This window comes from Micromys minutus (genome assembly GCF_963924665.1).
Source record: "Micromys minutus genome assembly, chromosome: 4".
NCBI lineage: Eukaryota > Metazoa > Chordata > Mammalia > Rodentia > Muridae > Micromys > Micromys minutus.
This window is the reverse complement of record NC_137973.1, coordinates 25106319-25211602: the sequence shown is the minus strand read 5'-3', so window position 1 is coordinate 25211602 and position 105284 is coordinate 25106319. Positions and strand designations below refer to the sequence as shown.

General features: G+C 48.1%; 9 protein-coding genes across 19 annotated transcripts in view; 6 read left to right on the top strand and 3 right to left on the bottom strand.

Moving 5' to 3' along the window:
• SEMA4A (semaphorin 4A) overlaps nt 1-6781 on the top strand; it is a gene marked incomplete at its 5' end in the record, with an annotated part of 17425 nt that extends 10644 nt beyond the window's left edge. Inside the window, 5 exons of the mRNA XM_080916294.1 lie at nt 1983-2163; nt 4293-4411; nt 4513-4670; nt 4943-5040; nt 5570-6781. Of these exons, the coding sequence (XP_080772420.1) occupies nt 1983-2163; nt 4293-4411; nt 4513-4670; nt 4943-5040; nt 5570-6162 (1149 nt within the window). The 3' untranslated portion in view covers nt 6163-6781. The remainder of the gene's footprint in view (nt 1-1982; nt 2164-4292; nt 4412-4512; nt 4671-4942; nt 5041-5569) is intronic.
• An 11154-nt stretch (nt 6782-17935) lies between these two features.
• On the top strand, nt 17936-32446 carry SLC25A44 (solute carrier family 25 member 44). Of its 5 annotated transcripts, none has more exons than XM_080915277.1 (4): nt 17936-18065; nt 21709-22346; nt 26888-27015; nt 29951-32446. In XM_080915277.1, the coding sequence occupies exons 2-4, from the start codon at nt 21722-21724 to the stop codon at nt 30140-30142; spliced, it is 945 nt and encodes a 314-aa protein (XP_080771403.1). In that variant the 5' UTR covers nt 17936-18065; nt 21709-21721; the 3' UTR covers nt 30143-32446. The 5 variants fall into 5 exon arrangements, with proteins under 5 accessions (XP_080771403.1, XP_080771402.1, XP_080771404.1 ...); XM_080915276.1 differs by having other exon boundaries at nt 17945-18322; XM_080915278.1 differs by having other exon boundaries at nt 17945-18322; nt 26893-27015; nt 29951-30078.
• Nucleotides 32447-32631: 185 nt separating this feature from the next.
• Nucleotides 32632-50819, top strand: PMF1 (polyamine modulated factor 1). The gene is made up of 5 exons (XM_080916335.1): nt 32632-32801; nt 45821-45926; nt 46414-46514; nt 49449-49644; nt 50461-50819. Exons 1-5 carry the CDS (start codon nt 32650-32652, stop codon nt 50512-50514), a joined length of 609 nt encoding a protein of 202 aa, XP_080772461.1. The 5' UTR covers nt 32632-32649; the 3' UTR covers nt 50515-50819.
• Nucleotides 50820-54391: 3572 nt separating this feature from the next.
• Nucleotides 54392-55249, top strand: LOC308419766 (small ribosomal subunit protein uS5-like; the record flags this gene model as incomplete). Its single annotated transcript, XM_080915559.1, has 1 exon — nt 54392-55249. The coding sequence occupies one exon, from the start codon at nt 54392-54394 to the stop codon at nt 55247-55249; it is 858 nt and encodes a 285-aa protein (XP_080771685.1).
• A 5020-nt stretch (nt 55250-60269) lies between these two features.
• Nucleotides 60270-61214, top strand: BGLAP (bone gamma-carboxyglutamate protein). Its single transcript, XM_080915606.1, has 4 exons — nt 60270-60389; nt 60516-60548; nt 60692-60764; nt 60977-61214. Exons 1-4 carry the CDS (start codon nt 60326-60328, stop codon nt 61107-61109), a joined length of 303 nt encoding a protein of 100 aa, XP_080771732.1. The 5' UTR covers nt 60270-60325; the 3' UTR covers nt 61110-61214.
• Nucleotides 61215-61389: 175 nt separating this feature from the next.
• PAQR6 (progestin and adipoQ receptor family member 6) lies at nt 61390-65229 on the bottom strand. 2 transcript variants are annotated; one of them, XM_080915518.1, is made up of 8 exons: nt 65174-65229; nt 64694-64769; nt 63987-64114; nt 63696-63898; nt 63493-63619; nt 62740-62836; nt 62438-62588; nt 61390-62128 (listed from the first exon to the last, which is right to left on the bottom strand). In XM_080915518.1, exons 2-8 carry the CDS (start codon nt 64742-64744, stop codon nt 61854-61856), a joined length of 1032 nt encoding a protein of 343 aa, XP_080771644.1. In that variant the 5' UTR covers nt 64745-64769; nt 65174-65229; the 3' UTR covers nt 61390-61853. The 2 variants fall into 2 exon arrangements, with proteins under 2 accessions (XP_080771644.1, XP_080771645.1); XM_080915519.1 differs by lacking the exons at nt 63493-63619; nt 63696-63898.
• Nucleotides 65230-67337: 2108 nt separating this feature from the next.
• On the bottom strand, nt 67338-94386 carry SMG5 (SMG5 nonsense mediated mRNA decay factor). 3 transcript variants are annotated; one of them, XM_080916186.1, is made up of 23 exons: nt 93235-94375; nt 89791-89868; nt 87361-87459; nt 86757-86880; nt 86279-86435; nt 83377-83466; nt 82484-82573; nt 81538-81616; nt 80401-80526; nt 80224-80292; nt 79343-79551; nt 78678-78815; nt 77923-78525; nt 76395-76570; nt 75657-75732; nt 74943-75118; nt 73981-74139; nt 70898-70957; nt 70430-70589; nt 69981-70071; nt 69192-69266; nt 68784-68922; nt 67338-68648 (listed from the first exon to the last, which is right to left on the bottom strand). In XM_080916186.1, the coding sequence occupies exons 4-23, from the start codon at nt 86853-86855 to the stop codon at nt 68565-68567; spliced, it is 2856 nt and encodes a 951-aa protein (XP_080772312.1). In that variant the 5' UTR covers nt 86856-86880; nt 87361-87459; nt 89791-89868; nt 93235-94375; the 3' UTR covers nt 67338-68564. The 3 variants fall into 3 exon arrangements, with proteins under 3 accessions (XP_080772312.1, XP_080772311.1, XP_080772310.1); XM_080916185.1 differs by lacking the exon at nt 89791-89868 and having other exon boundaries at nt 68773-68922; nt 93235-94386; XM_080916184.1 differs by lacking the exon at nt 89791-89868 and having other exon boundaries at nt 93235-94379.
• Nucleotides 94387-95369: 983 nt separating this feature from the next.
• On the top strand, nt 95370-100041 carry TMEM79 (transmembrane protein 79). Of its 3 annotated transcripts, none has more exons than XM_080915284.1 (4): nt 95370-95406; nt 96126-96917; nt 97136-97349; nt 98889-100041. In XM_080915284.1, exons 2-4 carry the CDS (start codon nt 96170-96172, stop codon nt 99100-99102), a joined length of 1176 nt encoding a protein of 391 aa, XP_080771410.1. In that variant the 5' UTR covers nt 95370-95406; nt 96126-96169; the 3' UTR covers nt 99103-100041. The 3 variants fall into 3 exon arrangements, with proteins under 3 accessions (XP_080771410.1, XP_080771408.1, XP_080771409.1); XM_080915282.1 differs by lacking the exon at nt 95370-95406 and adding an exon at nt 95597-95698; XM_080915283.1 differs by lacking the exon at nt 95370-95406 and having other exon boundaries at nt 96090-96917.
• Nucleotides 100042-100180: 139 nt separating this feature from the next.
• GLMP (glycosylated lysosomal membrane protein) lies at nt 100181-103624 on the bottom strand. Of its 2 annotated transcripts, XM_080916568.1 has the most exons (6): nt 103495-103624; nt 102742-102996; nt 102360-102557; nt 102045-102263; nt 100761-101017; nt 100360-100674 (listed from the first exon to the last, which is right to left on the bottom strand). In XM_080916568.1, the coding sequence occupies exons 1-6, from the start codon at nt 103612-103614 to the stop codon at nt 100509-100511; spliced, it is 1215 nt and encodes a 404-aa protein (XP_080772694.1). In that variant the 5' UTR covers nt 103615-103624; the 3' UTR covers nt 100360-100508. The 2 variants fall into 2 exon arrangements, with proteins under 2 accessions (XP_080772695.1, XP_080772694.1); XM_080916569.1 differs by lacking the exon at nt 100761-101017 and having other exon boundaries at nt 100181-100674.
• Between the last annotated feature and the right edge of the window lie 1660 nt (nt 103625-105284).

Here is a 105284-nt window from a genome sequence, read left to right as displayed (position 1 = left end):
TGTGTCTGTGTACATGTGTGTCTGTGTCCATGTCTGTATATCTCTATGTGTGCCTGGCTGTGTGTGTATCTGTGTATCTCTGTGTGTCCATGTCTGTGTGTGTCTGCATGTGTGTCTGTATGTGTCTGTGTCTGTGTACCTGTGTGTGTTTGTGTGTCAGTGTGTGTGTGTGTATACAGTCTCATGTAGCCTGCACTGTGCTGGGACTCTCATTTTAGCTAAGGACAACCTTGACTTCCTGATCCTCTTGCTTGTGCTTCTTAAATGCTGGGTTTACAGGCTTGAGTCACATGCCCAGGACGGTATTCTTGTAAACGCACACTTGTTAGATTAGAGACTTGGTCAGAGTCAGGTTAGGTTTGAAGGTGAGCTGGCTGCTTTACTGAGGGTGGCTACTCCTCCCATGGGATGTGTGGTCCCTCTTGCTTGTTCTCTTCCTGTTAGGATTCCTCTTATTCCAGGAACAAGATTGCCCCCTCTCCCGCTCAGGAAAAGGATGAGATTTTCTCTGACATTTCTTTGAATTGTTTTTGTTTCCTCTTTGGTGTTTTGTTTTTGTTCCCCCCCCCCCTTCCATACCTCTCTTTCCCTCTTTTTTTCCCTCTCTTTCTGGTTAAAAATGAGTAAATGAATAAATCAGGACCTGAAAAGATATCTCAGTGCCAGGGCACCCACACCCTTTTCTGTACTTCCTCGGCATCAGACATGCACATAGTCCACAGACCAATATATAGAGGAAAAACACTCATATATATAAAGTTAAGGAACACATGGGGGAGGGGAGTATGTGGATAGGTCTCTCCACTATGTAGCTCTGGCTGACCTGGAACTTGCTATGCAGACCAGGCTGGCCTTAAACTCACAGTCAGTCTGTCTTCCCAGTCTTGGGATTAAAGGCATGTGCCACCACACCTGGCTTGCTCTTGGGTTTGTTGAGTTTGTCTTGTAGCAGTTCTACCCACGAATCTGGTGTTCCTTGGCTGTGTGCTTAACTACACAGTATGTGGCAGCTCACATCTATAATTCCAGTACTTAGGAGACTGAGGCAGACTGAGAGTTCAGGGCCGGCCTGGGCTATACACCAAGACCATGTCTGGAATTTTTAAGTGTTTGGGATGTTGGAGAGGTGGCTCCGTGTTTAAGAGCGAATCCCAGCATCCCTATCAGGCAGCATCAGGGGATGTGATACCTCTGCCCTCCACAGGTACCTGCACTCACGGGTGAATGACTCACAGTCATTTACATGTATAAACAAAGAAAAAAAATTTAATCTCTGTAGGAGGAGGCAAAATAATAGGTACATGCATTCTTTGCTGGTACAAAGATAGGATTACAGATGTCCCCTCACTGTACAGGTATTTGTGGCTCAAAGAGATAAAGTAACTTGTGCTAGTACACCTTAGAGTAACCGCACTACACAGCTTGTAGGTGACAGTTGGGACTGGCTTCAGAATGATGCCCTTGGAAAGGAAGGACAATTAATTAAATCTTGAGCAAAGACTCTCTCCAGTTGTCAGGGCCTCGAAGGAACAGCCGGTCTAACACCCTCGGGTATGAGTGAGAGAAAGAGGGCTCGGAACGGAGGAGGAACTCCCCCAAGTCACGCAGCAAGTTCACTCAAAACTGCCACACCGCCTGTTTCTGTCACACCTCCATTCTGTCACCGACTGCCTCATCAGGGACCAGACATAGTAAAGCTGGGAGCTTGCCTGAAGGAGCCTTCGCTGTGCTTCATGCTGGCGTTGATGGAAGGCAGGAAAGAGCCGGGCAGTAAAAATAGCTAACCCAGCCCACAGGGCATTCGGTCCCGCCCTGTGCTGGCCCCACCCAGCGCTGGCTACTTTTCCCGTATTAGGCCTTTTCAACTTCACAGAGAGCCTAGGAGCTCTAGGTCTGAAGAAAGAGGATAAAGGAGGGGGGTAGAGGGAGGTGGAAGGGCATGCCCCTCAGGAGCTGACACTCTCTGCTTCCCTCTCCTCCAGTGCTCCATGGGCCCCTCCTCTGACAAAGCCTTGACCTTCATGAAGGACCATTTTCTGATGGATGAGCATGTGGTAGGAACGCCCCTGCTGGTGAAGTCCGGCGTGGAGTACACACAGCTTGCGGTGGAACCAGCTCGGGGCCTTGATGGGAGCAGCCATGTGGTCATGTACCTGGGTACCTGTGAGTATGGGCTTCCAGAATATACTCTGGAATGGGATGACCAGAGGGAGGGACCTGAACCTGGGCTGAGGCAGGAAGCCTTCGAGTCCATCCACGTGTTCAGTTCATAATTTAACAGCTATTTAGTGTGTGAGCCCCCTGCTGGACTCAGGAGGCTCAGTGCCACAGCAAGACAGTTCAGTCTCTAATCTTCCTGAGCCTTCTTCAGTCAAATGGGGAATATAGACCCCAATCTATATTCCAGTCTTGGAAAGCTTGCCTGCCTTCTGGGGGCAGCCATGTCAGAGGCAGGAGGAGTGGGCGGGGAAGGAAGCTTGACTGAAAGGGTCATCAAGGGTGACCTAGAGAAGGGTAGTAGCCGCCCCTCCCCCAGTCTCATCCAGCCCATGCTGGTCTCCAACTTACGAACACTGACCCTGAACTTCTGATCCACCCTCCTCTAACTCCCAAGTGTGTTTGGACCATAGAATAAGACCCTGTCTCGGAAAAAAAAAAAGAAAGAAAGAAAGAAAGAAAGAAAGAAAGAAAGAAAATAGAACATGGCGTGGTGGTACCTGCTTTTAGTTCTAGCACACGGGAGGTAGAGGCAGGCTGATCTCTGTAAGCGCTGGGTAGTCTAGTCTACTGAGTGTCAGGCCAGCCAAGGGCTACATAGTGAGACCTGACTCAAAAAGAAAAGAATTTACAAAGTTGGCAGCAGAACAAGACCCTGTCACTAAGGAAGGCAGACCATCACCAGCACCAGCACCACCAGGACCACCAGCACCCCACCCTTGCCCCCGGCAGGATCCCCACGATCTGCTCCACTTGACTTTCCAATTTGCAGTAGATACTTCACTATGCAGTTTTCCCATTCAGAACAGTTATGGTCTGCCTCCACCCACTCCACAAGCCCAGGAATTTTTGTCTCTGCTTTTCCCACTGCATGCCCAGCACTGGCCCAGCAGAGACAGATCTCTTAGCAGAGCCCAGAGGAGTGAATGAACCCAGTGCCTTCCTCTCAGCCAAGCACACGCCCTGGGTTTGCTGGCAATCAAATACACTCCCCAGCTGACTGTCCCTCTTTCCGGAATGACTGTAGATCCATCCCTCTCTCCTGAGCGCACACTCATTCTTGACCCTGGTCCCCTGCTTGCTAGAGAGGACACAGCATTGGGATAGACGCCCCCCCCCCCCCCCGGCTCTCCCAGCCCAGCCTCCTGTTCCCTTCTCAGCTTCATCTGCCAAGGGTCTCCTGTCTTCCCATCTTCGCACTGCCCTGGCCTCGGGATCTTTAGTCTTTTCTGTTTATTCAGAAATAGTGGGACTGAGGACACACCCCAGCAGCCAGACTGCTGTCTGCACTATGTCAAGCCCTGAGTTCGGTCCCCACCAACCACATAAAACCAGGCTTGAGGCATGGTGCCATAGACTCAAAATTCTCCTAACTCAGCTTTCTGGGTTCTGGGAAGTTGCAACCATTAGAAGGGTGGTTGGAAGTAGGGTTTGGTGTTGCAGGTCTGTAATCCTAGTTACTTGGGAGGCTGAGCCAAGAGGATTGCCATGTTAGTTCTGCCTGGGCTTCCAAGACCCTGTCTCAAAAGTAAAAAGGAGGCTGGGAAGATAGCTCAGGGGCCTAGCTTGTGAAGAGGCCCAGGACTTAACCCTTCCTTTACCCCATACTAGAAAAAAAAAAAAAAAAAAAAACAAAAAAAAAACGACACAGTCAGAGGCTGGGGAAGTGACTCAGTTGTAAGGACCTGAATTCAGATGCTCAGAACACACAGTAAACGCTGGGTGCCTGTAAACCAAGCGGCGGGGGCAGGGGGTGGGGCGAACGGGATCTTCGGTGATTATTGACTAGGCAGCCGATCTAGATGATCTAGATAATCGGTGGGCTCCAAGTTCAGTGAGCGATCCTGTCTCAGCAAGTACAGTGGGGAGTGACTGAGTAAAACACGGAACTTTAACTTATGTTGCCCCATGTATGTGTGCACGCACGCCTAACAGGTACATAACAGCACACACAAGGGAAGAGAGACCATCGTGAGAGCTCTTTATTCCCTGGGCCATGGAGGGACTGAGTGGCCTCTATGCCCTGTGCCCAGCTTGCTGGGGAAAGAAGTTCTACCTTGTCTCTGTCTCTGCAGCCACAGGGTCCCTGCACAAGGCTGTGGTGCCTCAGAACAGCAGTGCTTATCTTGTGGAGGAGATCCAGCTGAGCCCTGACTCTGAGCCTGTTCGAAACCTGCAGCTGGCCCCCGCCCAGGTAAGAAGGGATCTGAACAGAATATGGTCTTCCTGTGGGAAGCCCCTGGGGGGTGCAGGCCAGGGTGCTAGGGCTCCTGACACCTTCCATCTCTTTCCCAGGGTGCAGTGTTTGCAGGCTTCTCTGGAGGCATCTGGAGAGTTCCCAGGGCCAATTGCAGTGTCTATGAGAGTTGTGTGGACTGCGTTCTTGCCCGGGACCCTCACTGTGCCTGGGACCCTGAGTCAAGAACCTGCCGCCTTCTGTCTGACTTTACCCTGTGAGTGCTTGGTCCTGCTTGGCAGCTGAAGACAGTCTGCCTAGGTTCCCCTTCTCCAGCTTCTGGTACTGTTCCTCCTCCCGCAAAAGGGCACCAACAGTCTCATTCCCAGATTCCAGTGCTCTGGGTCTAGTTCTCCCAGGCGACGTTCCGGCGGGGTAGCTTTGAAGTTGCCCTTGCTTTCTTCCGCCTGGTCTTCCTCCCTTTAATCTGCCCCTCCCCATCACTTCGGTTTGTTTTAAGAGCTGAGTTTGCTTGCCTTGTCTTCTCAGGACTTGGAAGCAGGACATGGAACGTGGCAACCCGGAGTGGGCATGCACCCGTGGCCCCATGGCCAGGAGCCCCCGGCGTCAGAGCCCCCCTCAACTTAGTGAGTGTGGGGTTGGAGGAGGGGTCTGGGCACTTGGAGAGCTTTAGGCAGGACTGGCTACCCTGCCCTAGGGTTTCTGCAGCACCTGCCTAGGCTGAAACCTAAAGTCTTAAATTCAGGATGTGAAGTGGACAGGAGAGGCAAGCTGAGCCGGAGGCTCCACTAGGGTTCAGGTTGAGGTAGATGTGAGTTTAGTGTCTGAGTTGGAATTAGTTACTGGAGGCTGCCCACAGCCATGTCGCTCTGAACTGGCCTGATCTTGGCTGATCTCAGAAGCTAAGGGTTGATCTGCCTAGAAGTTAGATGGAGAAAGACTGGGGGCTAATTTGGGGCTTAGCTTGGAGATAGACAAGGGTTGAGCCTTGAGATTGGGAGTTGAAATGGAATCAGAAGACAGACAGGCTTGGTGGTCCGTAGCAGGAATCCCAGACACCAGGACTGCTGAGAGATCAAGGCCAGCCTGGGTTACAGAGTGACACCTTCCTTTCTCCCTTCCCACTGAACATGCCACCTCTTTGCTTCTCTCTAGTTAAAGAAGTCCTGACAGTCCCCAACTCCATCCTGGAGCTGCCCTGCCCCCAGCTGTCAGCACTGGCCTCTTACCACTGGAGTCATGGCAGAGCCAAAATCCCAGAAGCCTCTTCTACCATCTACAATGGCTCCCTCTTGCTGCTGCCACAGGATGGCGTCGGGGGCCTCTATCAGTGTGTGGCCACTGAGAATGGCTACTCATACCCTGTGGTCTCCTACTGGGTAGATAACCAGGACCAGCCCCTGGCGCTGGATCCTGAGCTGGCAGGTGTTCCCCGGGAGCGTGTGCAGGTCCCACTGACCAGGGTCGGTACTGGGGCTTCCATGGCTGCCCAGCGTTCCTACTGGCCCCATTTTCTCATCGTCACTGTCCTCCTGGCCATTGTGCTCTTGGGGCTGCTCACTCTCCTCCTCGCTTCCCCACTGGGAGCGCTGAGGGCTCGGGGTAAGGTTCAGGGCTGTGGGATGCTGCCCCCCAGGGAAAAGGCCCCACTGAGCAGGGAACAGCACCTCCAGCCCTCTAAGAACCACAGGACCTCGGCTAGTGACGTAGATTCCGACAACAACCATCTGGGCACTGAAGTGGCTTAAACAGAGACACAGATCGGGAGCTGAGCAAAGCAAGCCCCTGGCCGTGTTGGCCGGGCCGGGCACAGTGCCACTCTGACCAGGGTAGGAGGCTCTCCTCCTAATGTGTGTCACCTCCAGCACCCAGTAAGGCCTCCCCCATGGGACTCTCTTCTGCAAGCACATGGGCTGTCTCCACACAGCGACAGGAAGAGACAGACAAGATGCTTTGATTTTGATCGACCCCAAGAGCCCTCCTGCAACAAACATGCTCCAGGAGACCCTGAAAGGTGTGGATGCTGGGATTCTGAGGTGACAAACCTAAGCATCCAGGCAAGCTGGGGGCTATTCCTGCAAACTCCATCCTGAAAGATGCCACTCCGGAAGCAGCTGCTGCTTTGAACACCAGCCCACCCTCCTCCCTGGGTCTCCAAGATTCTTTATGGAGTAGGCCCCTTATGTTTCCCTTACCAATCATGCCATATGTTTGGGAAAGTTGTTTCTGAAGTCTAACCACCTTCCTTCTTGCTTCAGTTTGGACAGATTGTTATTGTCTCTGCCCTGGCTAGAATGGTGGGCATAATCTGAGCCTTGTTTACTTGTCTAGTGTGGCTGACCCTTGACCTCTTCCTCCTCCCTTTGTTTTGTGATTCAGAAAATTGCTCGTCACAGACAATTTATTTTTTATTAAAAAAAAAAAAAAGATATAAGCTTTAAACAAAGCTTATGGTGTGCTGTTCTTCTTATGGCCAAGTTCCCACCAGGAGAGCTGTGTGGAGACCAGGTCTGTGGATGACACTCTGAAGCTACTGCCTGCCCCAGCCAGCCCTTCCCTGGGCTCCAGGCAGAGAGAGCTAGGACTGCATGGACCAGCCTCAGCAGTGCCTGTGAGACTCTGACTGCCACACTTGCTGTCCCCGGCACTCCCACACTCCTCGCTCATCGTGACTCCAGCTCCGCTCCGCAGTTTCTGGAGGTGCTCCACAGCCACCCCCACCCCGGCCCCATCCATCTGTCTCCACACTTCCCCACACTGCCTTTCCCTCTCTCTGCCAGACACAGCAGCCTGCCTAACCTCTGTTCTCTAGTGTAATTCCCAGCAGGGCCCCACTTCATTTAGCTGGTTCTAACTACAGGTGTGCACAGGGCGTGTGAAACCGAGCACACGGGTTTAGGGGCATCTACCTGTGATCCCAGCACTCGGGAGGCAGAGGCAAGAGAACCCATAGCTGAAAACTAGCCTTGGCCAAACAATAAGACAGAGGCCAACCTGGGCTACCAGAATGTCTCAAAACATCAAAAAAGAAAAGCCAGTAAGTAACCTTCCCCATAACACTACCTAATTAGTTCGTACTTGGTTTCTCTGTCCTATTACCACTGAACAACACCAAAGAGCCCATCACGCCCCCTGTGCCCCTTCCCTAGCTCTCTTTGAGCCTCTGTGGTATAGCTCTCCCACCTTTCTGCTCTGTGACCTCTCTAAGATCGCCACTAAGTCTTTAATAGCAGCTTAACTGTGACCACTGCTCAGCCACACCATAGCTGCCTCTTCCTCGCCGACCTTCACTATAGAGTTTTCTAAAGTCCCTAGAGCCAGTGAGAGGGCTGGGCAAGCAAAGGCGTTTGCCACCAAGCCCGTGTGACCTAAGTTCAATCCTTGGGACCCCCACACTGGACTGAAATCTGAGCTCTACACATATGATGTTGTTCCTATATGTCCACACACATACATGCGTAGGGGCTGGAGAGATGGCTCGGCAGATAAGAGCACTGCCTGCTCTTACAGAGGTCCTGGGTTCAATTCCCAGCAACCACATGGTAGCTCACAAGTCAGTAACTCCCATTCTAGGGGATCTAAACCCTTCTTCTGGCCTCTGCAGACACCAGACAAATGTACATGTATGCAAAACATACATGCACATAAAATAGAAATAAGTCTTTTTGTTTGTTTGTTTTAAATTGTGACAAGTTCACATACCACAAAATATACCCTTAGCCACCCGGAGAATAAGATTCGATGGCCTAGACTAGACTCACTCAAAATATTATGGGACACTATTTTATAACAGTGTTCACTCTACTGTATAGCAGTACTCACCATTGTGTGGCATTATTGTGTGACAGTATTCACTATTGTGTGAAAATACTACTGTGAGACAGTGCTCACACTGTTGTGTGGCATTATTGTGTCACAGTACTTACACTATTGTGAGACACTATTGTGTCATAGTGCTTACACTACTGTGAGACAGTGCTCACACTGTTGTGTGATGTCTCTATGGCTTTTCCTTCTGGGAAACTCCACATTCAGAAATTGACAGAGGTTCACCCCTCCTCTCTCCTTGGCATTTACTTCTCTGCTGCTGCTTTTTCGTTTCCAATTTTCTTTTCTTTCTTTGTATTTTATTTTATTTTATGTTATTTTATGTTAGAGTGCTCTGCTACATATACATCCTCATGCCAGAAGAGGGCACCAGATCCCTTTACAGATGGTTGTGAGCCGCCATGTGGTTGCTGGGATTTGAACTCAGGATCTCCGGAAGAGCAGCCAGTGTGCTCTTAACCACTGAGCCATCTTACTAGCCCCATTTCCAATTTTCAATTAAAAAATGTTTTATGCGTGCATCAGGGAGTTGGGCATGCCTGTGCACCACCAATGCCTGGCTGGGTTTTTGTTTTGTTTCACTGTGTAGCCTGGAACTTATTCTGTAGACCAAGCTGGCCTCAAACTCACAGAGATCCTCCTGCCTCTGCTTTCAGAGTGCTAGGGTTAGACGTGTGTCCCACTACCACCGGCTGTTTTTGGCTTTTATTGGAGCAGTTTTCTTCTTTCATTTCTTTCCCCCCCATGGACTCCTCATACCCTGAAAGGCACTGAACAAAAGACCCTGCCTTCTTCACCCTGGCTTTCACCTTTAGAACAAGGGTTTCTCCCATGAAGCTCAGGGAGGGACTGAGACTGGACCCTAGGGACTTTCCTGCACTGTTCGAGAACTTTGGTAGCCTTTCTTGCTTGACCCCTAATTTCTCCAGCTGTTGGCTGAAGGAATGAGCAAGAAAACAGTCCTGCTTCCCAGTCATGGATCCCTTCCTCACTGCCCCAGAGCCCAGCTGCCTCTCCAGCCACCGCCTCTGGTCATCTGTATGTGACTCACCTAGAAGCTTCTCGAGCCATTCATTCTTTGGTAGATAATTCCAGAGGCCAAGGAGGCTGAGCTAGAGAAAACCCAGAAACCTGGTGGAACGATGCTTCTGAGATCTCACAAGGCCCTTTCTAGAGCAAACAGACAGCAAATAGGCTGGGAAAGAACCACCCTTGATGTGGCTGGCATTATCTAGTGACCTTCCAGACTCTAGGATTGAACACCAGTATCCCAGCTTCTTAGTCTCAAGTGGAGAGCCAACCTTGGTCCTAGCTACATCCTGGGGGTTCCAGCTTGTAAGTGACTTGTCATGGGACTCCTCAGCTTTCATAATCATGTGAGCTAGTTTCTCTAATTATCTGTCTATCTATCTATCCATCTATCTATCTATGTACCCTTCCATCCATCCATCCATCCTTTTTTCTCAGTGTGGAGAGCCATGCCTAATATATCCATCCGTCTCATCCCCCTTCCTTCCCACATGGTGCTGCATACATACACTTTGCTTTCCCGTTCCGTGTACACAGATGCTGAGCCTGCTCCCATGTCCTGCTACTGTGTACAATATTGCTATGAACACAGAAATATAAATGCTGTTCCCAGGTCTTTTCGTCGCACCCAGAAACAGAGCTAATGGATCATACTGTGTCATTTCTGTTGGCCTCCGGGAGGATTGCTCCTCACGGCTTCACACTTTTTTTGTACCTATTTACACAAGGGTGTAGGCATATATTTTTCTGAACCCACTTTAATAAGAGGTCAGCCTAATTTCTAGCCCTCCACCCGCCAGAGGTAGTGGAAAAGAAAGGTATTAGGATATGGGGGAAGTGGTCCTTTTAGAAATAGTTCTTAGGATAAGATTCAATGGCCTTGACTAGACTCACTCACAGTATTGTATGACACTATTGTATGATAGTGCTCACACTACTGTGAGACGGTACTCACTAGTGTGACACTATTGTGTCACAGCAATCACACCATTGTGAGTGGGGTAATTCCAATCTTTGTTGTTCTCAGTCCAGTCTACTAGCAAACATCAAATCTGAACCAGCAGCTGCTGTCCGGTCTACTCAGCAGACACAACACCCGACTCAGCAGACACGACACCCGACTCAGCAAGGTAGTTCAATCCAGAAGAAACCTCAACTTGCCAACCAGCTTGAATCTGCAGAAGCAAAAAGAAGCTGCAGGAACCTCAAGACACATTCTTTGGTGAGTTTCTCTTCATGACGTCACCACAGGCAAAGCTCAGAAACACAATATAAGGTGAATCAAGACATCATCAGTGGAGGCCAGTGAGTCAGAGCAAGGCAAGCCAATGCTCAAGCACCCACAGCCTGTGGGGTCACATTTATACTCCTTCATTACACGTCCTTTCATGAATCTGCTACAGCAAACCACCCTTCTCCTATGTGCTAAAGCATCATCTGACATCACTACACTAACTTTCTAAAGAAACCAGAAGTTTCTAATTCACACAGGCTCCGATATCTTCACATTCTTTTTTTCCCCAAAACTTGTTTTTTTTTTTTTTTTTTTTTTTTTTTTTCTATTTCTCAGAGCCATTTCCAGCAAGTGTTATAAGGTGCCTGACTATTTTGCCTGCATGTATCATGTATGTATATGTATGTGTAGAAGAGTCCAGAACAGACTGAAGTTACAGGTAGTTGTGAGCTGCAGTGTGGGTTCTGGAAAGTGAGCTTGAGGCATGTGTCCAGCGGCAGCTCTGTTTTCCCCTCAGTTATTCACATGAACTGCTCTTGCAGAGAACTCAAGTCTGGCTTATGGCACACATGCCAGGAGACTGCTTGTAAACCCAGTTCTAAGAAATCTGACTCCCTCCTTTAAATTCCTTGGGGACCTGCACTCATGTGTGCACATGTATGCATGCACACACAAACACACACAATTAATAAAATAAGAATGCAAGCAAATAAACAAACAGAAGCTGGAGAGCGGGCGCAGCAGTTAAGAAAAAGAACTTGCTGCTCTTCCAGAAGATCTGACTTCAGATTCCAGCATAAATGTTGGACAGCTTACAACTGCCCAGCTCTGGGGGATCTTACATAGAACACACACACACACACACACAAAATACATCTTTTAAAAAAGATCTTAAAAAACAATAGAACCTGGGGCTGGAGAGATGACTCAGATGTTAACTGCTCTTCCAGAGGTCCCGAGTTCAAATCCCAGCAACCACATGGTAGCTCAAAACCATCTATAATGACATCTTGTGCCCTCTTCTGGCACGGAGGTATATATACACTCAGAATACTCTAAATAAATCTTCTTTTCAAAGATTTATTTATTTTATTTATATGAATATACTGTAGCTGTCTTTAGATACACCATAAGAGGTGTGTCTTCTGTCCTGTAAAGAAATCTTAAAACAAACAAAACAAAACAAAAAACAGAAGAGCAAACTTCTTACTTTTAAACCCCGAAGAAAGCTTCCAGCAGTCCCCAGGGCCTTTGATCACATCTCCCCTATGTGACCTTTTGTCAATCTTCACAACATGTTTCTTTCTGATATGTTCTAATGCTTTGGCTTTTTGTGACAATTATTTTATTTGTTTATGTGTGAGCAGGGTGGTGAGGTGAGAGTGCCACAGCATGTGAGTGGAGCCCAGAGAACCTCTGAGTGGGCTGTCCTCTTTCTCCACCACTGAGCAAACCCAAGTCATGACACTTGGTGGCAAACCTCTTTACCCACTGAGCCATCTCGACAGCCCTTTGCTTGGTTTTGAGTAAACTTCTGCCCCACTTTTACAAATCTCTGTAAGTTCTTACTTTTGATTATTTTGTAATTAAGTGTGTGCATGTGCTTGTGTATGTGTGTGCCTGTGTGTATGTGCCCATGTGTACATGTACGTACGTACGTGTGTGTGTGTGTGTGTGTGTGTGTGTGTACCTGTATACTGTGTAGGTGCCCACAGAGGACAAAGGAGCCAGGTACCCTGAAAACAAGTTGCAGATATCAGTGATTCAGGTGGTGTGAGTGTGGACTCCCAGCCTCTGCAGAAGCAATACACTCTTCATCATGCCCCAGGCCTTCAATTTTCTTCATTTCTATTTTTAGATTTATTTGTTTTAAATTTTGTGAATGATGTTTTGCTCACACACGTGTCTGTGCAGCATGTGCGTGTCTGGTGCCCAAGGAAATTAGAAGGAGGCAGAGGATTTCCTGGAACTGAAGTCATGGACTATTGTGAGCTACCATGTGAGAATTGCGAACGTGCCTGGGAGACTCTGCAAGAAAAGGTGCTCTCAACCGATGAGAGCCGTCTCTCCAGCCCCCTTTAAAATGCTTATTTTATTTTTAGTTATGTACCTGTATGTGTCTGCGTTTAGGTATAAATATGCTTGAAGGCAGAAACCTAGGGAATCTGGAGTTGTCATCAGCTCTCTAGGAGGCAGAGTTACAGGGTTAGGAACCATCCAATGTAGGTGCTGAAAACTAAACTCAGGTCTTCTGCAAGAGCCATAAGCATTTGTAACTGCTGAGCCATCTCTACAGCTCCTATACAATTCTCTGAATAGGAAGCCAAGAACAGAAAATTTGACGCTAACCCCATGTGGTGGCTTGCGTATGCCTGGCCCATGGGAAGTGGCACTATTAGGAGGTATGGCATTGTTGGAGGAAGTCTGTTATTGTGGGAGAAGGTTTTGAGGTCCTATTCTCAGGCTCTGCCCAATACAGAAGAGGCTTCCTCCTAGCTTCCTGGAAGCTAGTCTTCTCCTGGTTTCCTTCAGAAAAAGATGTAGAACTCTCAGCAACTCCAGCTCCATGCCTGTCTGGAGACTACAATGTTCCTGCCTTGATGATAATGGATTGAACCTCTGAACCTGTAAGCTATCCACAATTAGATGCTGTCTTTTACAAGAGTCGCCTTGGTTATGGTGACTCTTCACAGCAATGGAAACCCTAAGACATCCCAACTACCAGTAACAAACTCCTACCTTGTTTATTTTCTGACTTTCTTGTGACCTAGGTTGACTGACCTCAGACCCATGACAACTACCTGCTTTAGTGTCCCAAGAGCTGGTACATATGTGAACTACCATGCTTATTCAGAGCCTCTCTCTCTCTCTCTCTCTCTCTCTCTCTCTCTCAGTCTATTCACCCATCTCTCTCTCTCTAGTTAGATTAAATCTATGACCTCATGATATATGCTAGACAAGTGTTCTACCACTGAACTATATCAGCAGCTTATTTTTACTTTTGAGATTAAAAAAAAAAAAAAGCCCAATCTCTTTGTGAACTCACTGTGTAGCCCAAGTAGGCCTTGAACTTGTAATCCTCCTGTCTCATCCTTTCTAGTAGTCAAGATTATAGGTTTGTTCCATTACTCCTGCCTAGAGGAGCTACATGGTGATGTGTTATGATGATAATCTCTTCTAAGAGTCTTTTCTGTACCTCACAGCCGGTTAATAGTATGCCTTGAAGTCACTTAAGACTTAACACAGAGATCCTGCTGTGTGCTCAGCCTGTTGGTTTAACCTGCCTTTAAGAGCACAATGTTAACAATCAACCTCACTTGCCTTGGATTCCTATGTAATCGACACTTACATTCTGAGCTAATGTGTAGCTGTAACCTTAAATTACGTACTCCTCCACATCCCTGACCCAGAGCAACATGTCTGTGTGTCCTAATAATCATCAGATGAATATAGTAAAAATAGAGGTTGGGAGCAATCTTATAAACTGAGTATATAAATATTTGTTGTACACAGTATTTGGGTGATGCTTGATAAACAGTGATGTTTATAGTATGGTTTGTTATCTGGGTCAGTTGGGAGTCTGTGACTTAATCTCTTATAAAACTTGGTTAGAGGTTTCTATAAAGAGTCCCATTCCTTCCCCATGGGATGTTTTCTGTGATGTTCCATGTAAACAGAGCAGAGCCCTTTGGCAGGGACAGATACACACAGACACATTCACCCAGACTTAGACACAAACTCACAAGACAGCTTTCAGGAAGGCACAGATTCAGACTCAAGCAGCGGACAGACAGAAAGATGGAAGACTGAAGGACTAAAAGTGGAGAACACAAATACAGGCTTGCTTTTCATTAAAGACACCGAGGGGGAAGGACTATGGGGTTTGTGACCCCTGGGGAGATTGTACAGTCTATGGTATGGATTCCATCCAATTGCGTCGAAGATTTATTGACTAGTTGCCAGCAGGATAGACTATCTCTGAGCCAAATTCGAGACTGCCATGGGAAGGGGACTGAAGGAAGAATTTTTAAAGGGGAAAACCACAAGAAGAACTATGAAAACAAGCAGAAACTGGTCTGTTCTGCCAGGCTAAGTGGTTATGGTCATGCAAAACAATCATTGGGTGTCTGGGTAAGAATGTTGCGGAAGCAGAAAAGCAGTTAGTCATAACAAGCAGGTAGTCACACACATTTGGGGGTACAGCTCATTCAGTCAGGGTAACTGGGGACCCATCTTACAGAGACCAGAGTCAGAGACAAATGGCTAGTGAATACAAAACTAGATCCCTAGCACAAAACACAGTGTCTTTAGCCATCACAGAAGTACTTGAATTGTAGCATTTTTGTTTCAGTTTGCTTTTAATCAATGTGTTCCAACCAACCACAACGCAAGGTTTCTTTCTTGTTATTTTTCTTTTATTCTTGAGAATGTTATACATGATTATATCCACACAGTTTCCCCAACTTACTTTCAACACGGCCACTCTGAACCTCATGTCCTTTTGTGATGACCCACTAAATCCAATTAGAGCTTCTCATATGTGTGTGGTTGTGTGGCCATCCACTGGAGCCTGTGGCCACATATACTTTAGAGAGACAGAGACGGGGTCGGGGGGGGGGGGCAGGGAGAAGAGAGAGAATATGCGTATGATTCCCCCTTCTCTAGTTCTATCAACTGGCAGTAGCTCCTCAGTAGGGAGTGTGCCTGGACAGCACCTCCCCATCTATGCCAGAATAAGAATAAACACAATTCTGCCTCAGAGCCAAGCCGCTTCTTATTACATTCAGAGTAAAATGAAAAGAGCCTTACCCTGAGAGCATCTGCTACTCCCTTGGGCCTACCCGGAAAGTCCTGTTCCTTGGTGAAGCAAAGATGGACAGACAGCTGGCCTTAGTGAACTAGAGGTGACATGTCCTCCACAGGAATTCTAGAGTCCCACAGCCTCTTGATACAGTGTTACTTTGTGAGCCTGGGGAGCTGCCATCTTGGAAATCCATTCACTTAGTCACTGGGATGTACTGAGCACTATAATGTGGCCAGCACTGTGATGTGCTGAGTACAAGTCAATGAGCAAACTGGATAATGCAAACAAAACAGCATCCACTTCAGCTGGGCACGGGGACACCTCCTGCTTGAGTCTCTATGTGACAAACATGACTCTGTCTTTGACACAACCATCTGAGTCACCATCACAACCTCTGCCAATCACAAGCACTCAGCTGATTAAAATAAGACCCAGCCCCAGTACCCCAGTACTGTTGCCAGTGTGCTCATGTATGTTGGTGCCCACAGTGGTTAGAAGAGGGTATCAGATGCTTGGAGCTGTGAGCCAACTGATACATGTGCTTGGAAGGAAAGTTGAAAGTTGAGAGAATTGTGGTTACAGGAGACTGTAAAGAGGTGTGTGTGTGTGTGTGTGTGTGTGAGAGAGAGAGAGAGAGAGAGAGAGAGAGAGAGAGAGAGAGAGAGACAGACAGACAGACAGACAGAGAGGGATACAGTGATAGTGAAGTTAGAAATGTGCGCATAGGAAGGTCATCACAGATAGCAATGATTTGCTGTATATTCCTCTGACCAGCCCAGTCATCAACAGGGACTCAAGAGAGGGATTGAGGATTGGAAAGAAAAAGACAAACATTATAACATGACTCCAGCCAGTGCTGAGGCTGACGCAGGCTTATTTTCTTCCAGTCTGTCATCATTCTAAGGACATGCAAAGAACGAGGTCAATTCTAGGTCAAGGAACAAACATGATGACAAATAAAGTCCGATGGTACTCAGGTCTTGAGCCTACTTCCTTATCCAAGCCTAATATCAAATTCCTGTCAAATTTCCATAAGGCAGTCCCAAGGGCTCTCGATATTCTGAAAAGCTAGAAGGAAGTCTGAGTTTCCCCCAAACCCCAGAAAGAAATGAATGTTCAGAGGCCACCATGATGTCTCAAGCCTGTGATCCCAGAACATGTCATGATGATGTAGGACCATTGCTATAAATCTGAGGTCACCCTAGGACCTTGGTAAGTTTCAAAATAGTTTGGGCTACAATGTGAGACCTTGTCTCAAAACAAAACAAAATAATCTGGAACCTATTAATTAGTACATTCAAATTTTCTCTTTATGTATCAGTAAAATTAAAAAAAAAAAAAAAAAGACTGTGTCCTAGTTTGCCTTCTATTGTTGTGGTAAACTTCATGACCAAAAACAACTTGGCAAAGGATTTATTTGATCTTTTCTTTGGTCTTTTTTGCTTTTCTGAAACAGTCTCTATATATTCAGGCTGGCCTTGAACTCACAGAGTTCCCTCTGCCTTGCCTCCTATGTGGTGGAACTAAAGGCTTGTGCAATCACACCCAACCTGGATTAATTTAATCTTACAGGTTACAGTTCATAATAAAGGAAAGGCAGGGCAGGAACTCAAGGCAGGAACCGACACAGAGCCTATGAGAGAGTACTTAGTGCTTTCTCCTTGGGCTCACATTTAGCTTGCTCAAGGGTAGCCTTGCTCATACTCACTGGCCTTTCCACAACAGTCATTAACCAATAAAATACTAACAAACTGGCTTACAGGTCAATCCATTGACAGCAATTACTCAACTTACATTCCCTCTTCCAGATGAATCTTGCCAGCATCAAGCTGATAAAAACACCACCACCATCACAACCACCAACAAAAAAACTAAGCATAGACTGAAAGAAGAGAATAAAGAACAACTTTTAAAAATCTATATATGTGTAAAACCAGACCCAGAGCTGGTATCACCGCTCTTTCTCCAATTTGAGTTCCTATACCTGGAAATTAGCTACCTTATCTTGCCTTCCTTTATCTCTACTGTTTGGGCTCCAAAAGTGAGAAAAGCTATGGAAAAACTAAAGATTAGATTTCCCTCCTCCTCTCTACTGAAAATCGAATTCTAAAATTTAGGTTTGAATATAAAGATTCCACTGGATCTTTAAACAAAAGGTGACTTAACTGTATTGTCAAGCAGAGTCCCGGAAACCAGGAATGAAGGAGCAGCAGGTCTGCAATCTTAGCACTTGGAAATCTGAGGCAGGGGAATTAATGAGTTGGACGCCCCCCCAGGCCTTCGTAGCAAGACTTTTCCCAGAAAGAAAGGAAAATAAAAGAGAAGAAACAAATAAGAGATAAATAAAGAAGAAAAAGAAAGTAAGGGAGGAAGGGAGAGAGGGAGCAGCGTCCTCTACCTCCCGGTTTATGTGTCAACCAATTACGAAGGCCCCAACAGGACACGCATGCGTAGTTGGCTTGAGGGCATATAGAAGCTAAAGGAGGCGGGGCTAGTTTCCTAATCCAAGATGGCCGAAGAGGCACTAATAGAGGGCGGTGCAAAGGCTGATAATGCCATTGGTGGAATTACGGCTGCTTCACAATGGGAGGGAATGACAGCATCCTAGTTTCCGGTTCCGGCAGTACCGGGATCCCAGTCGAGATGGAGGAAGATGCGAACCGAGTCTGGCTGTCGCTGGGAATGGAGTGTAATGCGGGGGCTGCGGTCTAGGAGTCCCAGTCTTAGACGCGGCTAAACCGCTGGGGTCTGAGAAGGTAAGCGACCACAGTGCTTGGGTGCCTTGAAGGATCAGAGGGACCTAAGGATCGACTTGTCGAGGAGGCAGCAGATGTCTGTGTGTTCTGCGGGGCTGCATCGCAATGGGAAGCCGCTCTGCAGTTTTGGCAACGAAAGGCAAGTCCCTCGAGACATCTCGTCCTGGCAGAGGAGCATGAGAGACTGACAGCTAGAGAAGCATGGCGAGGGGTATGCCCGAGGACCCTGAATTGGCCGTGCAAGAGCCAGACAGAAGGTGCATAAAGGAGGGTGTCATGTGGAGTATGTGGAGGGGATTGTCATGTGGTGTGTGTGATGAGGGATCACGTGAAAATCTGTTGAAGACCAGTGAAGACTTGGTGGGATCCTCGGCATGCCGGAGGGAGGAGGCTGTCTTAGATTGTGAAGCGACCTAGTCAGGACCAAGTGAAGGGCAATGAATAGTTAGCGGGACAGGTATTCCACCATACAATTACATTCACGTTCATGTGGGTGACAGCTCCCTGAATGCAGAGCCTGAAGTGTCAGCAGAAAGAAAAGAGGGTGCTGGCAAGTATTCGTTCTGTCTGAGAATTGCAGCCCCTAGGTGTCTGGTCAGCAGTTGACTATGGTCAATCAGAACGCTGACCCGATGTGGTGGGAGTGGCTGACTGAGAAGATTGACATGGACCAGTTTAATCAGTCACCATTGCGTCCATGTCCAAGGATGGAATCAGAGGACTCCTAATCTGGTCTTAATGATGTTGGAATCTGGTAATAGTTATAATTCTTATAAAACTGACAGGCTCGAATAAGTAAAGCAATGCTTCCCACATTTTGACAATCTATATAAACCATCTAGAGATGTTAGAGTATTATTTTTTAATTAGCTGGTTTACAGTGTGGCCTGAAATCCTTTTCAACACTCCCCTCCCACACACAGGGTCTTACTGTGTAAACCAGGCTGACCTTAAATTACTGATTCTCTTGCCTCAGCCCCCTTGTACTGGGTGACAGACATGTCCCACCATATCTGGCTCTGCTCTTGTATAGGCAACTCTAATGTCTGTGTCATCTGTGAACCACTCTGGCTGGTGAGAACTTAGAGCATCCCTGTTCAGTAGAACTTTGTGCAGTAAGAGAAATACTTTACTGTTAATAGAATACTTCCACAGTTACTGGCTCCAAGGGCTAATGATCCAGCTCAGTTGGTAGAATGTGCATATCTTGCAGGAAGCCCTAGGCTCTGTCCCAGTGCCGAATAAACTGGACAAGGGTCATCATGGCTCACATCTATAATTTCTGCATTTGGGAACTGCAGATAAGAGGCTCAGAAGTTCAAGGCCAGCTTGGGCCACAGGAAACTCATACCAAACAAACAACAGCAGCAAAAAAAAAAAAAAAAAAAAAAAAAAAAAAAAAAAAAAAGCAAGAGAGTAGTTATGAGTTTTGCTTATTTGAGAAGGAGATTATTAGGGGACAGGTGTAACACGTGCATTTTTGGGCTAGTCTGTTTTCTGTTTCACTTGATAACTTCAAGCACAAAATGCTCCCTAGTCTGGGTGATCTGTTGGGATGCACAGAAGGCACTTAACAACTCACACACACTGCTTGTTGTTGTTTTTTATTGGATACTCTCAGTATTTACATTTCAGATATTATCCCCTTTTCCCCAACTCCCATCATCCCCTGTCTCCTGTTGTTTTTTAAAAGCAGGATTTCTTGTAAACCTGGATGGCCTTGAACTTGCCATGTTTTCAAAGTTTACTATAGACTTGTGATCTTCTACCTCCCAATGCTAGGACTATAGGCACGGGTCACCATCTTGTCTTTTTTTTTTTTTTTAATGCCATGCTGGGGATTGGATTAAGGGCTGGGTAGTCATTCTTGTCAACTGAGCTACAACCCTAGCCCCGTGAACAGTTTTAAAGGTGCCAGAAAATCCAGAATTGGAGTCAAGTACACAAATAATGTCAGACAAAGGACCATAAGGGAGTTGGACTGGCTGAACCAGGAGGAATGATTGTATTCATATTTCTACAAAGAGGATTTCCCAGCAGATGAAACTGATATTTCAGCAGGACGTCTGCAGGTTATAGGACACAGGAGCAAGCTGAGATCCCACTTTTAGGGAGAAACTTTGCTTATTCCAAGGATATAGTACCCTCTTAGCCTTCTAATATGATGCCTTATTGATTGGGTCATGACCTTTAGTGGCTCCTCCTGTTCCTATGACATTGTAGGATTTATGGGCCTTGGGAAATTCTGGCTTCCTCTGGGGGTTTGCGATAGGTTGATACACTCGAGAGATGGAGAAACGAGAAACGGAGCAGTGGGTTCTGCCTCAGGATCGTAGAGGTGCCTGTAGTGGGTGATTCCAAAGGTGCCCAGGAAACCATCTCTTAGCACAGAGTACTTCACTGCTCTGCCCTTCTGCCCTGCCTAGCACGCAGTTTGTGAATGCCCAGCAGGAGGCCCCTGCTCGATTCCTGCCCTGTTTGTCTTATGATGACACCATGTCTGCTCAGCCAATAAGCTCAGTCACTCCACAGGGACACAAAGAAAGAGAAGGCAGTCTTAGCTTTCTCTGGAAGAAGGCTGACAGTACTGGCAGTCTCAGGGGTGTTTACACTGCCTCCCATAGGAGGACTTAGTTTTAATTTAAACAGCAAATTGCACTGAGCTGTTTGGCTCACTTGGCACAGAAGGTGGTAGAGTAGGACTCTTGGCTTTAATCTTACCCTCACTGCTGAGCAGATGCATTGCTCTGGGCTGGTTGCGTTTGACCGTCAGAGTCCTCAATTTGCCCCTTCTCCAGAAGCATTCTGTTGTTGTTTTGTGGTTTATACAGCTAGGGTTAGCCCAGATGCAAGCAGGCCCTGTAGCTTTCTGGGTTCTTTAGAGAAATCTGCTCAGGTGGCTCTTCTCTCTTTCTGGAGCTAGCTAATGGCCAGGGAGAACTCTGACCTTTGGCCTGTTCCTGACTTTTAGACTCCTTTCCCTAGAGAGTGGGGAGGAGGGGGAAGGTGCCCTGTGGTGCAAAATCTCTCTCTACACCCGTCAACACTTTCCTCTCACGTAAACTGGAGAAAATATAAATTATTGTTGGTGCAGGGGGGTTGGTCAGAGCAGTCGGCACAGGGGACAGAAGTGAAGTCAGCAGGCAGCAAGTGTTAGTACGGTGATCCACACCGAGCATGAATGAACAAAGGTGGTTGCTTCATCAGAGGAGCCAGGAGTGTTCCAGTCTCCAGGAACAACTCCATGGCATTTAGTGACATGCTGTTATCCATGTAGGTCTTGAATCATGCTGGGTGGATGATAGTTTACAGCATTCTAAGCATGCCCAGGCGGACGTTAAGACAGAGAGTGGTCCCTCTTCAGGACTGTGATGCCAGGACCTAGGTAGAGACAACATTCAGAATAGTTAGTTCTACGCACTGAGTAGGGGCTGAGGTGCGTGCGGGTGGTCATCTTTGCTGTGTGATGAGGAATGATTTCAAAATGGCTTGTCAAAGACAGAAGTGGGTTGTGGATGGGGCCGGCTGTTTGAAGGCTAGGCTTTGCTGAGGTGAGTGTCCTGAGAGCCTTTGAAGCCTAGGCAGGAGGGGAGAGAAATGAAGTTCTGACCTTCCTCACATCTCCCGCCTGCCCAAATCCCAGGTCTTCAGGCACAATGGAGGGCAAGCGGAACATCCAGATTATCGAGTGGGAACACCTGGATAAGAAGAAGTTCTATGTGTTTGGTGTAGCTATGACGATGATGATCAGAGTCAGCGTGTACCCGTTCACCCTCATCCGCACCCGCCTGCAGGTCCAGAAGGGCAAGAGCCTCTACCATGGGACCTTTGATGCCTTTGTCAAGATCCTGCGAGCAGATGGAGTGGCTGGCCTCTACCGGGGGTTCCTGGTCAACACCTTCACGCTCATCTCTGGCCAGTGCTATGTCACCACTTACGAGCTTACCCGGAAATTTGTAGCTGACTACAGCCAGAGTAACACAGTCAAATCACTGGTGGCCGGTGGCTCAGCTTCCCTCGTGGCCCAGAGCATCACGGTGCCCATTGATGTTGTCTCCCAGCATCTGATGATGCAGCGCAAGGGTGAGAAAATGGGTCGCTTCCAAGTGCATGGGAACTTAGAGGGACAAGGGCTGATTGCCTTTGGCCAAACTAAGGACATTATCAAGCAGATCCTGCGGGCTGATGGGCTTCGAGGCTTCTACCGAGGCTATGTGGCCTCACTGCTAACGTATATCCCCAACAGTGCTGTGTGGTGGCCCTTTTACCACTTCTATGCAGGTAAGCAGGCGCTGGGAAGGAGAGCACTTACTGATGGGGCGGGGATACTGTTGCTTCTGGCTGTTTTTAGAGTGAGGACGAGCACAGAGAGGGGATCAGATCAGCCCCACTGAGTGTTGGTAAATGTTCCAACAAGCCCAGCTGAACCCTAGTTTTGCTAGCCCTGTTCCTTCTACATAACGCAGTATTTCATCTAGACTCTGTAGTAAAACTAAACCCCATACTTTCACCCTGACCCTTTGGACATACACTCTGGCAATGTTTTCTTTTTCTTCTTGGGGTTTTTGTGAGACAGGGTGTCTGTTGAACCAAGACTGGCTTTGAACTCACTGTAGTCCAATGTAACCTAGAACTAACAGCGGTGCTTCTGCTCCATAAGCACTGGGATTACCCCAGCAAACACTTCTTAGGAAGGCTGGGGTCATAGCTCATGGAGGAGAGCTTGGATTGCATGCACAAGGCTGAAGGATTAATTCCCCAGCACTGCAGAAAAGCCACCCTAACCAAGAGGAAAGCAAGCGCCCAGGAAGGCATTTTTTTCTGGAGTCTTGCCTTCGACCTCTACCCTCACTGGATCTCCTGAATTCCTAGAAGAGTCATGTTTCCCCTTGTGCCCACATTCTGTAGCATTGCTAGCCAAACCTGTCCAGAGGTCTCAGCCTGCAATGTGATTGTATGCCTCGGTGCACCACCAGAAGGTCCTGTCCGTCATACTAGGGAAGGAGTACAAGGCCCCTCACACCCCCCTGTACACATAGGCAGCTGCTTGGCCAGTGAGCTGGATCTCCAGACATTTAAAAATTAAATATTATTCTACAATCCTGGCTAGCCTGAAACTCAGTATGTAGCTCAGGCTGACCTTAAACTCTGAGCAGTTTTCTTGCTTCAGCTCTCAAGTACTAGGATACAAGTGTGGACACACAGCTTAAGTTGTATATTGAGGCCCGGTCCTGCCTATGTGTTCTCGGCTGCTGGAGTTATAGACTTAAATTTTCACACTCAGCATGTTGGTTTGTTTCTGAGATTTGCGACTCAGGTGACTCAGGCTGGCCTTAAACTACCTTCTCTGCTCACCTGGTGCTGGGCTTATGGCCATGTGTCCACCACCCAGGGATTTTTCTGAGTCAGGATTCATATAATCCAGTCTGGCTTTAAGCATGCTCTTAACTTCAAACTCCTCATTCTCCTGCCTCTTCCTTCCCTCCAAGTGCTGGGGTGACAGGTATGTGTCAGAATGCCCAACTTGTGTGTGACACAGAACCTCTCACACTGTGATACACTTGGGCCTCCAACTCACTTGAAGATGCCTCTTCTTCTTCTCCTTCTCCTTCTTCTTCCTCCCCTCCTCCTCCTCCTCCTTCTCTCTCTCTCTCTCTCTCTCTCTCTCTCTTTCTCCTTCCCTCCTTCCCTCCCTCTCTCTGAGATTGGGCCTCACTGTGTAGCCCTAACTCCTGATATGTGGGCCAGGCTGCTTGACGTTGGATTTCTAATGCTTCCTTCCCCTGCCCCCTGAGCGCTGGAATTAAAGGCTCGCACCATGTCTGGTTTACACAGTGCCAGGGATTAGATCCAGTGTTTGAGCTATGGCAGGTAAGCCCTACTAACTGAGCCACATCCTTAGGCCCCCATTTATACTTTTGAGACATCTCACTAAGCTACCAGGTTGGACTTGAACTTGTTCTGTAGTCCATGAAGGCCCTCAATTTGTGATCCTTCTGCTTCGGTTGTCCAGGAGCCAAGTTTAAATATGTGTAAAGTAATTCCTGGGGGGATTTTCTATTCTATGCCCCCTTGTTCTCAAATAATTACTGGAAGCTTCTATGCTCATTGTAATCCTTCCCCCAAATAAAGACACAGACACCTGGTATTTTTATTAACAAGTGACAAGCCTAAGCTGAGCAGGTTCTGATTGTTTCTAACTCGACTAGGCTGCTAATACCCAGACGAAGGCCCCATTACTTGCCATTCTGGTCTTGCCCTGGCTTGCTCTGGACACACCATGTGTGTCATCCCTGTTGCTCTCTCATTGTGACTTCATGTCAAATCCTCTTGGTCCCTCCACATGGTCTCCCATACCTTCTTTTCCTCCTGGTCCTTCTCCCTCTCTTTGGGGCCCCCCATTGGGACCGGAAGCCCCTCCCTACTCTCTTCTGTCCAGCTAATTGCCAATCAGCTCTTTATTAAACCAATCGACCTTTTTTGCCTCAGGAAAGTGGCAGCTTGTAAAAGTGGGGCCAGTGCATACAGGCCCAGGAAACAGGCAGTGCAGGTACCAGCACTGAAGCCTAGTGACCACAAGGTGCCTCTTTCAGGAGAAAAAGGGTACCCACGAGGCAAATTCCAGGTCACCTTGTTTCTGTTGACATGAGGAATACAGTTAGGGATTAGGGAAGAGGTAGCTCCAGCAGGCTTACGGAGATCTTCAGCTGGGAGTTTGAAGCTGTGACTTCTGCCCTGCCAACCTTCTTCATACATCTCCCTAGCCTCAAACTACCAAAACCAAGCATGTGAAAAAGAATTTATAAGGACCGGTGACTGACTAGGAAACTGAGAGGAGGTCTCTGAGGTGATGAGTCTGAGTGACTTCCTGTCTTAGGGGAGAGCCTGAGTTTGCATAGTGTCTCCGGGCCCTGGGTCACACTCAGCCTGGGTCACACTCAGCCTGGGTCACACTCAGCTCCAGTCTCACCCACTGCCCCTTCCGGCCGCTCTGTTTTAAGTCACTCTGTTTTTGCTGCCCCTGCACCTCGCTGGCATGCCTCTGCCTCGGTGCTTTTGATAAATGTTATCCTGTGCTTGGGAAGCCCGGGCACACGCGGCTCGTATTTTCACCATCGGGTCATTTCTGAACTTCACTGTCCTGGAATCGCCAGGACGGCTTTGTTTAAAATCACAACTACCTTCATCTTTGCCTGTGGCGTTCCCAGCCCCCTTCCTTTCCCATTGTACCTTAGCTCCAGTATGCCCCTCTGACACGGTGATTCAGTTTGCTTGTTTCCCTTCTCTCTTACTAGAATGTGTACTTCCCCGAGAACAGGAATCCGAGGCACTTGTGTTTTTCATTCACTGAATGGCCCTCAGGACCCAGGGTGGCTCACTGAATCTTTGCTGACCAAATGAATGGACTCTTGTCTTTTGCCTCAAGAGAAAGTAGAGAATCCATCCACAGGCACACTTCCCAGTGGCGATGTGAGAAAATAGGATGTGGTGCCTGGAATCCAACAGTCACTGGCACTTTGAAATCCAAGTTTCTCCTTCTCTTGTGCTAGTGATTGAGCCTAGGGACTCACACAGGCTAAGCAGGACAGAGCTACACCCCTAGTCCTTTTATATTTGACTTTTTTTGTTATTTTTGTTTTGTGAGACACTGTTGGCCTTGTAAAAATTGCAAGCATGCACCACTATGCCTGGCTTTCTCTCTTTTTTAAAATTTTAAACAGAATGTCATATATCTCTCAAAGTCACTGTGTACCTAACAGTAACCTTGACCTTCTGACAACCCCACCCCCACCCCGTGTCTACTTCCAAGAGTGCTGGGATTACAAATATGTGCCACCATGCCTGGTTTTCTGTGCTGGGGATCAAATCCAGAGCTCCATGCATGCTAGACTCTGTGTCTTCTCGGCTCCATGTATGCTAAGCGAGCACCTTGCTAACTGAACCCCTTTGTTTTCTTGAGACAGAGTCTCATGGAGTCTAAGTTGGCCTGGAAGTCACTCTGTAGCTGAAGATGACCTGAGACCCCCAATCCTACCTTAATCTTTCAAGTTCACCATGCCTGACTGCATTGCTAGTTTGTCTTGTTTTTTGAGACAGGCTTTCTCTGTAATAGCCCTGGCTGTCCCGGAACTGGCCTTGAAATCAGGGATCCGCCCATCCTTGGAATTAAAGTCATGCTTCTTCATGCCCAGCTGTTTTTCCTTTCTTGATATAATCTAGTTCTCATTATAGGATAAGACTTTCTACTTTAATATTAATTGCTTTTATTTATAAAAATATGTACATGGTTCAAAATTCCAAAGTGAATTTTGGAGGGCCCAGAATGTGACTGAATTGGTAGAGTGCTTATCTGGCACACGAAGCCTTGGGAGTTACCTCCAGCAGTGTGTGGCTCAGCTGTGGCGCCATGAATATGGAATCCCTGCACTTTGGGAATGACAGGAGGGTCAGGGCTCATCCTCTGCTACATACTGAGTTCCAGGCCAGCCTGGGCCACATGACACCTTGCCTTCCCCAGACCCCCTAGAAGTAAAGAATTTAGAAAAGGCATGCAGAATGCAGTGAACAGCCTTTCTACCCATGGCCGTCACCCAGTCAGTCCCTTCCATAGAGACCACTGTGTCCTATTTAAGTGGGTACAACCAGAATGACTTCTGGAAAGCTCCATCTCTAGTGGATGCAAGTGGAAACAGAAAGAGAAAGTTTTAAGTGTAAAGGTCCAAAATGGCACAGGGTAGAGGGCTTGTCTGGTTGTACCAGTGTAGTGAGGGTAGATGGGTGGTACCTCGTATCTTGAGGCGTTGTCTTTCCCTGGATTCCAGAGCAGCTGTCGCGCCTGTGCCCTCAGGAGTGCCCTCACATTGTCTTTCAAGCCATCTCTGGGCCCCTGGCTGCCGCCACTGCCTCCATCCTCACCAATCCCATGGATGTCATCAGAACCCGTGTGCAGGTAATGCCAGCCTCCACCCCACCCTTGACCCAGAGAAGCCATTAGAAGCAAGACCTGTAGGCCTCCAGTGTCACTGTGACCTCAGTGTGCCGTGTCCCTGGTGTTTAGTCAGCTTTGTGACCATCCAAACCCCTCCCTGTCCTTATGTATGCCGATACCAGCTGAGCGCTTGAAAGTGCCTAGCTTGTTTTTTCTTGCTCTGTCTGTACCTTGCATATTTACCCATTTGCATGCCCAGCCTCGGGAGCTCTTACTGCTTTCTTCTAGCCTTCAGCTGGAATCTGTTCCACACTCCATTAGCCTAGGCCCTAAGCCACCCTCCTCTCTCACTTGGCAGGCTTGTGGTGATTAGACTTATTAATTTTGTAGTAATCTCAGGCATCTCTGATTTTTCCACTAGTCCACGAGTCCATAGGGAATGAGAGACTGAACTCAGAAAGGTAGTCTCTAAAGTGATCTTGGAGTAGGGAGGAAAAAGAGGGACAGTTGAGGACAATGGTAAACGAGAGAGACACAGAAGTCTCTTCCTTTCAATACTGTTCCATTTCTCTACCGTGTGCACACAGACATGGTATAAGAAGAAGCTACTTGGGTGATTGGGTGAGTTCTGGCCATCTACTGTGTGGGCTCTGGGAACCAAATTCAGGTTGCTGGTCCTTTTGTTTGTTTGTTCCAACCCTTAAAGACAGGTTCCCGTGTATCTCAGGCTAGGTTTGAACCCCATAAGCAGAGAAGTGTGTTAGAGGCATGATCACGCTTGCTTTTAGAGGCATTGGACTTTTCAGAAAATACTGAACCAACCGAGCTTCCAGCTTTCTTTGGTTTTGTTTTTCAGACAGGGTCTCATGTAGTCCAGTCTGGCCTCTGTTTGTAGTTGACCCTGGCCTTGAATTCCTGATCTTCCTGAGTTCTGGGATCACAGGAAGAGACCTTGTATTCGGCCTTTTGTTGTTTTTGAGACAAAGACCCGCAGTAGAGCAAGGCTGTCCTCAAACTCTTGCTAGTAGCTGAGGATGACCTTGAACTCCTGATTCTCCTGTCTCCACCCTCCACAGACAGATTAAAGGTGCCTGTCACTGTGCCAGCTAAGAAACTTGCATGGGTTTTGTTTGTTTCTGTTTTGTTTTGGGGTATTTTTTGGGGAGGGTACACTATAGTGTGCATGTGGAGGTCAAAGATTAACATGCAGTAGTCGGTTTCTCTCCTTCTACCATATGGGTTCCAGAGCATTGAACTCAGATCATCAGGATTGATGGTGAGCACCGAGCTTTACGTTGCTGGCCTGACAGACTCTTTAAATAGGTTTCACAGGTTGTACTGTGTAAATGCATTCAATACCCTGACAACTCTTGGTGCTGTGCAGAAATTGTAGTCCCTGTCTAAAGTCAGCTCTGAAGACAGTTAGTACCAAGAAATAGGGTCTAGGTATGGTACATGATATGCAAAGGGTAGGTTTTGCTGTATTGAATCTTAAGCGTACAGCAAAGGGGGCTCTTAATGTGTGACTTAGGAAGAAAGGGAGAAAATAGAGAGAGATATGGGAGAAGGGTCCTGGGTATGGTGAGGACAAGAAGGAAGAAAAGAAACTTTAACAGGTTGGAGTGAAATTGGTTTTGGGGGCCACTAGAGTGTGTCCAAAGAGAGGGAAAACACAGAGGCATTTTTGAGTTTTGTCCCTAGGAAAACATGTTTCTTCCAACATTTGAAAAATCAATACTTTGGCACCTGATTGGGCCCTCCAGTGTCTTTACCATGGAGAATCAGGGTTGGTCTCATTCTTTCCTTCCCCTTCCCTGGGTGTCTTAGGAGCCAACACTAGTGAAGGTCCCTGCTATATGGAGTTTCTAGGCCAGAGGCTTGCATTAAGCTGGACATGCCCTTGGCGGGACTAAGGGCAGTTGTGGAAGCTGAGTGGTCAGATGAGATGCCTGAGGGGAAGAAGAATGTGGAGTGCTGAAGAAGGCAGGGCAGAGCAGGGAGCTGGTAGATGGGGCTGGCATCACCTCAGGAAGGCTGCATTGGACAGGGAGGGTGTGAACAAGGAGTTGGCATAAGTACTCTCATGTGGGCTCTGAAGTCGTGATTTGGGTATAGGGGAAGGAGGTAGAACTGTGAGGAAAAAAAGAGATCCTTGTCCTGGCTACTGGGTGTGTGACCAACTCCGAGAACAAGAGGCTTCTAGCCCTGAAGCCTGGAGCAGCCTTGGATGGGTAGAGCTGCTTGAGGGCCTTATTGGGGAACGAATGCAGCCTCCCAGAGACAGAGAAGCACCTAGCTCGAAGGTCTACAGCTGGAGAGCTTGCCTGAGGGCAGCAGTAGCTGGCACTTAGTGAGCACTGTTTTGCCGGGCAGAACTGTTAGCAGTCTGTTGTTTGAGACGGGTTTCATCTTGGACCTCTGACTGGCCTGGAACTCCCTATATCAACCAGCTGGCCTGGAATTTATAGAGATCACCTTCCTCTGCCTCTTCAGTGCTGGGGTTAAAGATGTGCTGAAACATGCTCGACTCTATTGTTGGCATAGTAACAACCTTGTGGTTGGTTTTGTTTTGTTTTTTAATGAATATGAATGCTGTTTTCGGACACACCAGAAGAGGGCATCAGATCCCATTGCAGATGGTTGTGAGCCACCATGTGGTTGCCGGGAATTGAACTCAGGACCTCTGGAAGAGCAGTCAGTGCTCTTAACTGCTGAGCCATCTCTCCAGCCCAGGCATATGGACTATCACGGTTTTCTATTTTAGAAAACTGGGGTAGGAGGGGTTAAGTTCATCCAGGTAGTCTGTCACCAGCACTTGGAGGAAGTCACTGTGCTGTCTTGGGAAGCAGAGTCTAACCCTCAGAATCCCCCTTTGAGCCTGAAGCACTGTTGAGGGTGCACTGAACAGTGGTGACAGCAGGCAGTTGGTGGCCCTTCACTGTGGTGACTTTTCCAGGTTGAAGGCAAGAGCTCCATCATCCTGACCTTCAGACAGCTGATGGCGGAAGAGGGGCCTTGGGGCCTCATGAAGGGCCTCTCAGCCCGAATCATCTCGGCTACACCCTCCACCATTGTCATCGTGGTGGGCTACGAGAGCCTCAAGAAACTCAGCCTCCGACCCGAGCTGGTGGACTCGAGACACTGGTAGTGAGTGAGCGGTGGATGGAGAGGCTGTGGTTTCACACATTATTACCCTGGGCCGGGACAGCACGGAGGATAACTACCCCCTGTGAATGCTACCACCACACACCCATCCTGCTCCAAGCCAGGTGGCCTATCAGGGACAAGAGAAGAGACTTTGGACTGCCCTTGCTGCAGAGGTTCTGTGCCTGGCTTCCCTGGTCCCTGTAATTTTATTTCTCTTGCAGATCTGGGCCCCTCACTTGGTCCCTTGTACTCAGTCATGGCCTGAAGATCAACCGACACAAGGCCCTGCTAGCCCTCACTGGTGCCCCTCTCTGTCCTTCCCTCAGGCCTGGAGAAGAGCTGCTCATGGTTTTCTTGTCCCCTGCTTCTTCCTCTTGAGTCTTTAGACCAAGGCTCTAGGTAGCTGCCCATGATTTTTTTTTTTTTTTTTAATGCTTGCTTATTTTAAAATTGGGACTGAGTTGTTCACTGGACTATTCTGCTTTGCCTTGCCTTTGGGGGACAAATCAGAGCAGCACGCATTTTGCAGGGCGTTCGTTCATCTTCTCTGGGAGTTACTAGAAGGGGGAAGTGCTGAGGCTTTACATACGTGTAGTTGAACATCTGTGAATGAGCCAACTAATCCTGATAGCTCAGTTTGCTGTCAGACCCCACTCCTTGTGGAAGTGGAAAACTGTGACATTAATCCCAATTCTTTAATCCCTTCCTTGTCCCTTCAGGCCTGGGAAACTACAGATAGTCTGAGCTGTTGGCCTTCACTGGCCCAGGTGACTACAGTTGAGGGCACAGTTGTAAGTGGATCAGACTGGAGTACGCTGGACTTGGAGCATAGCCCTAAAGCCAGGTTCAGAGAGCTGCTGCTTGGAGTGTGAAGGGAGGATGTGTGTTCCTCACTCAGCTCCTCAGGCCAGCTGAGCCAACCCAGAGGCGCCATAGAGGTTCTGAGCCCTAGGCAGCAATTCCACAGGGCATACCTGTCACTCAGATGAAGAGCAACAGGTGTCTCACAGTGGGACTCTGGGATATGAACTATCCTTGTTTATCTTGTCCTTGGTTGTGAAGTGTCATCCCAGCCATGGTACCCTGTGCTGGCAACAGAAGAAGAACAGTCAGGAAGGCACCCAAGGCCAGGTCTACCTGGTTACCAGCCTCATACTGCCAAAATCGTTGATGCTCCCCTCAGGAGCTTCCCTCTTCCCTGCCACCACTGAGCCTGTGTTGGCAGCAGAGAATCATAGCTGGAGGAATGGGAAGAAAGCAGGCAAATACTGCTGTTTGGCCTGGGTGATGCTTTCAACCTTATCAGTGGCCCCATGCCTTGGGAAATGCCGTGGTGCCAATTTGGAAGGTGCTAGCTAATTTAAGCCTTCACGTTTCTCATGGCTGCTCCACATTCTTCCATCCTGACTAGACCCAGTCTCTGCACTTACCTCTTCTACTACTCACTGTAGACTATATCCGTTTCCTTCTGAGCCCTCTACTTTTGTCTCAGCATTTTGGTTGTGTTTTTGAGACAGGGTCTCATATGTTCCAGGCTGGGTTTGAATTCACTATGTAGCAAAGGATAGCCTTGAACTCTTGATCTTCTTCCACCTCCTGAGTTCTAGGTTTAGAGGATGCTATCAGGCCCTACTTCCCATACTTAATTGAGAAAGCCCTTCAATCCTGTCCATAGTCATCTGAAGGGTGGAACCCACAGATCATTTTAAATCCTTTTGCTCCTCACCTCTTAAGAGCTATCAATACAATGGAGCAAGGGCCCCTCTCAAGCTTTTCCTATCAAGACCTTTGTGATTGGTTGGATGTCTCTGCTCTTCTTTGGTCTTTGCTTATCAGGGCAGAGTGTGGACATAAGGTTCCTGACTTTCATGCCTTAGGTTACTTCTTCCCGACTTGATTTTCTTGTCTGGTGTTTAAGCCTCCCCCTTTCTTGTCCTTTTTCCCTTCTTTCCCTTTCTGTTTGAAAGGACTATGGCAGTAAAGGTAAAGGCATCCATCCCCGTTGGGACCCCTACTTTCCCAAGGTCAGGAACTAGGATTGGCCTTGGTGAAGGTAACGGCCATTTTTCCAAAACTGGAGACCAAAACAGCTAGAAAATGTGGCCCGTTGGTCCATAACACAAATTAGAAACTCAAGACAGGAAGACAAAAAACGCAAGACAGGAAGGCTAGCTAGATGAAGGCACATGGGAAAGAAAATGCACATTCAGCATTAGACAGACACGGACTCTTGAGGATCCTGGCCACGAATATTCACTGTTGCACTGTATGAACTCTTTGAAATGTAATTAAAAGTTTTTATTGAGCCCCTAAACTTCCGCCTTCGGGTTTTTGTTTTGCTCCTCCCCCTCACCTTCCCAGCTGAGAACGAATTGTCCCAGGCACAGATTGTCTCTGGCAACTGCCCCGCCCCTTCCGGCTCGGTGACGGGCATTCCCAGGCCTCCAATCGGAGGTCCTGTTGGGAGGAGCTGCCAGGACCCGTTCATTTTGGCGGTTCAATTTCAACATGGCTGAGGTAAGCCAGGATAATGAGGCTGCGGGAAAGGGGCCTGAGGGTTCGTCTTCGGAAGCTCCGCCAGATGACACGACCATCTCGAGAGTAAAACTCTTCGACACCATAGTGGACACTTTCCTCCAGAAACTAGTCGCGGCCAGGAGGTAGGTGGGGACCAATGGGAAGGGGTGGCGGGAGGGTTTGTCTCTGGGATCGTAAATCCCGCGAGATCCTCATGGCTCGGTCACGTGGGGGCGGTCCGGGGTGATAAGTTGCAGAGGACAACAGGAAAGGCCGGAGGTTGCAGTTAGCTCTTCGCCGGCTGCTTTGGGGTGGCTGACCTCCTTTCCCGGAGGTCGTCTGTCTACCTAGGCCTAACGCGCCAGCCGCGGGAGTTGGCGAGCACTAGACCTGTAGTCATAAGGAGTAACTTTTTGCGCTTTAGATGTCGGAAGGGAGAGTTTTGCCCCTGATCCCACCAGGCCAACGCCCGTGATACTGAAACACCCTTGCTTGGCTCGGTGGCCCATTATTCCAATCCCACTTCTTCCGGAGGATCGTGAGTTTGAGAATAGCCTGCCCAGTTCAGCCACCCCCTATCTCAAAATTTAAAAAACGGGCCGGGGATACAGCTCAGTGGTCCATGGTTCATTCTTCAATCCGGTGGTTAGGGGAGAGATTTGGGGGAAGAACAACATTCCCTTTTTTAAAATGTTAATTCGATTAGGCATATTTATGTCTGAGTATTTTGCCTACACATATAGTACATATGTATAATACATGCGTAATGCCCACAGAGGTCAAAGTAGTGTCAGATTCTCTGGAAGTGGAGTTACAGTTGGGTGTGAACCACCTTGTGGGTGCTCTTACCAGCTGAACGCTGAACACTCCTGTTTTGAGGCCTGGCACACCATCTGTAAGGACAGACACCCCCGGAGTCTGGGGGACTCTAGCTCACCTGCTCCCCGCTTAAATTTAAAAGATAAGTCTTGGAGTTGGAGAAGTGGGCGGGTGGTTAAGGGGTACTCTAGACTCTTTCAAAAGGACCTAAGTTAAGTTCCTAGGACTCAGGTCTGGCAGCTTGCATAAGTCAGAAACAAACAAACAAAAAAAATTATTTTGAACTTTTTATTTTGAGGCAGGGTCTCGGTAAGTTGTCAGTAGGCTTTACTTGGACTGATAATCCTGTCTCAACCTATGCAGTAGCCGATGACAGGCCCAAAACATCACACCTGCAGTGTTTTGTTCTGCTTGGAACTTATGACCTGGCTCCTCACCTCCTAACTCACCTTCCAGCCTTCTCTGTGTTTGGTGCTGCAGATACATAGTTACTATACGTATAATTACTAACACACACACACATATATACTATTCAGTGGGTATACAGTTAATAAGGTAGTCACAGGGTGTGGTAGCAGAATTAACACAGGTAAGAAAATAAATTAAAAATCAAAGATAGAAAGAAAAAAAACATCAAAGATAGGGCTAGAGAGATGGCTCAGCGGTTAAGAGCACTGACTGTTCTTCCCAGAGGTCCTGAGTTCAATTCCCAGCAACTACATGGTGGCTCACAACCATCTATGATGAGATCTGATGCTCTCTTCTGGTGTGTCTGAAGACAGCTATAGTGTACTCATATAAAAATAAATAAATCTTTAAAATAGAAAAAAAAATAGAAGTTTACGTGTACAGGCCCTGTGGTGGTCAGATCTTCGTGACAGACAAATCCTTGGCTAGACTATAGTGAGCAAAGCATTGTTTTTCACAGCCATGAGTGTTTGCCCGAATGTGTATGTGCACCACGTGTGTTTCCAGTGCCCCCGGAGGTCAGAAAAGGGTTTCAGATCTCCTGGAACTTGAGTTTTAGATGATTGTAAGCTACCATGTTGATTCTAAGAACCAAACTTGGGTCCTCTGCAAGAGCACCCAGTGTTCTTTACAGCTGAGCCATCTCTCCAGCCCCACTCCTCAGCCCCCATTGCAGTTTGATAAGATAATTTGTAAATATTTTATGTACAAGTCATCATATACTCACTGTTTCCAACCAGTATCCCAAATTGTGGTCTTTGCAAAGCTCTATTTGTTGACTGCAGGCCCTCAAGGTGTTCCTAATATAAATATCATTGCTAGTGATAGTGCCTGAGTTGTTAGTTGCTGGATATACAGCAGTTCCTGCCATGGTGGTATACACTTGTAATTCCAGCAACTTAGGGACCAGAGGCAGGCTGAAGAGCAGAAGGGTGATGTGGTCCCAGTGAGTGGTAGGAACAAGGCTTCCCATGAAGCAAAGTGTCTTTGACTCCGCAGTAGAGAGTACCTGCTCTTGAATCTGGGCATTTCTGAGATTTCTGGATTGAGACGTTACTGTGCCTTGGCAGTTGGAAGTCTGTAGGAGCTAGCAGAATCCTTTATTGAAAAACAGAGAAAGTTTTTCAATCTCTAAAGAAGATGATATCTACCAGTGTGTTAAGCCTGGGGCCACAGCACCTGAGACTCAGCATCCTGTTGCTCCACACATTGTGTGGTTGTGCTAGCTTTCTGACTCTATAAACTCCTGAGATAGATGAATAGGAAGGGCTATTCTTGCTCATGGTTTAGAGGATTCAGTTGCTTTGCCTTGCATCAAGCATGGAGGCTGCTCAGTTCTTAACAGCCAGCAGGAAGAAGAGGGCTGAAGTCCTAAGATCCCTCAGCCATCCAGTCCTGGTGAGCTAACTTCCTTCTCCTAGGCTTCCCCTTAGAGGTTCCACAACCTTTGAGTAGCAAAAGTAGAACCATACTTTGAATACATGGACCTTTAGGAGTCATGTTCTGTTCAAACTGTGACAGTCCACCTTTCTTATATACAGTCGGGCTCTCAAAGGTATATAGGTCCGGCTCACGGTGTCCATCCAACCTGGTACAGCATCAACGCATTTGGATAATCAAGAAATGGTTCTGAAATAAATGAGTCCCAGGTCATCTGAATGTCAGACCTGTTTCTACACTTAGTACTAGAACTCTCCATTTGGTGTACCACAGGGTAGTCAGGCTCCGTGTGGATTACTCTCTTCTTTCCTGGGTCCTTTTCATGGTTGGGAGCAGCTGCTGTCTGGGAGTTCCCACTGACCCTGCCTGCATTTCTTGTTTCTGTTCTCGTTTCCAGCCTCGCCACCACTATTAGCTTCTAGTGCAGCATCAGTCTCTAGATCTGTCTTCTGGCCACAGCCTTTTCTCTACTCTCTGGTCCTCAGCGTTGCATCATGTCCTTCTGCTCAACGTGTTCTGTGGCTTGGGGTTGCCTCACTCCCTGCTTCTCCTGAGCCTGGGTGCAAAGCTTACACCCTGCATGCAAATGTGATGTCTTCAGACCTGACTCTTTCCTGTTACTTCTCACTAGAACATTCTTCCCCTCCTTGATTAAATATGCACGTCAGTTTTCTCTATATATAGAAAAGGCTTAATAACTGCTACTCATTTTTTGAAAGAATGGGTTTTTGATTATACTGCTCAGGAACAGTGAGGTTGGAGAGTAACTGGAAGGTTCCTGCCAGTACAAGTCTTTGGCAAATACAGACTTTATTTTTGAGAGAGAGTCTTGCTATATAGCTCAGGCTGGCCTCAGACTCAAAATTCTCCAGCTTCAGCTTCCTGAATACTGGACTTCAGACTTTTAAGGTGGACACAGATATTTGGCTACCTGCAAATCTTCAAAGCCATTAGACGTCCTCAATTTCAAGGGTAAAGTGTCACACAAAAAACTTTTTTTATTCAAATGTTGTCATCTGTAAGTTATGGGGTACTTGGTTTGTTTGTATTTGTTTTGAGACAACTTTCATTATTCCATTGCTCAGACTAGCCAGGACCTCACTATGTAACCCAGGCTACCCCTGAACTCCTGCAGTCCTGCCTCAGCCTATACACCGCTGAGACAAGTGTGAGTTACTACACCAGGATTAAAGTGTGTGTGCCTTGTGGGTGTATGTGTATGTGGAGGCCAGAGGTCAAGAAAGGTCAACCTCTAGTGGCTTTCCTCAGGAACTTTCTACCATGTTCCTTGAGACATGATTCCTCATGACCAGGGCATGAAACTTGTCAGTTAGACTTGACTGTGGCCAGCAAGCTTCCCTGTCCCCACGGTGCTGCTATTACAAACACATCCCATCACACCAGGCTTTCTTACATGTGTTCTGGGCATCAAACTCAGGCCCTCCTCAGGTCCCATTCCCAGCAATCACGTGGTGGCTCACAACCATCTATGACTACACTTCCAGGGAACCTGGCCCCCTCTTTTGGTCTCTGCTAGCACCGGGTGTGTATGTGGTGCATACACATGTGTAGTGTAGGCAAAACATCCATACATATAAAATGAGAAATAAAAATAAATAATAATACCCCCAAAACCCTTGGACCTTGTCCTGATGCTTGTAGACGAGAACTTTTTCAGTTGAGCTGTTTCTCCAGCCCCTTGACAGTATATTCTTCAAAACCCAGGCTGGTTTTCCCTACAACTCAGCAGACTTTTTAAAAAATGTTTTGGGTATATGTGTAAAGGGTGTCTGCATACTCAGGTACCAGAGGGCACCAGGTGTTCTCCTATACCCTCCTCTATAACTCTGCTCTGGTTCTGGGCAGGTTCTCAGGCTGGCAGTCAGCCATCCCCACACTGTCTCTGCATTGCTGGTTTCAGGTGCATTCGGATTGTGCCTGGCTATATGTGACCAAATGTGGGTCACGTTTGTCCAGCAAGCACTCATCAACACTGAGACATCTCTCCAGCCCCATCACTCACAGATTCTTAACATAAATATTAGGTTGAGCAGGAGAACAGATTGTGTGGCAGGCCCACAGTGACTAGAAGAAGACTGGGCATGCTGGCTTGAGGTGGACCTCAGATTCTTGTCCGTCCTTTTGTTGGCCTGGCTGAGGCCCAGCTGTCAGATGTGTGTTCTTAGGCTTCACCACACAGAAATGTAGTCACGCGTGGCCGTGCTCTCTGCACTCCCTGCTTTGCTCTCCAAAAATGAAATCTCTGTCCTGGCAGTCTACTGGACCTTCTGAAACAGCCATTAGCTGCAGCAAGCAGGAATTTCTTTTCTGTGTCTTGTGACATTTGAACCTGCCAGGGCAGACTGGGTTGGTGGTATTTATTAATGGAGCCAGGCTAAAGGCCAATTAGTACTATTCAGAAAAAAGCCAGGTCTCCAACCAGTCCACAGTGCAGTTGGCAGTGTGTCACAGGAGTGGGTCCCATAAAAAACTGAGGGAGCTAAGTTCTTAGATTGTCCTGATCCAGTGTGGTGGCCTGGGATGTTCTGAGCAGGTTGTGATTTATATAGTTACGTTAAGCCCAAGAAAAGAGCAAAGCACCAGTTGTGCCACAATTGCTAGCATTTTAAACTAATAGCAAGGAGTGAGGGTTGGGGCTCCATGACAGAGCTGCTGGTTTTACCTCCATCCAGCCGTGGAAGTCCAGAAGAGAGACATACGTGGTAGCAAAGCTGGTGGGCATTCGGGAAGCAGCTCTATACAGAAAGGGTGTCTGAGCCATGGAAACTCCCTGCCCACTCTGCCGTGGTGGGAGTTCATGTCTGAGTACAGATCTGCCTGTCCCATCTCTCTGTCTTCACTGTTACTGCCTTTTCCAGGCTGCGGCATCTTAGTCATACCTCCCAAATCTATCCTTTTGAATCAGTCTGTGCAGATCTCAGTCTCTGCTTCAATTCCTTTAGCCCTTTTGTAGTTCCCCCTTGTCAATCAGTTCAGATTCTTGGGTTCAGGCCCCTCTATTCCCTGAACAGTGGAGTGTACATTCTAGCTGGCCGCATCACATCCCAACTGTGGACAAGTTTCCGCCTACCAGTTCTCGGTTGTCTGTATTGGGGATGATGAAAATGCATGGTCATTACAAAGTTCCTGCTAAGAACAAGTAAGCTAATCCACCTAAAACGCTTAGGACAGGGCCAGATACCAGTCAGTCTTCCGACTGTTCCCATGACAACTGCATCTTTGCATACATGTACACAAGGCACAGTCCTTGAGTCATACCTGGGCCTTGGTATGTCTGTGCTGTTCGTGGAGCCCCCACACAGTCTGCAGCCACCTCCTTAATATTCCAAGCTCATTTCCCTGATGTCTGGTCTATACCTCCCCATGTGTGGATGTATTCATGAAAGAAGATAACGTTCATGAGTCTGTCATCTCTTCTACCATGTGAATCCCAGGGATCAAGCTCAGGTCATCAGGCTTGGCAGCAGTTACCTTTACCCATTCAGCCAGTTTTGAAACATGATCACTCACTAGCCTGGGACGTGACTATTAGATTAGGTTGGCAAGCCATTCGTTCCCAAGAATCTACCCAGCTCTACTTCCTGAGCCCTGGGAATTTTACATGGGTGCTGGGTACCAAGCTCAGTCCTTATGTTTAGGTGGCAAATGCTATTACTCAGCTGTCTCCCTAACTTCCACCCTCTTCCTCAAGTGAAGTCATGCTTTGGATTTGTATCAGCAAGGTTGGTCTGCTATGGTGTCATGCTGCTAGAGCTCAGTAAGTTGTTTATGTTTGGTGGGTTAGTGTTTGCTTTTGAGACTGGGCTCATGCTGGCCCTGAACTGATTTTCTTCCTCCCAGATGCTGGGATTATTACAGTCTTCACTGTGTTCCACAGTGCCTGGATTTATTCAGTTCTGAGGATTGAACCCATGGCTTGGTTCATTCTAGACATATTGCTCTACATCTTCAGCTGGAGAATCCCTTCTAAGGGATCAAGGCAACTGTACCTGCAGGTTATCACTGGCAGCCTGAGTCTTTGTATCCAGGTTGATCTGTTGCTTTCAGATCCTCCCTTTGCGTCGGTCGCTGCTGCCCTCTGGTGAGAAAACTGTGGAACTGTTGGATCAAGAAGCCCGCTGTGCATGGTAACGGAAGACAAGACCAACTTTTTGTGCTGAAAGTTTTGGGTTTTTGAGACATCTCTCATTTTGCACATGCTGGCCTAGAACTCGGCAGTGTTTCCCCTGCCTCTGCATCCTGATGCAGGACTGCAGGAGTGCTCCACCACACACTTCTGGACTCTCTTTGTTCCCTCAACACTACGTACTCCTGAGACAGTGCCCAAGAATCTGTTTGTTGTCTGGACCGCTTTACCTTTTCATGGTGTAAACCAGTATAGGTTGTAGCTGGGCATCTGCATCGAGAATTTGAAGACAGCCAAGATCACAGAAACCTTGTCTCAAAACAACAACAAAAAACCAAAACAAGCATTGAAAAACCAGGTTGACAGATGACTAGTTTTCTCTGCTCTCTAGAGGGAGTGCAACCAATTCCAGATCTGCTGCCAACCACCCCTTTCTAAAATACATAGTCTTTTTATATCACCCACGACAGCCTGGAACTAAGATGTGGACTAGACTGGCCTTGAATTGTACCTTTTAAATTGCTGGAATTATAGGCATCTGCCACCATGCCCAGCTCTGTAGCTCTGGCTTTTCCATAGGCACTGGGAATCAAACATTCTATGTGTTCATGGCAGGCATGTTATCAGCTGAGCCATCTCCCCAGTCTGTGAAGGGAAACTTTAGCTTCTGGGTTAGTGCGAGCATGTGCTCCACCTGAGCTACACACTCATCCTTGTCCTGGGTGCTCAGAGCAGAAAATGAAAAGCTGCACACATGCAGAGTGAGAAAATGTGCTGTGTTAAAACCAGACGTTATGTTCACCTCAGGAATTTCTTCTCTCTCTCTTTTTTAATGTTTATTTTATGTATGTGAGTACACTGTAGCTGTCTTCAGACACACCAGAAGAGAGCATCAAATCCCAATACAGATGGTTGTGAGCCACCATGTGGTTGCTGGGAATTGAACTCTGGACCTCTGGAAGAGCAGTCAGTGCTCTTAATCACTGAGCCATCTCTCCAGCCCTGGACTCGGGAATTTATGGGTTTATTGTTGTTGTTGTTGTTTGTTTTGTTTTTTTGAGACGGGGTTTCATTGTGTAGCCTTGGCTGGACTGAAACTCAGAGGTCTGTGCCTATGCTGGAATTAAAGGCATGCACACCACAAACAGCCTTATACTTATTTTTCATTCTGTTTTGTTTTTTGAAACAGTATGTTTCTATATAATGCAGGCTAGCTTCACATTCATTATGTAGCTGAAGCTGTGGACCTTGATCTCCTGGCTTCAGCTTTCGAGTGTTGGGATTATGTGTATTGACTAGAAATTCTCTTAAGAGATGGAGTTTTGGGGGCTAGACCTGCCCAGCCAGAGGGACAAGCACTTGCTCAGCATTCACGTGGACCTGAGCTTAACCCCAGCCCTGCAAAAAGCAAAAGAAAGAGGAGAAAGGCTTTGTATTGCCCCAAACTCCTTGGCTCAGCAGCTCTTCCTGCATCAACTGTGTGTAGTTACTTTAAAAAAAAAAGATGTATTTATTTATTTTATGTGTATGTATGTACACCTGCATGCCAGAAGAAGGCATCAGATCCTAGTATAGATGGTTGTGAGCCACCATGTGGTTGTTGGGAATTGAACCCGGGACCTCTGGAAGATCAGTCAGTGTTTTTGACCACTAAGCCATCTCTACAGCCCAGCAAAGATACTTTTATTTAGAAACTTTAAAAGAAAATTGAATCTATCATAGTGGAATTCAGAACGCTGTTGTGTATTGAGGACACTGTTCAGTTGCTTTGGAAGCCCCTAGGCCTCAGGCTCCACCTCCATTTCTTGGTAACACCTGTAAGCTCATCCCAGTTTTAAAGCTTAGTTTGTGGATTTCTTTGTTGGTCTTGTTGTTTTTGATACAGGGTCTCATTTTGTGGTCTGGGCTGGCCTTGAATTTGTGATCCTCCTACTGCCTAATATGTGACAAGGTTATAGATACCTACGACCAGACCTAGCTAGTCATTGGGTTTGGGGGTTTGGTTCTGTTTTAAGAAGGGGTATCATGGGCTGGAGAGATGGTTCAGCAGTTAAGAGCACTGACTGCTCTTCCAAAGATCCTGAGTTCAATTCCCAGCAACCACATGTTGGCTCACAACCATCTGTGATGAGATCTGATGCCTTCTTCTAGTGTGTCTGTAGACAGCTACAGTGTATTCACATACATAAAATGAATAAATAAATCTTAAAAAGGGGGGGCGTATCATACAGCCCAGGCTTATGAATGATCTTCCTGCCTTTGCTCCTGAAATGGTACCAAAGTGCCACCATGCTTTGTTTTATGTGTACAGGGACCAAACACAGGGCTCTGTGTGTGTGGGCAAGCACTCTCCCAACTGAGAAGTCCCTAGCCCTAGTATGAGGTTTTACATTTTTCTAATTTGGTTTTGAGACAGGGTCTCTCTATACTGTCCTGGAACTCAGTAAGACCAGCCTGGCCTTGAATTTGCAGAAATCTACTTGCTTCTGCCTCCTAATTGCTGGGATGAGAGCTGTGTATCACCCAGTTTGTTTTTGTTTTGTTTTTTGTTTGTTTGTTTTCTTTTTAAGGTTGTATACTATCATGCCTGGTTTGTTTTTTCTGTCTGTCTCTTTTTCTATCTCTGTGTCTGTGTCCTTCCCACCCCCCTCACTCGGGTGGCATTTATCCTAGATTGGCCTTAAACTCCTATGTAGCTGAGGGTAATTCCTATTCCTCATCTTGAACTCCTGATTCTTTAGCTTCTAATTCCTGATTGCTGGAATTACGCGCCGATACCACCACAGCTGGTCTTTGTAGTTCTGGGATTGAACGTAGAGGGTTTCTGCGTGCCCAACAATCACCAATTGTAGCATCACCTGTAGTTTCAGCTCTTCGTACTGGGCCAGAGGATCACTGGAGCTCACAAGTTTGAGACCAGAATGGGCTACATAGTGAGACTCTATAAAACAAACAAAGCGGGGGCTGGAGAGATGGTTTGTTGCCCTTGCAAAGGGCCCAAGTCCAGTTCCCAGCACCCATATGGCAGTTCACAACCATCTGAAACTCCAGTTCTAAAGGTCAGATGTCCTCTTCTGGCCTCTTGGTCCAGTAGACACAGACATGCATGCAGGCAAAACACCCATACTAAAATGAAAATAATAAAATTTCAAAAAAAAAAAGAGAAGGAGGGACACAATGATAGAAGACACCCAGCATCATGAGAACACACACACACACACACACACACACACACAGAGAGAGAGAGAGAGAGAGAGAGAGAGTTTACAGTGTTTTCCCAATGGCTTCTTAGGCTTGGGTGGAGAACCCTTGCCTCCCTTCCCTGCCCTCCATCCCCTAGATTCTCATATTCTCTCTCCCCCCCCCCCAACTTTTCCATGTAGGGTGTTGAAGCCAGGACCTCTAGCATGTCAAGCTCTACTGCTGAGCCGTCTCCAGACTTCTCTCTGTTTTCTTCTCTTCCCCCACTCCCACGCCTGACTATTTTTCTTTAGGATGTATGTATTCACTGGGTATTTACTGTGAATTACATCCTCCTGAAGCTGCCAATAGGGAGAGAGAGAGGTAGCAGCTAGCACAGGTACTCACTTGAAGGTGGCACTGAGCAGTGTCACAGGCTCCCACCATCTGAGGGTAGACATTGTTGCCCTAGTATCCTTGGATGGCTATACTCAGTTATCAAAAGGACAATTCAGAGGGCAGATGCTGGGAACCCTTCCAGTCCACAGCCCACAGCACAGCTCTGGACATCTTGTTTTCTTCCTAGTTGTGCCAGCCACTCAGTCTGTGGCTTCTGAAGAGGACTGTGGAGGGACACATGGTGCCTGCCCACGTGGGCTGGGATTGAAATGGGTAATTGTGACTTAAACATCAGGGATCCTGTTCCTCTTCACAGCCCACTCAGGCATCCGGTCAAGCCAGGCACACCTCTAAGCTACAGCAGCGGACAGGACCCATGGCAGGGGTGAAACAGACTCTGCTCACAGCTGTCACTTGGGAACTCTTCTGGGGTTCCTGTTATTGAGAATGCTATAAATGTGAAGGGCCCCAGAAACATGCACATGTCCCTGGAAGGGACATTTTCTACAGAATCCCATGTTGGGCGTCTTCATCAGCCAGTGCCAGTGTGGGAACGGCTCAGATGCCTTGTGGATTTTTTTAAAAACTACACTCAGGGAAGGAAAGTGATGTTTTAGAAAATGCCCATGGCCATGTGTTGGCCAGACATAAAATTATACTTTCTTATAAACAGTGTAATATCCTTGTGGAAAGAGATGCTGGAACCTACATGCCCACAGCAATATTTGGAACAAAGCAGTGAGGAATCTAAGCAACGTGAGCAGCGAGGGTGGGGGTGTGGCCCAGCAGACGGACTAAGGCCTGTCCACTCCTAGCTGCCTCCTCACTAAGGTCCTCGGATCTGCGTGAGTACAGAGCCTTTCTACTCCAGCCTTGCCCTTCTGTCTGTGCTTCCTTTCTCTTCCGGACACAGCAGGCTCTTGGCCTTGACCTTCTCAGTTTGTTTATGAGACCAGCCAGCTCTACACTGAGAGAGTATGCTGACTCATGAGGACACACTGCCTGGATTCAAGTCCTGCCTTTATGGTTCATTGGTTGAATGGTCTTGGTGACCACTTTATTCTTACCAGCCTCAATTTTCCTTAGTCAAGTGGGACAGCAGCATCTGTACCGCCCAGATTGCTCTACGGATCTCTGAATGTTAAGGCCCTGCCTCACAAAAAGAAACCTCCCCAAACAGCCCCCACTGCTGCAGGGGCCTACAGTAGTCAGTCACCTGGCTTCTCAGAGCCGAGACGTTTCTTCCCTTTGGAAGGCAGGTGCTTAGGCTACAACTCCATGTAAAGAAACAATTCAGCAGTGGGATTTGGCCTGTAGGATTTGTTCTCACAACAACAAAAGAAGAGAGACGCTCATATATAGACAGGAGAAGGACCAGCTGAAGCTACACAAGACCCTGTTAAAATCAACAAACACAATAAAACTCCTAATAAAAGCAGGTAATTGTGGTAGTTTGAATGATATCTTAGTTACTTTCCTTTTGTTGTAACAAAGCATCATGACCTTAGAACTGATAAAGGAACTTACTTTGGGGGTCGTGTTCTAGAGGGTTAGTTAGAGCCCATGACTATGGCAGGGAGTGTGGCAGCAAGCAATTAGGCATTGTACTGGCAAGGAGAGAGACACTGGGAATGGCGTAGCTTTTAGAAGTCCATCCCAAATGACCTCCTACAACAAGGTCAGACCTAATCCTTCTCAAACAGGTGCACAAACCTGGGACCAAGTATCCAAACATAGGAGCCTATGGGGGCCATTCTCCTTTGTTGTGATTTGCATAAGAATGGCCTCCATGGGCCTGTGTGCTTGAATGCTTGGTCCCCAATTAGTGGAACTGTTTGGGAAGGATTAGGAGGTGTAATCTTGTTGGAGGAGGTGTGGGCTTTGAGACTTCAAAAGCCCACACCAAGTCCTCTGTCTCTGGTACTGTCTCTCTCTGTCTTCTCCCCCCTCCTGCCTTTGGATCAGGATGTAAAGCTCTCAGCTGCTGTCCCAGTGCCATGCCATCTGCTTCCACATGATGGTCACAGACGCTATACTACCCACTGGAACCATGAGCCCCAAATTAAATACTTTTTTAAAAAATCAGACTTGTCTTGGTCGTGGTGTCTCTTCACAGCAATAAAACACTAACAAAGATATCAGTCAAGCCACCCCAGTGACCTGCTTTTATTTTTTATTTGTCTAAAGAATTATTTATTTATTTAATGTATAGGAGTACACTATTGCTATCTTCAGACACACCAGAGGAGGGCATCAGATCCCATTACAGATGGTTGTGAGCCACCATGTGGTTGCTGGGAATTGAACTCAGGACCTCTGGAAGAGCAGTCAGTGCTCTTAAACACTGAGCCATCTTTCCAGCCCTATTGTGTTTAACAGGGTCTCCTGTAACTTAGGCTGGTCTTGAACTTACTGTGCTGAGGGTGACCTTGAACTCCCTATCCCAGCTCCTGGGAATCAAACAAAAGCTTCATGCGTGCTATGGGCAAACATTCTACCAACTGAACTGATCTCCAGCCCTATAACCTATTTGTAAATACTGCTAGAACCCTGTATGGGAATAGAAATAGCCGACCTGTGACTTGAGGACAGATCTGCATCCACAGTCATTGCCTGGTCTCAGCTGACAAAACTGAATCTTGTGTTAAAACACAGAGGTGAGTGTCTGGGTTCTGATCACCCCAACTTTGCCTGTCTCCTTCCTGATAGCTACGAGAGATTCACCACCTGTTACAAAAAGTTCCACCAGTTGAACCCTGAGGTGACACAGTGCATCTATGACAAGTTTGTGGCTCAGTTGCAGACATCCATCCGGGTGAGTGGCATGGTGGCCAGAAGGCCCATTTTTATTAGGTTTTGCTCTACATTTAGGTCCCTAAAGATGGCAACCTATGAGCTATCTCTGTCTGCTCAGCCCCTCCAACTACCATCCAGCGCTGTAACACCAGGTAACCCTGCCCTCCATACAGTGTAGACCTTCAACACCTTGCTTTCATTGTCCATAATATGTGTTCATACGGTGTCTGCCAGCCAAGGCAGTGTATCCTCAACCAGTGCAGACAGGCAGTACTCACTTTGCACCCCCAGCTTCTGAAGAGACCTTTAATTACCTGAGGAGTAAACCAGGAATAATATTAAACTGGTGTAATAAATGTTTGCTATTTTAGATTTTATTCTTAGTTCTAAAAACCACACACTATAGAGAAATTGGACTATTCTGGAGGGTGATCGAAATTAGCATAAATCTTGTAAGTGCTGTTAGCAGTTCGGCATGCATAAGGTCTTTCTTCCTCTCTGCTCAGGAGGAGATCTCAGAAATCAAAAAGGAGGGGAACCTAGAAGCTGTGCTGAACTCCCTGGATAAGATAATAGAAGAAGGCAAAGACCGTGAAGACCCAGCCTGGTGAGAATGGGGAGAGGGTCCCTCAACAGAGGGCCTCAGTCTGATAGGAGCCTAATTCTCACCCATATCTGAGTTCCTGGTCTCCTGGCCTCGGAAAGAGGACTGTTTGAGACTTTCCTGGGACCCCTGGGGCCTTAGGAGCAAGCAGAAGAGAAGGCTGGGGCATGGGGCCAGATAGTGAGGTTTGGCTCCATGGACAGATTAGATGACCAGACACATGGCTTTGATGTTTATTCAACAAATAATTAGGAAGTATGTCCTGTCTGCTCAATGTGGTTGTAGAGGCCAGAGATTGAATAATGAACAGGCTGCCCTCTGCAGTTCCTGTCTAGACAACATGGCCATCTGGTGTGCCATGTGCAGGAAAATGAAGTGACCAGGGTGAGTGGTGGCCTGGGCTCCAAGAGCCTCTGCATCCTGCCCATATCTGACAGCTCCCTGGCTAGAGTTGCCATATTCCTTTTTTTTCTCCCCTATAGTATTAGACACTGAACGTAGGGCCTTGGGCACGCCAGGCAGATTTCTACTGTTAAGCTATCTCCTTAGCCTTCCGTCCACATTTTATTTTGATACAGGGTCTCACTGAGTTCCCTCCATTACCTGTAGAGATGGCTCAGTGGTCAAGAATACTGGCTGCTATTCTTACAAACCAGAATTTGGTTCCTAGCACCCATGTGGCTGTTTATAACCATTATAACTCCAATTTAGGGAATCCAAAGCCCTCTTCTGGTTCCACCAGCACCAGGCGCTCATGTGGTACACATACACACATGCAGGCAAAACACCATACACGTAAAAGAAAATTTATTATTTTGTTTATTTTTTGGTTTTTGAACAGGATTTTTCTGTGTAACCCTGGCTGTCTTGGAACTCATTCTGTAGACAAACCTGGACTCCAACTCATGGAGAACCTCCTGCCTTTGTCTCTGTCTCCCAAGTCCTGGGACTAAAGGTGTGAGCCACCACCTCCTGGCTGATAAAAATTATTTTTGAAGTTCACTCGGCTGACCTTGAACTCACTAGGTCAGATTGACTGTGACTTTTCTTTTTGTTTTTTTTTAAAGAGTGATCTCTTTTCCCTACATGAATGTTTGGCCTATACATGTCTCTGTGTAACTTTGTTGCGTGGCATAAACAAAGAGGGTAGCAGAGTTGGAACTGAAGTTATCAACGTTGTAAGCCTTCCTGTGGGTGTTGAGAATTAAACTCATGACCTCTGGAGGAGTAGCCAGTGCTCTTAATCTCTGAGCTGTTTCCAGCCATAACCTGTGAAATTATGTAACTTATTATGTAACTTACTATGTAGACAAGAAATCACAAAGATTGGCCTGGGATCTAAGTGTGCTCCAGTAGACCTGACCTGTGAACCTCGACTCTTCTGCCATAGCCTCTCCGGTACTATGGAGTACTATAGAGCACCAGGCCTACCCTGGAGATCTTTGTCTTTGCACACACCTTTAATCCCAGCTCACAGGAGGCAGGGGCAGGCAGATCTTTGTGAGTTTGAGGCAGCCTGGTCTATATAGTAAGTACTAGGACATCCAGGGCTAACAGAGAAACAAAAAACAACTAAAAGATAATGATTTTGTCATGACTCAGGCAGGGCACCACAGGCTGCAGCTTACAGGCAAGTGGGGAAGGGAGGCTGGGGACCAGCAGCTGGCCTGGGTCTAGAGTGCCCATGGCCTGTCTCCCTGTGATGCTATCAGCAGAGGGGCCACTATCCAAGTAAGTAGCTCTCTGCAGGTAAGATACCAATTAGATGCTTGTTTTCGAGTCCTCTGGCCCACACATCCCAGAGAACCCCCAAGTAGCCAGAACAGCAGCTCCATGCTTAGGATCCTCTCTGCTAAGGACACTTATCAAATTTCAAAATGACAATTCTTGGGGGATGTATGCCACAAGAAATGTGTAGGGGTCAGAGGAGGGCTGAAGTTTTACAACTGAAAAGGAATTTATAGACCATAGAGCAGTGATTGCTCGTTGACTAGTCTTATTCCCTAAAACACCTGCTTATAATTGGACTTATGGCTATTTTGGGTTCTTCTTTCTTCCACCCCTTTACTTCTTCCCTTTCAGCCCCAAATATTAGGTAGGAGAGGATAGAGGGACAAGGGGCGATGCTATCGTTAGATTACTTCCTGCTGAGGGGTGTCAAGATCCTTGGGGCAAGTTTGATCTTCACTGGTAGGATATCTAATTTCTTCTTTTTTGTCTCTTTGCACCTGACTACTTGACAAGCCACAGCCAACAGTATCTAAGCACTACCCGGCCAACCAGCCGCAGAAGCAACCTGACTCTTGGGGCTCTAGCATCTATATATTTTCTGAAGTTTCCAGAATTTTAAATGTCACACATTCACAGAAACTTGCAGGTTTACCAGCTGGCAAGACTACACCCCTGCTAGAGCATGAGATAAATCTTAGTCACCTGCTGTGAAGCAGCCCCATATCCCACACCTGGGATTAAAACAAAAACTTTTTTTTTTTTTTTAATACTTCTGTGTTTTAAAGAAACCAAAATTCTCACAACCCCTCCTAGCTCTTACAGGGTCTGAGAGTTTGAGTGTCTCTGAGGATCTACCAACCTGGGAAAGGTCACTTTGCCTCCACCCCTGATCTCCCTACCTCAGTCTGTTTGGGTAATGTACCAGCCAGACACATAGTCATAAGAACAGAGGCAAAGTCTAGAGAGTTCTGGAGTGCTGGGGATGGGTGTGTGGAGAAGCAGGCTGTAAGAGGAGACCTCGAGGGAGAAGCTGGAAGCCAGAGTTTCCATTAGGAGCAGGTTTGGGGGTAAAGGGATCCTGGTAGAGTCCTAGCCTAGCACAAAACTTGAAGCAGGACAGTTGCTGATTGGGTTTAGAGGTAGAAGCCTCCTGTATGCTTAGATTCCTCCCTCTGTCCCCTGGGACCCATGTACCCTGCCCCCCAGGCGACCCAGTGGAATCCCAGAGAAAGACCTGTGCAGTGTTATGGCACCCTACTTCCTGAAGCAACAGGATACCCTGTGCCATCAAGTGAGAAAACAGGAAGCCAAGAACCAGGAACTGGCAGACGCTGTCCTGGCCGGGCGCAGGCAGGTGGAGGAGCTGCAGCAGCAGGTCCAGGCCTTCCCGCAAACATGGCAGGCAAGTGTTTGGCTCGGGTCATTTTCCCTTGTCTCAGCCCCCCTGGATTGGTGGCTTCACTCTCCCAGCCTAAGGGATCCCACTGTGAGTGGGCTGTGCCCACAGCAGCAGAGTCACTCAGCACCTTTGCTGGGACGTGAGGTTGGCTCCTTAGTGCTTGTGCTGAAGTCCAGTCTCAGCACATGTTTCTGTGCAGCTGCTGAGTGAGTGTGGGCAGCAAGGGTCAGCCTGGACCTCTTTCCAAGTGGAGCCCACCCTCAGTGTGGTGTGCAGCTACTGATCTTAGGTTCTTGGAGCCACCTTGCCCTCCATCCTCATGAGGCCCCTTAGCATTCCCATTTCCCTGGATAATAAGCTGTCTTAACCGTGGTTCCCCGAACCTGTCAGCTGCTCCAGTAGCCATAGCTCCTGCTCAGCTCTCCTGGCCTTGTCTGAAGTGCAGCAGCTGGATCGGTGTTTGGTGTGGGAGTCTCAGTTCTCAGTGAGTGAGGGCTTACCCAGCATGCCTAGGCCCTGGATTGGAATCTGAGCACTAGGAGAACTAAGTTCCTCCAGTGAGGACAAAGGCTCACTTTTGGGAGTCTCCATTTTGTTGAATGTGGAGAGGCCCAGAAGAGGTGGCTAGGGCATCCAGCCTGCTATGCATGCTTATGGATGGTTGGGACTTACCACCTGGCCTTGTCGTGACATGTCCTGCCAAGGCCAGTGACATGAGCCACAGAACATTGTTCTAGGGGTACCTGGGCTGGAGGGAGGCCTGGCACGCAGGGTGTGCTTGTCTCACCCAACACAGCTGTTCTCTTCCTTTGATTCCAGGCTCTACACAGAGAGCAGAAGGAGCTGCTGTCAGTGCTGAGGGCTCCTGAGTGAGGAGCCCCTGGGCCCCAGAGCAGAGAGCAGTCACTGCCCTGTAGCACACGTGTGGAGCCAGTTTCCAGGTAGTAATGGAGTCCTCCACCACTGAGGTTCTGGTGGGATCAGACTACCTTCAGATTCCTGTCGCCATCTTCTGCCTGCAAGACGCTGGGCATCAGACACCAGGCTTTGTCTCCTGGAGTTGCAGCCAGTACTGCCCCATGCCCTCCTGATTCCCCAGCCCTTCCTGGACTGGATTTGGGTAGTTTCCATCTTCACTGATTGCTGCCTTGCTGGCTAGCCCAAGGGCCCTTGCCATGTTCTCCCCACATCCGTAAATAAACTTCCTCTACCACATTGTAATCTATGAGGATGTTTCCTTGCCAGGCGTCTGGAGTCAAGACCACTTCTGGGCTCCTGAACTCAGTCTGAGGGCTCTGGAAGCCTGCAGCCAAGAGTGGGTTATTCTGATATCACCCTGTGCCTAGGGCAGCAGGACCCAGGGCTCCCTGAGGTCAGGGTGAGCTGTCACAGTACGTAGCCTGTGCTGCCCTGTGCTGCTCTCTGGGGCACAGGAAAGCGATGAGACCTGCAGGGTAGCTGAGTAGTTGGACTTCACCTTGTCTCTCCCACCCCACTCTTCCCCCCAGGCCCACCAGGGGAAGGGCCAGTCATTCCTGGGGTATGGCAGACTCTCTATCCAGCCTGAGAGTCCCGCCTTAAGCAGGAGCTGCTTGGTTAGATCTGTCTGTGAGACCCTAAGGACAGAAAACACACCATAGTGGGCTCTCCTCTGTCTCCATAAACAGCCTGGGCCCTTCTAGCTGCTCTTCAGAAAGCTTCAAGGTTTATACCTCTGGGTGCTCTGCTTTCTGCCTATCTGGCCTGTGTCATTTGAATTGAGGTTGGTGGGTGACTTACTAAAGACAGGGGTAGATGTGGTAAAACATGTCTCTCAGCCCAGCACTCTGAAGGTCAAGGCAGGCAGACCTCTTGAGTTTGAGGCTACCCTGGTCTGTATCATGAGACCATCTCCAAAAAAAAAAAAACCAAAGTCAGACAGGTCACACACCAGGCCACCTTCTGACCTCCCACCCCAACCCAGGCTAGGAGATATGGTAGATATCAGATGGGAGATAGGGTTAGGCTCCGTGCCTTTGGAGATAGGCCTTTCTGTTACCTAGGGAAGCTGGTCCCTAGGGCTGACACTGGGAAGTGGCCCTGTTAGGATGGAAACCACAGGGTCAAGATACTGCCTTGTACCCTACTACCCCTGTGCATCAGGCCGATCTGCCCACCTGGGCCCACCTCTGACCTGTGCTCCTGTTTGGCACTGCCCCAGAGCTGAATGCTGTCCTTTGTCAGCCCCAGGTCTGTGAGCTTTTGACTCTTGGTCTCATGCTACCTGTCCTAATTAGGGTTATGATTGCTATGATATATATCATGACCAAAGCAACTTGAAGAAAGGATTCATTCATTCATTTGGCTCACACTTCCATATCACTTCATCAAAGGAAGTCAGGACAGGAACTCAAGCATCTCCCCTTATTTGCTTAGGCTGCAAGGTTCAGATGTCACAGTGAGAGAAGAAACAATGGAATGAATCAATGAGATGACGACTAGAAGAAAAATGAGAAGAATAAATAAACTTCCAACCATGGCAACATTTTTTTAAAGATTTATTTATTATATGTATATGAGTATACTGCAGCTCTCTTCAGACACACCAGAAGAGGGCATCAGATCCCATTACAGATGGTTGTGAGCCACCATGTGGTTGCTGGGAGTTGAACTCAGAACCTCTGGAAGAGCAGTCAGTGCTCTTCACCACTGAGCCACCTCTCCAGCCCCGGCAACATTAATTACGAAGAAGCAAAAGTTGACATTACCAACATACTCTTGAACAGAAGGGAAAGCCTCGGTCACTTCCTCCAGGGAGGAAGAGCCAACCCGAGAGCTGCTGACATCAGCAATTCTTTTATGCAACTGGTTAATGTTCATTCCCAGTCCTGTGTTATTCCAGACCTCCTGAATTGATGTACTGTATCCCAGGAATGTTCACTGTCATTGTAGTGATTTATTTATTGATTGATTTTATATATATAAGTACACTGTAGCTGTCTTCAGACACACCAGAAGAGGGCATCAGATCCCATTACAGATGGTTGTGAGCCACCATGTGGTTGCTGGGAATTGAACTCAGGACCTCTGGAAGAACAGTCAGTGCTCTTAACCACTGAGCCATCTCTCCAGCCCCCGTTCCAGACACTCTTAGTCTCCTCATTCTTACAAGGCAAAGGATAGGCCAGGGAAACTGGTATAATTCAATTCTGATCACTTTGGAGCAAGGAAATTCAAAAACAGTTTTTCCTTCATTACCACCTCTGATATGGGTGGTAGGACTTGGGGAGTCAGATGTAAGTTCTATCCAATGGAAAACACCCCAAAATATCCATATTAACCATAAAACAAATTAGCATAGAATCAGCAATACCTGAATAATTAAAATTAACACATTCTTTAAAATATAAATTGCTTTCTCCTCCTAAAATGTTAGTATTATTAGTAATTATCTTAATAGGGCCATGGTTCCAAGTAGCATGATGAAAAAGCGGAGGATCGGGCAAATAAGTCCAATAAATCATCAACATAACAAAAAGGGATAAATTTTACCTGCGTGCAACAGAGAAAGCATAGCAAGAAGACAATTACTGGGCGTAAAAGTCACTCCGGCCTCCGGCACCACGGAAAGGGCTTGAGAAGAAAGGAGAAGTAGTTGATCCACAGTCGGCAGTCGAGTTTCTGGTTCAGCAGCTGTAGCTTCGCTCCTGAGGACAAGTCTAATAAAGTGGAAGCAAGTTCCCTCTCAGCCGGAGTCAGGCAGGAAGATCTCATGATGCGCAGGCGCGCAGGCTGGAAGATCCCATGATGCGCAGGCGCGCTACTCGTTGTCACCGACTGGGCCCTTCGCCTTGTTATTGGGAAGCGAATAGGGTCTGATAAGCTTATCTGGGATCCAAATTAGGGACTCTACATCCTGTGGGAAGATACAAGCATAGTCTGTGCCGGATGCCTAAAGAACATCTGGACCTTCCCATATGGAGGACATATCCTTCCATTTTACCAAGAGACATACAGGGTTTAGAGTCCCAATGTCTTTGGGTTCGGAATGACCCTCATTAATTTTATTTAAATAATTTAATATGAAAAACAGTGAGACAAAAATCTGATGAGGAGATGGGTATTGATAATCTCCTTGTTGCAATTTAGTAATTGGCAGTTTAAGGACCTGATTTGACCTTTCAATAATAGCCTGACCCTGGGGATTTTAAAGAATTCCAGTAGTTGTGTCCTATGTTAAACTTTTGACAGCGGGGCCATTATCTGTCCTTATATGTTTAGGGAGACCCATCTAAGCAAAAGCACCGGAGAGATGTTGAACCACATCCTTAAAGGCGTCCCCTGTCCTTGCAGAAACAAATAACAAACCAGAGAATATGTCTACAGACACACGAACCAAAGGGTTTTCCAAAGGGTTCCCATGGGTTACATCCATCTGCCACAATATGTTAGGCCTGAGGCCTCTAAGATTTACTCCCAGCTGTGCCACGGGGAGAGTAGGTGGGCAGGCAGGGCAGGACTTAGAACCGTTAAGGGCATCAGCATTCGGATAATGTACAGCAGGAGACAGCTGGGCCTCCTTACAGTATCTAGTAAGGCCAAATGAGTCAAACAATCTGCATAAGAACTTCCAAAGGTCAAAGGGCTATCTAAAGAGGTGTGAGCCCTCAGGTGCTCCACAGAATAGGGAGCCTGACCAGCAGCAACCAGGTTTGCAACCGCTAGTTATAGAAGTTTTATCAAAGCTTCTTCTTCTTCGGGAAAACACCAAATGGCAGATGACGCCGGTGCAGCGGGAGGGCCCGGAGGACCCGGGGGCCCAGGCTTAGGAGGCCGCGGCGGCGTCCTCGGAGGATTCGGCAGCGGTCTTAGGGGCCGCGGTCGTGGTCGAGGCCGCGGGGCTCGTGGAGGTAAAGCTGAAGACAAGGAGTGGATCCCCGTCACCAAGCTGGGCCGCCTGGTTAAGGACATGAAGATCAAGTCTTTGGAGGAGATCTACCTGTTCTCCCTGCCCATTAAGGAGTCTGAGATTATCGACTTTTTCCTGGGTGCATCTCTAAAGGATGAGGTTCTGAAAATCATGCCAGTGCAGAAGCAGACCCGGGCTGGCCAGCGGACCAGGTTCAAGGCTTTCGTCGCTATTGGGGACTACAATGGTCACGTTGGTCTTGGTGTTAAGTGCTCCAAGGAGGTTGCCACTGCCATTCGAGGGGCCATTATCCTGGCCAAGCTTTCCATCGTCCCTGTGAGGAGAGGCTACTGGGGGAACAAGATTGGCAAGCCCCACACTGTCCCATGCAAGGTGACAGGCCTCTGTGGCTCTGTGCTGGTGCGTCTCATTCCTGCCCCCAGAGGCACTGGCATTGTCTCTGCTCCTGTGCCCAAGAAGCTTCTGATGATGGCCGGTATAGATGACTGCTACACTTCATCCAGAGGCTGCACTGCCACCCTGGGCAACTTTGCCAAGGTCACCTTTGATGCCATCTCAAAAACGTACAGCTACTTGACCCCTGACCTCTGGAAAGAAACTGTGTTCACCAAGTCTCCTTATCCGGAATTCACTGATCATCTTGTGAAAACCAGAGTCTCTGTTCAGAGGACCCAGGCTCCAGCTGTGGCTACCACTTAAGGATTTTTATAAAAGACAAAATAAATGAACCAAGTCTGTTAAAAAAAAAAAGAAGAAGAAGAAGTTTTATCAAAATTAATAACAGCTTCTCAACTACAGGAAAGAAATCTAAAAACAAATTGAAAATCTGTATATATATTACATGCTTGAGGAAAAAATTCAAAAGCTTTAAGAATAGCAAATAACTCCTTTTTCTCTTTCTTTCTTTTTTTTTTTTTTTTTTTTTTTTTTTTTTTTTTTTTTTTTTGAGCAGAGACTTTGTCTAACATAAAAACCTTAGTAATCTCTTCAGATACCAATAAATACAGCCCTACCCATGGAAGAACCATCAGTAAATACAGTAACAACACTAACTAAGGAAACAAATGAATACTTTTTTGGAAAAATAACCTTTGGGGTTGAAAGAAATTGAAGCAAGAGATTCTTCGGCAAATGATACAAAATCTGACCGGTAAAATGCAAAAATGAAAGAGCAAAGGAATCAGAAAAGTTAAGTAATTAATCCACCTGCTCTGCAGTATAAGGTAATATTAGAATATCAAAATTCTTTCCTAAAATTTCTCTAATTCTTTTTCTGCCTTTGACAATTAACTATGAAATCATAATAAGCAACCAATATTTTTGTATTAGTAGACGGCATATGTACTAATTTCAAGGGTCCATGATCTTGCCAAATAACTCCAGTAGGTGATAACTATGTCTTAAATAACAAACTGGCGAGGGTCATCAAACTTCATTATCAGTTGCTGAGACAAGACTTTACTCACTAAGTCTAATGCTTGCTTGGCCTCAAGAGTTAGCTGTCTAGGAGATGTTGGGGTACTATCTCCTTTAAGGACATTAAACAGAGGCTTCAATTCTTCTGCGGTCAACCTCAAATAAGGCTTCACACAATTTATCTCACCAAGTAAGTTTTGAAAACCATTTAAGGTGTTTAAATGCGAAGTATCTAGAACAGTCTCTTCATGAGGCATCTGAGCAGTCTCTATTTTTCACCCTAAGTGATTGAACGGAAGGTCTGTCTGTGTTTTGTCAGGTGCTATTTTTCAATCCTTAATATGCCAGTTCTTTAATCAATCTAGAAAGAGCTGTCTTGAGCATCTGCAAATCTGGGTGAGCCAAAAGAATTTCATCTATATAATAAAATAACATCACATTTGGAAACCCTCTCCTAATTGGCTGTAATGCCTTGGCTGCAAATTTTTGACACAAAGTGGGACTATTCTTCATTCCCTGGGGCAACACCTTCCAATGATACCTTTTGTAAGGTCTTTGTAAATTTACTGAAGGCAAAAAGAAAGCAAAACACTTGCTATCATCAGAATGAAGAGGAATAGTAAAATAATAATAATAATAATAATAATAATAATAATATTGTAAATCATAACAAAAAGGGAAGATCCCAAAGGAATAACACTGGGGGATGGAAGGCCAGGCTGCAATACCTCCATGGCTTCCGTAGTTTCATTAACTTTTCTTAAATCTTGTAACAATCTCCATTTTCCTGATTTTCTTTTAATTATTCCATGGACTAGTTGATTCTTCTACATGTCCCTGCTGTAACTGTTACTCCACTAATTCATAGGCAGCCTGAATCTTTTCTTCATAAAGGGCCACTGATCAACCCAGACTGGCCAATCAGAAAGCCAAGAGATTTTTATCAGCTGTAACATCAGCGACCCCTAAAAAAAAAAAAAAAGAGTACCCCAAGCCATGTCTGTTTCGTTTCTGTCTGGGCAATACTGGCTGAACTTGTCCCTGCAATTTTTTTTCTAGACTCTTTCCAGGTTCAAAACCCACTTTTTGCATTTGCAACAGCACTGGAAAGAAATTTAAAAGGTACCCATCTGATCCAGTACATCTCTTCCCCAGAGTGTAAAAGGACAATGAAGGAATGATAAAAGGCTGGTTCCTCCCAACATGGGTCCTCCAGAGACATCCCCCTTGCCCCCATGCCTCGCAGCACCTCCATGGGGCATATCTATCTACTGTACTCTTCTTTTTCCTAACGTTGGAGCTGAAACCTGGGGTAACACCTTTTCTTTTTTATATACACATCAATAGTGAGCATCAACCCCAGGAATCATCTGAATCTCCTCAAGAGATGTGGAACTCCGACCTTAAACGAGACCCATGGAGTCAGATGGCAAGGGTCCAGTCTCCTCTGGGTGTTAATGTAGGCAGGGGGTCCTCAGTTAATATATAATTGGGGATGGCAAGAGGTCCATCCTGCACTTCCTGGGGTGGCACAGAACAAGGTGCCAATTGTTTGCCTGTGATTATTGAGGCAGGAGGTCCCTATTGTTGAGGGGCCTGGGACTGGGCCTCCCTTGGTTTTCCTGCTGAGGGGCTGTGAGAGGCTGTCCATCTCTGAAAACTCTACCTGCAGTCACGAGTTGCCAGTGAAAACCTTTTTTGGCAACGTGGACAAAGAGTAGCAGGAACAGCTCCTGAAGGCATTGGAGCCAACTTTGCAGGAGCAGGAAACCGAGGTCCTCTTTTAAGAGAGCAGTCTTGTCCAAAATGCCCCTGCTGATCCAAGAAAAACATGCGCAGAAACAGGACATCTCCCTTTTTGTTTATTAAACAGAGGCTGTCCACCGTTTCCTCCATTGCTACAGCAAATGCCATACCCTGTACCAACAGGGGATATTCAGCACAATAGTGAATAAAATCTCCAAGAGTGAATCCTTTTCTTCTGCCTCAGTACCTGACAGTTTTTATTAGCATTTTCATGGGTCAATGGTTTAATTACTATGTCAGCTGAAGATCCCTAGGGATAGTCTTTTCTGCTGCCTCTATTGATCTGGCCACAAAACCTGCATAAGGTTCCTCACTTCCCTGCTTCACCTCAGCCCAGGAACAGTTTTAGTATCCCCACTAGGCAGAGCTCTCCAAGCTCTGACAGCAGTAGCAGTAAGCACTTTAAGAACAGGAGCTGGTAGAGCCAACTGAACTGAGCATCCAAAGTGGCCCATCTGCCCAGGCCTGTATAAAGGGGTAAGACTTTATCCTCCCATCTTGGGGTTTTCTTCCCCTTAGACTGCAGATGCTCTCTAAGTTCATCCTCGTATCCAACTTTCCATAACAGAAATTGGCCTCCTGAAAGGCAGGATCTTGCCCATGTTTACCAGTCAGAGGACGGCATAGGGGGACCTCCTAAGGCTTCCATAGATATAAAGAGTACCCTAAAGGTCCAAGAGCCCCACGTTTGGGCGCCACCTATGCCAGGGTTTAGCCTTGACAAGAGTCAGGGGTCGTCAAGGACTAGGGATACCTGGTAGACAAATAAGAAAGCACACAGTTGAAATACAATACTGACAAGCAGTTTTGTTGTTTTGTGACATGGGGGACCTTGAACTGGGGAGTCAGGGCACTCACCTAGACTTGACTCAGCCCAGTCTTTTATTGAAATCGTACAAAGAAGCTGGGTTACGAAATTCATAGGGAGGTAGGTAAATGCTTCTCTGTTTTCCTGTGCCAACATTTTCTTGTGACACAGAGTAATAGATTTAGAGCAACAGAAAGAAAAGGAACTATACAATCTCAGACATAAAAGTTTTACAGCAAGTAACAATTTTTTTTTATATCTCCTGACCACCAGTCTTCAGTGAGGTGGGGCGGGGGAGCAGTATTATGGTTACAAAGTCAGTATCTTTCAGACATGTGTGAGGCAGTATGGTTTCATAAAAGGACACATGAGTTAAGACTGTTAACCCTGTAGTCTTTATAATTTTTGGACCCCATCTGTCTGTCTACAGAAACATCTTCACCCAACCTATATGGAGAACTCCTAGGAGGCTGCCATCACCATCCGTGAACCCAAGGAACCCATTGCTGACTTTCTGGAAATATCTGTATATTATTCCATTCTCAATTTTATGATAAAAAATATCCTACTTTTTTATACAGAATTGAGACTCAGACTGGGGGGATAGCTGCCCATAGCTCTATGTTACTTCCATTTCTACCTGGGGCAGGGTGACTGTAACATACGTTTCTCTTGAATTCATGAACAGCCTTCACTTTAATATGGTTGGTAACATCTAGTTTCTGGATATCAAGTGGGCTCCTACTGGACCTCGCCAGGCCACTGGTAGGTTTAATCAAGGAAAGAAGAAAGAAAAGGAAGGAACAGCAAATAGATAAAGAAGAACAAGCACTAAGAATAAGTGCAGAAATGACATCATGAGGGGCTTGTGCCAAAGAAGCAGGCCTTGGGGCCTCTCGATACTCATATGGGGGCCACAAGAGGTCATTGCCTCATGATCTGAAACACAGTAGCCCCCAGCAGGCTTTCTTGTCATCAGGGGGTCCCAGGCATCTCAAGCTTAATGTGGGGTATCCCCAACTCCAACACAAGCAGGGCTAAAACCTCAAGGCAGAAGCTGATATTGAAGCCATGGCACCAAGACCAAGGCCCAGGGATGGTATCACTAAATAAGAAATGCCCTGCAACCGGATAGAGGCATTTTCTCAATTGAGGCTTTCTCCTTTCAAGTCGACATGAAACTAACCAGAACACTTCCCCGCCCTTCTCCCCACTGGCTGAGTGGAACTGCCCCGCACTGGGCAAATGAGGACATTCCTGACCACTCCTTCTCTGGGGTTTGGCTCCTGCTCTTGTGACAGATACTGAAAATCACAGGCTAGGAGAGTTGGAGCCCATTTTGTCCCAAACCGATTTTAGATCTTGTACCATCTCTAGGATATGCTCTAGGGGTCATCTCTAGGGCCAGCCAGTGCTCCAGCTGAGGCTGAGAGAGATTGCACACAGTAGGGGTGGTGGAGCAACCCCTCAGGGAAGAGGTCTGGGGCCATGTAAGAGCCTGGCAGCCTCTGATTGTGGCCTGCCCTCCCCTTTCAGGACCTTACCCAGGAAGCTACAATCATCAACCACAGCATCCTCTGGGTTTGACCTACTGAGCACGTGACCCCAAATTGGTCTTGGCAGCATTCCCTACCCCTCCTGTTCACATCAGGGGCTCAGGCAGTGGATATAAATGGTACTGGAGGCTGAAGGGTGCAGAACAGACAAGTCCCACACAGCAGCACGGTGCAGACCTAGCAGACACCATGAGGACCCTCTCTCTGTTCACTCTGCTAGCCTTGGCTGCATTCTGTCTCTCTGACCTAGCAGGTATGTGTCCTCCTGGTTCATTTCTTCGGGTCTCGGGATCTGCTTTGGGATAGCACAGGGGAAAGGACAGACCACCAGGGAGATAGCAGGGAAGGAACAGAACTAACTGCGCTGTTTTCTTCACAGATGCAAAGCCCAGCGGCTCTGAGTCTGACAAAGGTATTGGCAGGGAACCTGGCAGAACCTCAGCCTTGCCCCTCAACCTGTCCCCTAAGCCCCCAGATTCCCCTGCCTTCTGCCTAGGTATCTCCACTTTTCCTCCAAAACCCAGAATTACCTGATCCTGTGCCTCTATTCCACAGCCTTCATGTCCAAGCAGGAAGGCAGTAAGGTAATGAGTAGACTCCGGCGTCAAGTGAACAATCAGCTTGGTGGGTAAGTGGGAAGGAGGTGCTGGGCCAGGGCCCTTTGCCTTCCATATTGGTAGGGAGAAGTTTGCTGGGGTGGGCTCTGTGAACTGCTGAGGGCTGTACAGTGCAGGTAAATCCCCATACCTAGGACCCTCTTGTGCAGTGGGAAGAAAATGTGTGTACCCCATGTTGGTTAATGCCACTGTGTGTTGGTTGATACTACTGTATGTTTCTCAGAGCCCCAGCCCCCTACCCAGACCCTCTGGAGCCCACCAGGGAGGTGTGTGAGCTTGATCCCAGTTGCGACGAGCTAGCGGAACAAATTGGCTTGCAGGACGCCTACAAGCGCATCTACGGTACCACTGTTTAGGGCATGTGTTGCCCCAGAGCCCAACGGCAGCCTCAGCTTTGGCTACTCTCCAGGACTCGACCCTCCCTGTCCCCTCTCTCTGCCCTGCAAGTATGAATGGCATAGCTACTCCAAAATAAAGTCCAGATGAGGACCTTCTGGGCTCGAGTCTGTCCATTGTGGTGGTGGTGGTAGGGATTGGGGGAAGGCTTCACACTCAATCCCAGAAAGCTACGGTCCAGTTCATTTGCTTCTTTATTATGATTTTTGTGACGGATAGCCCCAGAGGTGGCGTCCCGAAGTCCTGCAGCCTGTCTCCTCACAGCAATTCCCACCACATCCATTATCTCACCGGGGACACATCCAAACATACAAATCAGCAAAGGCCTGGTCACAGTGGTGAACAGAACAGGCAGCTCATGTGTAGACAGAGGCTGCCACATGGCACAGTCTGGTCCTGGGTCAGGGTGGGTATGTGGCCCTCATGGAACAAGTTCTCAGGGTGACCAGGGCAGCAGGGCAGAAGCCCCATGAGAGGCCACACACCTCCCACTCTGCTCCCACTTGGTACCTGTGTCCACTCTTAGGCCTCCATCATTTGCCCCTTGGGTCCTCCATCCTCCTCCCCCACCCCCATCCCTAGCAAGCCTCTTCTCTTCAGCCATGCCTTTCAGGATCAGAATGGCCTCCACCTTCTCAGGCCCTTGTCAGGGCTCCCCCACAGTAATGAAGTCTGGCCTCTGCCTCCCTCCATGCCAATGGGCCTCACTGTTGTTTAGCTTGGAGTCCCTCTTCCAGTGGGCTGCCCTGCAGCAGGGGACAGGTTCCAGGGATCCGCAGCAAGGAGGCCGTGAAAGCAGCGATGATGACAAGGTTCCCAATCACTGCCAGGCTCAAGGTGGCCACCGTAGCCTCCAGGCCCAGGGTGGGTTCCTGCGTGGCCAGCCAGGCTCTGCGGGATCCCATATCAGCCAGCACCGCTTCCAGCTGGAAGTGGGTGCCCAGCACTGCACAGATGTGGAACAGCTGGTGGCTGTGGCCTGAAGGGCAGATACTCTGGTTAGGTAAAGTCCCATCCCACCTTTGACCAGATTCACTTGTGACCCAGGGCAGCCCCTGTCCCTTGGGCCCGAGAAGGAGAAAACCTGACCCCTCCTAGAGGTTCTGGAGGGGTAACTGGACTGAGCTGCGTAAAGCCCTGAATTCTGACACTGCTGAGCCTGGGGACTTGGGAGGCTGGGATATCCCTTTGGCTTTACCATCCTCACTTCTAGCTAGGATCCCCCGCGTTCCTAGCTCACTCTGCGCATCGGGAAGCAGTCTCCTTTCTCTCCCAGGCCAGTGCTCACCAATATAGTCAAAGCGCCCAGGTGCCAGGCGCTCCGGTAGACGGGCTGCAAAAAGGAAGCCCGTGAGCAGAGCGCAGAGGAGGTGGTAACCATGGCTGCAGCTCAGTGCGTCCCGCCCACAGCTGTGGGCCCAGCCCCAACACAGCCGCAGCTGGTAAAAGAAAAGAGCGCTGACAGGGGGTATCTCTGGGAGGAGAAACAAGGGGACATCTAGGATCTGGTGGGGGAAGGGATGCTGAGGGGGTGGACACCAGAGGGCCACCGTGAGGTCAAGGTAGAGCAGGGTCCCGAGGTACCCTTACCCTGTAGAACAGTGGGAGGTTGTCAAACAAGAAGGGGTAGGCAAAGGCGGCTGTGCGGAGAGCCTTGCTGAACCCGGGATTTTCTAGCTCTGGGAACCTGGGAGGCAAGAAAAGCAGGTTGGTCTGCACTCCTGGTGAGTACAGGTCAAAAAGTCAAAAGAGGTGAAGGACCTCAGTGCCGGTACTCAGAAGGCATGCCTGTGACCCCAGCATTGGGAGATAGAGGCAGGAAGATCAGGTTCAAGACCCTGTCTCAGCCAGATGGCGGTGTGTGTGTGTGTGTGTGTGTGTGTGTGTGTGTGTGTGTGTGTGCTCTCCTTCAGTCTCAGCACTGAGGAGGCAAGGCAGGCGGTGGATCTCTGAGCTTGAGGCCAGCCTGGTCTACAGAGATCCAGGGCTAAAACAAACTAAACAAACAAACGAGGGAAAAGAAAGAAAAGAAAAGAAAGGGAGGGATGGGGCTGGTGTGATAGCTCATCAGGTAAAGTACCCACACAATAAATATATGTTTACATGTACTAAAAAGGAAAAAATAAGAGAAGCCCCCCCCCCCCCAGAACGCAGGATCTCTGTCCCATGTAAATGTCACATCTGTAAAGTGGCCATAAAGACATAGCATACGTTGGCCATAAAGGATAGCATATTGTCCAACAGTAAGGCCTCCCTCATATTGGATAGGGTATTGGGGTGGCTCACTAGCAGTGGGGTGAACCCTGCCTACGCTTTCTGACACCGGGGGTGCACGGAACCCACCGCGAGTAGCAGGAGAGGCCGGTGCACAGGAAGGAGTTGAGAGCAGCAGCGGGCACGAAGAGCTGGTGTAGGCGGCTGTGCAGCCAGGCGGCCGGCATGGAGTAGGCGGCATAGGGGAAGGCACAGCCTGTGGCGAGGTGCGAGCTGAGGCTTTCGGGCTCACCCTCTGCACCCCACCCCTACCCCCACTGCCCTCAGCTCACCCAGGCTGTAGAGGCTGAGTGCCCCGTAGTCCAGGAAGTAGCAGATGTGACGAGCACGGGGCGACATGGAGCTAAAGGTGTGCGCGCAGCAGGATGCGAAGGGATAGAGGCAGGCGGGCAGTAGGAAGACCAGCAGCGGCAGGTGGTACGGCTCTGCGTGGAAGCCCAGGCTGCCCAACGCCAGGAGGCGCCATAGGAAGTACCTGCGCCAGGCACCTGCTCAGGCGCTGGGGTCGCAGTGAACCTGCCCGCCTGGCACCCGCCAGAACCTAAGGCCGAGCCTTCGCTCACCAGGTGGGCAGGAAGTGAGTCCAGATGTTGATCGTCTCATTAGTCATCTGGAAGGAACTGAGGACACAGTCTAAGGCAGAGCTTGTGGGACATCGATAGCCAGATAAGATACCTTCTTCCCAAAACACCTAGGGGTGGGGTGGGGGGCAGAAGAGTCATGATATGAAAAGTGTCAGGTAGCCGGGCGGATGTAATAAACGTCTTTAATCCCAGCACTTGGGAGGGAGAGGCAGGTGGGTCTCTGTGAGTTCGAAGCCAACCTGGTCTAAAGAGCGAGTTCCAGGACAGTCAGGGCTACAGAGAAACCCTGTCTCGAAACAAACAAACAGACAGACAGACAACAAAACAAAATAAGAAGGGTCTGGAAATACGATAGAAGATGCAGTAGAGATCACAGTGGTTCCAAGCCTCAGTCACAACACAACCCCTTTCTTACCAGCCTTCCAAACCCACAGGGCAAACAACAGAACCAGAATACTGGGATCAGATAGGATGGGGAACACACACACAGGGTGCTCTGCAGAAGGGAATTCTGGGTGGAGGGACGTTTAGGAATGTGGGTAGAGGTCACAGGTTCTATATTGAAATGGAAAGGTAAGAAAGTTAGCTTGCAGGAAGAACTTCCCTAACAGCTAATATGAGAAAAATCTCTGCCCCAGTGAGTCATCTGAGGAGAGGGGCAAGGTTGATGGGTTGGGGCCCCTCACCCGGGGGACCTGATGGACGCGAAGGAGTTGAGGCAGCTTGAGGCTGAGCATGGTGGCCCGGTACCTCCACGTTGACCTGGAGACAGAAGGTCAGGGATTGGCAACCATCCCGTTTCCTATGACCAGATTCAAGCTAGAGTCAGCCACACGGGTGGCCCCTTTCCCCTCCTGGTTCTAGCCCGAGGCATCCAGTCCTGCTTCAGAGGTCCTCAGTCTCTGGGTGTCTGCAGTGCAGGGCTCCCCAGCAGCGAGGCTGCCTCCTGTTAGTAACCCCATTTGCGCCTCGGCCAGAATCTTGACTCCAGGAGGCCCCACCTAGAGGACCGAGACCTCCATACACAAAATTGGTGCCCTCGAGGAAATTGCTTGAGAAGGGCAAGGAATTAGGGGTGTCCTCCTCTTCTCGAAGGATAGCACTTGTGCCCTTGGGAGTACACGGAGCCCCTGCCCCTCCTGGGTCCCGTGCCCCTCAGCCCAGACCTGTTTGCGGCGTCCGGGTGGCCTCGGCTCTGCTTGCCCCGCCCGCCTCTCAGCCGCCTCGCCCAGCACATTCCTTGGCACCGGCGGTGGGGCGGGGCGAATGAAGTGGGCGGAGCCACTGACCTGAACAGATAGGACCCTTTCTCCTGTCTCAGACTAAAACTCCCTAGCAACTCCATCCTCTCTTCCTGCCTCTAGCCCCGCCCATTCTGGAGTCCTGGGATCTAGGGGGCTTCAAGGTGTACTCTGAGGTCAGTGCTGAAGATCTTGCCCAGCTTAACAACACAAACCTGGTCCCCAGACCCTTCGTCCCAAGTGAAGAGGAGGTGTAGGAGAGGTGCCTGTGCTGACTGCTGCTCAGGAAAGGCTGAGATGAACCGGGGAGGGGTCTCTTTGCCCTTAGCAATAGGGTCTGGAGATCTCCGCTGCAGTGAGGAATGCAATGCGAGGCTGGGCAGACGCTTTACCTCCATTTCCCCAGAGACTGACCACACTCCCAGCCAGGCTGACTGGGCTCTACAGGCAGAGTCTGGTTCCTGCCACTCATTGACAGGGGGAAAAGTGGCTGAGGATGTGGGCCAGGCCTGGCAGAATGGAGAGACAGGGCGAAACCGGGGAACAATCTTAGCCTTGTCTGCCTGTCATGGGGCAGCACGGGGTGGCCTGGCCCCATTAGCAGGCAGCTCACTTGGCCTCCTGCACACAGCCAGGCCTTCAGGGTGTGTCTGGACCCACTTTACTGTGCTGTCTAGATCAGGCTAGGAGCCCAAGCTGGGATCTAATCGCCTTTGACCAGGACACCTGGCCTGAGTCTCCCAGGATCTGAGGTTGCTAGGCAGGATGCTCCAAAACCAATTTTAGCTGCCACCTCAAAAACAATCCATTTTGCCCTCCGTGACCACCCAGCTGGGAACAAAACAGCCACAAGCAGTAAATTCATCAAACACTTCTGCAAAACAGGTACAGTGCTTCCTGTGATCCCAACCTTGGAGAGGTGGAAGGAACCACCAAAGTCCAAGGCTTGGTTGGCTTATGTAGCCTCCTTGAGTTTCCTGGTACTCAATTGCATGTGCTGGTGATACAGTTCTGTGGTAGTGATGCGGTATAAACTGTAGTGACAGAACTGACTAGAAAGGACTAAGATTTCTAATCACAGTGGACAGTGGAAGCAGCACTTCAAAAACACCCTAAAGGTAGATAGTATTCTAATCAGGCCTATTGAGTTGAGTGGAGGCAAAGGTGTAAATGTTTACTCACCAACATGGCCAGGGCTCTCTGATTCTCAAAACAAAGACTGTGAACCAAAGGCAAACATCTTACAGGAATCTCAGAGGAGGTAATGTAGGGGCCACAAGCACCATTAAGTTCTCTGTACTCTTATCAGCAAAAACATAATTCTTAGAGGCAGGCAAGACCCTGGGTAATAACTATTCAAAAAAGGATCACTGGCAGGGCATAGGGGCACATGCCTTTAATCTCAACATTCAAGAGGCAGATCTCTTGGTTTGAGGCCAGCTTGGTCTACAGAGTGAATTCCACGACAGCTACAAAGAAACCCTGTCTGGAACAAAACAAAACAAACCCAGACAAAACAACAAAAACAAAACCAAACCAAAAACTTGGGTGCAATTCGGACAACATGTGTTACCTTTGCTGTGTAATCTCCTGTCTAAATGGTCAGACTTACAGTCTGTTTCTGTTTATATTAAGTGTAACTTGGGGACAGGACCTGAAAGGTAAAGGTAACAATGTTTGTGGTATGCATATGTTCATAGAATCTTCCGTTCAAGGTCGTGTTTGTGCTTTGCTTGGATGAATCCATACCATGTTTATGTCTGGTGCTAATGGAAGTCAGAAGAGGAAGATGGCACCAGACTCCTTAGAAATGGGACTATGGATGACTGAGCCACCATGTAGGTGCTGGGAATTGAAATCTTTTCTCTGCAAGAGCACCAAGTGCTTTTAGCCACTAAGTCATCTCTCCAGCTCCATCAAGGCTGACTCTTATTTGGGCCTTAGCCTCAGTTGTCTCTCTTTTCTAAGTGTGCAGAGTGATTTTTCACTAAGAAAGTGTATTATTTCTCAGCACTTGCCTAGCACATCAAACCCATCCTCAGCAAAGCTCCTATACACAAGACACAACAAACAGAGTGGACTTGGGAAGAGGGGTCTTTATTAAGTGATGCTTGAGTCTCAAGTCTGCTAGAATTGGAAATGTGGTAACCCCAACTATTCCCTGGTTTTCCCAGACCTTCTTTCTTAGTGGAAGGCAGGAAGCCAGCTCCTCTAAGCACAGCCAAAGCAGCTAGGTCAGTTGGGGCAAGGAGGGGGAAGCAGAAAAGAGCCCAGCCCCAGCTATGCTCTGCTTCCAGTCTGAGGGGTAGAACTGGGGTCACCCTGGCCAGAGCCTCCCCCACAGCTCTGCTCTCAGGATGCTGTCCTGCCCCTGCCCGAGCTACTCATGATCACTGCTACTGTGTCACGTGACACTGCAAAAGCCAGCCTGTGCTCAGCCTACTAGGGCTCTAGTCCTGGGGACAAGCAAAAAGAGGGTAGTCCAGGACGGAGGAGGGCCCTGAGTAAGCAGCTTCCAGGGATGTTGCTTCTCTGCCACCCTTCCTCCAGCCCTCCCTGGATGTGAGAGGGGTGGCCTTGGCCTTCGCTCCTTCATTGGCACCCCTTATCCCAGCACAGCAGCCAAGAGCACAAAGCACAATGACTGAGCTGGTGAAGAAGGGATGACTGCTGGCATACAGCCAGCCAGCCCACACCCTAAGTGGGCCTGGAAGCTGGGCAGCAGCAGAGAGGAAGTGGGGCCCCTCAGTGTTCAGGCCTTGCTTCCCTAAGAGCCCCCACAGCTGGCTTCAGAGTGCCCTGTTTCCCACAGGAGACAAGGGATGAGGGGGTCCTTGAGGATGGGTGGGGTCTGCAGAGAACCATGCAGACACTCAGTATCTCCCAACTCTTCCCTGAGAGCCTAGGGGTCCAAACTCCCAGCCCCACCCACCCTGTATCTTGGGTGAGGACAGGGCCCTTCTGTCGTCCTTTCCTCTCAGTAGTCCAGGAGCTGCTCCAATGAAATGCAGACACCCATGCCTGCCCGTCCCTGCCCCTGGGGACTGCAGGGGCTAAGGTGGAAGGCTGGCCAGGATCCATAGCCACTCCTACTCCAAGCACTTCCCCCACTTTCCTGGTTTCGCCTTGGCAACAGGGGCCCCCATCCTCCCGCTGGCTCCTGGGCCCTCCCTGCAGCCTCAGTGCAGCTGGCCTCCCTTCCTGTTTGCCTGCTTGAGTCTGCATGTGGTGGGGTGACTACAGGTGGTGGTCCTGGTCGCCAGGGAGAACAGGAGAAATCTGGAGTCAGCCCCACTGCAGGGCCTGGGGGCCAGTCTCAACCAATCTCCTTCCACTGCCTGTAGAACTCTAGAACATTCTTGACGTCCACACTGGCATGGGCAGCAGCTTGCAGAGCAGCCTGTAGATTGACAGGAAGAGCTATGAGGGAGGGACTAACCTGAAATAGTGGGCGGGGGAAAGGGTGATGGCAGAAAAAGGACAGCTTGTCTAGAGTCTGAAGATGTCTTTGCTCCCCACCTCACCTGTGACTCACCTGCACAGGCCCAGAGAGTGCACTGGGGTTGTCCAAATGAAGGCCTGTGATAATGGTCACCATGCCACTCGGGTCGTCCTCCCCTGCTCCCTGGGCCAGAGTTAGCTGTCTGCAGCTGTCCAGGATCTTATAGAGAGTCCTGGGAATGTAGGGTAAAGGGAACAAGATCAGCCATTTCCATAATTTGAACCTAAGACTCTCCAGGAGACAGGACAAGATAGAGACTGGGGGTTGTAGACAAGGATGCTGAGCCTGGGCATCTCTGCACAAGGGAGGGAAGGGCTCTGAGCTAAAGCAACTCTGGAATCATGAGAGGGTGCTGGTAGGCTATGCTGACCTATCCCACTCCAAGGGTGGGGGAGTTCCCAGCTCCTGACAGGTTCGAGGTGGGGAGGCTGATACTCTTACCAGGCATCTGCATCCTGCCGCTTCAGTTTATGTCGCTCAAAGCTCTTTCCCACCTCCTTCTGGCAACGAATGTATCTGCAAAGGAGATCACAAAGGTGGGACGGGATAGGGAGGGCACCTCACACAAAGCAGGCCATTGTAGCTGTGCAGGACATGTCGGTTCAGGGAGACAAGGCAGCTGTGTCCTTCCCATCAGGCTGTTTGGAGCCTTTTTAAAGTCGCTTTCTGGACTCTAGGCTGGCTTTCTCTACAGATAACATCAAGTTTCTGATTTTTCCCAGGGGAAGAGCCAGAAAGCATCAGAAGCAGATGCTTTCAAACTGGAGCTCCTGGAGGTGACTTCCAAACAAGCAGGCCTTGTGCAGCTTCTTTGCCAGGCAGGCCAGAGACAGGCCAGAGGCAGGGTAGAGAGCTCTCTTTTCTTGCTCCTTAGTCCCAAGGCTAAGGGTGGGGCCTAGGCTGAGTTCTCGCTTTTCCCTTCATAGGAAGCCTGATCCTCAGTCTCTGCCTGAAGTATGACAGCTCCTTCAAAGAAGCCCCAGCCAGGAGCTGGGTCTCAACTGTTACTTTCTCCAAGAAGGTGCTGTCCAGAGTCTGCCTCAGAAACACAGGGCAGTGGCTCAGATTCCCTAGGGCTCTCAGCTATTGTGATCTCCTTGTCTCAAGCAGCTGAGACCTCCCAAGGCGGCATGTGAATCACGTGAGCAAGGTGTGAGCCACGGCTCTCACAGGGCACAGACAGATAACGGACACAGACTATACACGGTCCCAGCCACACCCGACTCTCACCTGTTTCCCTTTTTAAACTCTGCCTCCAGGTACCGGATGCCATCCCTGGCCCCTGGCTGTTCTTTCTTCAGCAAATCCAGGCCATCAATCACTGGTGGTAGAGTGGGAGTAGGTAAGGACAAGACAGTAAGTTAAGACCACTCTGCAGAAAATTATACTGTATGGTAGATGTATACAGGACTGTTATGTCTACAAGGTTCCAGAAGCTCTTTGAAAGTGTGACCAACCAGCAATGTGCTTAGCAGCTTCCCAGAACTTCCCCTTACATTTCTCATCTGTGTCCCATGTCTTCTGCAGCAGTGTTTACATAGATGTCTATGCTGAGACTACAGTCCACAAGCAGTAGGATTCGACCAGGAGCACATATATACTGAACATCAGATAAGGGTTTCAGTCCCTTATTTGGTTTCTATACCAATTCTCTGTACCCAACCTCCCTGTACGCTTACCTGTCCTTGGGATGATGATGATGAATCGGCCACTGGTGGCAAGCTGACGGATAAGAGGGAGGTGGTAGCAGAGAGCCTGGGTGTCAGGGATGAGGTAGGGAGACATGGCTGACTGGGCTTTGGGCTGCTGCAGGCTCCCTTCCAACTGGGAGACCTCGAGCTGGTAAAATAAAGGCTGAGTGGTTGAAGCTGCATAGAGCCCAGTGGTCTGCACTGAGAAGACACTAGGTAGCCAGCACCAAGGCAGCTCCTACAGAGCTCTCCTATTGCTATGCAGACAGGAGTCGCTGTCAATAGTGACCTTGGGGAAAGTGGGTAAACACAAAACTTGGGCTAGAGACCAGGACAGCAGGATGTTAAGCACCAGGGAGAACAGTCTGGAGGTCAGGAAAGAGCTCTGAGGGGTGAACCAGAGCCACAGCACACTTAAGCAAAAGCCAAGGTCAGGAGGTTGTGCACACGGCCTACCTGTAATCGGAGCTGAGCCATGTCTCTCATGAGCCTGTTCCGCCGAGCTTCCTCCTCTGCCTACAAGGAAACCAGTTTTATATATATATATATATATATATATATATATATATATATATATATATAAAAGATTTATTTATATATAAAGATTTAATATATGTGAATACACTGTCACTCTGTCACTGTCCAGACACATCACAAGAGGGCATCTGATCCCACTACAGATGGCTGTGAGCCACGATGTGGTTGCTGGGATTTGAACTCAGGACCTCTGGAAGAGCAGTCAGTGCTCTTAACCACTGAGCCATCATCTCTCCAGCCCCAGAAACCACAGTTTTGAGAAGCAGGACTATGGTCCTTCCTCTGGACTCAGAAAACTAGGTATGGTTCATGTGACTCCCTTAACACTCCTATAGGAGGGAAGAAAGGGATGGAAATGAAACTTTTATGATTCAACCTACAACCCTGTGACAACCCAAGGTAGGTCATTCCTGGTACAGGAGACAGCTGAGCATTTTTAGCATGTCTACCTGTTGTGTTGTAGGCCCTGACCTCTGTTCCTCTGTTCATACTAGCCAGTCCCCCTCAGGAGATAGATACCAAGCATAAGCCCCCTGGCCTGCTCCTGACCTGCCAGCGTTTTCCCACGTACAGACCTACTCATGCTGGCCACACACACACCTGCCTGTGTAGTAGCCCCATCCTAACCTTCCCTCACTTGGTAAGTGAACCACCAACTGCCAAAGTCAGAATGCTAAGAGTGGTTTTGTCTCCCTTCTCAGCACGTATGTTATAAGCAGGCCAGCCTTGTCAAGTAAGCCCCCTGACCAGCATACCAACATCCTTTCCTACCCCCTGAAGTATGACTTAGCCCAAGAACAATCCTTTCAGGATGCTCTAACCTATGCCTTTCTCTCCCTGATTCATCCCCGCTCTCTAAGCACAGCCACAATAGTTTTCCTAAACGTCCAACACCCACCATCAACCTCATCTGGAATTTTCAGTTTCAAAATAAAGTTCCAAGCCCTTTGCACACTCTGTCCTATGAGGTAACTGGCACCGCTGAAGGCTCTCCGATGAGCCAAGTAGTTCTTCAAACATCATTTTAATGAGACCAAACCAGATAACTCTACAATTCCAGTTGCTTGGCTTGATAATAATCCCACGATTATGCAAAATCCACTCCTACCTTGCAGACTCCTGCACAGTTAAAAATTGCCCTACTTCAAAAGCCAACCATGCCCCTTTGGGGGATATTGATTGAAGAAAGAACACAATGGCAAAAGTTGATGGAGGTCACACCCTTACAGGGTAGCCAGGAGACAGAAACAGAAAATGTAAAGTGGACAAAGTCCCCTCTTTTTCACTGCAGAAACTGAGTCTATGACCCTGACTTTTTATGCTAAATTGTCACTGTGAAATTCTAAGATCCAGAAAGGGAGTCAAAGCCTTCTGTGTAATTCTCAGGAATCAGAGCAAGTGTGTAGAATCCACCTAAACGCAGGAAGGGGAGAGCCCTATTAACTGAAGGCTAAGGCACCACTAGCCCAGAAGCTCAGACAGATGTGGGTCTGCCGGCCTCTGAGAGAAACGCTTTCCTAGAAGGGTCTGCAAGAGAGTTCCTCAGCCTGGTGACATGTAGCAGTGGAACAACAGCTCCTGGTTTGCACAGAGACTACACAGAAACCAAGCCGCCAACAGCGTGGGACAGTGAGGAGTGCTCAGGTTTGGGACCAGGCATGGTAGCATATGACCGTAATCCTAACACGGTTTAAAAAAAGAGACTAAAACTGAGACAAATCAAAGAATTACAGTTTTCCCTGTGACCCAACTTGACTTGGTACTCTGGACCTTCCTTTTGTTTTCCCAGACATAAAATGAGGGCACTGCACCAACAACACAGGGAGGCTGTGAGCGAAAAGACAGGGCACTTGCAAAACAGACTAAGCAGAGTGCTCAGTGCATGACAGGAGATGGCCACGGGGACGAGCCCTTTGGGGTAAGTCTGTGACTAGGAGAGCAAGAAGTAGTGTGGCCTGCAGCATCCAGCTCCACGTGAGAGCACTGACTGCCCGACTTCTTTGGGAGCTGTTAGAAAAAATGTCTGCAAAAAATTCTAAAAGTTTTATTTTGAAGCTGTGTAACTTCCCTATCATTTGAGTAGCTCCACCCTCATGTCTTCCTGTTCAGGGCATCAGTGAAAGCCTTAACACAAAAGCTTTGTTTTTAACAAAATGTTCTTGTTCATAAGGCAAGGAAGGGAGCTTCTGGGGAACATGTCCCCTGACATGACTCAAGATGTCCACAGCAAGGAGACTCAAGAGATCTGGAAGCTGCTGGCTCATGGCTGGAGAATATAAGAGCATCAGGGAGGAGATGGCGTGGGGTGACGGGCCCTGAGGCTGGCTGACACACAAGGGACATAATTCCAATGCCAGACACCAATACTACAAAGAACTAATGCTAAAGGGCTCAGGAAAGACAGCACTGCCAGGGTCACACACAGTATAGACAGACAAGTGAAGAGATTGCCACATTTACTACCTAACCCCAGTGTCAAAAATACTGACCAGTGTGGCAGAAGAACTCTTAATGCTTGTGCTGAGCAGCACAGGACACTGCCTGCTCTTTGGATGAGACCATGTCTGAAAGGAGCTCCTCCATGTTTAAGCCCCACATTCTGTTCCATTCCCCAGTCTTAACCTCTGGTGAAAGAAAAGCATGGAAACACCTGCTGACTGTCCCTCCCCCGGTACACCATGCAAGGAGCCTGACAGGCACCTTCATCCCATCTCCTCCCCCACCCGGAGCTGATTCTACGTATTCCTGCACTCACACGTGAAAGGAAGCTAGCCAAGCAAGATTCAGTGGCTTGTGTATTTCACAGACTCAGTGGTGACAGAGATGGCCTCAAGACTGACAGAGAAGAGGTCAGGAGCCACACTTCATAGGCCTTGCTGGGCCTCCAAACTGGCTTCCTAGTTCTTCAAATGAGAATCACCAGTGCAGCTGAGTCCCTCACTCTGGTTCTTCAGGAAGCCCGATGAAAAGAATTCCCAGGGAAGGGAAGAAGGCTGACTTACCATACGAAACTGGGCTTGGGCCTGCTGCAGCAGGCTCTCCTGCTCAGACTGAGCAGTGCTGACGAAGATGCCCACCTCTGGATTGAACTGCAGGATGCTGCCTTGTAAGCGAGCAACAAAGTGCCCGAAGCTGCGGATGTAGCAGATTCGCACCACCGACTGTGGGGAGAATAGAGACCCAGCTGAACAGGTGCTCTCAGCAGCCCCTTCAGCAGCCTTCTCTCACTCTCCTGCCACCCTGTTCACCTCCCACAAAAGGGCTCCTTGAAAGGCACGTGCTGTACAGTGGGGAAGGCACCATGATGCAGATTGCTAACCACTAACTGCAGAGAAGGGAGAGGCTAGCAGGGCAGACTCCTAGGAGTGCTGACTGTGGCTCGGCGGTGCAGCACTTGCTAGCAGGTATGGAGCCATGGATGTGATACTCAGTACTGCAAAGAGGAGAAAAGGCACTGCTGGTCCTGAAGTGAGGAGACCTGGTTCTAATGTCATCTCTCCTCAGGCTCTTAGCTTCTCAAATGTAAAACAAGAGAAACTTGCTAGGACTATACTTCTCTATTTTTTTTTTTTTTTTTGGTCAGTAAAACCCTGCCTCCCCCCTGCCAGATATGAATTTGACCCAGAACCCTAAAATATAAAACCAGTCCAGCCAGGAATCTCTGGCTGTGGAGAAAGCAGCCAGAAGAAGGACCAAGAAAACTGTAGCCTGCCTGCTTGGCTGGACTTCCCTCTGCTGCCCCCAGATGGCCTATGTGGTGAGAGACTCAAGGGAAAAAGCTGCTGACCAAAGTATGCGCTTTCTGACTCTGCTAGTCAGACTGATGCTCAGTGCTGGGCTGGCAGAGACAGAAGATCTCAAGTCCTGATTAACTTGCTGTGCCCTCAGTAGGAGGAGAACGAAAAAGGAGACACTGGTCAAGGTGAGTCTGTAGCCTTGCTGTTGCATGGAGCAAGTCCCTTACCTCCTCTAAAGCACTGAGCAGGGGCCGGTCTGCATCGAAGTTAAAGCGTCTATGAGCAGCCCGCAGAGGAGGTAGGTTACGCAGTGCCATGTCCTCTGGGAGCAGCAGGCTAGCAGGGAGGTCAGGCAGCTCGCAGCCTTCAAGGAGACCTTGGACTTCAGAACACAGAGCCAGGCCTAGGTAGAAGGAGAATATCAAGCAGTGCCCTGGGGAATGACCACACCTCCTATACAAATCTCCTATATGGATTTACCAGGCCGAGAGAGGACACAGCCCAGAACAAATGGTTAGAAGGGAGAAGGACAGACACCAAAGCTGGAAAACTGAAGGAGAAAGTAGGGAGGAGAACAAGGCCAGTCAGTCCTGGAAGACCCTTGGTGGAAAGAACGGCAGGCTCTTGGTTAGTCTCAGGAGGCACCATAGCAGGACTTTTCTACTTGAAAGCTGGTAAAGGGAATGAACTGATGATGAACTCTAGATGTCAATCTTCAATGCTGCAAGCAGCACGGAGATAACTGTGACAACCTTGGCTCCCAGACTCCTCTCTGTTTTTACCCATTCCATTCCTTCCCCAGGGAGTGCACCTCCTCGTACAAGAGACCATCTTACTAGGAGCAGTGGTGTGGAAACGAGAGAAGGCTGGGTCATGTGCTGACTGCTATGTGATAGGGAGGTAATCCTTATCCCCACCAAGTTTGATGTGGCCCCACTCACCAGAGTCCTGGAGCTCACCAGATGCTGGCAACAGGTTCAGCAACACAGATAGGCGGTTCCACAAACTCTGAGAGCTCTGGGGAGAAAAAGTAGGAGTCCTCTAGCCACAGACAATGCAGAACAGCAGCAAGGGGTAAGTATCATGTCTGAGGCCTTGTGTTATGAGGCCAGAGGAACTTAATAGGCAGACTGACAGCAGGCAGAGCTCATGGGTGACTGTAAAAGTCAGAGCCAGGGGCTGGCTTCTCCTATCTACCTGAAACCCACAGGAAGGGAACAGGACCTCACAGAGCTGGACTGTAACATGGAGCATAAGCCTGTAACAAGACGCTCAAGACTAACCTCTGACCCCAAGATGGTGCAGGCCCCACCCGGCCCTATGACAGCAAGTCTGACAACACTGGCTCCTAAGAGTTCATCCCCTAACCTCAGTCTTTGCTGGAAAGCCTCAAATTTGCTCCAAGTTCCCATCTCTGCTGCTGCCCTCTGCTTTGCTGTCTCTCTTTTCTCTGTATTCTTTCATGTTTACTGAGTCTGGTCCTCAGTATTACCTAGAATGTCAGTTACTAAGTCAGCTTTGGGAGAATAAAGCAGAATGAGCAGCTTCCTTTCTGTCCCGAGGGAAGAGATCGTGCCTGCTGTTGTCAGGTTAATCAGGTTACTGGCAGATCACCACTCAGATGCCTAGGCCCTTCCTATCTCACCGCAGCTCCAACCGTTTAGGACAGGGATAAACACCTGCGCACAGACGATGATGAGGTCAGGGTTGGTTCGCAGCCAGTCCAGGAAGACCTTCACAGCAGGAAGGAGGCCCTCAGCCATCAGGGCCTGCAGCTTCTCCTGAAGACTGCGCTCATTGCGACAGGAGCGGCTGCTGGACTCGCTCCCCTCTGACTCAGAGCCATCCTCAGATGCTGGGTTAGGCAAAGGAGAGAAACGGGATAATAGCATTTGGCAACAGGCTCCAACATTTTCAGGGAACTTTACCCACCTATTACAGCCATCCATCCATGGTCAAATCCATGCTCCATTACTCTAGGCCCACCAACTTTTAAACCAAAAGCTTCATGTTGGGATTAAAGGCACGTGGCATGATACCTGACTTAACTTAAAATTTCTTCTTTTTCCTTTTTCTTTAAGATTTATTTATTTAATGTATGTGAATACAGTGTTGCTGTCTTCAGACTAGCCAGAAGAGGGCATCAGATCTCATTACAGATGGTTGTGAGCCACCATGTGGTTGCTGGGATTTGAACTCATGACTTCTCCAAAAGCAGTCAGTGCTCTTAACTGCTGAGCCATCTCTGCAGCTCCCCTCATTTAAAATTTCTTAAATCTCAAAAGTTTCACCCCTATGTCAGGCACTATGTTAAACACTAGGAACACAAACAGAAGATATGGATTAGTTAGCTCTCCTAAAGCTCAGTCTAGTCTCAAGGCAAGTAGGCAGTAAGGTCTCAGCGGACAGCAGAGGGTGGAGGCTGCATTGGCACAGATGGCACAGGTAACCCACACGGAGAAGATCTCACTGGCCTCAAGAAAATCCCACACTGTTCTTACAGATTTATGCGGCCAAGCAGCGTGGTGCCTTTGACCCCAGCACATGGGAGGCAGAGGTAGGCAGAGTTTGAGCTTGAGCAAGTTCCAGAACAGTCAGGACTACAAAGAAAGGCCTTGTCTCAAAAACAAAACCACATCAAACAAACAAATAAAAAAGCAGAGAGTGGGCTTACTATGGCAAGGAAGAACATGCTTCAGACAAGGGGAGCACCCTGAGGTTAAAGACAGCATTTAGAACAGGGATGGCAACTCTTCCACTACAGATTGCTAAACTGAACATCCTAGCCAGCCACTGGGGAGCATCTCAGTGGTCCAACACTTGGCCAGCATGAGTTCTTGGGCCGTCTTCCCCGGTAGTAGCAAAAGACAAGACAACACTCCAAAACAGCCTAGCCTAATGCTTGACATAGAATAGGCTACACAATGATGACACTTGAATGTCACTCAAATGTACTGCTGTGACAGGAACATTATGTCCAGCTTCTGGGAGCCTTGAGAGGAGCTGGATGCTATGAGGGAAGGAAGCACAACTGCCAGCGTGAGGGGAGAAGACAGTAAAGTCACAGAGCAGTCTGCAGTGGAAAGCAGCAAGACAACATGTACTAGAAGCTGGAAATGAGTATGTACACAGGATAAGGACTCCTGGGGGAGGTCACTCAGAGAAGGTGGTCTCTCATGCAATCAAACAGGAGGCATAGACAGGTACCTGGTTCTGAAGGCCTGTCCACATCCCCATTGACACAAGGCCTATGACTGGCCACACTGTTAGGTTCTGTGGTGGGCTGCAGGAGCAGGTTGCTGAAAGTGGGAGCCAGTCGGAAGCAGCGCTTGGTCTGGAACATCTGGGTGGACATGGCTTGTAAATTGCTGGCAATGCTTGCCTCACTGGGGCCCAGGGGGCCATTGAGGGAATCTGGAACCTCTGATTTGGCCTGAGGGGGCTCCTGGGATGGAGACCGTGTCCCCTCTTCATCCTCCATATCTTCCAGGTCTGACCGGGACTCCTGGCTGTTCATTTCTGAGTCTGTCTCTGCATCAAAAGCAGTGCCCCTGCCTTCCAGGCTCTTGTCAGAGCCGCTGTCTGAGCCATCACTGGCCTGGGCCGAGTCATGGCTAGAGTCTGATTCAAAACCCTCACTTAGGTCACTGTCATCACCAGCTTTAGGAGGATGGTGGCGGCGGCGACGACGAAGACAAGAGAGTCGGGAGTGCTTCCGGCTCTTTCTACCCTCGTCAGCTTGGGGCACCACAGTGGGAGGCTCAGGCTCTGGCTCCTCTTTTTCTAGTGCCTCTTTTGACTCTGGTTCATCTGTGTAAAAAGGAAAGTCAGGGGAAAGGAACAGAGAAAAATATAAGCTGAAACATGCCGTCCAGCACCACCTCTCACTGGGTATGACTTTCCCCTAGATCCCCCCAAGTCCCAGGTAAACTTTCCAGTCATAACCTCCCCCAACCTCGAACCTGTGCCATCACTCTGAAAAGCTGAGACAGGATTCTCGCCCTCTTCCAGCTCTGCCTGCAGCCGTATGTTGACATGATTAATAAGGTGGGAGAAGAGAGCCAGGGTGAAAGCAATGGCTGCACTATACTGCTTGGATCCTAAAACCAGGAGAGCAGGAATAAGCGTCATCAGTTTCAACCTGTCCTACCTGCTGTCAACTCATCCAACAACCCAACTGCTCTTCAAAGCTGGTTCTACGGTAAACAAGGTTTCTCAAGTCTCTGGAGTAGTATCCACCTTCCTGAAAAGTAGACTGTCCCAGCTCACCCCACACCTTTCATGTAGGTGTATCCTTTTATCCGAGTGTCTTCTCTTGGCCTTGGGACTATTCCTGGTAACCTGGTAACTAGTACCGCTCTCCCACTGCCTCTGCAGAAAGATTCCACACTGCCTAAGTGCTCCAGTAGCAAGGCCTGGACCCTGAAGACTATGCCTGACTATGGAGGGGATTTAGGGGATGGTAAAAACCCACGGGTGCCTGTTTCTTCATAGGAGGTCCTATCAATAGACTTCCCTGGTCCTGACACCAGGTGGTTACCCAGGCAAGGAAGGGATTACTTATGGAAGTCTTATGACTACACTATAAACAGGACAGTGGGGAGCAAAGGGTCATGGTAAAGAGTACCTGCTCTCTTTAAACTATGCACACCCATAAGGCAGATGATGGCCATCTGAAAGATGAGCAGGTCGGGGAGGAACGCATATCCACTTTCACACTCCTCCTCATCCTCACTCGTTAGACCAAGGTTGGGTGAGGAGGGCAGATAGAAGAGGCAGAGGTTGAAATCTTCTAGGACTGACTGGCACAGTGAGGTCAGTTCTGAGTCCACGGAGCTATGGAAAGGCAGGAGGAACAAGGAATGTCAGTGATGGGGTGAGGTTGGTAAAGAACTATGAATGTAGTTTGCCATGTTTGCCAAGCATGCATATGGCTATGCATTCAACCTCTAGCACACCAAATCAACCAACCAACCAACCGACTGACTGACCGACCGATCGATCGATCGATCGATCAATCAATCAATCAATCAACTGTGCATGCTGGCACACACCTTAATCCCAGCACTTGTGAGGTAGAGGCAAGCAGATCTCTGTGAATTCAAGGCCAGCCTGATACACATAGCTACACAGCAAGTTTCAGGCCACCAAGGATCACATAGTAAGACTACGTCTGGAATACAGACTGTGGAGATTGGGGTGCTGGGGAGCTGATGCCAAAAGAAGACAAAATTGCTGTTGCCTAGTACGAGCAAGGCCCTTAAATGCAAAGGAAGAATATGGGTATCTATTCAGTCACGTGGTCGCTCCACTAGCATCTAGTACACACTCACTGTGTCAGCCAGGATGGGCCCAGACATAATAGTGAGGGGTACGAAAGAGAACCAACTAGTGAGCCTTTCCCACAAAAAGCATAGGTCAGAAAATGTTCCTTCCTTGATCCCAGTTAGGATCGTTAAGACTAGGGCTTGCCTGGCACCATTCCTGTTCATACTCGCTTCCACTCACCTACTTTTGGGTTGTAACAGGCTTTGTAGGTACATGAAGTTCACCAACAACCTCTTAATATCTTTGCATCTGAAATGAGAGGAGCCCAGGGTACAGGCTGAATGTTTCTAGAGTCTCTGTGGTCCCACTGCAGTCACTGCAAAAAGAGCCCTCCTCCGCCTCATAAGCTCCACTCACCGCTTTTTGCTAGGCGAGAGCTTTCTGGTCTCAGATTTCTTCAACTGGTGGTACATTTTGGCTGCCTTGTCATACAGCCTCTTGAGGTTCCCATAGGCTCCCTCAAAGGACACTTCCGACTGGATGCTGAAGGAGAAACAGGGGTAAGCTACTGCATCTGGACAGGGGAATAGGAGGAAATGGGAAAGGTCACCTGTTGGGACTTTAAGAAAACATTACCAGTAAATAAAGGTTTTTCAATCTCTTTATACAAACTGAGTTATCTTTCCTGAGGCAGGAGACAGGAACAGATGGATGGACACAAAGACAGACACACACAGAGACATAGAAACACACACACACACACGTAGAGACGGGGGGGGGGGGAGAGAAGGGGGGAGGGAGAGAGATTTATTCAGTAAAGGTAGTATCATCCACATTCTCCTCTCAGTGTAAAAGAACAATTAATCTAACTTTGTTACAAGCTTAACTTACCATTCCTGAAATATATTATCTTAATTTGCAATGGGTAGCACTGCATAAGCATTTACTGCAGCCAAGTGTACTTACCTGTAGTATTTGTTAAAGCTTCAACACTTAACCTGGGTCAGGCACACAATGTACCCTAATACTATCTACATAAAAGATTAAAAAAGAGCCTGTAAGAACAAACTATCCAAGGTTACACGGCTAACACATGGCCGTGCTGAATTCTCAATGAAAACCTATTTCACTACAAAAATCAATGACTTTGGCACTATGTGACATACTTGTCTTGGTAGTATTTTCTTGAGACAGGTTACTTGTAGCTAAGGCTGGCCTTAAACTCCTGATCCTCCTACTTCTGATTCCCAGCACTCACAAGGTAGCTCACAACCATCTGTAACTCCAGTTCAGGGATCTGATGCCCCGCTCCTCTGCCTTAAGCACTAGGTATAGTTGAAAGGTAGAGACATACATACAGGTAAAACAAATCCATGTGACTCTATAAATGCTTGAGGGCTGTATCAGGGGTCTCTTGAATGAAGAGACTCCCAATCTATCATGGCTCTATCATAGCCAGAAGATAGCAACCGATTGAGAAATAGAAACAGGGAGGTGAGAAAACAGGGAGGCCGCAGGACTGCAGGGTTTGGGAAAGAGCTGGCAAACACTTACCAGCGCAAATAGCAATACATGGCTTCCACGTTGTAATATTTGCTGCCTGCAAGGGTGCCCAGCTGGTTGAAGGGCATTCCTGGAGTCAAAGAGAATTCATGCAGTTTAAGTCCAAAATCTTTAGTCAAGGTTGTCAGGCCCAACCACCACTAAGCAACAGAGATTCAAGTGGTAAAATTCTGGGCCAGCAAGCAGAGCTGTAACGTCAGGCGGTCCGCACCTGTCTCAGTCCTCCAAGCGTTACCAGCCCTTCTACCTATCATTCCATTTTGGTTTCCAGGACTTACCTGAACCCTGGGCTGCACCCTTTCAGTTACACTGCAGCTCTTTAATGGAGTCCTTTCCTTTCTTCTAGCTCAGTTTAATGTCTGGTTCCTAACTATTCCCTACAAGTGAATCCCCATTTCTGTCTTACTGGTATCTGAAATACACAGAGAGATAGGATCTCATAGCTCAGGCTGGTTTCAAACTTGGTATATAGCCAAGTAAGACCTTAAACTTGTGATCTTACAAATTCTACCTATCAAGCACTGGGATTTTCAGTGTACCACACTACTAGGCCTGGCTTCTGCATTGCTAGAGATCACTCACTAGGTCTTCATGCATATTTGGCAAGCATTCTACCACCTAAGCTACATCCCCAGCCCTGGCATAGAATCTTATCCCTTGTCCCACTATACCTTCTGTGGGGCAAGCTGATGCATGATTTCTTCTTTCTACAGAACTCAGACTGGGGAGCCATTTTCCCCTTCTCTGTTTAAGGCTTATCCCTTTCTTGTCCCTTTTCTCCATCCTCTGTGTGTCACAAAGGGGAGACTATATACCCATGAGATATGAAAACAGGAGAATCAAGGACCTAGAGAAGTGAGCACAAGGCCTGTCTGTCTAACAGAACTGCCTACCTCTCCAAGATGCTCTGGTTAGTACAGCGAAAGAGGACACTTACCAATCTGGGGAGCCACTGACAAGGCTTGATAGTAGAATCTCTCAGCTAGCAGCTCAGTGTCCACACCAGCCAATTCATTCTGATAGCGTGCTATATGAGAGAGAAAGGAAGAGAAATGCACTGATTCTGTGTTTTAGAAAGCCCTCTCCCACATTAGAACCCACCCTTAAACTATGAGGAGCCTGGGAAGCAGGGACATGAATCCCAGGCTGTAGGATCTCTGACACAATCCAAGTCTGTGCTTGACTTTTTACCTTGCTAATAGATTCAAAATACAACTGCTTCAAAGGTCTCTGGTATTTGGTTCTGAAATGAAACTGGTTAATTCTACAGGAAAATACTTGTCCAGCTAATGTAAAAAAGTGGACTCTGTGCACTCTAGTGACCATGAATAGACCAGGAGTACGACAAGGACAGAGCAAGGGAGCTTCAGGTCAGTGAAATGTACTGCTCCCAGCAAGTCCACAACTGCACCCAATAAGGAATGGATGTCTACAAAGACTAGAAACTCAGGGCTATAAAGCAAGAGTGCAGCTTTCCAGTCTCAGTAACATGTACCATGCAATAAGTGCTCTCTGGACTTCTTGATGCTCAAGTTTCGACTCACCTCAGAGTCCAGAGAGATAATAGAAAGCCTCCAATGAGGAGAAGGACTCAAGTTACAATTTTCCCAACCTATTGAAACAGTAATTATAATGACTGCTTCAAATATCAGAGTTATTTCCCCATTCCTAGCTCTCCATAGAGAACTGACTGGCAGGCAGTAAAGACAGAACATGCTTACCAACAGTCTCTTAGGCTATTTAATATGTAAAAGATGGTACTATCAACTGAAGCACTCTGGACTTTTCCCATAGCCCAAAGCAGAAGAAACGAAGGGTAAAGATTCTTACACAGATCCCCCAGGTACACCAGACATCGGTGGCATGCCATCTGTGCCCAATCCATCTCCTTTCCTGAAGCAGACACTGGCTTCTTGCATCCTGAAAGGGGAAAGGGGGCAGAGAAATAGATATTAATTTATGAGTTCATTCCTTTACCCCACACCCAGGTAGAGAAGAAAACTTAAGAGATGCTGGCCCAGTCTTGGAACTGTCTTACAGAACTGAACACTTATTTAAGAAGCAGGTACACACACAGAGGCACAAAGGAAAGAATACCCTCAAAAGAGGACAGTGCCAAGAGGAAGGTCATCTAAAAGGTCAACATAGGATGTCTAACAAAAGAAGAGATAAGGCTCTAGAGACAGGAAAGGTGAGGGAGAAACTGTATCAAAGCTACCCATGTGAAGGTACAAAAGTTTGGTTTAAGATTCAAAGAGGTGGGGGCTGCAGAGATGGCTCAGTGGTTAAGAGTACTGACTGCTCTTCCAGAGGTCCTGAGTTCAAATCCCAGCAACCACATGGTGGCTCACAACCATCTGTAATGGAATCAGATGCCCTCTTCTAGTGTGTCATAAACATAAAGTAAGTCTTTAAAAAAGAAGAAAAGATTCAAAGATGTAGATTGTCCTGAAGCTGTTTGTATTTTAATGTTAATTCCACTTCCCCAAGAAGGGCTGCCTAGTCATATGACTCCAACTGAACCTTCCCATTTTAATTAATAAAATAAAGGGAAGCCAGTGCCTGGGCGGGAGGTGGAGAGGGCTGAGAGGTCTGAGGAGGTCAGAGGAGGAAGAGAGGTTGTGGCAAGATGGAGATTCCCAAGGACCAGCTAGACCCAGGTGATATTAATTGGCATTAAATAGCTATGAACATTTAAGGATTTTATAGGTATAATATCTCATATAGAAGAGCTATTTGTATCTTTGTCTATTTGATGTAATCTTGTTGTGTAGAGGGTTTGTGGATTGAGAGTTGAATATATAAACATGTATGAAAAGTTATCAGGCTGTAAAGTTACATTTATGTGAGCTTTTGGGGTAGAGAAACACCCCGGGACAGAGGCAGAGAACAGGCAGTAGAAAACCGCCAGGGAAGGGAGTTGTGTGGACAAGTTGGACCATAGGGCAGCTCAGACCAGGTGTCAGAAGTGCTCCCAGCTCCAAACTAAAACCAGGCCTGAGGAGTGAGACCTAAGGGCCAACAGAGATAAACATTTTTTTATTTTTTAATAGTTAATGCAACACAAAGAGGCAGCAGGGTAATGGTGATGTATACCTTTAATCCCAGGACTTTGAGGCAGAGGCAAGAGGATCTCAGGATGCTCTGGGCCAGCCTGGTCTACAAAGCAAGTTCCAGACAGCCAGGGATACAGAGAAATCCTGTCTCAAAACAAACTAACAAGAAGATTCAAAGAGACATGGTAGACTGAGGGTCTCTTCACTCAGGGGTACATGATACATGGCTTGCAGAGTGGCCCATGCCTTTAATGTTAGCACTTGAAAGGCAGAGAGAGGTGGATCTCTGTGAGCTTGACATTATTCTGGTCCACAGAGTGAGTTTCAAGACAGCCAGACATAAATAGTGAGACCCTGACTCAAAACAAGACAAAAATGATTTAAAGAGCAGCCTGGCTCTAGAAACCAGACCCTCAAGCCCTGTGACTATGCAGGTCCTCTGCAAAGCCTGACTCTGAAAAACTTTTCCTGATGTTCCTGTGGACTTTCTACTTGGCTAAATGCAGAAAACACCGAAGAGGAGAAATTATAAAGGGTAGTATTCTGGGACCTGACCATCTCAAGCAAATCCTGAGGCTGTGGACACTCTGGCTTTCTAGCTAAGCATTTACACACTTTGCACATTAATCTTGTGGTTGGTTTGTGGTATTAGGGCTTTAACCTAGGGCCTCACACAGAAAAGCACTCTATCACTGAGCTGCAATACCTCAGCCCCTGTGTGTGCACACATGAATGTGTGTGTGAATGGAGGCATGCATGACATGCTATGCTACACATGTGGAAACCAGAGGACAACCTCCGGGCATTGATTCTATCATGTGAATCCCAGGGTTGAACTCAGGTTAGCAGGTTTGGCAGCAAATGTCTTAACTCATTGAGCCATCATACCAGCCCCCTCTACCTTCTTTTGAGGAACTGAGCCTGGAGCTTACCCAGTCAGCTAGATTGGCTGAACAACTAACCCCAGCGATCTTCCTGTCTCCACCTCCTTAGAGCTATGATTACAAACTTGCAACCTCCACACCTGGGTTTTCACACAGGTACTGGGGATCCAAATTCAGGTCCCTGTGCTTCTACAGCAAGCACTTTATTCAGCTCTTCCTTTGTTTTTAAATAATATTTTAAGTATACAAAGTACAGATGCTGTACTTCTGACAAGAACATTGTCAGGCAGTAGGTAAAAGTCTACCTTAGTGAAAGCTGGGCCAAGGCTCTGGAGGAGAGAAGAGGGCAGAGAGCAAGGAGAGATGGGTGGAAGTAGGGGAGCTGAGCTAGAGAGAGGACCAGGAGCTACAAATCAAGTAAAGTGTGGCTGCTAGGATCTCAGGGGCTGCACTTTTGGAAAGACCGTCAACAACTTTTCCAACATTTCTAAAGATTCAAAACTTCAACCAAATACTGGAAAACAATCCCCAAAGTTAAAAGCTACAGTGCTGGCAGAACTCAGTGGGGAGGAGAATCTACACTAGACCCTCATCCCTCCTTCTGCCTCCATATCAGTTCATAGTCCTGGGCCTCTGTTCCTTAAGACCTTCACCGTAAATAACTCATGCCTGTTTGGAGAAATCTCATTTTACAAAGCCCCTGTAGGTGTTCCATTTGCCTGGTTAGTTATGAGTTATTCAAACATTGAAGACAATCAGAGACAAGAACCTCCTCCTCAAAGTTTCACTCACCTATGAGGGGATCAGTGACATGAGTCCAGTCGATGCAGCACTGCAGTTCCAGCTGGTAGTGGGACTGGATATAGAGAAGGAGATGCTGGTAGAAGCCAATGCCGGCGACCAGATGAGTCCTGTAAGCACATTCCAAGGTGCTCCGACTGTGGATATGCTAGAGACCAAGAAGGTAAAGAAATAAGCTCAGAGTGCCACCCCCTCTGCTGCAACCTGCTCATCTAAGGTAATCTCTCTTCCCTTCTTGGCTCTAGAATCTCAAGCACATCTCTTTTCCCACATAAGTTACCCCTCAGCCTTAGCATTACTGGACCTCTCATGTGACAAGTTCCCTTCTTTCTCCAACTTCAATTTTGTGTGACTGTTTCCTCTCTGCTCCTGCACCCCCAAACATGCACTGCACCCACTTTTCTAGCTCTCTACTTCTTCAACCTCACTTCTTTAAACAAGTTTCATCCACATCCTAGGGCCCCTTTACCTTTTTGTTAGTCTTGATAAGCTGGATAACTTCATAGTATACCTTTCTCCACAGCAGTTCCTCAGCCTTCCTCCCATAGTCTACTGGATGCAAGAACATAAGCTTCACACAGAGCTCACGCAGCCTGGGGAGGGACAAGGGAACATAAGGCACTGTCAGCCCTTGACAAAGAACACACAAAAGCCAAGGGCAAGGCATGGGCTGTTAACACCAACAGATCTCTGGCTCCCAAGAAACAATAGTGTCAGTGACTTAGAGCTATTGACTAGAAAGGCAAGAGGAGACTCCAAAAGACAACAGGAACAGGAAATAATAAGAATTTTAACATTCTTCATCCCCCACATGTTCTCTTCTTAGTTTTATTTCCTTTTTTCCCCTTCATATGGCCAACCCCCTTCAACTCAAATCCACTTTTATGGCACCAATTTAGTGGATATACAAGCTACAGATGGAATGAAGGATTCTCATCTGTTCTCTCAAGGAAGCCAGAGAGTTCATGGTTTGTTAAAGTACATAAAGGTAATGTATATTAATTTATATCCAGCAAAGCTACTTGTAGAGACAGGCAGGGAAACAGCCTCTGAAGTTCAAGTCTCCAGCTTACTTGTTCCTCAGGCTAACATTCTCTGGTTTAAACACTTCCTGATAAGCAGTTTTGTTGCAAAGGATAAGGTCTAGCCGATGCACAGCCTCCACCACAGCCCTGCAGGGAAACAAAGAGCCTGGGTCATACGCACAGTTTACTTTGGGTGCCAGAATACAGATTTCAAAGAAACACTGATGGGGAGGAGAGGGAAGAGGAGAAAACAGAAGGGAAGACTAAGGGTTAGGGAAATGAAGAAGCAGACTTCACTCTGATAAAGCAGCCCCTCTCAAGGGATGTGGCAATAATGAAGAGACTACCTGTTTTCCCGCCTGAGGGAGGTGCTATTAGCAGGTAGTAGATTCTGCTCAAATTTTTTTTTATACACAGATGAGCCTACCAAAATAAAAAACTACCCTCTGGGGGTCATGGTGATATATACCTGTAATCCTAGGACTTCATGAAGCAGGAGGATTACTTACAATGATGACTTCAAAATTAGTTCAGGCACTGAGGCAAGGCCCAATTAAGAAAATTATCCTACTCACAATGTCAACAGTATCAAGGTGGAAAATCTTCCAATACAAAGAGTATAGACTGCCAGACACCGAAAATCTAGGGTTCTAACCCTGGCCAATTACCTAGCCTCTTAAAGGTCATCATATTAATAAAAATGAGTCACATAATGCAGATACTTAGAATAGTTTTATAAGGCTTAAATGTAATTATCTATTTACAGCTTTAGCATTCAGGAAACATCCAATACAGAATGGTGGAGTGGATTCTTATGTAAGAGTTTATTAGCTCTGACATAAAAGGAAGGCATTCTCGGGCTGGGAAGATGGCTCACTGGGTGAGAACAATTACTGTGCAAATATGAGGATCTGAGTTTGAATTGCAAACATGCACATAAGGTAGACACAACTGTGAATAACTATAACTCGCACATGGACAACCCCCCATGTGTATATATTTTTAAATATATTTTTTAAAGATTTATTTATTTATTTTACGTGAGTACATTGTAGCTCTTTTCAGACACACCAGAAGAGGGCATCAGATCCCATTACAGATGGTTGTGAGCCACCATGTGGTTGCTGGGATTTGAACTCAGGACCTTTGGAATAACATCAGTGCTCTTGACCACCGAGCCATCTCTCCAGCCCTATTTTTTTTTTTTAAATCTTAACAAAATAGGTACCATGTGCTGGCAACACTTGCTGTCAAGCCTCACAACCTGAGTCTGACTCTGGAACCCCACAAGGTGAAAGGAGAAAACTGACTCCTACAAGTTGTCCATGACTCCATACCAGAGGCCAAAAGAGGGAGGCAAATTCTCTGGAGCTAGAGTTAGAGGTAATTGTGAGCTATGGGTTTGAAGGATTCAAATTCTGGAATCCAGATCCTCTGGAAGAAAAACAAGTACTCTTTTATCTCTCCATTTAGAGACACAAACACACAGAGAAATATGTACACATACATACATGTATATGTTTATTGATACTTTATTCATTATAACAAAGAACTGGAGGTCTCAGAAAAAAATCCATATTTCTCTCTCATATTCAAAACTTCGCATGTATATATATATATAAAAAATATATATGTATGTATGTATATATGTATGTATGTATGTGGGTGTTTGCACATGTAAACAAATATACCCATGGGTATAGTATACAATAAAAAGAAGAAAAGCTAAATATAAAAGGGTAAGGAAAGAGTGTGCATATAACTTATGAAATATAAGGATACATGTTTTTCTAGTTCTCATTCTGTCCTGAGATATTTCTGTGATATATAAAATTTAATGTGAAGTATGAAAGAGTGTACATATACCCAAATAAATAAATGCAAAAAAACCCACAAGCAAACAAAACTGATGGACCATGTATGGTCCCAGCACCCACTGAGATAGAGGGGCACATGGGACTGTCTCAAAGAGGGAGAAGGTGGCACGGCATGACGGCTCAATTAAGGGCATTTGGATGACGTCTGAAGACCCCAATTCTACCACTGAGACCTGCACGGTAGAAGGTTAGGTTGTCCTCTAACCCACACACAGGCTCTGGCACTTAATGGCACAAGTATGCCCACACACGTACACACAAAATGAATTGAACTTTTTAAAAAGCATGTCAGAAGCCAGGTGTGGTGGCATACACCTTTAATGGCAGTCACTCTGGAGGCAAAGGCAGATGGATAGGAGTTTGAAGCCAGCCTGGTCCACAGAGTGAGTTTCAAGACATCCAGGGCTACACAGAGAAACCCTGTCTTGAAAAGCAAAAGTGTTTCAGAATGAGTGTGGGCATATGGGATCCTAGCACTACAACTGTATTCTTTTAATCCCAGAACAGCCTGAGCTACATAGCAAGTTCTGGACCAGACCAAGTTGTATAGCAAGACCATATATCAGAGACTGTAGGCTTGACCAGGCATAGTGATACACACCTTCAATCCCAGCTTGCATGAGGTGGGGAAGATGTATCGGGGCCATGTCTACATATTAAGTTCCAGGCCAGCGAGACCCTAAACAAACAAAAACAGGTGGTGCACTCTGGAGGCAGGGGCATGTGGATCTCAAAGCCAGCCTGGACTATAGAGCTAGTTCCAGGACAATTAAATTTATATACAGAAACCACTATCTCGAAAAACCTAAACCCAAACCTAAATAAACACACACACACAACAACAACCACCACCACCACCACAAAGATTGTAGGGTTAGGACCAGACTTCATGGGTTCTAATTTCATCTCTATTTATAACCAGCTCTGTGGTGCTGCATACACTTCTTTATGTCTTGGTTTGCCTTGCTATAAAATGGAAATATGACAATTATCCACTTTGTTAAAAATATAATACTTGGGCTGGAGAGATGGCTCAGCAGTTAAGAGCACTGACTGCTCTTCCTGAGGTTCTGAGTTCAATTCCTAGCAACCACATGATGGCTCACAACCATCTGTAATGGGATCCAATGCCCTCTTCTGGTCTGTCTGAAAACAGCTACAGTATACTTTTATAAATAAAACAAATCTTAAAAAAAAAAAAATTCACTTTTGACAGTGCTTGGTGTTTAATAAGCACTAATTTCCCTCCTTTTTGTTATATAACTGAGGTGTTTGATTCCAGAAGCTAGGAGGCAAGACAGCCACAGATACTGTACAACAGGTGACCAAGAAGTCTCCTAAGTAGGATAAACACAAGAGGATGGCAGATAGTAGCTATGGAGGCAGGCAAATTAAGCTGTGCTGTGGACACAAAGGCAATCTAAACACAGACTGATGGTGCCAGAACAAGCCAAGATGTACTCTTATGCCAGAGAAAGTGGACCACAGCACACTACTAAAAGCTACATACACAGGACCAAATGACTGACAGCACCCAGCTGAACAAGTGGGCTGGAAATCAAACCCTTCCTTCTCCTAGCCAAGCTTGATAACTCAGTATTCTGGAATTCAGTCACCTTTCAGGCTACGTAGAGGTGAGAGCCAAGCCCTTCCTGCCAATCTGGACCTCAATGCCAGAGGCAGCAGCTTGGACTGACAGGGTGAGTTTATTTGTTGGGGGCAGGATCTTGCTGTCTTCAGATTCTGAGCTCAAGTGATTGTCCCATCGTCTACAAATCCTGAGCCTAAAGGGGCCTCAGTGCCACAGGCAGATCTAGTAAGAGTGTAAGTATTTTATTTTTGTTGATGCTGCTGAAGACTGAACCCAGAGCCTCCCTAAACTACACCCCCAGCCCAGACTCCAGAAATGTCCTTACATTCTCAATACTCTAAAAAGCTCCAAAGAGAAATCTGGGAGTAGTTAGCACCTTTCCCTACATTCTCTATCAGACCATAAGCTTCAAGAAACTATAACCTCGCCAAGACACACACCTTCAGTGTCAGCACTCAGGAAGCAGAAGCAGGCCTATCTCTGAGTTTGAGCCCAGCCTGGAATACATAGAGAGCTCCAGGACAGCCAAAGCTCAAAACAAACAAAACTGTAATCTCCCTTTGAAAAACAACAAAAATTAGTCTTAAATCAAATCAATGTTGTACAAATATTTTTAAAACAAGTACAGAATTAATTAACCTAGTAAATCAATAAATCTTCTTTTTCTTCAGATAGCCTTAAAAAATCAAAATGCTGGGTTTTTTTTGGGTTTTGTTTTAAAGATTTATTTATTTGTTTTATGCTACATACACTGTCACTGTCTTCAGACACATCAGAAGAGAGCATCATATCCCAGTAAAGATGGTTGTGAGCCACCATGTGGTTGCTGGGAATTGAACTCAGTACCTCTGGAGGAGCAGTTGGCGCTCTTACCCACTGAGCCATCTCTCTAGCCCAAAACACTCTATTTGTAGACAGCTAGCGTCAGGAGTTTTCCAATTTTCTGAAGCTCAGTGACAGCACCCACAGTCTAACACATTTATCAGAAGTCAGAATGTCATCACTAGTGCCTTAGACACACACACACACACACACCCCAAACACAAAACATAAAACTGGCTGCCTCAATTGTTTATCCTCCTCAAAACCAACACAATCACACACACATACATATATGCCACATACTGCAAACACACCAGCTCAACCTGTCAGTCCTGTGAAAGAAAGGTTTGAGAAAGCTGGCCTGACACAATGAGAAGATTGTCCAGAGCTGTCCCCCGGGCCAGAGACAAGGAATATTGCAGACACTGCCCACGCTGTGTCTGACAGGCAGTTCGGCACTTAGCAGCATTACTAGTTACACAGTCATCTTCAGAGAACTCCTCAGTCTGGGGGCTACTGCTTGGGGCGCCTTGGTGGAAGGCCAGGGCATCACCTTCCTATTTCCCAAAGAGCCTGCACTCTCTTTCACCTTCTAGCTTACAAGGCCAGAAGAGGCACATGAGTCAAGCAGCCCCGATTTTTCACAGGCCAGAGCAGAGGAAGCACCTCCATTCAGCGGCGCCTGAGGTAAATGGGAAGTCCCAAGCTCTACTTCCTACTAGAAACTCAGCTCGGTCTCCACTCATCATCTTACTGTGACTCAGCTCTGGGATGTACATTCTACCTACACAAGAGACTGTGGACATAAGATTGTAAGGAAGAACTGAGTCACTGGGTGCCTGGAAGGACAGCCACAAAGTCCTCCTTCCTAGCCAACATAACTAGCCTTTTCTAGCCTTCATTCACACTCAAGAGTCCACAAAATGTAAGCCATGACAGATTTCACAGTGTATTCAAATCAAGCATTTTAAAAAGTAATTTATATGTTTTTATAAGATTTTTTTAAAAAAAATTGTGCACTGGTGTTTTGCCTGCATGTAGTGTCAGATCCCATAGTTACAGTTAATGAGTTGCCGTGTGGGTGCTGGGAATTGAACCAGGGACCTCACGAAGAGCAGCCAAGGCTGAACCATCACCCATCACTGCAGCCTCACACCCTTCCTTTTAAGGAAGAAGAAACTGAGGCCTACGGCCACATAGCGAAAGGGGCAAATCAAGGACATGATCTTTTTTTTTTTTTTTTTTTTTTTTTGTGGACTTCGGTCAATGCCTGTTTCCAGTAAACCATTGGTGCTTAGCAGGGTTCTGAGCACTAGTCCTTTTGGGTTTTTTCCACCTATGACCGCCCCCCCCCCCCCATCCTCACCTACCCAACCCTTCTAGTCTCTTAATTCCCACTGGATCTCTGCTATTCTGCAAAGCCCCGAGTCCCGCCACGCTCACCGGGACAAGGGTTTCGGCACACGCTTCAAACCTCCCACCCACCCAATTCTTCTCTGCTCCTCCCGGTATGCCCGCCCGCCTGCTCTCCCGCTGCACCCCCGCCCCCGTCGGGCCCGCCCGCCGCAGGCCCCGCCCCTCGCCGGCCCCGCTTTCCCCGCCGCGGCTGCACACACACCCCGGCCCTCTCACCGGTAAAGCCGCTTGGTGTGGAGGACCTTTGCTTCAGGTTCGCTGCTCTCCACTGGAGGAGGGCCTTGGCTCATGGTGCCTGGGCCCGGGGGCACCTCCTGGTTACAGGCCCCCGCCACCCACCACTGGCGCCTCCACTGCCGTCTCCAGCTGTACCCGCAGCCGCCACTGCCGCCGGCCCTGCTCGGCCGCCATCGCTGTGAGGCGGCTGCCTGCGATGGCTCCTCCTCCACCTATCAAATCTCGCGATAGCTGCAGCGGACCAGCCACCAATCCACCAAGTCTCGCGAAAAATCGTCTTCTCGCCGGGAAGTTACCCGAACTAGCTCTGGGTGGCATGGCTTCTTTTGGGAATACGACCTTGAGGGAAATTTTATTATCAAAGATGTAGAGAAACCGGGATTTCTGGCTGAGGCTTGTCCTCCTAACTCTTCAGAAGCCGAGGCAACCTGCAGCGAGTTCCCAGCCCGGCTACATACAGAGACCCTGTCTCAAGGAGTACGTTTAAAAAGAGCGCGCTAGAGAGATGACTCAGCGGATAAAGGCGCTTGCCGCCAATCTGAGCTCGACCCCTGAAACCCACATGGTATAAGGTGAATCGAATCCAGCAAGTTGTCCTGACCTCCACACAGGAGCCCCGTGGCACTTTCCGTGCCCTCAAAATAAGATGAATTTTTAAAATTAAAGTTTCCAGGGGAGAAGGAAAGAGACCGTAGAGTGCAAAGCTCTACATTGGAACAACTAGGTGCTGGAGAAATGACTACCCACATGGCAGCTAGCAACCATCTGTAACTCCAGCTCCAGGGCATCCAAAGCCCTCGTGCAGACATGTATAGAGGCAAAACGCCAATGTGTATAAGACAATAAAATGAATGGGCCAGCTATCACTGACAGGAATCATTTATTGCAGAAGAGAGGCAGCGAAGAGATTTTAAGATCCGGAGGTAGTGGCGATCTGCATTTGAAACAGTATTTGCCAGACACACGACAGTGCTGTCACACACACAGGAACTCGCCTTTGCATGCACAAGATCAAGTTAGCTAAAATCCCAGCGTGCATGTGAGAAGGCTTAAGAAGGATCCCAGTTCGTAACTGAGGAGCTACTGGAAGTCGGTGGTTGCTAGGGAAGAGGCAGTTTTTGTTTGTTTTTTAAAGAATTGCTCGCCAGAGATGCTACATTTATTATGTGTGTACATTTGTGGGTGCATGTGTTCTACAACGTACATGTGGCCAGAGAATTTGGCTGAGTCAGTTTTTTTCCCTTTGGTAGTGTGGTTCTCTGGGGGATCAGACTCAGGTAGTCAGATTGATGAGCCATCTTGACATCCCTATTGCTTTCCTAACCATAAACCCAAGTAAGCGAAAGGGATCTTTGGAGTCCTGCATATATACATACATTATAATGGCAATGTATTACCACTATGCTGGCTCTAGCCACCAAGTCTCCTTTCTGTTCCTCAAACTGCCTCAAGTCTTTTCCATCTGTTAGCCTTTGACTCGTAGGTCCTCTGCAAGGAGCTCCCATTGGGTTTCAGAGGCACCATAAAGAGGCTCTCCCTACTGAAATTCTTCTACTGATGTTGTATGAACTTTAATGTCTGTTACCTGAACAACTAGAAACTTTGTCACTTTGTTCTCTTCTGTACTTGTGCCTAGACTAGCACTTTTTTGTTCATTGGAATGTGTGTGTGTGTGTGTGTGTGTGTGTGACAAGCCTGGCTTCAGACTCCCAGAGATCTGCCTGCCTCTGCTTCCTGTGTTGGGATTAAAGGCGTGCACCACCACAGAAATTGTGCCTTATCAATAACAGATAATAAACATTTACTGGATGAACAAACAGTGTCATCTTTTCTCCAATTTACCCTTTGATACACAAATCCACTTTTATACTGATACTTCCCCAAGCTCTTACATATCCCAGAATACCTTATGTCCACACTTCTGTGCCCAGCTACACCCTCACTTTCAAAAAGGATGACATCTTCCTGCAGAGTCCTTCCAGTAGGCAGATTCTGCAGGGCAGGGCCTGCGCCTTTAATCTGGGCCCCACCTGCTCTGGTCAGACAGGTTTGGAGACACAGGCAAGGGGAGGGAGACTGGGAAATACTTGCAGAGCGAGCCAGGAGCTAGGCAGTTCCTTTCCGGATCCTCCGCCTCTCTACAGATGTAATGTAAGAGGGTATCATGGGTCCAAAGGGCAGGGGTAGGAGGGGCCCTAGAGGTGAACGAAGAGAAAGAGCCCCTACCCAGAAGCATTGAGCAGGAGGGTGGCGGGGGGGGGGGGGGGGGGGGGGAGAAAGACAGGAAGACATGGGAACAGCCACACTAGAGCAGAGAGTCTGAGTGAAGCCCAGCCCAGCTGAATTGGGTGACACTGGCAAGGGGAGAGTTTGGAAAAACGACGGGCTCCCGGAGACTAAGGAACTGAGTATCCGGCAACTGGAGTCAGTTGCCAAGTTCCAGGTAGGGACCTGCAGGGCAAAGGGCAGGTGGAAGGGTGAAGGGCTGGTTTCTCTATAGGATGATCCTTGTTTGTAAAGAAACTCAGCCAAGTCCTAGAAACCTCAGCCTCCCACTCCAAAGCTAGGGTGGCCATGAATCCCGGAGTTTTGGTGGAGAGAGTAGAAGGCAGGTGTGAACATAGACTGAGGCCACAGCTGCCTCGTTGTGTCCCCTGATTCACCCTGCTCTTGCTGGATGACATTTCTTTTGAAAGCGAGTCTCCATTTCGCTCCTTGGCTGCCCGCCTCTCTGTTTCAACATCTTGCTCCTCACTGTGTTCTCCCTAGAGTCCCATGAGGCTGGCTGCTCTGGTGAGTTCTAGGTCTGAGAAACTGTCCTGGGGCCAGAAGACAAGGCGTTTTCACAGAACTTCCCTCACTCCCCATAGGATGACAATCGCCTTGTGGTAGACTTCAGAACTGAAACCTCACAATGACAGAACCGGAGACACTGGCTCTGCTGGACATGAAGGAAACCGAGACTTCAGAGAAGAGCCCACCGCAGGCATTAGTCCTGCAGCCAGAGGAAGAAGGTGGGACTGAGTCCCCTGGAGTTGAGTCCCTCAGAGTGGAGTCTTCAGTAGGGTCTCCTATAGTCAGAGAGGGGCCTGAGGATGGTCCAGACAGCACAGTAAGTGAGGCTGCCACATTACCCTGGGGAACTGACCCCCATCCCAGTGTCCCACTTCCGGATCCCCCGGGCTGGCGAGATATTGAACTAGAGCCCTTAGAGTCAGAAGTGCCTATTAAGTCGGAGGAACCACTCAAAGAGGATGCCAACCTGCTCCCGGAGAAGACAGTTAGGGCCTTCGTGCCCATTGACCTACAGTGCATCGAGCGGAAGCCGCAGGAGGAGCGCATCGTGCATCGTGAGGCTGGACCAGGCGAGCTTAGGAATTTCCTGCCAGTCCGACTCAGCCACCCTGAGCCCCCAGAGTGCAAGTGGGCTGAGGCGGTTGTGAGACCCCCTGCCCGGTCCTGCGGGGGCTGTGGAAGCTGTGGAGGCCGTGAAGCACTGCGAGCCGTAGCGTCGGTGGTGGCTGCCCTCATCTCCTTCCCCTGCCTGCTGTATGGTGCATACGCCTTCCTGCCTTTCGATGCTCCGAGGCTGCCCACCATGAGCTCCCGCTTGGTTTACACCCTACGCTGCGGGGTCTTTGCCACCTTCCCCATCGTGCTCGGTGAGTCTGGGTTCGTGGAGAAGGGATACCTGGGAAATGGACTGGAGAGGTTTGGACTGGGTGGTTTCTCTTTGTTATGCTGGAATCACTCAAGGGCATCCCGAACCTACCACTCTCTGCCCCATCTCCTCCAGGGAGCTCGTGTGTCCACTCTGTAGCCCTGACTTCATCCTAACCCTCCTGCCTTTTCTGACCCCATGTGGTTCCTCTCCTGCCAGGGATCCTTGTGTATGGGCTGAGCCTATTGTGTTTCTCTGCCCTTCGGCCCTTCGGCGAGCCAAGGCGGGAAGTGGAGATCCACCGGCAGTACGTGGCGCAGTCCGTGCAGCTCTTCATCCTCTACTTCTTTAACTTGGCTGTGCTTTCGACCTATCTGCCCCAGGACACCCTCAAGCTGCTCCCCCTGCTCACCGGTCTGTTTGCCATTTCTCGGTGAGTAGGGGCTGGGGTGGGCATGAGGGCATTTATGAGCCCAATCCTCCAGGAAGCTGAAGGTTTGCAGACCTGAGGTGGGGGATGGGAGTCGGGGGTGGGGTGTTTCTGGATGTGCACCATGCAGCGATGAGCCCGCTCTGATTGTTGAGCTGCACTGGGTAGCAGGTGCTCGGCCCCTCTCTCCCTTTCAAAAGTTGGTTTCAGAGCCATGCCAATGGGGACCTTTTGACTTACGTATTTTGGCATACTGTAATCCTTTGCCCCACACATCTGGCTCTCTTTACCTCATTTGTCATTTAGTGTGTCCGTTGAAGCTACTCTAGTTCGTAACTCTCCATCCAAATAGCTTTAAAAATTGGCCTCTAGCTGAACACATAATGTGGAGCGTTTTCTGTTTTATTTTGTTTGAGACAGTCACTATCTCATGCAGCCTGGACACAAACTCTCGACAATCCTCCAGTCTCAGCCTCTCAAGTGCTGGGATCCACACCACACCCCTTTCTAGTTTTAAGTTCTAATGGCTAGGAAGTTCTTCCTTAGGTCTAACAACTGCCCAAAGCAGATAGAGTGGCTTGCAGGCCTGCGATCCTAGTATATGGGAAGTGGAGGCAGGAGGCTGCCAAGAATCCATGCCAGCCTGAGCTGCAATGTGAGTCGCAGGCCAGCACAGCAACTACGACCTCGTCTCAAAAAAGGAAACGAGTGACTGAATTGCCCCTTCATGACCTTCATGACACCGAACCAGTTCCTGCACTTAAGCAGCCCCCTCTAGTGGTTGAACGGCTCTGATACCGGTTTGGTGAAGAGCACTGACTGACCCAGAGGCCAGTTCACTCTCGTGGAGGTCTCTCCCCACCCCACCCCCTTTCCTTCATTTGATTTGGAGTCATCAGTGAATTTTATTTCATTGGGACAGGGACCGGGATGTTGGTTTCTTTATCTGCAAAGGGTAAATATGGAACCCACCGGAGCTAAGAATGAACAGAGCCTGCTGCACTTGCCTGTGGTCCCAGGCGGTGCTGTGCTGAGGCAGGAGAACTGGCACGAGGTGGTGGAGCTTTACAGGGCAACACAGGGAGATCATTTGGGAGGGTGAAGGCAGGACAAGGGGATCTGGGGATACAGTTCAGTGATAGAGCACTTGCCTAGCTTTGTGAAGCCCTCAGCCACAGATAACTGTCAGTATCTACAAAACAGAAAATGACTCAAGAAACCGTAGCACTGGATGCCTAGGGTGGGAGTTGAGTGGAGAAGGCGGGAAACAGAAAAGGGGAGACAATATTAAAGCTGAATTCTCACTTGATTCACCATCATGTAAATGAACATTTAATTGCAATTTAATTAAGGATGAAATTAAGTTTTGTCAACTTAAAAATTTTGAATAGTAAGTAGAAGCAGGGAATGATAACCTCGCTTCAGAGAGATGTGGGGAAGCGGATATGGCGGACGTACTGAGTGTTTGGATGGCCCCCTTTCCGTCGAGTCTCCCACCGTCTACTCTTGACCGAAGTCTGGGCCCTTGTTATGTTTCAACAGGCTGATATACTGGCTGACCTTTGCCGTGGGCCGCTCCTTCCGAGGCTTTGGCTACGGCCTGACTTTCCTGCCACTCTTGGCCATGCTGGTGTGGAACCTCTATTACATGTTCGTGGTGGAGCCAGAGCGCATGCTCACTGCCTCCGAGAGCCGCTTGGACTACCCTGACCATGTCCGATCTGTTTCTGACTACAGGCCCCGCTCATGGGGCTGAGCCACCTAGAGCTGTGCAGAGGGCTTTCAGCACTTCCCTGGAACAGTTGCGGGCCTGGCCTTTGCCCAGGCAACGGACCTTTAATGCAAGGAACCTTGCTACTTCCCCACTGGAGCCCAGCCGCGGATACCCCTTATTCTCTCCTAACTGCTGCTTTACCCCGGAGGACGAGAACCCAGGGGAGAGACTGGAGAAGCATTCTTCATTCTTGGGCAGCTTCCCACCATGGTACAGGAGCTATGGCTGGATGGTTATCTTACTCTCTAGCTTCTTGTGGGTCAGGAGCGCAGAACCACAGCCCAACCTGAATTGTCTGTGCCAGCTGTGTAGGTGAGTGTCAAGGAGAAGAAAAAGCTGCCTAAGCCCAAGGGTAGAAATTGATGTCATATCAGTTGGTTTTATTGGGCCTGGGTTCAGGACTCCCCACCACTGGCCTCGAGACTCCTTTGCCTCAGTCAAGATTATTATACATAGCTGTTGTCTTCCCTCTCTTAACCTACATGGGCCTCTGTAACCTTCCACTTCCCAAACTTCCAAGAAGTCCCACTGTAGGGGGAAGGGCATCGAGATTAAATCTCTAAAAGAACTGTATGCATTCACATGGTGGCAAAGAAGGCAGAGCAAGCTGTTAGCCCAGGATATATGTGTGAGTATGTAATAAATCACTGCCAGTCTTCTATGGCGCTATCTTTCTGCTGCCTTCTTCACCTCCCCCAAGCATAAATTACCTCCTAGCACCAAGGCATGCAAGGTGGCCTTGGGGAGAGACCATTAGGACTGGTGAGAAAACAGGCCCTCAAAGAGAAACTGCCTTCCAAGGATCTCTCTTGGTCTTCCCACTTGTTGAAACCGCCCCAAACCAGCCCAACAGCACGCACACAGTAAGAGATTGAAACCTGGGCTAGAGAGATGGCTCAGCCAGCAAAAGTACTTGCTACTCTTGAGCTCTGGTTCAATTCCCCGCACCCACATGGTGGTTTACAGTTCCATGGGATCTAGTGCCCTCTTCTGACCTCTGCAGACACCTCCCCTACCCCCACACCGCATGTCCATACAAACAAAAGACTCACAAATGTAATAAAATACACAAATCTAATTTAAAAGTAAAAGTGAAACTGGAATCTCGTATGGGGAAAATGTCTATCCAATGCTCCTTAGGGCAGCCGAAAATCACTGTCATTGTAGGTCTTCAAGTTTTATCCACAGGAAATAGGAATGTGGGGACCAGTAATTGTAGCCTCTCCATGGGTTTGGAAGGACATCTTACTGGGAACCCCCCCAGCAGGTTGAGGCTGGCTTCCGACATTCTGCAGAACAGCAGATCACAGCACTGACTCTCCACCCTCTGACAGTTTGAGTCACAGCAAGGCAGATGTGGTTCTGCCCTTCCCTCTGGAGAGTGGGTTTCAATTTATGGACTGGTACTCTGAATACTGCTTGTGGCGCAGCAGCAGAAACAAGCCTCCCCCTAGAAACATGAGTCCTGGAGCTCCCAGGGCCACTGCCATGATTCCGAGGACCAGAGGAGAGAAGGTATCCACTGGGGGGAAGCCCACACCCAGAAGCATTGACCTAGAGCAAGAAGGTTAAAAAAAAAAAAGGTAAGCAAGTTTAGGAGGGCAACCATTCTCCACTTTAACCAAACCTTTGGTTCTTACCAGCAAAGGTAGTGTTGGTCCCAGTAGCCAGGGCCTGTGGGAGCCCCAAAGGTCAGATTGAAGGCACAGAAGTTGTTCTGGGACCCAAAGAAGGCTTGAACAATTGGTGAATGAGGGAGAGGATATGCCAAGGTAGGGCGAAGAGGGGAAGCCTGGCAGGGGAGGGCAGATTCTCGGGCCCTCTGCTCCTGAGAGAAAGCCACTGGTCTCCATTGAATGAAGCCAGATGGTAGAGAGTCCCACAACAACTGGTTCAGCTGGAGAGGAAAGCAAAGGAGGCAGGGTGAGATGATCAACCTGTACCAATTCTTCCGTTTCCCCACCTCTCCCAGAATGCAGTCTATAGTACAGGCAATAGGTCACCAAGAGTCCCCAGAACTAAGTATAATTGAAGAATTCACATGCTAGATGTAGGAGGCCGGGTCTCCCCTCTACAGAGAGAAAGTAAGATGAACAGAGCTGCAGCCATTCGGCGTTAACCTCCAGGTTAAGGAGGATCCCAGCTGAAGATCTTTGAAGTACTGGCTTTGTCTTTTTCCTCGGAGGGAAGAAATGGCAGGCAATAGACTAGTGTAAACCCAACACTAAAAGGAGCCAGAGAAAGTGCTGTTAAATAAGAGACTGGGGCCATATGTAGTGGTGCATGTATTTAATCCCAGCCCTCAGGGGGCAGAAGCAGATGAATCTGAGTTCAAGGACAGCCTGGTCTACAGAGCAAAAGAGTTCTAGGTCAGCCAGCCAGGGATACACAGGGAGACCCTGTCTCAACAAACAAACAAAAAACCTTTAAAAATGGGCAGTGGTGGTGTCTTTAGTGATGAGTCAATACTGAGAGCTTGCTGCTTTTGCAGAAAACCCAGATTCAGTTCCCAAGAGGCTTTACAACCATTTGTAATCCCAGCTCCAAGGTATCTGATGCCCTCTTCTTGCCTCCATAAAAACCTGTACACACGTGCACCCAAATACACATGTAAAAAGCAAATCTTTTGGGCACGGAGAGATGGCTCAGCAGTTAATTGCACTGGCTGCGTTTCCAGAGGACTTGGGTTCAATTCCCAGCATCCACATGGTGGCTCACAACTGTCTGTGCAGCTCCAGTTCCAGGGGATCTGGCGCCTTCACAGACAGACATACGTGCACAAGCACCAATGCACATAAAATAAAAATCTTTCAAAAACCCAAACAAACACAGATCTTTTTGAAAAAGTGGTTGTGGGTTTTCCGGGCTGCTGTCGGGATCCCCCCTCACATTCCCACCCATCTCTCTCGCACTGGAAACCTGACCTGGAAGACGGCAGGCGCATACTCATCATCGATGGAGTCCTGTTCGTCCACTGAGGGGCAGTCAGGGCCCTGTCCCAAGGCGGCTACCTCTAGACCAAAGAGGGAGTGGTTTCCACGAGGAGAAGCTCCAACCAGGGCCACTTCTAGCTGGCAGACATCTGCTGTGTGCAGGAGGCGAGGGGGCTGAGCAGGTCGACCAGATCTCGAAAAGGCCTGGACCTAGGAAGAAGGAAGCCGTGTGGGGAGGATAGAGTTTGAGGAATACCCCCTTACTCATCAATCAGATGTTTTTGAGTTCCTTCCCCATATCCTCACCTTGAAGGTCAGGCTACCATTGGCAAATGCTCCAGTGGGGTCATCTATAGGGTGGCCTTGAAAAACGGTGCTCAGGTTGGTGAGATCCAGTGAGTTGGTGATATTGTTCCAGGAGAACTTGGCCAAGGAGTACGGAGGGTATGGCTTTCCTGGGGGCTCTGCCCTCTCTGACGCATTGGTGCTGTCGAACTCAAGCAGCTGGGGGACAGGGTAGAGTGAAAGAGGCTCGCCTCCTTCTGGCTTTCTCTTGACTATTCCTCCCAGTAACCCCTCCCAGACCTTCATTCACTTCACCCACCCTGCGCTAAGCCCTTCCCTCGCCCTTGGGGTAGGATGGCCTCTCTTCTCGTGTTCTTCTCTCTGAGCTCCTTCAGACCCTCACCCTGGTGAAGACAAGAGCAGAGGAAAACTGAATGCTGTTCTTGGGGAGCACCATCAGGGCCCCAGTCGGATCAGGAGACAGCAGGAGACTCCAGTTGACATTCAGGACACTCTGAGTGGTGTTGGTGGCCACCAGCACCACGGCTGGAGGCCCCAGGGTGCTCCACACATAGTGCAGGGTGGAGTTGCTGCCCACTGCCCGGATATGAAGCAGGTTCTGGGGATTCGGCCAGCCGGAGATAACCTCCAAAGATACCTGGGACATGGGGTCGTGGGACGGAAGGAACAAGATCAGGGACACTCACAGGCAAAGAAGCAGTTTGTAGGTGAAGGATAGGACCTGGGCAATGCCAGGAATGGTAAGATGGGCTCTTGAGGACCAGGCATGAGGGAAGTGTAGAAATTGTGGGGAACTTGGAATCAGGGGCAGAAGAATTGAGAAGATAGGGTGGATCCAAGTTACTCAGACGGCTCAGGGCTGACAGACTTTTTAAGTCTCCAAATTTGCCTGTTCCTGGTCTACAATGTCTGAGCCATGGTTCAGACATTGTCAGAAAGCAGGAAGCAGTTATGCCTGACCTGACCTGACACCCTCCATAATACTTCCAATCACCCATGGCTCCACACTGGGCTCTCTATCTCTCGCACTGATACCTCTCCCTTGCCTTCCACCCCTCTGTTGCCCCAGATTCCGGTCATCCTAGGAAGGTAGGATTTCCGGAAGCATCTAATACTTTAGTTCCAGAGCCTTTACCTGTCGAGTCTCTTCTCCCAGCAGGCCAAATGGAGCTGCAAACACAAGTAGACACAAAAGGAGCCATGGGGTTGGGGCACAGGGGACACGGCCCCAATGAGGTCCCCAACAACAGAACATACAGCCAGAGCTAAACTCAGCGGAAGAGCCGCGGAATCACGTGACTCCCTTCCTGCTGATCATTTAGAGGGCGGGCCAACAAACCAGCTCTTAAAGGGACAGCTTCCACTAACCCAGATCTCAGCACAAGTTGGAACAGCATCAGGAAAGCTGAGGTGGATGGGTATTTATCATCAACAGGCATTCAAGACTAGCTGTGCCAACACTCCTGCCTCTCCTCAGACACTCTGCCAGTCCCACCCACATTACCTTTGGTAAGTATGCCCAGATTTAAATTTCCACGTAATTTAACAGAGTAATCTGTACGTTAGTGCTCTGTGCTAGATATAGAGAGGAACCAGAGTATTAGACTGATATGAAAAAAAAAAAAAAAACCTTGGGGGTCAGCAAGATGACTCAGTGGGTAAATGTGTTTGCCCCAAACTGGACATGATGAGTTGGATATTCAGGACCAACACGGTGGGAGGAGAAAAATTTCCAGATGTACGCTGATTTACACATGCATTCTGTGGCACTGCCTACAAAAAGCAAATAGAATGAAATGTAAAAAAGAACAAAGACTCCTCAGGCATGGTGGTCTCAGAAAAGAGAACCATGACAGGAATGGAGGCTTGCTTCTGCAATCCCAGCTTTTGAAAGCCTGAGGTAGGAGGAACACCATGAGTTTGAGGCTGGCCAACTCCAGTTAGAATGAAAAACTGTTTTTAAAACAGAAGTAAAACCCAAAGGGCTAAGATGTAGCTCAGTTGGTAGGGTGCATGCTTAACGTAACATCTTGGGCTTAATCTCCAGCACAGCACCACATAACACCTGGTATGGGGGCCAACAAACCCTAATCCCAGCCAGGAGGTGGGAGTAGGAAGGGCAGAAATTCAAGGTCTGGGACATGTGAGATGCTTAGCAGGTAAATACACTTCATAAACAAGTCTGATGATCTGAGTTCAGCCCCAAGGACCTACATGGTGGAAAGAGAACCAACTCCTCAAAGTTACACACCACACACAATGTAATGAAAATACACATACCTCAGAGGGTTCCTTTTTTAAAAAAGATTTATTATATGTGATTCAGACACACCAGAAGAGAGCATCAGATCTCATTACAGATGGTTGTAAGTCACCATGTGGTTGCTGGGAATCGAACTCAGGACCTCTGGAAGAGTACTGAGCCCCAGAGGGTTCCTTTTGATGTTGTAGTATGTATTAGATTACAAGGTAGGTAGGCAGGCTTTCTTACTGGAAGAGCTCACAATTTTATTGTGACATTACCACAAATAAAAAAAATACAATTAGTTAAATACTTGACTAGATGCATGCTCCTTTTGTTTGACTCTTGAGACAGGGTCTCATTACATAACCCCGGCTGTCCTGGAACTCTTTATACAGACTAGGCTGGTTTTGAACTAACAAAGATCCACCTGCCTTCCTCTACCTCTTGTGTGCCGGAATTAAAGGCATGAACATCACAAGCAGCCAATTTTTTCAAAACATCTTTATGTGAAAGGTGTTTTGCCTGCATGTATGTCTGCCTGGTGCCCCCAGAGACAGGAAAAGGATGTCAGATCCTCTGTGGCTGTGAGCTGCCATGTAGGTACTGGGAACCAAACCTTGGGACTTCTAGAAGAGCAGTCAGTGCTCTTAATTACTGAGCATTTTCTCCAGCTCCAACTT

Bases quoted from the DNA above. Each gene is read 5' to 3' on its own strand.
- SLC25A44 (XM_080915276.1), top strand. From the start codon at position 18,267: ATGGCGAGGGGTATGCCCGAGGACCCTGAATTGGCCGTGCAAGAGCCA. The intron at 18,323-21,708 runs GTGCATAAAGGA...CCCAAATCCCAG, and splicing joins GTGCAAGAGCCAGACAGAAG to GTCTTCAGGCACAATGGAGG. The intron at 27,016-29,950 runs GTAATGCCAGCC...TGACTTTTCCAG, and splicing joins TCATCAGAACCCGTGTGCAG to GTTGAAGGCAAGAGCTCCAT.
- PMF1 (XM_080916335.1), top strand. From the start codon at position 32,650: ATGGCTGAGGTAAGCCAGGATAATGAGGCTGCGGGAAAGGGGCCTGAG. The intron at 46,515-49,448 runs GTGAGAATGGGG...CCTGCCCCCCAG, and splicing joins GACCGTGAAGACCCAGCCTG to GCGACCCAGTGGAATCCCAG. The intron at 49,645-50,460 runs GCAAGTGTTTGG...CTTTGATTCCAG, and splicing joins CCTTCCCGCAAACATGGCAG to GCTCTACACAGAGAGCAGAA.
- BGLAP (XM_080915606.1), top strand. From the start codon at position 60,326: ATGAGGACCCTCTCTCTGTTCACTCTGCTAGCCTTGGCTGCATTCTGT. The intron at 60,549-60,691 runs GTATTGGCAGGG...TCTATTCCACAG, and splicing joins CGGCTCTGAGTCTGACAAAG to CCTTCATGTCCAAGCAGGAA. The intron at 60,765-60,976 runs GTAAGTGGGAAG...TATGTTTCTCAG, and splicing joins GTGAACAATCAGCTTGGTGG to AGCCCCAGCCCCCTACCCAG.
- PAQR6 (XM_080915518.1), bottom strand. From the start codon at position 64,744: ATGCTCAGCCTCAAGCTGCCTCAACTCCTTCGCGTCCATCAGGTCCCC. The intron at 62,837-63,492 runs GTGGGTTCCGTG...CTTGCCTCCCAG, and splicing joins GGCCTCTCCTGCTACTCGCG to GTTCCCAGAGCTAGAAAATC. The intron at 62,129-62,437 runs GTGAGCACTGGC...TCTGCCCTTCAG, and splicing joins TGGGCGCTTTGACTATATTG to GCCACAGCCACCAGCTGTTC.
- SMG5 (XM_080916184.1), bottom strand. From the start codon at position 93,308: ATGAGCCAAGGCCCTCCTCCAGTGGAGAGCAGCGAACCTGAAGCAAAG. The intron at 81,617-82,483 runs GTAAGTGTCCTC...CTTTGACTCCAG, and splicing joins GTCAGTGGCTCCCCAGATTG to GAATGCCCTTCAACCAGCTG. The intron at 70,590-70,897 runs GTAGGCCGTGTG...TTATTTTACCAG, and splicing joins TGGCTCAGCTCCGATTACAG to CTCGAGGTCTCCCAGTTGGA.
- TMEM79 (XM_080915284.1), top strand. From the start codon at position 96,170: ATGACAGAACCGGAGACACTGGCTCTGCTGGACATGAAGGAAACCGAG. The intron at 96,918-97,135 runs GTGAGTCTGGGT...CTCTCCTGCCAG, and splicing joins CACCTTCCCCATCGTGCTCG to GGATCCTTGTGTATGGGCTG. The intron at 97,350-98,888 runs GTGAGTAGGGGC...ATGTTTCAACAG, and splicing joins GGTCTGTTTGCCATTTCTCG to GCTGATATACTGGCTGACCT.
- GLMP (XM_080916568.1), bottom strand. From the start codon at position 103,614: ATGTTCTGTTGTTGGGGACCTCATTGGGGCCGTGTCCCCTGTGCCCCA. The intron at 102,264-102,359 runs GTGAGGATATGG...CCTTCTTCCTAG, and splicing joins ATGGTAGCCTGACCTTCAAG to GTCCAGGCCTTTTCGAGATC. The intron at 101,018-102,044 runs GTCAGGTTTCCA...TTTCCTCTCCAG, and splicing joins ATGCGCCTGCCGTCTTCCAG to CTGAACCAGTTGTTGTGGGA.